At 33.9% G+C, this 144,179-nt stretch overlaps 1 protein-coding gene and 1 long non-coding RNA gene across 4 annotated transcripts; one reads left to right on the top strand and one right to left on the bottom strand.

Annotated features, from left to right (window-relative positions):
- The first annotated feature begins 66,993 nt into the window (after nucleotides 1-66,993).
- LOC127733911 (uncharacterized) lies at nucleotides 66,994-67,654 on the top strand. 3 transcript variants are annotated; one of them, XR_007997283.1, is made up of 3 exons: nucleotides 66,994-67,239; nucleotides 67,455-67,508; nucleotides 67,563-67,654. It is a non-coding gene; the product is annotated as an uncharacterized LOC127733911 (long non-coding RNA). The 3 variants fall into 3 exon arrangements; XR_007997282.1 differs by having other exon boundaries at nucleotides 67,347-67,508; XR_007997284.1 differs by having other exon boundaries at nucleotides 66,994-67,293; nucleotides 67,347-67,508.
- Nucleotides 67,655-72,573: 4,919 nt separating this feature from the next.
- Nucleotides 72,574-130,761, bottom strand: LOC127733910 (zwei Ig domain protein zig-8-like). Its single transcript, XM_052243365.1, has 7 exons — nucleotides 130,446-130,761; nucleotides 83,805-83,920; nucleotides 82,566-82,779; nucleotides 80,314-80,337; nucleotides 78,415-78,717; nucleotides 75,654-75,677; nucleotides 72,574-72,883 (listed from the first exon to the last, which is right to left on the bottom strand). Exons 1-7 carry the CDS (start codon nucleotides 130,510-130,512, stop codon nucleotides 72,750-72,752), a joined length of 882 nt encoding a protein of 293 aa, XP_052099325.1. The 5' UTR covers nucleotides 130,513-130,761; the 3' UTR covers nucleotides 72,574-72,749.
- Nucleotides 130,762-144,179: the final 13,418 nt, after the last annotated feature.

Raw genomic sequence — 144,179 nt, 5'->3', positions numbered from 1 at the left:
TACAATATAGTTCTCTCCTACATATGTTTACGTAGATCAAGCTTTATATACAATATAGTTGTCTTCTACAAATGTTTACGTAGACCAAGCTTTATATACAATACAGTTGGCTCCTTTTATATTTACGTAGACCAAGCTTTATATACAATATAGTTGTCTCCTACATATGTTTACGTAGACCAAGCTTTATATACAGTACAGTCATCCCCTATATATATTTACGTAGACCAAGCTTTATATACCATATAGTTGTCTCCTACATATGTTTACGTAGACCAAGTTTTATATGCAATACAGTTGTCTATTACATATGTTTACGTAGATCAAGTTTTATATACAATATAATTGTCTTCTTCATATGTTTACGTAGACCAAGCTTCATATACAATACAGTTGTCTATTACATATGTTTACGTAGACCAAGCTTTATATACCATACAGTTGTCTCCTACATATGTTTACGTAGACCAAGCTTTATATACCATACAGTTGTCTATGTTATATATATGGATAAGCGTGGATTCTTTGTATCCATTGTATCTATAACTTAAACTATTGTGTTAATTTCTTTTCAAAATTAAAGCCTTTTCTTAATTAGAAGGTGTTGTAAGTGAGTTTAAATAACCATGTTATCATGTCCAACGATGCATTGATAAATCTTAGATCACAATTAATTAGTTAACAAAATACAAATATAACACAACGCTTCTACATTTAAAGATCTTTCTATTATCAGGCATCTGAATATTATCTGTTTTTATAAAAGAAGACATATCTAATAAAATTGAGGATGGAAATGGGGAATGTGTCAAAGAGACAATAACCCGACCAAAGAGCATATATAAAGTATACATAATAAGTATGTTACCGAAATTTCTAGCAAAAAGCCCTAATTTTAGGCACATCACGATTTTCTCGCATAGGAATTTGCTAACAAATATTTGTAAAATTATATAGTAAAACAGATGAAATCATACTATATTTATAAAACAAAAATGGACAAATAGAATGTAATCATTTTCTTTTCAAATATGTGAAACAGCCAATAATAGTCCACAAATAAACGGTAAAATTCGCTAGTGTTACAAAAATATCCACAATAACATACAAAACAAGAAGAAAAAAAAACAACCGGAAAACTAAAGAATAGGGACAACAAAGAAAATAGAGGGATTCGAACCTAAACCGACAAGTCCCTATCTTTAACTCATTGATCTTAACCATGCTAACCTCGCGGCTACCAACTTACACTATACAATTGCCTATTATTTATATATAAAGGTACACGCCCTGTGTGTCCGTTGTACCCGATGTGTATGACATGTTCATTTATATATACAAAATAGACATCTAAATTGTAACCCATTGGTAGCCGAGAGGTTTCGTCGATATGTTGATGACAGTCAGACATAACAGATTTTAAGGACGCGTTCGATTCCCAGTGTAGGCATATAGAAATTACAAAAATTAAAGGTAAGTTTTTAAATTAATTTCATTAGTGAATAGAAATCAGTAAATTAGCCAATTCAAACTTAATGAAATTAGGCACACAAAGGAAACAATGGTATATAATTTGGTGAGTCCATTTCAGCGACAGATTAAGGAAGCGTTGATTCTAGAAAAAGAATCCACGGTAAATGAATAGGCTGACGTCACGACAATGGTTTAATACATATGATTACGTAGATCATGCTTTATATACAGTACAGTCATCTCCTACATATGTTTACGTAGACCAAGCTTTATATACAGTACAGTCATCTCCTACATATGTTTACGTAGACCAAGCTTTATATACTGTACAGTCATCTCGTACATATGTTTACGTAGACTAAGCTTTATATACTATACAGTTGGCCTCCTACATATGTTAACGTAGACCAAAATTCCAATACATTTGCGTTTTAGAAAATTAAAAAACCTAACTGGATTTTACAGTGCACTTTTTTTCATTCCTCCAGAAGATGTCAAAATAAACAAAGTTTGGAAAGAGGTTTGAGAACTTCCCCACAGGTATTAATTGAAGCGAACTCTATTGATTGACATGGACAATAGAGGGACAATAGACACCTGACAATAATTGGTGATTTACAGTCATTTTAGAGCTAGTGTGACAAGTCTTACTAGTAGTCTTATAGAAAAGATGCAAACACAACTACTGGACTAATAATTGACTATTGTTTGTTAATTCGTTCTTTACAATTTTGTACGACTTTGCTCCCAACAGAGCTATAGAAAAACAGCACATTAACGGGTGTTACACGGACACTTTTTAGATGATACACGGACACTTTTTAGTTGTTACACAGACACTTTTTATGAATAGAATCACTCGTGCATGATCAGTGAGTTCATGGGCACTTTTAATTTCAATTAGATTTGAACTTTTTGTTTCACCGACACATTTCCTATCTTTTTGATTAAAATACTTACGTTAGCATCAATAACTATATTTTTTTCAAACAAATCCAGTAACTATTCATATTAGTACACTAAGGGATTGACCATTTAACTTCAAAAGGTGGGTTATCGTTTTTTCCTTAAAAAACATTTTGATCCCCAATTTTATGAGAAAAAATATATAATATATTATATAGTTGAAAAACTAAATGATTTTCTTACTCAGAAAAGAACACACCCCCTTTTGAAGCTTAATGGTCGGTCCGGTAATGTTTTTTTTTCAATATATGGACATGAATAGTATTCTGGACAATGCTGAAAGAAATGCTGCTACCAACGTTTATACTTCAATAAAAAAGACAGGAAATATATATAAAAAAATCAAATCTAATCAAAAGATAAAATCCCTATCAACTCACCAATGCACGATTGATCCTATAAATAAAAAGTGTCCGTGTAATACATGTTCAAATAGGCAGCAAATCTGGACGAAAATCATTCAACTTATGTCATCAATTTTGGACGGTAAGCTCTGATTGGATCATATAATGACACGTGTTTAATCCTGATCAACACTATCAGAGACATATAAAAACCTATAAGCATGAACATTTTTTTTAATCCAAAATATATGCCTATATGTATCTAATAACAAGACAAAATCCATTTTTTCATAACATTTAATTCACTAATGAGATAGGACATTCATTCTTTTGATACACTTGTATTGTTATTGAATTCATATATAATGAATTCATATATTTGGCGGCAAACGTACCATTTTAACGATTTTTTTAGGGGGAATGGGGGGGGGCCTGGAATAGCATAACATGCATTCTTTCAACAAAAAAAGGATGAAGCCTGTTTATTTTAAAAGACAGGAAATATATATAAAAAAATCAAATCTAATCAAAAGATAAAATCCCTATCAACTCACCAATGCACGATTGATCCTATAAATAAAAAGTGTCCGTGTAATACATGTTCAAATAGGCAGCAAATCTGGACGAAAATCGCCTCGGACCTTGACCTGACTACTCGTGCAGAAAAACTATCCGGCAACGGTTGTTACCGGCCTGTTTCTTTGTTACCTTTGTATTGTATCTAATAATTATTTGGTAACACTTCACATAGCACAAAATTAGTATATGTAAGAGAATCATAATCCCTTTCTTCATGATTAAGTACGAGCGTTAGCGAGTACTTATCATGAAGAAAGGGATTATCATTCTCTTCCAAACTTAGAATATTGTAAAGTGCAAAATATAATAGATTGTGTTTTAGACATTATATGACACAACAGTACAATTAAATGGTAAGAAATGTTTCCTGGTTGTGAGTATGAATGTAAATCATGTAATATTTTAGCGAGGAATTATCTTTTTGTTTATTTCCAGTTCAAATCAATACATTCAAAATTTGAGTTACAACTAAATTTTATTTTACAGCAACTATGTTAGTCCAGTCCTTTACATCAGATACTACTTCGTTATGTCAGGGAAAAAGTTTAAAATATATTCAAAAGTTAAACTAAATTCTTTTTCTTAGAATTTTATCAGAATATTTGGAAATTACTAACCGCGGATCCAGTAATCTGAGATTTTGAAAGAGTATTAGCTAAAGATTTAGGTTTTATTCAGTTTTAAATCTTTTTTTTCATTTATTGTCTTGCATTGCATTGGTATTGTTTTTTTAGTAATATTGTCATAATAACGTAAACGGTACCAATGTTACTACACCAGTACACTTCATCTTATTTTGATTTTTTTGTTTGATTCAAAATTCGACTTTTAGTCAGTTTTAATCACAAATTCTTTCAAGCTGATAAATGTGCTTCGGGGCATTTGTTAACTCATTTATAGAAACTCTTTGTTTTGAACTGTAAGTAGACATGTCCTAAACAATAGGATAATCCCTTACAAAGAGCATGATTTCATTCATTCTTCACAATTAAGAAACACCAAATCCTACAATTTCATTGGTCGAGAGCACTTTGCTATATTCTAATCTACCTTAGTACATTTACAAATTCAGTTGGTAACGCTTAACTTAAAACAACTATCTTGTTTTGTATACTATCTAATAGCTTGTATGTATACTATCTAATAGCTTGTTTTATATACTAATCTAATGATTGTTTTGTATACTATCTAATAGCTTGTTTTGTATACTAATCTAATGATTGTTTTGTATACTATCTAATAGCTTGTTTTGTATACTAATCTAATGATTGTTTGATTGTCCTTTATATAAAATGACAACAGACGTACATCTTATTGAATTTTGAAACAATTCTCATACCCGAGTTTTAATCTGGGAGGTCAGGTGGTTGAAAAGTAATGTAATGTTGGTTACATAAATCTCGCACGTGACCTTCTACAAAGCGACCATGGTGAAAACCTCAGTTGTCCATGATAACCGTGTCTCCGAGCTGTGAAGTATTTCAATGGATATCAAAAATTTGGAATGCATCATAACAAAAGTCGAGTATTATAAGTCTGTTAGATAGCCTGTCAATAACATAAAAATCAATGCCTAAAGGTTCACGAAACTGTGCATTCACGTCTGTCATTCGGTATATCGAGAAAAATGATCGTGAAAGAATAAGTAACGGTGGTCAAGTGTTGCGATTGGATCGTGAAAGATCTGGTATAGGATCGCGAAGGAAATCTTATCGAGAAAACACATACAACGTCAGTAAATAATCTAACATTTATGAATCATAATGACAAATATTTGAAAAATAAAACTGTCTGTCAAAATGGTTCAACATTATGATCAGTATCCAAGAAACATCAAGGTTTAAAAGTACACCGTTTTTACAAAACTACAAAAGGCAGATTGCTCCTCGAAATTTCAAAGAAATAAAAATGTAAACAAACATGATTTTTTTTTTCTTCAAATTTTCAATGCATAAACTACTTTACACTTAACAATATCGTTTAATATTACTGTTTTAAATAGTTCTTACAGTTATTTTGTTTTGATTTAATCAAAAACTTTGCAAAAATTGGAATATTTGTAAAAAAATTAATATTTTGGATCGTGAAAGATCGGGTAACGCATTTTGATGATCGTGAAAAGGATCGTGAAAGATCAGTTGCAGCTTTCTAGAAAACGATCTTTCTTTAAACAAATGGATAATTTATATTTGTAATTAGTATTACAAAAGACTTGATTTGCATGACTTATTCTGCTTCACTTTTGATTGTGAATAGGGCTATGATGGTTCAATGCCTTTGGATCTGATTATTTGATAGTATCACAACGTCTTGTTGCCTTATAACAATTTAAGTCCGTCTGTCCGTCCTGCATAAGTTTGGTGTCCTATGAAAAGTTAGATTGTGTCATCTGAAGTCCATTAATTTTTATGACAGTCATATCTATAAAACGAAGATTCTTATTGATTTTTTGTAAAAATTGGAGACAAACAAATCGTTTAAAGAAAACGCAGGAAAACAACTGTCATACTGACTTGGCAATTGTATTTTCCTAAGACAATGGTAGGTCATAGTAAACCTGGTTTTCTAGCTAGCTAAAATGCCCTTTTGTATGACAGTTGTGTAATGTTCCGTAATATTTCCAAATTGGGCGAGCAACCCAAACAGACATAATTTGGTTAACGCGGCTAAAACTGGGATCCAGCAGCCAAAAACTGTGTAAACATACATCCCAGACATAAACCACAATTGAATGAAACGTCAAACACATTTACAATTAAATCAAACAAAGATGCAAACAAAAATATTTGTGTAGTTGATAATACAGTAAGTATACATGGAATAGTACATTGTAAAACATAATGACATATACACTTTCCCGATAGAGTACAAAATAAGACAAATATAAATACAAGCAAATTAGGGTAAACAAAATGAAAACAACACTATAAAAACCTCATGCGTCCGAATCGCATCTCTGGACCTACCCACATAAGGAACACAAAAAGCTAAAAAAAAAACAACTGAAAGCGTGATGCACATATACCGAACCACGTCAGGAGTCATATGACCAAATGGAATATAATAGTACAAAAACAAATAAAGGTAAAACTGTAAAGTGAATGCTACACAGAGTCAGCACCTGGAATCTAATAACTCAAGACCATCCGTATTTTTTGTTAAGTATACACTGAATATTTATCTATAAGATCTTGGTAATTTCCAATAAACTTTTTGAGAAAAAGGACGAGACGTTCTTTCACAAAACCCTGGCTCATTAATTTTTTACTCATACACTGATGATGTTTTACAAACTCTGAGTGGCAGCTGCATACAAGCTCCTGAAAATAGTATGAGTTGAGAAATGTATAATCCATACGCGGATGAAATTGGTAAATTTCTGCTAAGGTAATGAAAAGTTATAACTTCAAAATAGAAATCATCACAGTTGTCATAGAGTCTGGTATTGAGATGACCGCTGTAGTCAAATTCGGGGTATATGTCTAAAATGAGGCCACGGAAGCTGTATATGTGGTATCTGTAATCTCTGGTTCAGGACTATTAATGTGACCCAATCAGAAAAATTTGTATTGTTAACGGAAAGAACATCTTTAATACACCTTTATGTAAAATTAAATGATATAGCTTCTTTTATGTAAGTTGACCCCTTACGAAAACAAAAACGTACACATTAGGTATTTCAAGGGAAAGGTAATCATACCCCCTCTCGCTTCACTCATTCGTGGATGCATTTACCATTATATACATGTATACAAAGATATTTACTTTTCGGCAATTTACGTTCCTGGATGTCTTATTATCTTGGATGCCTAGTTACTTGTAGCATTGCCTCTAAAATGAAAACAGGTCTAAATATGGGTCTATATGTATATATATATATATACATACAAGTCTAAATTGAAATCAACGTTCAAACCTATGATTGCGTTGGATAAAAACCGCAATTTTTATACGTGTGCATGTAAAACAAATTTCTTGGTAGAGGGGTCTAAATACAGCACAAACAACATTTTCCAAAAGACCAAAAAGTGAAAAGTATATTTTAACAAAACGCATTTGACTAACAGGTCGAACAACTGATGTTCCAAAACCCTGCTGACTGCCATTGGCGATTGCCAAATAAATTGATCACCAGCTGTTACATGGATCTTAATCATTAATTTTAATACCAAACAAAAAACAAAAAACTTGCGAAAAGATGGTATATCGCAAACATGAGGTGATAAAAAATTTGTACACCATATCCGGATTTCGACAATAAATGTCTCTTCAGTGATGTTAGGGTTCAAAACGGTATTTGGAAGGCCGTATAATTTACTTCAATTTCGGATAGACTCTTGAATTTTAAAGAGTCGAAATAGGATGAACGGATCATATAAACCCGAAGGAAATATAATACAAGCCCAAAAGAAAAAATATAAACAAGTCTAAATTGATATCGAAGTAAATTATACGGCCTTCCAAATACCGTTTCGAACTCTAACATCACTGAAGAGACATTTATTGTCGAAATCCGGATATGGTGTACGAATTTGTTATCACCTCATGTTTGCGATATACCATCTTTTCGCAAGTTTATTGTTTCTGTTTGGTATTAAAATTAATGATTAAGATCCATGTAACAGCTGGTGATCAATTTATTTGGCAATCGCCAATGGCAGTCAGCAGGGTTTAAGAACATCAGTTGTTCGACCTGTTAGTCAAATGCGTTTTGTTAAAATAAACTTTTCACTTTTTGGTTTTTTGGAAAATGTTGTTTGTGCTGTATTTAGACCCCTCTATCAAGAAATTTGTTTTACATGCACACGTATAAAAATTGCGGTTTTTATCCAACGCAATCATAGGTTTGAACGTTGTTTTCAATTTAGACTTGTTTATATTTTTTCGTTTGGGCTTGTATTATATTTTCCTTCGGGTTTATATGACCCGTTCATCCTATTTCGACTCTTTAAAATTCAAGAGTCTATCCTAAATTGAAGTAAATTATACGGCCTTCCAAATACCGTTTCGATCCCTAACATCACTGAAGAGACATTTATTGTCGAAATCCGGATATGGTGTACAAATTTGTTATCACCTCATGTTTGCGATATACCATCTTTTCGCAAGTTTATTGTTTTTCTGTTTGATATTAAAATTAATGATTAAGATCCATGTAACAGAAGGCGATCAATTTATTTGGCAATCGCCAATGGAACTCAGCAGGGTTTAAGAACATCAGTTGTTCGACCTGTTAGTCAAATGCGTTTTGTTAAAATATACTTTTCACTTTTTGGTCTTTTGGAAAATGTTGTTTGTGATGTATTTAGACCTATATATATACATATATATCACCAAAAAAGAAATGAAAGCATTAAAATATTTACGTTCTTAGTAAGTTATTTCACGCTTCAACCAATTACAAGTATACTGATTGGTTAAATAAATGTTGTTTTCTGATCATTGAGTCTGGTAACGCCTTGTCTTTCACGATCAAAATAATGCGTTGTCTGATCTTTCACGGTCAATTTTGAATAAAAATCAACAAAATTATACTTTTTTCAAAAATAATATGAACTTTAAAAAGTAGTAATATACTTTATTTTCCCTGACTATCTGGCAAACTAAAGATTAAGTTTCAAATATATCATGATATATTGGAATGTGACCATTATAGATACAAAACGTGTTTTTTTTTTCTTTATGATCCTCATAGGATTGTGTGTCGCCTATTGTGATTTCTTACAAACTACTGATTTTTTCTTTTACTGAGTGCACAGTATCATTAAGGAAGTTGAATATTTTGACAGACATGTTTCTTTTTTCTGATTTGTTCCACCTTTTGTAAATACAGCAGATTTTTCACAGATTTTGAAGTATAACTACACTTAATTGTATTCACGATCCGAAACCAGATCTTTCACGACCCGATCGCAATGCTTGACCACCGTTAGTTATTCCTTCACGATAATTTTTCTCGATATACCGAATGACACCCGTGGCATTGTTACTCCGCAAGCAAAAATTCAACTGGCCACAAAACAGGCAATGCACTTTTCAGACTATGTGTATCCCCATCATACTTTCCTTTTGTCAAAACAAATTGTCGATTTCCGCCCTTCAACCACTTAATGCAGTACAGAATTCCCTTTATGCCACAGCATGTAGAAAACAGCTACAAAACAAATGCTTCCCGCAACTTCCGACGTGTCCAATGCTACAATAAACTTCTCCGTTTCATTTTCGACAGTGCAGTGCAAACGGGACAAATTTCCTACATACGGAATACTAGAGGGAATACGGTTCTAACAAGAGACAAATTCTGACAATTTATAACCGAGGACTCAGTCTCCAGATGCTGGGCATTGATGTAACAGTTTAAAGAGATTAATATAGTTGCAGCGTATATCATTGAGTTATACCAAGGGTTCATGTTATATCTAATATAACGGAGTTGATGAAATAAAGAAATGTTCATATTTAATGCTTACATGTAAGAATATTGTTATTTTCTCTAAAGGGCAATCAAGAGATAAATGGATAATTATACTATACAAGATAATGTAGTGGTACATGAAGCTTTACCAAATAAAATCGTAAAGAATAGATTAAATAACAATAGTCAATTGTTAGTCCAGTGGTTGTGTTTGCAGAGAAATAGGTAAACTACTAGTAAGACTTGTCACACTAACTCTAAAACAACTGTAAACTGTTACGTATACCTGAGTGGACCATATCAAGTGAAACTTAACTGTTTGTTAATTTCATCAACTTCTGCAGGGACGAAAAAAAAGTGCACAGCAAAATCCAGTTAAGTTTTAAATTTTCTAAACATAAAATGCATTTAAATTCTATTTATCTAGGGCATGCTATGCCTCAAAACTTTTCCAGGTGCACGGGTAAATCTGTACTCAGAGTAAATTTTGAGGTGAAAACGCAGCCATTTTAGCAAAAGGGTCCATATGAACTTTAAGGATGTTTTTCAAAATACTGTTACCGGGGCAGAGATGCAAGTCGATGCTTTTACAGAAAAGTCTCTCACATTTATGTGGAAACTCATTTCAATGTAAATTTATGCATGCATCTTCAAGATCCAAAATGATATACAATGTAACCTACCAAAATCAGGGATTTTGTGACAATATGTATTTAGTTAAAACGATTTAAATTTTTTTCTGAATTCTGTCAAAGTAAAGTTACTTTTTACGGATAAGTACTAAGCAAATCAACATACTCACACATTGTTTTTTAACATAATGATGTACCGTAGCGCATTGCACGATATGAAATGCTCCAAGCGTGCATGCCTGCATTAATTATAAATACCCAAATATAATACATTGTAATTTAACATTTCGCCAGGATTTCTAAATGACCTTGTTCTCCAAAATCCTACTTAATGTATTAATTTAAATACATTCATTTTAGGAAAACGGCAGATATTTTATGTACACAAGTTTTGAGTAATTCTTTAGTAGTTACATTGTAGAGAGCACCCGAAAGTAGTAAGGTACACTCGAATCTCGAAGTAACATTTTGTTTTGATTTATATACCCATTTTAACTGTATCGCACGTATATGAATACTTCGATACGTATACGTATCCAAATACTTCAGTTCTGCAACATCTCTAGTAGTCAGCCAAAATAAACTATCAATAGACCAATTAAAAGTTGTAAATATGTGCTAAATTGGATAGTCTATGAAACAATTGTTAGTAATTAACATGAGACGAATTAATTACACGTTGTATTGTACACGTGTTTTTATATTTGTACAGGAGAATCAAACGCGAAGTAACGAAGAACATTGAAATCTTATGACGCAAGGTGGGACTCATCAAAATCGTACGCAAGAAAGAAACTCAAAAGATCGAGTTTTTGTAAAGATGTCAAGTCTTGACGAAAACACTTTAAATAAACATTATTGTCTTAAGTTATTTATTATTTATTATTAAATAAAACGAGTTTTTTATGAATCATTATTTGGCATTCTTGCTAAATTCGTTTAATATTTAAGAGAAATTTTGAAAGTTCGACGTTTCAGATTTAAAATGAACTAAAAACAATTAAGAAGGGTGTCGGCTGGAAACGTCTCTTCTTCCACCTTAATGTTCATCGATATTATCGAGTTTCTACGTCGACCTTCATGTCCATTGGTATTGTCGAGTTTCTACGTCGACCTTAATGTCCTTCGGTATTGTCGAGTCTCTACGTCGACCTTAATGTCCATCGGTATTGTCCAGTCTTTACGTCGACCATAATGTCCATCGGTGTTGTCCAGCTTTTACGTCGACCTTAATGGCCTTCGGTATTGTTACGTTTCTACGTCGACCTTCATGTCCATCAGTTTTGTTGAGTCTCTACGTCGACCTTAATGTCCATCAGTATTGTCGAGTCTCTACGTCGACCTAAATGTCCATCAGTATTGTCAAGTGTATACGTAGGTCGACCTAAATGTTCATCAGCGGCTCTTTTCACAAAAAATCTTAAGAGTAAAAATACTCGTAAGTCATACACATTTCAGTATAACTTACGATCATTTTTAATCGTAAGATGTTTTGTGAAAAGAGTCGCTGTATTGTGAAGTTTCTACGTCGACATTAATGTGCATCAGTATTGTCGAGTCTCTACGTCGACATTAATGTTCATCGATATTGTCGAGTTTCTACGTCGACCTAAATGTCCATCAGTATTGCCGAGTGTATACTTCGACCATAATATTCATCGGTATTGTCCAGTCTCTACGTCGACCTTAATGTCTATCGGTATTGTCGAGTCTCTACGTCGACATTAATGTTCATCAGTATTGTCGAGTCTCTACGTCGATCTTAATGTCCATCAGTATTGTCCAGTTTCTACGTCGACCTTAATGTCCTTCTGTATTGTCCAGTCTCTACGTCGGCCTTAATGCCCAGCGGTATTGTGGAGTTTCTACGTCGACCTTAATATCCAGAGGTATTGTCAGGTCTCTACGTCGAACTAAATGTCCATGGGTATTGTCAAGTGTATACGTAGGTCGGCCTTAATGTTCTTCTGTATTTTCAGATCTCTACGTCGACCTAAATGTCCATGAGTATTGTCAAGTGTATACGTAGGTCGACCTAAATGTTCATCGGTATTGTGAAGTTTCTACGTCGACATTAATGTGCATCAGTATTGTCGAGTCTCTACGTCGACATTAATGTTCATCGATATTGTCGAGTTTCTACGTCGACCTAAATGTCCATCAGTATTGCCGAGTGTATACTTCGACCATAATATTCATCGGTATTGTCCAGTCTCTACGTCGACCTTAATGTCTATCGGTATTGTCGAGTCTCTACGTCGACATTAATGTTCATCAGTATTGTCGAGTCTCTACGTCGATCTTAATGTCTATCAGTATTGTCCAGTTTCTACGTCGACCTTAATGTCCTTCTGTATTGTCCAGTCTCTACGTCGGCCTTAATGCCCAGCGGTATTGTGGAGTTTCTACGTCGACCTTAATGTCCAGAGGTATTGTCAGGTCTCTACGTCGAACTAAATGTCCATGGGTATTGTCAAGTGTATACGTAGGTCGGCCTTAATGTTCTTCTGTATTTTCAGATCTCTACGTCGACCTAAATGTCCATGAGTATTGTCAAGTGTATACGTAGGTCGACCTAAATGTTCATCGGTATTGTGAAGTTTCTACGTCGACATTAATGTGCATCAGTATTGTCGAGTCTCTACGTCGACATTAATGTTCATTGATATTGTCGAGTTTCTACGTCGACTTAAATGTCCATCAGTATTGCCGAGTGTATACGTCGACCTTAATATTCATCGGGTTGTCCAGTCTTTACGTCGACCTTAATGTCTATCGGTATTGTCGAGTCTCTACGTCGACATTAATGTTCATCAGTATTGTCGAGTCTCTACGTCGATCTTAATGTCCCTCAGTATTGTCGAGTTTCAACGTCGACCTTAATGTCCTTCTGTATTGTCGAGTTTCTCCGTCGACCTTAATGTCTATAGGTATTGTCAGGTCTCTTCGTCGACCTTAATGTCCATGGGTATTGTCAAGTGTATACGTAGGTCGACCTTAATGTCCTTCTGTATTGTCAGATGTCTACGTCGACCTAAATGTCCATGAGTATTGTCAAGTGTATACGTAGGTCGACCTAAATGCTCATCAGTATTGTCGAGTGTATACGTAGGTCTATATTAATGTTCATCGGTCTTGTTAAGTCTCTACGTCGACCTTAATGTCCATTAGTATTGTCGAGTGCATACGTAGGTCGATCTTAATGTCTATCGATCTTGTTAAAACCTACGTCCACCTAAATGTTTATCAGTATTGTCGAGTTATACGTAGGTCGACCTTCATGTCCATAAGCATTGTCGAGTGTATACGTCGACCTTAATGTCGTTTAGTATTGTTAAGTGTCTACGACGACATAAATGTCCATCAGTATTATCGAGTGTATACGTAGGTCGACCTTAATGTCCATCAGTATTGTCAAGTTTATACGTAGGTCGTACTTAATTTCCATCAGTATTGTCGAGTGTATACGTCGACCTTAATGTCCTTTGGTATTGCTGAGTTTTGTTTTATTAAAATTCACAGATAAACTTGAGTAACTTGTATTTACATAAAACAAACATCATCAAATATCGTTTCATCTGGACATCTAGTCTGTGTTCTACTACTAATCTATTAGCGCTTCTACCTTGGTCCATTACTACAAATAACGAACTTGTTCTAGTAGGTGTTCAACTACTTTTCTTTTAGCGTTTCTACCTTGGTCCATTACTACAAATAACGAACTTGTTCTAGTAGGTGTTCTATTACTAATCTTTTAGCGCTTCTACCTTGGTCCATTACTTCAAATAACGAACTTTTTCTTGTCGGTGTTCTACTACTAATCTATTAGCGCTTCTACCTTGGTCCATTACTACAAATAACGAACTTGTTCTAGTAGGTGTTCAACTACTTTTCTTTTAGCGTTTCTACCTTGGTCCATTACTAAAAATAACGAACTTGTTCTAATAGGTGTTCTACTACTTATCTTTTATCACTTCTACCTTGGTCTATTACTACAAATAACGAAATTGTTCTAGCAGGTGTTGTACTACTAATCTTTTAGTGCTTCTACCTTGGTTCATTACTACAATTAACGAACTTGTTCTAGTAGGTGTTCTACTACAAATCTTTTAGCGCTTCTACCTTGGTCCATTACTACAATTAACAAACTTGTTCTAGAAGGTGTTCTACTTCTAATCTTTTAGTGCTTCAACCTTGGTCCATTACCTCAATTAATGAACTTGCTCTAGTGGGTGTTCTACTCCTAATCTTTTAGCGCTTCTACTTTGGTCAATATACTACAATTAACGAACTTGTTCAAGTAGATGTTTTACAACCAATGTTTTAGCGCTTCTTCCTTAGTCCATTACTACAATTAACGAACTTGTTCTAGTAAGTGTTCTATCACTTATCTTTTTCACAGGTCCATTACTACAATTAACGAACTTGCTATTACAAACAGTATTGTCTTTAGTTATTTATTATTTTAAAAAATGAAATTATTATTATCAACTTTTGAATGAAAGCAAATGAAAATAATGAAATTAATTATTTTTGGAGTGTGGACATATGAGATAAATTACATGACTCTTTTGCATTATGGACCTTTCAATTCGGTTAAGGCTATCAACACTACATCACACACAATATAATCAAACAGATTTTTTTTTAATTTATTGAATTGTCCTTTGAAAACTCTTAAAATGTGAAGAGAGATTAACGCTGTAAACGTTCTACTCGACGACATCTATGTTCGTGTCGGCAGTAGAGTTTTTCGTTAAGTTGTAAGTATTCATATGGGCACCAATTGGACCTCTTTAATATAAGAATTGTTTCTGTATTGTTATGAATCACAGTTTATGGTCAACCTCAGTAAAGATCCGTGTAAAAAGCATTAAATTGATAAATATAATAACAAGTTACGTTACCTTCGTGGTATTTTTGCTTCAAATAATCAAACATTATACTGAGGAAATTTACCCATGGGAACTTATCTAATCTTAACAAAAATAATGGTTCTTTTCTAGATTAACATATTTCCTCTTCACACGGAAAACTCAAAATAATAATTTTACCACAAAATGGACGATTTTTCATTCCCTATAGTATTTTTCAATCTTTAGACGACGAATTTCCTTTCTTCACGGTATGTATATTTCTCAAATAGCTTACTATATCCGGGTCTATAGGATCATTTTAGATTAAATGAACTTAATCTAAGTATTCCTTGTAAATTATAAATCATTATGGTCAAGGTACATTGAATGGGCTACGTCACAGATTTTGGTAAAATTTTGCATAGAATTCTGCTTCGTTGAACTAACGTAAATTTATTCTTAAAGGATATCAATTAAACATGTAGTACGATTTTTTAAAGTTGTTTTTATCAAAATCACACTCTTTGCGTTTTTCATAATCAATATTATAACAAAAATCAAACGAATCAAAATCTAAAACCAAAATGAAAAGAAGGACACAAATAAGATAACAAATCAGGAAAATGGTACATTACTTTTGAAACTAAACAGTTCCGAAAGAAATTCCACTAAAATCTTGTGTATGTGGTATACGCTAGTCAATCAATCTAACAACAAACTGTAAGTTCCGAAAGAAATTCCACTAAAAACTGGTGTATGCGGTATACGCTAGTTCATCAATCTAACAACTAACTGTAAGTAATTGCTTTAATATTTATTAGTATTTAAAATTTAAAGTCAGGGTGAAATAAACCAGCACAATTACATTTATTGTGTTAATAGAAAAAGGGTAAAATAAAAAAAAAAAAAAAAACGAACTCCAAGCAAAATTCAAAACAGACAGTCCTTTATCAAATGGCAAAATCAAAAGCTCAAACACATCAAACGAATGGAAAACAACTGTAATATTCCTGATTTGGTACAGGCTTTTCCTTATGTAGAAAATGGTGGATTAAACCTGGTTTTATAGCTAGCTAAACCTCTCATTTGTATGACAGTCGCATAGAATTCCATTATATCGACAACAATGGGTAAGCAAAACAAATGGACATAATAGGTAAAAATGTCAAAAATAGGGGTACGGCAGTCAACATTGTGTTATAATCTTCAGCACTATAAAAACAAATAATTATTTCAACAAAGAAAAACAAACAAAATGGCATACTCAATAGACAAAGAACATAAGCTAAGCAAAAATGAAAGACAAGAATACAAAAATGACCATAGCACAATTACACAATGCATATGGCGGAATGTATAAATACCGAGCCACGCCAAAAGTATATTACCAAAAAAAGACTAAACAGTAAAGGTTAAAAATAGACAAAGACAAATGAAAGGAACACTATAACACGTTTTAAGACGATAAACAACGTCAGTACCTAGAATTTATCTGCAACACTATCATATATTATTTGTGAAGTTGATACGGAATATTTACCAACAAGGTCGTGGTATCTTCCGATGAACTTTTTTTAGAAACAGGACGAGACGTTCTTTGACATATATTAACCCTGGTTCATCAACTTTCTGCTCAGACACTGGTGACGTTTTATAAAGTCTGAGTAGCTGCTGCTGTCTCTTGAATACCGAATGAGTTAGGAAATGTATATTCCTTACGCAGGAGAAGTTGGTATATTGCTGCTAAGGTGGGGGAAATTCATAATTTCAAAATTAAAATCGTAAAAAAGATGACTTTAAACTACTTTTCTTAAGAGAATACATTGAGATTTCTAGTGTACTATTATATCAATAGTTTTTGGTTATCCTTAACTATACATACATGATAATGTGATAAAGGATACGGTGATGAGACAGCAGCTAAAAGACCCAGCATAAATCGGATATATCAAAACTTAATTCACAGCAGTCTACCATCATATACTTGATATTACTTCATTAAAAGTTACGAAAATCCGTGCATAGTAATGGTCCTATCTTAATTACAGATAAACTCATACAAAATGTACCTGATGCAAATAGAATCTGTGAAGATGCTTTTGATTGTTGATTTATATGTAGGCGATCAAAGTGGAACGAAAAAGAGATTTGCTAATGATAATGGTATAAAGGTTATTAAGACTTGATCAGTTCAGATGGTAAATGACATTCCGATACAATAACTTGACTCGGGGATAATCTTCAAAAATAAACATACTATGCTAAGAAGCAATTTTCATCAATTCACGTATACTTTGATGTAAAAAAATTATATTGCATAATCAACTTGGATACATTTGGTGCATGTTTAGGATTCTTTTAAATTGTTTTGTAGTTTTCACATAATCGCATGCAAAATGTATAATTTTTAAACTGAATATAAAAATCATGCGCTCCATCCATTGTACATCTTTTTACTGATAGTGGTGGTCAATTTAGTGTGTTTTGCTTGTCAGATAAATACTCGTATTATGATACTCATAACAGACATACCGAGCAGCTCGAGTTTTGATCATAACAGTCTTTAATATAGATTCTGTGTAGACAAGACTGAGCAAGAGTACTCAAGTTGAAGGCAGATAAGTGCTTGTCTGCATCTAGGTATGATGGTTTGATGTTTTAAGGTTTTGTTTGAGGAAGTGTTGTTACCTTTAGATGTGATATCATTTATATGTTTGTCTCGTTTTAGATTGATTGAAGTGTAATTCCAAGGTATTTAGTAGATGATGCAGATTCTTATGTAATGATTGGGAATGATGTAATTATGTTTTATTGGTTGTTTTTTTTTCAGCGGGATATATAAGACTGTGCAATTGTCTGGATGAAAAGCCATCAACCAGTCCTGAAGTTTGTTGCAGTCACTTTGTGATCTGATCGGACTCCATGTAATACTGATTAATCGATAGGTATTTCGAAGTTATATTAAGTTATATTTTCAAGACGAAACAGCAATTAATGCTTGGTTTATGTTTATAAAAACTTTTAATGCGGTTTCGATTTGTTATAAAAAGAATCAAAGTACTGAAGTACTGAACATCGGATGACCGCAAGTTCTTGTGGATTGTCAAAAGCACTTGTCACAGAAAAAAATCACATCTCTATACCTGAAACTGAGGTTAATGTACAGAGATATTTTTTTTCTGAGACAAGTTCGTGCGTGGATGATGAATAATTCTAATGCAATTATTTTGTATCAATGGTTCTGATTGGATGACAGCAAGCGTACAATTCTCTATCTCCTTGTCTGTAACTAAGGAAGCCGACATTTTGAATTCCGGAATGTATTGACATGTAATTTCTCCAATAATAAGCAAAAAAAACTTACATTTTGCACCTTCAAATGTTCTTTTTATCAAATTTTATTCCATTCTGAAGCGGACAAGAAGCCAGAAAACGCCGGGTGTTTACGTTTGATGCCGGAAGCTTACCTATGACGTCACATAGTTTAGGCGCCAAAGAAGATAACATCATTTCGCGGAATTTGTGTTTAATGAAAATTTTACACTGAAATAATGACTTAAATTCAACGATTTGTTTATTTTGCATTAGAATAGAGATAACTGTATTGTATTTGAAGCTTTGCGGATGTCCATCGGTAGTTTTACTGTCGCAAATGTCCGTTTACCTGTCTCCGCTACGCGTCGCCAGGTAAACTCAATTTGCGACAGTAAAACTACCGATGGACGTCCGCAAAGCTTCAAATACAATACAGTTATCTCTTAAATGACAGGAAATTCAACCTCCCCTTATTAACTATTATATTATAGTGATATAAATCAATATACACTGGTTTGTTGTTATATATTATATTAATATAACAGTTACATGTACACATATACCTAACAACAAAATTATTTTTATTTACCTGTGTTTAAAGTAATTACAAATGGCTGATATTTTTGTTCAAGTATATTGGTTTTCTTAAATTGTTTAACATTTCACAGCGGTATAACATGTTACTTTAATTATTCTTCCCTTAGTTTATTTATTTTGTATTTGCATTGTATCATGGATCAAATTTGTTTGTTCAGTGTTTGTTCACTTGTGTTAATATGTCTTTTGATTGAGTTAAGCAATTTCAATTGATATTTTATAGTGTGTTTTCTATGTTGTGATGTTACACTACTGTTTCAGATAAGGGTAAAGGTTTGGTACCATTAAAACGTTCAAACCCGCTGCAATTGTTTGCACCTGTCCTAAGTCAGGAATCTGATGTTCAGAAGTTGTCGTTTGTTGATGTGGTTCATAAGTATTTCTCGTTTCTCGTTTTTTATATAGATTAGACCGTTGGTTTTCCCGTTTGAATAGTTTTACACCAGGTAATTTTTTGGGCCCTTTATAGCTTGCTGCTCGGTGTGAGCCAAGGCTCCGTGTTGAAGACCGTACTTTGACCTATAATGGTTTACTTTTATAAATTTTGACTTGGATGAGAGTTGTCTCATTGGCACTCATATCACATCTTCTTATATCTATATATAATTTTCATCCATTTGTGTATCATTCTATTCTACTATTCTAATAAGAGTGCAGTGCAAGTGCATGGTGGACACTCTTCTGTAAAAATTCGATTTTTCTAAAAGATTGGATATGAGTAGGCATTCATATTTTCCCGCAAAACAATTTTCCATGCAGAGTTACCGGTCCTTGTCGGGATTGTCGCAAAATGTTCTTGAGATATTCTTCCGCATGCTTTACCATATCAATGATTTTTTTCTTATATATATATATCTAACGACAAAACATTTTTATATTATTAGTTTATGTTCTAAACAAAAATATTGTTATCAGTATTCATTGAAGAGATGCATTTATAACAAACGATAAGGAATGTTATTTTGCACTCGTTAATATCCGCGTATTTATCATGTTTATAGATCGGTTACAAACCCAAAACGAAAATTACGTAATGGAAATCTAGGGTATAACAATACATCACGGTCATCGTGATGTAAAAAATAAATCGGTCTTAAAATAACAGCTGCTTATCATCATAAGAGTGGTAGGTCTTTAAAGTATATTTCTTAAGTTGACAGATGTTAGAATCAATATTCACAGAAAGATCATTATTCAACATTTTTAAAGAAATTACTGCCAACTGACGATCACAAAATGCTATTGTTTATCGAGTCTTTGAGTGAGACCCTCAGTACATAACATCATCAATTTGCTGATTTTAGATCAGCATTCAATGAAATGTGTACATGCTATATACTTGTTTAACATTAATACTTATACATTGTAGTGTTTAACTGTGTTGGAATACATCTCCTCATTTGGATACTAGTGAATGTATTGAAGAAAACAAGACTCTTTCGTCGATACACATGACATATAATAACGATAATGTTGATCTTTGACGTGTATAATTCAGTTCATAGTTAAGACATTCAAGCGAATCTATAACTAGTACATTTCCCAGGGTGTTATTTCGTTATATTTCCTAGGGTTATTGTCTCATGTTTATCTATACCCTTCGATTCTTTTATTCAATATTAACAATTCTATGACAGGGTTGCTAACCATTAAATTGGTGAATGTATCCAAATCCAACTCTCTAAACGGAAGTCAATTGTTAATACTAATGATACTGATAACCCAAGGCTATCATTTAGTCAGGAGATATAGTCTTCTTATAAGACACGAAATTTTTCTCATTTATTATTATGGCACAAATGGATTTTTAACACAATTATGTTTTATAAAAACCTTTGTCTGTGTATTACAATGTTCTATCCTTTAGTGAGATTAAGTACATTTCCTTGTAACAAAGTATTGATCAGAGTTTATATGAAGAAAAGATGCTTTGAAAACTTGGTCGAAATTATTCTTTCAACTGTCAAACTTTCATATAATATTTCAGAAATAAAATGATGAGACAGACTTCAATACACAAATATTGATTTCACATGCATTAATTATAATAAACAGTAATCAATCTGCTGACGAAAGCTCTTTCAGAAATCAAAATAAGCGTTCGCTAATTACAACTTGCAGCTTTTGTCTTTTGAAATCTTTTGAATGATAAATAGATGTGGAATGGTGCCAATGCCTAAATCCATTTCTCTGACGTCATCCATTTGTTCTAACTGTAGATTATTTTTCAAGAATCAACTGACCACTGTAAAAACTTACGTTCACATTTTTTTTTATAATATAACTTAACTTACGATCTTTTATCCTCTTAAAACCGAGTCTCATATTAAGTGTACGAACTTGAGCGCATTTTCTTCGATACTCATCAAAGTCTATGCAGGATACCACGAGTGCTGATCGATACATACATCATACTCTTAAAGCGCTCAATTGTCAATACATTTCCACAAACTGCATTTCTGTCTCAAAGTTACTTAACTACTGTGATTTAGGAAATATATATCATGTTGTTCTTTTCAAATTTGAGTTCATTTATGATATTTTGGGCGTGATTTAATTTTTTTACTTACTAAGAAATATTACGTTCGACATTGGAACGTTCTTAGGCATAATTAAATAGCAATAAGAATATAAAAAATGACAACGAGCATGAGAAAAAAATGTATCAAACATTTTCTCTAAAATCATAACAAAAATTATTCCGGATATCAGGTTTGAACATGCGTCGATTTTCAACATCGTTGTAATGAACTGAACCTTTATCTATTTCTTTTAACTTTATTTGAATATTCGACATTTATATACACTATTTATATATTACAAAAATATTCACAAAACAATGGTTAAATGCATAATGTCACACATCATCAAAACTATAATTAAATATTGAAAACCAATGACCCTTAATACGGTTGTAGCTATAACGCCATAGTTGTAAACACTATCAAATAAACATATATATGCCCATTACACTTGTCACTTGTAACATACAAGAACTATCAATTTTCTTTTCCATCATAGCTAATGCTTACTTATACTTTTATTTTGATGATACTAGTACTATGCTAACAATCAATTCATTGTTGGGTCATAAATAGTCAAAATAAACATCATGACAACATACAGTGAACGGACTCTTACTATATTAAATAAAGTGTAACATAACAGCCACGATCGTAAAACTACTTTTTTATAGTAAAAACAAAAACAAAATTATCACCTTTATATGAAAATGAAATATATTATTCCCCTGTAATTAAAAAAATATTTTGCTCGAAAAAAAAGAAATACAATTAAAAATTAAAAACTGGGTTCGAACTTCGTAAACGTTAATATCACCGTTATTACTTTCGTAACAAACTACTAAACGACCAAGACAAACTTTTTTTAAAATTTCAGGATCTTATGAATATCAACAACCCGTCTGAACAAAACAAGTTGTTCAAGTGTATACGAATAATAAATGAATGCCTACAATCTCCTGGGTTACCACTTCATGTCTCTACTCTACATTTGTTCTTAAATTGTATAATATGTGTGTTAATTTATTTTATGTTTAGAATATAGATATATGCTATGATCAGATTGATTATAAAAGTTAAAATTGACATACATGTAGTTATTCAACTCAATCTTGTATAATAGCTATATTAATTGAAACTTTGTTATACGAAATGCCTAATTGCTATGATTGAATTTACTCTCTGAACAATTGCAGAGTTAACCTTTTAATAGATGTTTAAAATTTTAAGTTATATTTCACTTTCGTTGTTGAATGTCTAAATATAGATGTACAAAACATACAAATATTTAATCGAATATACATTATCTACACTATTTCATTCAAATACAATATCATTTCAGATTTTGACAGTATGAAATTACATATTTTCATTTGTGAATAAAAATATAAGTTTAGAATGTTGATTAAAGAATTATTATGTCTTTGATCTCACTGGTTGTTTTATTAATTGTCTGATCCATCCAACCAATAAACCAAAAACCTCGCCAAGTTCATATAACGTTAATATGTCCATTCTAAACAAAACAACAATGAAGAAAAGAATAATTCAGACAGATCGAATCATCAATATTATATATTATACGAGGAACGGTTTGTATGCTTTTAAGGGATACATTTTTGTTTTCATTTTTGTTTTTTTTTTTTTCGCTTTGATGATGGAAGTTTTTAACGACCTTGACTGGCTATACAGCCCTCGCACGTAAGGTTTGTCAGTCCTTGTGTCCTATGTATCTTTTTTCTGTAGTTATGTGTTGTATAAAATACTCGAAATTTTGTTGTATATACACTTAAACTATTGACGTACTACATTTATACATTAGATACACCCGATTGCACTAAGATATTATGATTATTTCGGTGATTTGACCTTATTTTTCAGTAAAGTATTATAAATTTAGGATATCCAATTACATTTGAAGACTTCAAGATACAAATACGGTATGGGGTTTTCTCATTGTTGAAGGCCGTACGGTGACCTATAATTGCTTATATCCATTTTTTTATAAACTCTGGTGGATAGTTGTCTCATAGACAATCGTACCACATCTTCTTATTTTACAAAGTCTATCTTATCCTAAGACAAATAGGCGCATAAAAATGGTTAAAGCCAACCTCGACTTAGCAATCCAAATTTGGTGGCATTACATGTGTTTTTAAGAAATACCTAATATATTAAAACGTCCTGCAAAAGTATCTGAAGACCAGCGAAGAACACAGAAACACACTATATTTTCGCACAAAGATCATTAAATCATGCAGACAATTAATTTTTACTTTTGTTTTATACATCTGAAGGCGCTCGAAGAACAAAGAAATACGCTATACTGTTGCATTGAGAACATGAAATCATATTTTACGCATCTGATGTCACGCGTGAGATCCTGCATTTTTTTTTCTCCTTGTTTTACACATCTAGATCTGATGTCACACGTGAAATAATGCAATCTTTTTATTTCTCCTTGTTTTACCAATCTGATGTCGTGCGAAGAATAAAGAAACATTTGAATACGCGTGAAGAACACATGAACACATTATCATGCTGCACTAAGAATATTAAATCATTCAATTTATTTTATTTTGACTCTTGTATTACACATCATATGTAGTATTTGAAGAACACAAAATAACACTATATTGCTGCACTGAGAACATAAAGCCGTGCACTCAATATCATTTTGACTCTTGTTTTACATATCTGAATACACATAAAGAACAAATAAACCCCATTAATTGCTGCACTGAAAATATTAAGTCATGCAATGAAAGTTATTTTGACTCTTGTTTTACGCATCTAAAATCGCGTGAAGAATAAAAGAACACACTCAAATATGTGTTTTACATATATGATGTAGTGCGAGAATATTAAGTCATTCAATCAATTTTATTTGGATATTGTTTTACACATCTGATGCTGTACCACGTGGTTATCAATAGACAGTCTCCTGTGATTGTCTTTCATGCTTTTTGCATACCAGTTACATGTGAAACTGATACTGACAGCACGTGAATATAATTTAATTATACACATTTATCAAATATTAACGATCTTTTATAGTGCACATATAAACTATACTGCCTTATTATATACATTTCCCAACCCAGTGATAAAACACATGTTTCTAGTATGTTTTCTTCATGATATTGACTTATATTTGTGTCTCTGTGAACAGATTTAAGGCACCAATCAATGGTTTAAGAGAGAGGGGCTCTCCTGGCAAAAAGTCGGTTAATGCAATTCAATCAACTTTTGAACAAAGAATTCAGAGTATCATATATGAATAAAAACCGATATTGGGTCTCTGTCAATGAAACAGCTACCTAACAAACAAAAACCTAACAGACTCCTAAAGGTAAACAAAGTTAGCATAATCAATCATAAAGTTGCAATTATGATGATTGTTGTCCAGAGCGATATAGTCCGTGTTTGAATGTGTTAACCACGCAATTTAATAAGGATATAATTGTTAATAACATCTGTATATAACTTGAAAACTATTATGTAACTTTACTATGTAATAAAAGCAAGAACAATTCCTTCGATAACTAAATTATATTCTAAAGTTTATTGTTACAACTTCACATCAATCAAATTACAGATAGAAATCTTATTAAAGACTAAAATTATGTGTAGATTGATTGCTTTTTCTGTTTACATTAACAAATGTTTGAAGCAGCGAATTTTCAAATGTCGACGAATGTATCGGTATTATTGTTTGAATGCATTTTAACAGAGAAGAATACATTTCATTAACATGACTATACTTGAACTGAAACTATCTGTGTGTTAGAAATAAGAAGAGTTAATGAGAAAACTCTCAATCCAAGTCACAATGGGTAAAAAGTAAACAATTATAGGTCAAATACGGCCTTCAACACGGAGCATTGGTTCACACCGAACAGCAAGCTATAAAGGGCCCAAAAATGACTAGTGTAAAACAATTCAAACAGGAAAACCAACGGTCTAATCTATATAAAAAACGAGAAACACTTATGAACCGCATCAATAAATGACAACCACCAAACAACTGGTTACTGACTTAGGACAGGTGCAAACAAATGCAGCGGGTTTAAACGTTTAAACAGGCGCCAACCTTCACCCTAACCTGAAATAGTAGTGTAAAATTACAACATAGAAAAATACACGATAAAATATCAATTGAAATGGCTTAACTCAATCAAAAAATAATATTAACAAAAAGCAAGGAAACATAACTGAACGAATAAATTTGATCTATGACACAATATAAACACAATATTAAATAAAAAAGGGGGAAATGTAAAACAATGTCAAAAAGACAACTATAACCTTGGACAAAATGGCGTTAAATAAAATAACGTACACAGGTAAATTTAAATATAATAATTTTGTTGTTAGTAGTCCGGAAATATTTTTTTTACAAAATACCTTGAATTGTCTTTTCCTTATTGATTAACTAGATTTGAACATCGGCAACTACTGTTGCCTTAAAAGGGAAACTCATGGCATTGTTCGATTTGCGGAATCAGAGAGATGTACTTACGTTTTTAATCTTTCTAAATCGTGAATCTACCAACAAAAAAGGGCTAAAGTAATACCCCATCAGATTAAATCTTCATGAAACATACGTTAAAAAATGTTTCAATATCTGCACTTGGTATGCCACAATTTTACCAGATGAGCGGAAGGTGAACCATTTGCTTAAGGACATTTGTTGTGTGTCTGTGATGTGTGTTTGCGCACTTTTGGCTGCTAGGTCCCAATTATTATCAAGTTAACCTAATATTATGTTCAGGAGCAATAACAATTAAAAGGCGTCATAAATAGTTTCGGCCATGTTGACGTATTTGCAGTGCTGATTGTGCGTAACATCTTTGCTGTTTACCAGTTCTTTCTATTTTTTATTGTTTCTTCAAAAAATGCAAAAACGGGTAAAACCATCTTACAACGGCAAAATCTTGTAAAAATGGTCAATTGAGGTTTTCAGCAATTTAAAATATTTGTAGATCTTATTTCCTGGACATTTTTTGCTATTTGCAGTTTCTATATAAAATCGGATCTGCAAAAATGAGTAAAATCATCTTTCAATGGCAGTAACTCCTATAAGGGTTCAATTGACGATTTCAGTAAAAAGACGTGCAAATCATTTGTAGATCTTAATTTGTTGAAATTTTTTGCTATGAAAAATTTCACTCTGTCTAATTTCTACAAAAAACGCCAATATGGGTAAAAAATCGTCTTTTATGGGTTCAATTAACGATTTCGGCATTATTATTGGTATTTGGATTAACTGGTTGTTATTGGTGGTTAGTATATCTGGTTGTTATTGGTGGTTAGATTAGCTGGTTGTTATTGGTGGTTAGATTAGCTGGTTGTTATTGGTTGTTAGATTATCTGGTTGTTAATGGTGGTTAGATTAGCTGGTTGTTGTTGTTGGTGGTTAAATTAGTTGGTTGTTATTGGTGGTTAAATTAGCTGGTTGTTATTGGTGGTTAGATTATCTGGTTGTTATTGGTTGTTAGATTATCTGGTTGTTATTGGTGGTTAGATTAGATGTTTGTTATTTGTGGTTTGACTAGCTTGTTGTTATTGTTAGTGCGAATATCTAAATTTTATTGTAGGTTAAACTAGCAGATTGATGATGGGACTAGCTGGTTGTTAATAATTGTGGTGGAACTAGCTGGCTGGTATTGGTTGTGTAACTAGTTGTTAGTTATTTATGGTTTGACTACATGGTCGTTTTTGGTGGTTAGACCAGCTGGTTGTTATTGGTGGTGGTACTAGCTGGTTGTTATTGATTGTGTTACAAGCTGGTTAAGTTTGGTGGTGTGAGATTTATCTCCCTGTATAAATATAAGGAGGGATGTTGTATGATTGCCAATGAGACAATTTTCCACCAAAGTTCAAATGAAGTGGATGTTATCAATTAAAGGCAACCGTACGGCCTTCAACAATGAGAATAACCCATACCGTATGGTCGGCTATAAAAGGCCCCGACATGAAAAATATGAAACAATTCAATTGAGAAAACTAACAGCCTAATTTATAACAAAACAATTTACGAAAAACAAATATGACAGATATGAACCAACGACAATCACTGAACTACAGTGGTGTAACAGTACAACATAAGAACAAACTATAAAAATCAGTTGAAAAAGGCTTAACTCATCAGATGGATACAAATAGAAATACATCTAACAAAAACACAGCGTGGACGTGGACGGGTTCTTATATATCCTCACAACAAAAAAGACACTAAGGAAAAATCTGATTGAGAGTAATAGCAGTTACTGACATCTACTTCAAAGCCAATAACAACAAATAAAAAAATCATGTATCTAAGTCTAAAATATCAATCAGTACACATCCAACATCCAATGGATTTAGTATAAAGACGTCATTAACAGTCATAGAAAAACATGACTACAACTTGCCTGTTGTGTATCACAGAATACGTAACCTTGCGGCAGTGACAACGCCTACAACCATATGTCTGTTTTGACAACAACCTGTCTACACATATCCTAACCAGGAAGTACAACGAAGCATCGTTCGTAGCTGTTACATTGACACTACGCAACACAGCTTGTCTATCCAAGGCAGCAAACCAACAACGTTGAGTCAACTTTGAGCCATCATGGATCCCAGTCTCGTGGAGCAGCAAGCCGAGGTCCAGCACCCAGAGGGCGACGCTAGTCAAGACCTACACGAAAATCCGTCTGATACCACACATTTACATGAAAATCCCGAGACTAGGCGAGTACGTGAACACACTGTAAAAGGATGGGGAGCATTCACAGAGAAACGTGACAAGTTCTGTCAGGGGCTAGAGGCCCTCTGGTCAGATTTAGAAATCCAGCAACTGCTAACAGCACAGGACAAAATTATACAAGCGTGACTGTACTAATTATCGCAGGCTCACAGACGAGTACCTGAAATTTCTAAAGAATACCAGAACATTGGACAGTCTAAAGGACATAGACGCATGTAATCTTTCATTAGATATTCGTATGTCCAAAGTCGACCTGGTCATGGAAACACTACACGAACAACGCCTTTCCCTGACAAAAGCTAAATCCACTAAAACGAAGACCTCAAAAGGTAAGAAAACCTCACACAGCGGAAGCTCTATCGTGTCTGACATGTCAAGCCTAGCACGGCGGAAACGTGCCAAAGCAGAGGCTGCGAATCAAAAATAGCCTTTATCGAACAACATGCACTGATCCTTCAACTGGAGGCAATGTTAGAGGAACAAGCTCTTTCCAGAGAAACTGAAATGGAACAGGAGGCTGAAAAAGAGGCCATATGCAGGAAAGCTCAAATGAAACAAGAGGCCGCACGTGTAAGCCGGGGAAAAGCCGACTTGAAGGCCAAGTTTAACCTTATCGAAGCACAAAAAGAAGCTGCAGCCGCAGAAGCCGAGGCTCGTATCCTAGAATACAACAGCCAAGCGTTAGGCGATCTTCCTGGTGAGACTGAAGATCCTCTTCAACGTGTGCAAGATTTCGTTGATAAACATCTTGACACAGCTGCCGTACAGGACAAGTCCGGCTTACAAGATGAAAAATAATCTCCTGTTGTTATTAAGCTAAGCCATGCAGCACAAGAGTTCGTGCCATCCGTGGCATTAAACTTGCCACCAGAAATACCTGCTATCTTGCCTGTCAATGCACCGGAAGTTACTTTATTCCCAGACCTGGGAACGGTATCGAACACGCAAAAACAGGGCGTATCAGAGGAGATCCTTGGTGCACACCTAAAACAAGGCGTTTCAGAGGAGATCCCTGCTGCACACCAGCAAGTTATCAACCCGACATCGGAGATAACAAGATTTCTCCTACGTAAGGTCCTGCTCTTCTCCCGGTTAACAAGCTTTAACCACCGGGCAGAATCCTTCCATACATGGAAGTCTAGCTTCATAAACGTCATAAACGAATTACAAGTTTCCGACTCGGAACAGATAGACCTACTGATTAAGTGGTTAGGACCAGAGTCTGCCAAACATGCCTTGAGTATGAGGGCATCGAATGCCAACAACCTAACAAGAGGCCTACAGAGACTATGGGAGAGACTGGACGAGCGATATGGTGCTCCAAAAATGTTGGAGGCATCTCTCGTTAACAAACTTGTCAACTTCCCAAAATTAACCAAACAAAGACAACTCACTTCTTTACGATTTGTCAGATATTAGCTCAGAAATAAAATATCACAAAGAAAATCCCAAGCTGGGATGTTTGCTTGCTTATTTTGACTCTTCGTTCGGGATAAATCCAATTGTGGAAAAATTGCCATACGGACTCCAAAAAAAGTGGATAACAAGGGCTTCAAGATACAAGTCTAAATACGAAGGTGTCTTTCCACCTTTCACAGAATTCTCTGCCTTCATCAGGGAAATTAGCAAAATTAAGAACAATCCTGGGTTCATCTTTGGGTCAAAAGTCACACCAAATACAAAAGGTGCTGCGCCAAGGTTCACACCTCAGACGTATTTTAAAGTCAACGTCCATAAGACGGCAGTTGAACAGCAACCTGGAAACAACAGTCAACAACAAAGTCTTTGCAGTTTGCATAATACAAAGCATTCCTTAAACGAATGCCGAGCGTTCCGAGCCAAATCAATCGAGGAACACAAGGAACTGTTAAGACAGAACAATGTTTGCTACAAGTGTTGTGAGTCAACCACACACAGAAGTCGTGATTGCAACGCGAGCATCAGTTGTAACGAGTGTGGAAGTCAATGACACACCACCGCACTACACATAACAAGGGTGCAACCACAAACCATTTCTCAAAATAATTCGCCTGGAACAATCTACGGCGGAGAGCAGACAGAGTCAGCTGAAACAAAGTTAACCTCTGTGAGTTCGACCTGCACAGAGATCTACAAGGATCACAAGAGTGAGAAATCTATTGCCAAGATATTACCTGTGGATGTGTACCACAAGGACAGGACAGACAAAATTATCCGGATGTACGCCATTATTGACGACCAAAGCAACCGGTCTCTTGCCTCGGCTGAATTCTGTTTGACGTACGAGACAAACCGGAAAACTACTCTCTATCAAAATGCTCCGGCAGAGAAGCTACTTCCGGGAAAAGAGGAAGAGATTTCGTCATAAAATCTGTACATGGTGACGTACAATTTGATCTGTAATTGAATGTGATAATATTCCAAATAATACGGACGAAATTCCTACTCCTGAAGTCACAACGCATTATCTTCATTTAAAAGAACTCAGAGGAAGCATTCCACCAATAGAGGAACATTGCCAAATTATACTCTTAATTGGAAGAGATCTTATAGAGGCACACCACGTCCTTGAACAACGTCTAGGAGTATCCAGAACTCCATTTTCCCAAAAGTTGAAACTTGGTTGGGTCAGAATTGGAAATACATACATTGACAAGCAAACTGATCCACTTGAAGTCAACACGAAAATAACTAACGTTTCAATCACGGAACCAGAACAACTTCTTACCTCAAGACCGGAAATAGACCTCAAGGACGATAATCCAATCGTTGGTCAGGATAACGACCAAAACTTTAATTCGAATGTCAAGGTTGCAAAAACACATTCCATACAATTCCTTGAGTGTACTGGACCTGGAACCAAGTCTTGTAGATTCATGAATTTCTCTAAAGGGACAGCACTTGTGTCACCAAAAGTAAAATCTATGACTTCTATAGAATATTCTATGGATAACGAAAATTTTATTCTGGAATCAGCAAGCCCTGAAATTCACGGAGAAGAAATAAGTTGCATTCACAAACAAAACCCTATTCCGAAACAAGGACCAATTGCCAATCTCAATCTTCCTTTGAACAAGCAAGGACTACTCCAAGAAGGAAGCAGTATCGTCAAGACTGACTCGAATCTTAGTGAAAAGAAACCAATGATCTTATCTGGACATCATCACATAGTAATGCCTTTTGTCAGACATTACTACGACAAAATCCAATATCGAGATCGCCATATTAAAGACAGAGCAACTGGATCCGCAGGATTATACGTGAAGGCGAAACGATTGATTTCGCCCGATACTCACAAATATGTTACTATCGCAAACTCAGAAGAGGACCATCTACGATCGGCGTCTATCAACGTTGAAAAAAAAATTGTTCTTACCGTTGCAACAACAATGGAAAATTTACATAGATGACTATCCTATCGTCGGATACTTCCTTCTAAAAAAGAGAAACGATGTCGTACCCAGTTCAAAATGGGATTTATATATTTTATATTCATATGCGATTTAATCAGGGAATAGTGATACCAGACTGATATCAGACGGGGAGTGTGTTGCCTTGGACCCGTTAATTTATCTATATATTTTGTGTAATTATATTCACGATTAGTTTATATTTTCCCGGAGTTAAATCTTGACATCGCCGTACAACACTCTACTGTTACCGTAGCTTCGCATCCGTCTTTTGCAAATCAACCTTGCCACGTCATATCACTGGACAAAGGAATGTCGCAGGATTCATTCTTGTTCACAATTTGTGGCTAACAACAGCATGAGTGACATTTGAAAAATCATATTTGATGCCTTCAAATTGCCCGTAATATATTTAACTGTGTAACAAAAGTATAATTTTAACTATTTTTATATTGGAAATACTTCATTGCTATATTCTGGACTACGCTGTATCGGAGCGTTGAATTGCTACATTCCGGACTACGCCGTTACTCCATACCGGATGAATCATTAACTTTAATAATTGTTTGACACATTGTAAAATTGTACATTATTTTGTATTTTCAGTTATTTACCACTTTTGGATTGGAACTAGAATAAAAGTCAGCACCTGATTCTTTATCTCTTCTTAAACCCAATCACCTGGTTTAAACTGACTGGTTGAGCCAGCACAATGACCTTGTGCAATGCCAAACTATAGGTATCGACAGATTGTAGTATCGTACACTGTTTTTCTTGTTATGTCTTCTCCTTTGCAACCGTAAACGAAATTGACAAATTTATTTTTTTGCAAATCAATCGATATATCCTAATGACTTTCTGTTGAATTTTGACCGTAGCGATTCGTAGACTGCATATTGAAGTTATTGTCCCTTCTGTATTTGACATAGTGATATAAAAAAGTTACTCATTAACTAAAATTTATACAGACCTAAGGTCTTTTGATTTGATGTCCTTGGTCCACCAACAGAAATTAGAGGTCAAGGTCTAAATGATATAAGTTTTAACTTTTGATTGTTTTCGCCTTTCCTCACAAACCGTTTTATATAACGACAAAAAATTTACCAAATTATTCCTTGCGACATGACGCAACTTTAAAATTTAGGTCGAAAAAATACAGTACCTTTTAACAGTTTTCTTCCTGGAAAGTTTAAAATAAGTTGTATGGAGATACAACTCTTGAATCATAAATAATAGAGACCTAGGGTATATTGATTTGAGATTTTTCCTTATGGCCTTAATATTGAGGTCAAGGTCAAATGAAAATTTGACGTTCTAGATTTCGACCTCTGCTATAACTTCATTCTAGTACATAATAAACCATATGGTTTTTTGCATTAGGTTTTATAGACTTATTACCTTAAAAAACGTCATTCGGAATGACCGTGAGTAAACCGAAAGTATCAATTTTTGCACTTCTTTCATGGAAAAGTACTGAGAAACAATATATTATTTTCAATAGGCATGCATATACCTCTCATTTATTCTTCTGTAAACCGGAAGTAGCAAATTGTCTCTCTTATTTCAGGCAAACGTACATAGAAACAATATATTTTTGCAATCCGTGTGATCAATGCTATCATGTAAGACTGGAAGGCACATTTTCTTAACCGGAAGTAGAAAATTATATCCTTATTTCAGGCAAAAGTACATAGAAACCATAAATAAATTAGTATCAGTGTAATCGGACAGCATGGTTCGTATTACAAAACCACTTTGTCTCCTCCGGGACTACAACCCGGGACCTCTGTGTTACAAGGCAGCGCTCTAACCGACTGACTAAGTATCTGCTACATGCACTAAGGAACAGGTGGGGGAAAAACCTAGGATTTGACTCTAGTAGTAACTTTGATTAAACCGGAAGTGGCTACTTATCAATGATTTAGAAAGTTTAAAGTAGAAAGACTTTTAATTGTTCTCTGCCCAGTTGGTTTTTATTTTTTCAATGCAAGAAAAGGAGTATAATTCACCCATTAATCATGCTAATTCGGCAATTAGGATACACATTATTTTTACTAACATATTTGCGATGATATCTTTGGTCTTGCCTACCCATGAATGTTACCCCTTCCTTTCCTACGTTAGGCTTAGATGTAAACGTGAAGCAATCATTGTTCGACATTTCATCATATAAACTATAACATACATATGTGTGATTACGTGAAAAAAGTAAAATCACAAAAATACTGAACTCCGAGGAAAATTCTAAAAGGAAAGTCCCTAATCAAATGACAAAATCAAAAGCTCAAACACATCAAACGAATGGATAACAACTGTCATATTCCTGACTTGGTACAGGCATTTTCTTATATAGAAAATGGTGGATTGAGCCTGGTTTTATAGCTAGCTAAACCTCTGACTTGTATGACAGTCGCATCAAATTCCATTATATTGACAACGATGCTAGAACAAAACAAACAGTAAACGCAAATAGTATAGATCATTGCAAAATATATGCCTACTTCCGGGTGCGGGATTTTTTCGCTGTTTTGAAGAACCATGAGTGGCCTTGGGCGGTTTTCTGCTCTTTGATCGGGCTGTTGTCTCTTTGACACATTCCCCGTTTCCATTCTCAATTTTATTTATTAATTCTTGACACAAAATACTTGCACCGAGACTTGCACACACTTGACAAAATTCAATGCAAATGCTGAACGTCAATTGATTCTAAGTATTTACGTATGGATTGTAATAATATTAACAATCGATATGGATAAGTCTAAGCAGACATGTTTTTATATCCCAAAGGCTCAGAGGTAACTAGTACTCATCTAAATATTGCATGTATAGCAGACATTATTCTAATATGGCCTGCATTGTCAAATGTCCTAGAAAATAAAAGTTATATAAAATTTAAGTTGAAAAACTAGAAATAAAACAGAGCTCATATTGAAACATCATCTGCTAATACGGGTCATAAAGTAATTATATACAAACATCATCTGCTAATACGTGTCATAAAGTAATATACAAACATCAACTGCTAATACTAGTCATAAAGTAATATACAAACATCATCTGCTAATACTGGTCATAAAGTAATATACAAATATCATCTGCTAATACTAGTCATAAAGTAATATACAAATATCATCTGCTAATACGAGTCATAAAGTAATATACAAATATCATCTGCTAATACGGATCATAAAGTAATATACAAACATCATCTGCTAATACGGATCATAAAGTAATATACAAACATCATCTGCTAATACTGGTCATAAAGTAATATACAAACATCATCTGCTAATACTAGTCATAAAGTAATATACAAATATCATCTGCTAATACGAGTCATAAAGTAATATACAAATATCATCTGCTAATACGGATCATAAAGTAATATACAAATATCATCTGCTAATACGGGTCATAAAGTAATATACAAACATCAACTGCTAATACTAGTCATAAAGTAATATACAAATATCATCTGCTAATACGAGTCATAAAGTAATATACAAATATCATCTGCTAATACGGATCATAAAGTAATATACAAATATCATCTGCTAATACGGGTCATAAAGTAATTATATACAAACATCATCTGCTAATACGTGTCATAAAGTAATATACAAACATCATCTGCTAATACTGGTCATAAAGTAATATACAAACATCATCTGCTAATACTAGTCATAAAGTAATATACAAATATCATCTGCTAATACGAGTCATAAAGTAATATACAAATATCATCTGCTAATACTAGTCATAAAGTAATATACAAACATCATCTGCTAATACTAGTCATAAAGTAATATACAAATATCATCTGCTAATACGAGTCATAAAGTAATATACAAATATCATCTGCTAATACGGATCATAAAGTAATATACAAATATCATCTGCTAATACGGGTCATAAAGTAATATACAAACATCAACTGCTAATACTAGTCATAAAGTAATATACAAATATCATCTGCTAATACTAGTCATAAAGTAATATACAAATATCATCTGCTAATACTAGTCATAAAGTAATATACAAACTTCATCTGCTAATACTGGTCATAAAGTAATAAACAAATATCATCTGCTAAGACGGATCATAAAGTAATATACAAATATCATCTGCTAATACGGGTCATAAAGTAATATACAAACATCATCTGCTAATACGGGTCATAAAGTAATATACAAACATCGACTGCAAACACGGGTCATAAAGTAATATACAAACATCATTAATGTTGCAACAAGATCTTTGAAAATTGTTTACATTGGCACAAATATCGATTTTGTCATCCACAAATTTTTAAAAACACATAACTAAATTTGTATTCTTTTCGAATGGTTTTTGGGATGTATTAATACACGTCCACGTTAAATTTCTATATAGAGATTGCTTTATCTATATATAACATGATGCATAATGATTATAAGGTTAAATCCTAAATATCCTGCTGTCGATACTTTTATTTTGGCATTGCACAAGTCATGTCTTCTTTGACTGCCCATGTCGTTAAAACACTAAATCTCTGGAATGTGGTTTAATTGAGTTTAGTATCTGATGCATGATTTTTTATTATTAATTGTCTTTGGCTTTTAATTAGCTTTCAGTAACTACGGGTACTCTCAAATCGTACTTTCGTGTTAATTTGACCTGTTGACACAACTTGTAATGCATTTTTTGTTATTCAATGTTTACTCATTTTGTGTTATATCTCGTTTCCCTATTTTTAATATTTAGTATGATGATAAATTTTCGCTTCTGTACTCGTACTATGAACCACAAATTTATTCATTTTGTAAAAAGTATTTGCGTACTGCTAACATCAAAAAATTATTCTATCTAAATTTACCTGTGTACGTTATTTTATTGAACGCCATTTTGTCCCAGGTTAGTGTTGTCTTTTTACATTATTTTACATCCCGTTTTTTTTTATTAATATTCTATTGATATTGTGTCATAGATCAAATTTATTCGTTCAGTGTATGTTTACTTGTTTTAGTTAATATGTCTTTTTGATTTAGTTAAGCCATTTCAATTGATATTTTATAGTGTGTCTTTCTTTGTTGTAATTTTACACTACCATTTCAGGTTAGGGTGAAGGTTGGTACCTGTTAAAACGTTTAAACTCGCTGCATTTTTTTTTTTTTGCACCTGTCCTAAGCAAGGAGCCTGTTGTTCAGTGGTTGTCGTTTGTTGATTTGGTTCATAAGTGTTTTTCGTTTCTCGTTTTTTTATACAGATTAGACCGTTGGTTTTCCTGTTTGAATTGATTTACACTAGTCATTTTGGGGCCCTTTAAAGCTTGCTGTTCGGTGTGAGCCAATGCTCCGTGTTGAAGGCCGTATTTTGACCTATAATTGTTTACTTTTTACACATTGTGACTTTGATGGAGAGTTGTCTCATTGGCACTCATACCACATCTTCTTATTTCTATCATCTGATAATACATATAAAGTAATATACAAACATCATCTGCAAATACGGATCATAAAGTAATATACAAACATCAACTGGTAATACGAGTCATACAGTTATATAAAAACATCAACTGCTAGTACGGGTCATAAAGTAATATACAAACATCAACTGCTAATACGAGTCATGAACTAATATACATATATCCATCTGCTTATACGGGTCATAAAGTAATATACAATAGTCATCTGTTCAATACATTTGTAAGAGTTATCTCATATACTGCAGGTCTACTCCCTTAAACATCATCTGCTAATACGGGTCATAAAGTAATATACAATAGTCATCTGTTCAATACATTTGTAAGAGTTATCTCATATACTCCAGGTCTACCCCCTTAAACATCATCTGCTAATACGGGTCATAAAGTAATATACAATAGTCATCTGTTCAATACATTTATAAGAGTTATCTCCCATTTCCCAGGTCTACCCCCTTAAATATCATCTGCTTACACGGGTCATAAAGTAATATATTCTAGTCATCTCTTCAATACATTTGTAAGAGTTATCTCCCATACCCCAGTTTTACCCTCTTAAACATCATCTGCTAATACGGGTCATAAAGTAATATACAATAGTCATCTGTTCAATACATTTGTAAGAGTTATCTCCCATTCCCCAGGTCTATCCCCTTAAACATCATCTGCTAATACGGGTCATAAAGTAAAATACAATAGTCATCTCTTTATTTCATATGTAAGAGTTATCTCCCATACTCCAGGTCTACCCCCTCAAACATCATCTGCCAATACGGGTTAAAAAGTAATATACAATAGTCATCTCTTCAATACATTTATTTTACAATTATCTTCTTATGAAAGAAAATACCTTTAGCTCTCCAAAATTTAGCTCTACGTGAATCTGGCGAAGTTTATAGTTCGATCGTTATTTGACACAATGTGAACTGGCAGGTTAGACAACCAGATATCGTGTCGGTCTAGTACACACTAGTTTTCATCTTACATTAATATGTTCTCATTCCGTTATGCCTGTACTATTTTTCACAGGACGTAAAAACCCATCACATGAAATATGATTAACAGTCACATAAAATATTTTCCAACTACAAATGATGAAACATTGAATTCTTTTATCTACTTAGTTGATTCAATTTGCACGATCTCTCTATATGAACTGAACAAAAACAAAAAAACATTGCAACAAACACAAACTACACTAATGTAATAAGTCAAATATTTCGATCGTTATTCTTGATCTTTTAATCGTCAAAGTATAAGTTACGTACCTTATATGTGTTCATTTAATGTCAAAGCCATCAGTAGATACATCAGTGGAATTCAATAAGTGAATGCAAATATGATTGTTTGTGATTGATAAGATCTGACAGATAGTCTGAACACAATTTTATTCTGTAAGCTAAATATGTTTAAACTCGCCATTAGTATATGCTATTTATATTTAATATCTAGTACAATGTTGCAGTTTATTTTAGGTATTTTGACCGTTGAGCAATACACAGAAAATGTCTATCAAATGATGTTGATTCTCATCAGTTGGTATATATGAAAAGGAAGATGTGGTATGATTACAAATGAGACAACTCTCCACAAGAGACCAAATGACATAGAAACTAACAACTATAGATCACCGTACGGCATTCAACAATGAGCAAAGCCCATACCGCATAGTCAACTATAAAAGGCCCCGAAATGAAAAAAGTAAAACAATTCAACCGAGAAAACTAACGGACTAATTTATGTACAAAACATTGGTCATTGGTAGTGGGGTTTGTAATTGTCCTCTTAATCATAATTATAACAAAACAATTGCTAGAATGTTTAACTTTAACAGATAAGAGATTAAGTATCATTGAAAACAATAATCTTAAATCAATAGTTTTGTTAAAACCTCTATCGAAATCTTTGCCGCCACTAGAAAACAAAATGGACTGATCTAGCAAAAAAACCCTGTCATGGGAAAATAATATATTCTCAAAATGTACCTTTTCATGCAATTGCACATTTGTTTTAAAAGTGTATGTAAATGTAAGAATATATATAGATTCCATAAATACAGTTCTTTTGATAGTTACATTTGCACGTGTATAAAAAGGCTTTATACTATATATTTTAAACAAAAAATAAGGTAATTAAGGTAACTTTGAATGAATGCAAATAATAGAACTATCCACCAAAGACGTGGATGTAAAAACATCACAAGGGTAGTGTTAACTTTATAAGTCAATATAACATATATTTTGATAACTTTTTTTCACAAATATTAACTCACATTACATATTTAATTGATGCTTCGATTTCACATTTACTAGACGAAGAAAAGAAATCTGCATGTTTACTCGAAAACGTTCCTATTCGATCAAATAAATACACCAAACGGACACTTTACTCGTAATTGTCCGATCCAATGACTCAAACGGACACTTTACTCGTAATTATCCGATCAAATGACTCAAACGGATACTTAAATAGTATCTAACAGACACTTTACTTGTACTTATCTTATCAAATCACGCGAACAAACGGACACTTAACTCGTACCTCTCCGATCAAATACTCTAACAAAACAAACGGACAATTCTTCCAACAAACGGACACTTTACTCGTACCTTACCGATCAAATGACTCGAACAAACGGACACTTTCATCGTATCCGTCCGATCAAAAGACTCTAACAAACGGACACTTTACTCGTACTCATCCGATCAAATGACTCAAACAGACACTTTACCCGTACCTATCCGATCAATTCCACTAACAAACAGACACTTTACTAATACTTTTCCCACTAAATGACTCGAACAAACGGACACTTTAATCGCACCTATCCGATCAAGTGACTCTAACAACGGGACACTTAAATTTTACTCGTACCTATCCGATCAAATGACTCAAACGGACAGTTTAATCGTACCTATCCGACCAAATGACTCGAACAAACCGACACTTTAATTGTACCTATCCAAACAAATCACTCGAACAAACGAACATTTTACTCTTACCAAATGGTAACAAATGGGCACCTTACTCTTACCTATCCGAACAAATGGACACTTTAATCGTACCTATCCAACAAATAACTCGAACAAACGGACACTTCACTCGTACTTATCCCATCAAATATCTCGAACAAACGGTCACTTTAATCGTACCAATTCGATTAAATGACTAGAACACATGAACACTTTACTCGTACTTGTCCGATCAAATGACTCGAACAAGCGGACTCTTTACTCGTACTTATCCCACAAAATCACTTGAACAAACGGACACTTTACTCGTACCTATCTGATAAAACAACTCAAACAAACGGACAATTCACTCGTACCTATCCGCTCAAATATATCGAACAAACAGACACTTTAATCGTACCAATTCGATTAAATAATTAGAACAAACGGAAACTTTACTGATACTTGGCCGATCAAAGGACTCGAACAAACGGACACCTTACTCGTACCTATCCGACAAAAGCATTTGAACAAACGGACAATTTACTCGTACCTATCTGATAAAAAAATTCAAACAAACGAACACTTTAATCGTACCTATCTGATAAAAAAAACTGGAACAAACGGACACTCTACTCGTACCTATTTGATCAATTCCACTAACAAAAAGAATCTTTACTCGTACCTATTCGATCAAATGACTCTAACAACGGAACACTTTATAATTACTCTTACTTATCCCATCAAATGACTCAAACGGACACTTTACTCGTAATTATCCGATCAAATGACTCAAACGGATATTTTACTCGTAATTATCCGATCAAATGACTCAAACGGACTCATAAATCGTATCTAACGGACACTTTGCTCGTTCCTATCTGATGAAATCACTCGAACAAACAGACACTTAACTCGTACCTCTCCAATCAAATGACTCGAACAAACAGCCACTTTCATTGTGCCTATCTGACAAAAAAAAACTCCATCAAACAAATACTTTAATCGTACCTATCGGATAAAAAAACTCGAACATACGGACGCTTTAATCGTAACTATCTGATTAAATGACTCGAACAAATGACCACTTTACTCGTACTTACCTATCCGACAAATAACTCGAACAAACGAACACTCTACTCGTACCTTTCTGATCAAATATATCGTACAATCGGACACTTTAATCGTACCAATTTGGTTAAATGGCTCGAACAAACGGACACTTTACTCGTACCTGTCCGATCAAATGACTCAAACAAACGGACACCTTTTTTACACCTATCCGATCAAATTTTTACCTATCAAAATTATCTAAAAGTTGAAGAACGATAGACAACGGGTCAAATTTTAAAGAAAAAGACAAAAAGTCCTAATAACAATGAATACACCGTTACTATGGTTACAGAGTAAGGGAAATATTAAGTGGTGATTTCCTCAAGAGCGCGGAAAAGATCTGCAGCTCCTTTTACATCAGTGACATCCTTTGTTGTTCTAATACTTTCCATTCATTGATCATATTCTGTAATAAGACATCATCGAAAAGCGGGCTGGTTAATTTTTCCTCTAATCTTTATACCTTGCCTTTATTGCTCATGGAAATTATTAAACACTTTTACATCACCGGATGAGAACGTTTGAAATGATAAAGCAAAAGTAACACGAATGTGTTTATAGAAAACGAAGGGCAATGCAATGTTTCTTTTGTCATACCCCTTTTGGTTGTCTTTTTTTGATTAACAAAACGTCTACTCTGTTAGAAATCATTCCGAGTAGCCAAATCAATTTCTAGTTGTATGTATCTTTAATTTTCTAGAGACGTACTAACAGTCTTAAGATAGGGGATTTACGATAAGGTAATCAAGTTATATGTCAAAGAGATAAATTACAGTAGAGGAAAAAGTTGTAAAAACTGTATTAAAAAGTATTTGTTTTGTGGCACGAATGGAAAACAATCACCATTAAACGACAGTAATACGACAATGAATAACATCTTACTCTATCTATAAAAACTTAAAGAGTGAGAAACCGCAGTTATAAGGTAACAAATATATTGGACAGATGATGTAAGCAAAAACAGAACAATTTCATTGATTATCGATACAATAATGTCTTCAATCATTGTACCCGAATCACAGTTGGTAACTATTACTATAGAACTTCAATTACATTTATATAACTGTCTGTTTGCACGACGACACGGTTCACTGTACCGATAGATAGCTTTATCTGTCTTTAGGGATTCTATATTTTGATTTGATATATCAATATTAGGTTATTTTCAATCTTTGCCAATGCGTAGGCTTATGTAAAATATTCCTAAGATAAAGAAAATGATATAGTTGTATAAGACAATTGAAATGAGGGAATGCATGTATGTGCGAGGACATACTGTAGATAATTGATGTATGTGCGAGGACATACTGTAGAGAATTGATGTATGTGCGAGGACATACTGTAGATAATTGATGTATGTGCGAGGACATACTGTAGAGAATTGATGTATGTGCGTGGACATACCGTAGAGAATTGATGTATGTGCGAGGACAGACTGTAGAGATTTGATGTATGTGCGAGGACAGACTGTAGAGAATTGATGTATGTGCGAGGACATACTGACAGACATTGTCTTGAGGAGATGATGGGAACAGACCAGTAAAACACGATCACAGAGTCAATGTCTTAAAGAAATTATGTGTACAGATCAGTAACACAGAACACATGATCACAGAGTAATTGTCTTGAGGAGATGATAGGAACAGAGCAGTAAAACAGAAGAAAAGATCACAAAGTTATTGTCTTGAGGAGATGATGGATACAGATCAGTAAAACAGAACATACGATCACATAGTCACTGTCTTGAGGAGATGATGGGTACATAGCAGTACAACAGAACAAATGATCACATAGTCACTGTCTTGAGGAGATGATGGGTACAGGTCAGTAAAACAGAACATACGATCACATAGTCACTGTCTTAAGGAGATGATGGATACAGATCAGTAAAACAGAACATACGATCACATAGTCACTGTCTTGAGGAGATGACGGGTACATAGCAGTACAACCAGAACACATGATCACATAGTCACTGTCTAGAGGGGATGATGGGTACATAGCAGTACAACCAGAACAAATGATCACATAGTCACTGTCTTGAGGGGATGATGGGTACATAGCAGTACAACCAGAACAAACGATCACATAGTCACTGTCTTGAGGAGATGATGGGTATAGAATATAGAATCCCTAAAGACAGATAAAGCTATCTATCGGTACAGTGAACCGTGTCGTCGTGCAAACAGACAGTTATATAAATGTAATTGAAGTTCTATAGTAATAGTTACCAACTGTGATTCGGGTACAATGATTGAAGACATTATTGTATCGATAATCAATGAAATTGTTCTGTTTTTGCTTACATCATCTGTCCAATATATTTGTTACCTTATAACTGCGGTTTCTCACTCTTTAAATTTTTATAGATAGAGTAAGATGTTATTCATTGTCGTATTACTGTCGTTTAATGGTGATTGTTTTCCATTCGTGCCACAAAACAAATACTTTTTAATACAGTTTTTACAACTTTTTCCTCTACTGTAATTTAATGCTCACATAGTCACTGTCTTGAGGGGATGATGGGTACATAGCAGTACAACCAGAACAAACGCTCACATAGTCACTGTCATAAGGGGATGATGGGTACATAGCAGTACAACCAGAACAAATGCTCACATAGTCACAGTTTTGAGGGGATGATGGGTACATAGCAGTACAACCAGAACAAATGATCACATAGTCACTGTCTTGAGGGGATGATGGGTACATAGCAGTACAACAGAACAAATGCTCACATAGTCACTGTCTTGAGGGGATGATGGGTACATAGCAGTACAACCAGAACAAATGCTCACATAGTCACTGTCTTGAGGGGATGATGGGTACATAGCAGTACAACCAGAACAAATGCTCACATAGTCACTGTCTTGAGGGGATGATGGGTACATAGCAGTACAACCAGAACAAACGATCACAGAGTCACTGTCTTGAGGGGATGATGGGTACATAGCAGTACAACCAGAACAAATGCTCACATAGTCACTGTCTTGAGGGGATGATGGGTACATAGCAGGACAACAGAACAAATGCTCACATAGTCACTGTCTTGAGGGGATGATGGGTACATAGCAGTACAACCAGAACAAATGCTCATATACTCACTGTCTTGAGGGGATGATGGGTACATAGCAGTACAACAGAACAAATGCTCACATAGTCACTGTCTTGAGGGGATGATGGGTACATAGCAGTACAACAGAACAAATCCTCACATAGTCACTGTCTTGAGGGGATGATGGGTACATAGCAGTACATCAGAACAAATTCTCACATAGTCACTCTCTTGAGGGGATGATGGGTACATAGCAGTACAACCAGAACAAATGCTCACATAGTCACTGTCATGAGGGGATGATGGGTACATAGCAGTACAACCAGAACAAACGATCACATAGTCACTGTCTTGAGGGGTTGATGGGTACATAGCAGTACAACCAGAACAAATGCTCACATAGTCACTGTCTTGAGGGGATGATGGGTACATAGCAGTACAACAGAACATACGATCACATAGTCACTGTCATGAGGGGATGATGGGTACAGGTCAGTAAAACAGAACAAATACTCACATAGTCACTGTCATGAGGAGATGATGGGTACATAGCAGTACAACAGAACAAACGATCACAAAGTCACTGTCATGAGGGGATGATGGGTACATAGCAGTACAACCAGAACAAATGCTCACATAGTCACTGTTTTGAGGGGATGATGGGTACATAGCAGTACAACCAGAGCAAATGCTCACATAGTCACTGTCTTGAGGGGATGAAGGGTACATAGCAGTACAACCAGAACAGACGATCACACATTTATTGTCTTGAGGAGATGATGGGTACAGGTCAGTAAAACAGAACAAATGCTCACATAGTCACTGTCTTGAGGGGATGATGGGTACATAGCAGTACAACCAGAACAAATGCTCACATAGTCATTGTCTTGAGGAGATGATGGGTACATAGCAGTACAACCAAAACAAATGCTCACATAGTCACTGTCATGAGGGGATGATGGGTACATAGCAGTACAACCAGAACAAACGATCACACAGTTAATGTCTTGAGGGGATGATGGGTACATAGCAGTACAACAGAACAAATGCTCACATAGTCACTGTCTTGAGGGGATGATGGGTACATAGCAGTACAACCAGAACAAATGCTCACATAGTCACTGTCTTGAGGGGATGATTGGTACATAGCAGTACAACCAGAACAAATGCTCACATAGTCACTGTCTTGAGGGGATGAAGGGTACATAGCAGTACAACCAGAACAGACGATCACACATTTATTGTCTTGAGGAGATGATGGGTACAGGTCAGTAAAACAGAACAAATGCTCACATAGTCACTGTCTTGAGGGGATGATGGGTTCATAGCAGTACAACCAGAACAAATGCTCACATAGTCACTGTCTTGAGGGGATGATGGGTACATAGCAGTACAACCAGAACAAACGATCACAGAGTCACTGTCTTGAGGGGATGATGGGTACATAGCAGTACAACCAGAACAAATGCTCACATAGTCACTGTCTTGAGGGGATGATGGGTACATAGCAGTACAACAGAACAAATGCTCACATAGTCACTGTCTTGAGGGGATGATGGGTACATAGCAGTACAACCAGAACAAATGCTCATATACTCACTGTCTTGAGGGGATGATGGGTACATAGCAGTACAACAGAACAAATGCTCACATAGTCACTGTCTTGAGGGGATGATGGGTACATAGCAGTACAACAGAACAAATGCTCACATAGTCACTGTCTTGAGGGGATGATGGGTACATAGCAGTACAACCAGAACAAATGCTCACATAGTCACTGTCTTGAGGGGATGATGGGTACATAGCAGTACAACCAGAACAAACGATCACAGAGTCACTGTCTTGAGGGGATGATGGGTACATAGCAGTACAACCAGAACAAATGCTCACATAGTCACTGTCTTGAGGGGATGATGGGTACATAGCAGTACAACAGAACAAATGCTCACATAGTCACTGTCTTGAGGGGATGATGGGTACATAGCAGTACAACCAGAACAAATGCTCATATACTCACTGTCTTGAGGGGATGATGGGTACATAGCAGTACAACAGAACAAATGCTCACATAGTCACTGTCTTGAGGGGATGATGGGTACATAGCAGTACATCAGAACAAATGCTCACATAGTCACTCTCTTGAGGGGATGATGGGTACATAGCAGTACAACCAGAACAAATGCTCACATAGTCACTGTCATGAGGGGATGATGGGTACATAGCAGTACAACCAGAACAAACGATCACATAGTCACTGTCTTGAGGGGATGATGGGTACATAGCAGTACAACCAGAACAAATGCTCACATAGTCACTGTCTTGAGGGGATGATGGGTACATAGCAGTACAACCAAACATACGATCACATAGTCACTGTCATGAGGGGATGATGGGTACATAGCAGTACAACCAGAACAAATGCTCACATAGTCACTGTCATGAGGGGATGATGGGTACATAGCAGTACAACAGAACAAACGATCACATAGTCACTGTCATGAGGGGATGATGGGTACATAGCAGTACAACCAGAACAAATGCTCACATAGTCACTGTCTTGAGGGGATGATGGGTACATAGCAGTACAACCAGAACAAATGCTCACATAGTCACTGTCTTGAGGGGATGAAGGGTACATAGCAGTACAACCAGAACAGACGATCACACATTTATTGTCTTGAGGAGATGATGGGTACAGGTCAGTAAAACAGAAAAAATGCTCACATAGTCACTGTCTTGAGGGGATGATGGGTACATAGCAGTACAACCAGAACAAATGCTCACATAGTCACTGTCTTGAGGGGATGATGGGTACATAGCAGTACAACCAAAACAAATGCTCACATAGTCACTGTCTTGAGGGGATGATGGGTACATAGCAGTACAACCAGAACAAACGATCACAGAGTCACTGTCTTGAGGGGATGATGGGTACATAGCAGTACAACAGAACAAATGCTCACATAGTCACTGTCTTGAGGGGATGATGGGTACATAGCAGTACAACCAGAACAAATGCTCACATAGTCACTGTCTTGAGGGGATGATGGGTACATAGCAGTACAACCAGAACAAATGCTCACATAGTCACTGTCTTGAGGGGATGAAGGGTTAATAGCAGTACAACCAGAACAGACGATCACACAGTTAATGTCTTGAGGAGATGATGGGTACAGATCGGTAGAACAGAACAGACGATAACACAGTCCTGTACCAAGTCAAGAATATGGCAATTTTTATCAACAACTATAGAACTAATTAACAAAATAATCCGTTTATATGTATGTTAGCGTTTGTTTTAGTAGCAGTTCAGTGTTTCTGTTGTTCCTTCGGTTTTGATTTGTGACACGGTACTCACATAGTCGTTGTCTTGAGGAGACGATGGGTACAGATCAGTTAAACAGAAGTATGATACAAGACCACTATCTCACTTGACCTACAACACCAGTTTATTCTAAGTCCACTATCTCACTAAACATGCAACCCCAGTCTATTCTAAGTCCACTAACACACTTAACATACAACCCGCGTATATTTTTAGTCCACCATCTCACTTCACATAGAACCCTAGACTATAACAAGACCACTTTCACACTTAACATACAACCCCAGTCTATTACAAGACCAATATCACACTTAAGATACAATCACAGTTTAATCCAGGAAAACTATCTCATTTAATATACAATCTTTGTCTATTCTAAGACTATCTCAGTTAACGTACACACCCGGTCTTATACAAGACCCACTTTCTCACTTAACATACAATTCAAATCTATCCCAAGACCCACCATCTCATTTAAAATATAATGTCAATCTATTACAAGACTCACTATCTCATTTGAAATACATTGTCAATCTATTACAAGACCCACTTTCTCACTTAACATACAATTCAAATCTATCCCAAGACCCACTATCTCATTTGAAATATAATGTCAACCTATAATAAGATCAACTTTCTTATTTATTTAAAATACAGTGTCAATCTATTACAAGACACACTATCTCATTTAAAATACAATGTCAATCAATTACAAGTTATATAAGAAGATGTGGTATGAGTGCCAATGAGACAACTCTCCATCCAAGTCACAATTTTTAAAAGTAAACCATTATAGGTCAAAGTACGGCCTTCAACACGGAGCCTTGGCTCACACAGAACAGCAAGCTATAAAGGGCTGCAAAAATGACTAGTGTAAAACCATTCAAAAAGGAACACCAACGGTCTCATCGAAATAAAAAACGAAATACGAGAAACACTTATGAACCACATTAACAAACGACAACAACTGAACATCAGGTTCCTGACTTAGGACAGGTGCAAACAAATGAATCTGGTTTAAACCAGTTTGTTGGCGCCAGACCCTCCCCCTAACCTGTGACAGTGGAAGAACAGCACAACATAAGAACAAACTATGCAAAACAATAAACGAAAAACAAGCATGAGAAACAGCAAAAAAAAAACGACGACCACTCGATAACAGGCTCCTGACTTGTGATAAGCACATATAAAATGTGGCGGGGTTAAACGTTTTAATAGGCGATCAACTTTTTCATTTAAAATACAATGCCAATCTATTACAAGACCAACTTTCTCACTTAACATACAATTCAAATCTATCCCAAGACCCACTATCTCATTTAAAATATAATGTCAATCTATTACAAGACCCACTATCTCATTTGATTAAAATACAATGTCAATCTATTAAACAAACATTTATTCACATAGAAAACTCTCTAAAAACACTTTTTCTCACAACAATACTTATTTATCAGAATTATAGCCTTAAAGAAATCACTGCATATACTCTAAGTTTCCTTGTACAGTACATTTTATACCGCTACCCCTGTTTCAATTTTTTAATTATTGCCAGCTTACCCTATGTGCATGTTTTCTGACATGAAATGTCTAAAACATGTTTGAAACTATTCTGATAACAAATTGAAAGCAAGTTTGTAATACTATAAGTGTATTGTTTAGTAGTTAATTATTCCAACTTTCAAGATTATACAAAGTAACCAATCCTGCCTGTGTCTCCAGTCCACATCTTACTGAATGCCTTTTTGTCAATGACAGTTCATAATTTCTGTCTCAAATGGTCAGTTAAGAATTCTTGTCTCAACAGTATCATCCCTAACCATATATCTAACATAAGTTAGTTAATATATGAACTAGAAGTGTCTAAACAAAGCCTTATTTGCAAAAGTTGTATTTAAGAAGATATCAGTCTGGTGCATAAATTCACTAAAAGTTTGATAGAAATGACTGCTTACATCTTACTTTTGCATAACTTCCCAGCACAGTTATTGTTTTCTTTACAAAAGACCTTGAAAATAATAAATTCATAGCATTTACAAGTTAAATTATCTGTTTTATGACCCAGGGGTAGGCATTTTTTCTGTTTTTTGTCCCTGGAGCCTCACATTTCCTAAATGTTTTCCCTGTTTCTAGCAATGTGGAATATTTACTACATATTTAGGATAGAACACACTATTGCAAGTTTTATTGAGGTCTTTTTGTAATTCTAGCTTGTACTTTTTAATGCCGCGGTCACAAAAAAACACATTTAGGTGTTACGGTTTACTTTTGGGTTATCGACAGGACAAAAACACCCCGACTAAATATTTAGGAAGGATCAATGAGTTGTAATGACTGCGAAGAGTAAATATAAGCACTTCTAAACAATCTGAATTACAAATAGGCATATATTATGATTTTTTTTTAATTCAGGGCTTTAAGTTATTCGAAGGTCAAAATATTGGACTGTGCGGCATATTTTCAACATTTATATGCCCTGAACTTCTGAGAGTTTAAACTTGTACTAAAATTCTATACTACCCTTACCTCCATATTTGGACCTCCTATGAATTAAAATTTAGGCGCTACCATGATTTTCTATACTGGTTACATTCCCAAGTGATGTCTCTATGAGATGAAACACAGAGATCATAAATGAGAACCAGTACGTTAACAAATTAACATATCTATGAATATTATATATCTCCCCAAAAGAGGCGTGGTTTGAGAAACAGCTGTATTTACAAAGTGCAACCTACAAGACCCACTATCTCATTTAAAATATAATATCAATCTATTACAAGACCCACTATCTCAATTAACATAAAATTCAAATATATCCCAAGACCCACTATCTCATTTAAAATATAATGTCAATCTATTACAAGACCCACTATATTATTTAATTAGTTAGTCAAAATACAATGTCAATCTATTACAAGACCCACTATCTCATTTAAAATATAATGTCAATCTATTACAAGACCCACTATATTATTTAATTATCTAATCAAAATACAATGTCAATCTATTACAAGACCCACTATCTCATTTAAAATACAATATCAATGTCTTACAAGACCCACTATCTCATATAAAATACAATGTCAATCTATTACAAGACCACTATCTTGCACCAACAAAACATTTACAATCTAACTGTTTTTCAACTGAGGCATAAAAACTACGTGGTTACATTTTTATGATCAATTAGGTTAACTAGCAGAGTACTTATCGTGCTAATGATGAAATAAATGTCTACAGTGGCAATGAAAAGTATTTTACCGTTATTGTTTTCTTATAAATAAACATATACAATTTTCATTTAAGATCAATAAACATTAACCTTAGGACATAGCATAAACTCCAAAACTCGCCAGGGTTAGCGTCTCCAGCTATGCATACATAATCCATGCACCGTGCGAATCAACACTCTGTCAGTATGTTGCAATAGGGAATATGACACATTCGGTTAATTTACAGATCAGAGGATTATCATATTAACTACAGATGTAAGATCTAAGAAAAAATGTCGCTTTAACGAGTTATGTAAATATTAATATAGTTAGGATAATGTTCTTTAGATGAATAGAGAGGCCGCATGATGCATGTAACAATTAGGAAACGAAAAAAAAACTAGACGACAATAGGATTTCATTTACTAATTAACACTAGACAGGGAAGTACTTGTAAAAGGCACCAACATATAATATGTGATGTGTGTACAACACGTGTATCCGGGAATCCTTTCAGTACCGATTGGACAGCCGAAATCATAAACGTTAGAAAGCACACAAGAGCCTTAAAAAATTATACAACTTGCTTTGTGCAGTTTTAAACTTATCGTTAACGTAATTACTTAATTAGATTTAAAGGGTAACAACCAAAAACCAAGCACTCCCGACAGTTATGGGTGCGTCCGGTAACATTCGGAAAGCTCCGCCTATTTTGTCTAGTTGGATTACAATTGTGATTATGTAATGACAGATTCTGCTTCATCGAAATCGTAAGAATGTTCTGCGTCGGTTGACTAACGCGACACTTTCTAATCTTTGTCGGGCCGCATTCGGGAGAATCGGAACGCTGTCAGGAGGATCGGGATATACTATGCGAAAGATACAAATCTGACCAGAACCAGATTGAGAATGAGAAAATTGGGACGCTTCTGAACAAAATCGGATTGTTGTCGTGATTAAATTTATGTTTTTACAAATTTCCAGTCACGATTTATAGGATCATAACACATTTTCATCGGGAATGGTCCTATCAACATGACGAAGGTCGGAAATAAAAATCATTATGTGTGACTAAGGCTAAATACTAATTTGGAGTGAATCAAAAGCCTCGATGCATGGTACACTTTGATTGAGGGTGGAGTTTCAAGCATATTTTACTACAATTATAAAATCTATTAACCTACTCTCTATAATAAACAGAGAAATAATTCAATATGGTTCAGTATATTATTGATTAGAAGTAGAATTGTGAGGTTACTCACAAACTGATTACCCCGCTATTCAATACTATAAGTATATTTCATGGTTGCATTTTTATGATCAATTAGGTTGAATACCTATATCCGCCCAGCTAGTAATGGAGGTTTCGCGATCAGGTACGGTTGGTACATAACCCAACCGTTAGTGTTGTTTTGGAGATATCATAACGATTTCAGCATTTCTAAAGGAACACTTTGTTTGTGATTCTATATGAGATTATTTAGCTGGTGTACAAAGACCTTACATGAATTGAGTTGACTCGACCTTTAGATTCTACATATAGATTTGTGTTTCTGTTTGTTTTTGGAATTGTTTTTGTTTATGTTTAGAAAAAAGAAAAAGAATGTTTTCTTATTTATAAAAAGAATTTGGAATAAGTAAAATATTATCTTTGAACGACTTTCTAAAACACATTTTACCGATGCTGTTTGTATACGTTAACATGTCAAAATTGTGTTGATTTATCATTAGTTCTTAGTTGCATGGTTTTAAAATAAGTTTCATTTTTCAAGCAATCGATCATTATAGCAGATATTTTTGTTCTTGAAATAGTTTATTAGCGTATCTTATAATTTGATCCTTTGCTTGTACTTTTATTATTGGTAAATTTCTTTCATACATATGTCAGACGATTTGTTTTATGAAAATGCAGAAAAACATAAAAATGGTACATATATTTTAAAATTTGAACTACGTCAATAAGTGACAATTCAACTGTATTAAAGTCATATGAAACGAGTTACCTGAAAGTACACGTATACATAATGTTATGGAAATTATTGAACCAATGCGTGCCGAGGATGATGTATATGCTAGTCCTCAATGCTCTTCAACTTTGTACTTGTTTGGCTTTATAAATATTTTGATCTGAGCGTCACTGATGAGTCTTATGTATACGAAACGCGCGTCTGGCGTATTAAATTATAATCCTGGTACCTTTGATAACTATTTACACCACTGGGTCGATGCCGCTGCTGGTTGACGTTTCGTCCCCGAGGGCATCACCAGCCCAGTAGTCAGCACTTCGGTGTTGCCTTGAATATCAATTATATGGTCATTTTCATAGATTTCCTGTTACAAAACTTTGAATTTTTCGGAAAACTAAGGATTTTCGTATCCCAGGAATAGATTACCTTAGCCGTATTTGGCACAACTTTTTGGAATTTTGGGTCCTCAATGCTCTTCAACTTTGTACTTGTTTGGCTTTATACTATTTTGATCTGAGCGTCACTGATGAGTCTCATGTAGACGAAACGCGCGTCTGGCGTATTAAATTATAATCCTGGTACCTTTGATAACTATTCTAAACCAAGTCTTCCATGCACGAATTTTTACAATTATTACGAACCTATTACATATAATCGACAAAAAAATCCCGTTCAGTGAAAACATTCCCTTCTAATAAACATTCATGTTTTATTGCCGAAGTTTACCGCACGTAACCTTGATAAACAATCAACACAGACTCGTGGGGCACGGTAAAATAACATATTTTCCAACCATTTCTATTTGTTGATTAAACTTTGTTATAACAGTTAAAGATTTTGGTTGGGGTTATTCCCTAGGGTCGTCAAGTTGGTTACTTATTCCTTATTCTTTACTTATTCCTTAGTCCTTAATCGTTACTTATTCGTTACTTATTCGATTTAAATATGTTTCCCCCTTTCAGTGCTTTATTTTCTTATCTCTGGTAATAGTTCTTCGTTTATAGAGGTGAAATTACCATTAAAACGCAAGGGCACCCGTTTTTTAGATCGACTGATACCCCGTTATTTATTCGTTCCTTATTCGCTTTACTTGCGTTGCACCTTTTGAATGATGTCTGTTCTTTTGTTTTCTTGTCTCTGGTGTTAATTCTAGTTTAGTGGAGTTAAATTAACCCTATTAGCGCATATTTACGTTTATGCGCTCAACTGATACCCCGTTACGTATTCGCTACTTATTCGTTCCTTATTTGTATTTTATACTTTGCACGTTTTAAATAATTTTCTTTTTTTCATTTTCATGACTCTGGTGTTTGTTCTGGGTTCGTGGATTTGCAATAACCTTGTTTGCGCATATGTTTTAGTTTCTGCTATCGACGGGTTCGTGGATTTGAAATAACCGTGTTAGTGCATATGTACTGGTGACTGCTCTCGACTGATACCCTGTTACTTATTCGATTAAGGAACAAATAAGTATCTGTCCAGCACGGAAACGGGTACACATTTTTCATTTCTTATCGTTAATTATCCATTTTAGATGGTGACGTTCCCTTGTCACCATCTTATGGTGTTTACATATCTCAACTTGTACGATTCGCTCGTGTATGTAACAACGTATTAGATTTTAGCGAAAGAAATTTATGTATTACTGAAAAATTATTGCACCAGGGTTTTCAATATCATAAACTAATCAAAACATTTACTAAATTTTATCATCGGTATAAGGACATCATTCGTAAATATAACTCAACATGCAGACATCTTATACGTTCGGGTATTTCACATCCAATCTTTTATGGTAATATTCTTTACAAAGCACAAAAATGTCAGTATTCACCTCAAAAGCTAACAAAACATTTAAACAGAAGGGATATAGTTACGATACTGTTGTCAGGTCATTAAAGATTGCATATTTTGGCTTTAATGTTGATTCACTTATAGGGTCTTTGCATCGGAATTAAACATATTTATTCTAAAACCAGTTGTTGGCATGACACGGGTTATGTTCTACTCATATATTTTATGATGGTATAATACTAAACCCCTAGGAGGGATTGTGCCTGATATTCATATGATGAAGACATAATCTTTCAATCAGTTTAATTGAGGTCTGGAGCTGGCATGTCAGTAACTGCTAGTAGTCTGTTGTTATTTATGTATTATTGTCATTTTGTTTATTTTCTTTTGTTTCCTATTCTGACATCGGACTCGGACTTCTCTTAAACTGAGTTTTACTGTGCGTACTGTTGTACGTTTGTTTTTTCTACATTGGCTAGAGGTATAGGGGGAGGGTTGAGATCTCAAAAAACATGTTTAACCCCGCCGCATTTTTGCGCCTGTCCCAAGTCAGGAGCCTCTGGCCTTTGTTAGTCTTGTATCATTTTTAATTTTAGTTTCTTGTGTATAATTTGGAGTTTAGTATGACGTCAATAATCACTGAACTAGTATACATATTTGTTTAGGGGCCAGCTGAAGGACGCCTCCGGGTGCGGGAGTTTCTCGCTGCATTGAAGACCTATTGGTGGCCTTCGGCTGTTGTCTGCTCTACGGTCGGGTTGTTGTCTCTTTGACACATTCCCCATTTCCATTCTCAATTTTACATACGCTCTTAAAGGGTAATTTCAACTCTACGAACCAAGAATTAACACCACAGACAAGAAAATAAAAGAGAATAAAGCATTAACAAAATTCAACGTATACAAATTGAATCGAATAAGTCCCGATAATTAACAGGTTAGTGGTCGAGCGCGAAAACGGTACATACGCGCTAATAGGGTAATTTCATCTTTACCAACAAAGAACTAACACAAGAGACAATAAAGAAAAAAAAAGAAAGCAGTAAAAAGGTGCAACGTATAAAAGTCGAATAAGGAACAATAAGGTAGTGAATAAGTAACAGGGTATCAGTCCAACACGGAAACGAGGCTAATAGGGTAATTTTACCTTTACGAACCAAAAACCAACACCATTGACACGAAAATAAAGCAGTAAAAAGCTGCAACGTATAAAAATCGAATAAGGAACAAATAAATAGCGAATAAGAAACAGGGTATCAGTCGAGCGCAAAAAAAGGTACCTACGCGCTAATAGGGTAATTCAAACTCTACCATCCAACAACTATCACTAGAGACAAGCACGGAAAAGAAAAGAAAAATGAAAAGGGTGCAACGTATACAAAACTAATAAGGAACAAATAAGTAACAGGGTTTCAGTCGAGCACAGAAACTGGTACATATGCGCTTACAGGGCTAGTTTAACTCCAATGAACTAGAACTAACACCAGAGACAAGAAAATAAAATAAAAAAAAGCATTAAAAAGGTGCAACGTATAAAAAGTGAAAAAGGAACGAATAGATAACGAATAAGTAACAGGGTATCAGTCCAGCAAAAAAACGGTAACATACGCGCTTAAAGAGTAATTTCACCTCAACGAACCACGAACTAGCACCAGAGACAAAAAAATAAAGAATAGAAAGCATTAAAAAGAAGCAACGTATAAAAAATCGAATAAGGCACGAAAAAGTAGCGAATAAGTAACAGGGTATCAGTCGAGCGCAAAAACGGGTACCTACGCGTAACAAGGGTAATTTCACCTCTACAAACCAAGAACTTTTACCAGAGATAAGAAAATAAAGCATTAAAAGGGGGAAACATATTAAAATCGAACAAGGAACGAATAAGTAATGAATAAAGAAAAAGGAATAAGTAACGTACAGATAACGAACGAGGAATAAGAAATAAGTAACGAATAGGTAAAGAATAAGGAATAAGGAATAAGTAACCAACTTGACGAACCTTTTTCCCTTGCATTTGCGCAGTGCGGTCGCCGAACGTCTATCGAAATGTCTCGTAGTTAAGGTCACTGCATACTGAAAAGCTATCGGCGATTGAGGGTACGGGAAGGAGATAATTCAATAGCAGCACATTTCTAAAGATAAATGATTTTCATTTTAAAGAAAGTTCATGTACACGTGTTTTATAGTAAAACTTAGCCATTCGAGTATATAAAACATTTTCAATATGAAGTATCATACGATATTTAAGAATGCGAAGAATTGATACTAATTATCAATTATTTAAATGAAATATGTATATTAGGCTGCATTATTCGCTAAGTTTCATAGATAACGTATGCAGTATATGTTTACACATAATTTTGAAAATCACAAACGGTTTTTTGTATGAAATAAAAAAAAATCTTCAATGGCTATCATTCATTGCCATGAAAATAGTTTTACTCTTAGTTCACCATTAATACATTATTAGATGAGATCAATTTTGTATGCTAGAATTACCTTAGTAATTTCATGGGAAAAAATCTAAATAACAAACCGTTTGTGCAATGGTTACATGCAACCTTTGTTCACATCCTCAGGCAGTATTTTCCCTTTAACATATACATGTATAGAACGGAGTAAAAGTCCTTTGTTCACATCCTCAAGCAGTATGTTCCCTTTAACATACATGTATAGGATGGATTAAAAGTCCTTTGTTCACATCATCAGGCAGTATTTTCCCTTTAACATACATATATATGACGGAGTAATAGTCCTTTGTTCACATCCTCGGATAGTATTATCCCTTTAACAAGAAGGACTGGGGTAATAGTCATTTGTTGACATCCTTGGGTATTATTTCCCCTTTAACATGTAGGGCGTGGGTAATAGTTATTTGTTGATATCCTCGGGAAGTATTATCCCTTTAAAATGAAGGACGGGGGTAATAGTCCCCTGTTCACATCCTCGGGTAAAAGTCCTTTTTGTCATTTCCCCTCTATGATATAGGACAAGGGTAAAAGTCCTTTGCTCACATCCTTGGGTAGTATTTCCCCTTCAAAAATGTAGGACGGGGGTAAAAGTTCCTTGCTCACATCCTTCGGTAGTATTCCCCTTTAACATGTAGGACGGGGGTAAATGTCATTTGCTCACATCCTCAGGTAGTATTGCCCCTTTAGCATGTAGGACGGGGGTAGTATTTTCGAGCTGTCTTAATGATTAAATGTTTGAGTGGTCTAGCTCCTGATTATCTATCTAATAAATTCATATATATCGTAATAGGTCACTAGCACACTGTGTAACGAAGTTATCCTACCGACTATCTAAATATGTGGTATTTAGACTAGTGGCCTATCAAAGTGATCAAGTCTTCAATACCGTTAGTATAAAGAACATACTTCCATTGGTCTATACAAAAACAAATTCCAACAATAACAACTTGTTAGCTTTAAATGTGTTTAATGAATTTATTTCAATCGCTCATCATCAATTTCTTCGTTTTTAAAACCTTTCAGATTTTTCTTCAACACCTTGTTGCTTTTATAAAGGGACATAACACCACTACTACATGCAACCGTGTATAAGCCCCACCTACTAACCCCATATAAAATATAAACGGTCTCCACGCGGTTGCTTTTAACCAATCATATTCCTAGAAATGTATAGGAGATAACATAATTATAATATCATCCCAACTCCTTTGTTCTAACAGGGGTGATCTGATTCGGATCACCCCTACCAGATCACCTTACCTCGAGTTTCTTTGTTCTGCATGCGTTCGTTTGTTCTGTAACATTTTGGCGGGAATGTCGATCACACCATAAAAGTTAGAAATATTCATGCGGAATAAAGACAAACTTTCAAAATTTGTGTAGTATCCATGCGGGGAATCGAACTGAAGACCTTAAGCATATGAAGCCACGATTCATACCCCTACACCAAGACAACTGTATACGGTTAATTTAACATATTTAAACATTGTATCCGGGGCTGATAAAGGGTATAATATTATACTATATAGTAATATATAAAGTATATTATGAGTATTGTATGACATTCTGAACTAGACGCATGAAGCGTAAATGTTTTTCATATATTCTAGAAGAGCTGGATGTAAAATAGTTATCCCACTCGGACTTGGTGTGTCAGTGTAAGATCACCCTCTGGCATCCGGCCATCAGGGTGATCTTACACTGACATACCGCGTCCTCATGGGATAACTATTACTTATTCGCTCAGGTCGACAACATCAGGACTTCTTCATGTACCAAGACCAAATTCTGATTTTTTTTAAAAGAACATTTAAATATTCTGGTCTTATAACCTGGAATAATTTGCCAACTGATATTAAATAAAGAAATAAATAATTTAAATACGTTTAAGACCAAATGTTCAAACTATTTTTTAACTGTACAGAATGAAGATACCTGAATCTATGGAAAGCCTCAGCTGTCATATATTAGAGATTTACAAATCGTTATGCTGAAGCTTAAAATGTAAAGTTAAGACAGCGTGATGTTGAATTGAGTCATCAAAATGCTAACTCTAAATTACAATATGCTAAGTTGAATCTGCGCAATGTTGACTTGAAATGACAAGTGCTTTAGTCGTGATAGTATAATGATAAGTCACGATGTTGTGATGATATGCCAAACACACTTAACGTTGGGTTTAAAGTACATGATGTGAAGTTGACGTTGCATGATGTTAGCTTGCAGATGGATACTGCTCAGTCATCCACATCGACAGCTATGATGAAAAATAAAGTGAATAGCTAAAATGTATGGTGCTGACTTGTCATTAATATATGTTGAGCTGAGAATGTACGATGTTATATCATTGTGATATTACGATAGGTCTATCATGCAATCTGTTGATTTAAAACACCATGATGCACAGTTGAAATTACACGATGTTAAGTCGAGATAACACGATGCTACACCACTATATTGAAACGAAATGCTTACCATACAATTTGTTGACTCAAAACAACACGGTGCAACGTGTTAAGCTAAGATGCTCACTTGAAACTACACGACGTACAGTTGAAATTTTGTAATGTTAAGCTACGATAGCACGATATTATATCATTATAATGTCACAATAGGCTTACCACACGATATGCTCATTTAAAACTACATGAATTTCAGTGGAAACTAGGTGATGTTAAGCTAAGATAGCATGTTGTTATATCATTTGAATGTCACGATAGGCTTACCATACAATATGCTCATTTAAAACTACACGACGTACAGTTGAAAGTACGTGTTGTTGAGCTAAGATAGCACGATGTTATATCATTATGACGTCACGAGAGGCTTATCATACAGTGTGTTGACTTCGAACTACACGATGTAAATTTGAAGTAGTTTGGCCTTGACTTGAAACAGTAAAATGTTAAGTTATAAAAACAGAACGTAAGTCAAAATAAAACAATGACAGGATGACAGGATGACATATACTTGTGCAGAATTGAAGATTTTTGGTGTTGACTTCGAGTAAAGTAAAAATATTAGCTCGTTTTATGTTAAATTGAAAGACACAATAATGATAAAACATTACAGAATTATGTGAATTGAAACTGCAATTCTATGGAAAAGAATGAGGGACAAATCCCCAGGATTTTTTTCTTCTTCATTTGCAAGTTCGGAGGCAAAATGATATACAAAGAAAGTTTTCCATAAATTCATAAAAAATTACCCATCGCTATATATTACACTTGAATACAGTTTTGCCGTATATATTACATGTTTTGTTTGGATTTTTATTTTATGATTAAAAACCAGACTTTTTTTATGAACAATATTTTTTTAAGAAAATATTTATCTATGTTGTGTGTAAACAACATAATATTGTGCTTATAAGACTTATGACTGTGAGGGTCAAATTTTACTCATATAAAATCACATCTATGTAAGAGTTATCGGAGAATTTGTATTTACTACTCCCGTTTTCCCCGAAATAAAACATAAGAATCTGGAGTCTTAATCTTAAAAAACAAAGATCAACTGATATGACAAATAATACGCTAAAGCGTAGGACTGAGAGGATCAGAGCTATATCAGAATGTGACCCCCCCCCCCCCCCCCCCCCCCCCCCCCCCCCCCCCTTTCCGGCCTTGTTAGAGGTATCTGAAAATTTGAATTTTCTTTTCCGCGAAATCAAACAAAAGGAGTTGACAGGTGGAAGAATCCTACTGCATGGGGCCAACCTAAACATAAGTATGGTAGATTCTGTTGTATACTTTTCGCTCATACATGAAGTCTATATGAAACCTAATGAAATTTGACCTAGAGACTCCAGTCTAAATTGTCAACTTTCAAAAAAAATTCATCATTTACAGTAGTGCCAACCATTTTTCCAGCACCAAGTAAGATAGTGCCCAGGTTTATGTATATATCCACTCGGAGAATATTTTATTTTTTTAAATTGGTAAAGTCATTAATGGACAATGACCCCTATAACTTATAATAAGAAGCCAATTAATGATTTCCGTCACTTATTTTCTTGTCCATAGTGATTTTTTGGTTCTTTGCAGCTTCTCTCTATCTATATGTGTTTTCGGAGAAAAAGAAAAAAATTAAAAATCTGTAAAAATTGTTAAAGTCCATGAATTATTTTGGTATTGCTTTGATTAATTTGTAGATATGTTTTTTTGATGTCAACAGTTTCTCTCTCTCTCTCTCTCTCTTATAGTTTTCATGAGTGTGGTCTAAATTAAAATCGGTAGATTTTTTAAAATTATTTGCCAAAATGTAGTTTGTTCTTTTTTGAAAAACATAATAAAAAGTTTGGGCCACAGAGCATTTTGCAAGCTATACAGGTTATGCAGTATTGTCAGATTTTGTATAAACTATACATGGAAAACTCAATGTTAGATAATAAAAATAAAAATTGGGATCACGAGACTCGTTTTCTGTCTACAAAACAAAATAGATAAAGTCCCTACACATTCCTACATTAGAGACGAAATATGCCAAAAGGATTTCAAACGCATAGGTCGAAAACAGACTGATAATGCCATGGCAAAAAATAACAAAAATAAAAAACGACAAAAAAAAATGTTATCCGAGTTATCTCCCCTATATGGAAAAGTTAAAAAACATATGCAAAACACGTTCTGTATTCAAAAACAAATAGTCGTTTTAATCAGATAAATCACATAATTTTCTTCATCAAGATGAAAAGTACTACATATGAATAACATTCCTCTCTCAAAATGTGTATGTGTATATTTTTTTTAGATATAGACCGATTGTGTTGTGCTATATGAGAATCTAAGGGAGCTACCATGTGATTTTTATGGGGGGGGGGGGGGGGGAGGGGGGGGGCGAGGGGGAGGGGAGGGGATAGGATGAAAACTTTTGTCCTGCCTTTTTTTAGTTGTAATCTCTGTCACGCCTTTTTATTTTTCACTCTATTCGGTCCTGCATTTTTTTTTTATTAGTTTATTCTGACTTTTTTTTTACATAAATTGTCATCCTGCCTTTTTTTTTTGCCAAGTTGCTCATCCTGCCTTTATTTACTCAAAACTCCTGTCCTGCCTTTTTTCAAATTTCAGTCTAGCCCTCCAATAAAAATCAAATGGTAGCTCCCTAAGATAGCGAGACACCCGACCTACCCTAAGGGCAATATATCTAATGAGGAAGAAATTTACAATTTCGGTCACGTCGAGTTACTTGTAGATCTAGCTCATTTTGTTGACAAGTATTTCTGTTTTCATTTATCTATCTATTATACTGTTCAGGGGGAGGGGAGAATCGAAAAAAAATACACAAAATGGGATAAAAGAAGGCGAAAGATACAAAAGGGATAGTAAAACTCTTAACCAAACTGACAATGTCATGACAAAAACTCATCAGCCGAAATAAACTAAAGAAAAAAGATCAAAAGCCAAACAACAGTATATTAAGCGCAACATATAGAAAACCAAAAACTGAGCAACACGAAACCCTCAAAAAAGGGGTGATCTCAGGTGCCCCAGAAGGGTAAGCAGATCCTGTTTCATATGTGGCACCCATCACTTGGCGATTTTGCAAATAAAGAAGGAATGTGTTAAAATTTTCGAGGAGCTCCCAAAAAACATGAATTACAGGGTGTCAAATCGATGAACGTGCTAAAAATAGGCTCCTTTTCATAAAAAAAGAATTGATGAAAACGTATTTGTATTTAATGTACAGTGGCAAATATTACATACATATAAGGACGAGAATATGTAAGTGTGATATGAATAGGAATAAATCTTGGCGCTGTACAAGACATATTTTGCTTGCTTAGTCGATTTTTAACAAACTAGTTGACAAACCATCTCTGACAATCTATGGAAATCCAAATAGCATCGGTTTTGATTAAGTCCAGATTTTTTGGTTTTATTTCGGGGAAAAGGGGTACGTTTTACGTACAGTGGCAAATATTACATGTATATCAGGACGAGAACATGTAAGTGTGATATGAATATGAATAAACCCTGCTTTGTTAAAAGACATACTTTACTTGCCTAGCCGAATTTTCAACGAACTAGTCGACAAACCGTCTCTGACATTCTATGGAAATCGTAATCGCATCGCTTTTGATTAAGTCCAGATTCTTTTGTTTTATTTCGTGAAAAAGAAAATTCACAAATTTTCAGAACCTCTAACAAGACCGGGGGGTCACATTCTTATATAGCTCCGACCCTCTCAGTCCTACGCTAAGCGTATTATTTGTCATATCAGTTGATCTTTGTTTTTTAAGATTAAGACTCCAGATTCTTGTGTTCTATTTCGTGGAAAACGGGAGTGGTAAATACAAATTCTCCGATAACTCTTACATAGATGTGATTTTATATGAGTAAAATTTGACCCTCACAGTCATAAGTCTTATAAGCACAATATTATGTTGTATATATTAACACACAACATAGATAAATATTTTCTTAAATATTGTTCATAAAAAAATCTGTTTTTTTAATCATAAAAAAAAATCCAAACAAAACATGTAAAATATACGGCAAAACTGTATTCAAGTGTAATATATAGCGATGGGTAATTCTTTTGCTTTATGAATTTATGGAAAACTTTCTTTGTATATCATTTTGCCTCCTGAGTTAAATTTCATTAATATTCATCAACTTGCAAATGAAGAAGAAAAAATCCTCGGTGATTTGTCCCTCATTCTTTTCCATAGAATTGAAGTCTCAATTCACATAATTCTGTAATGTTTTACGCATCGTTATTGTCTTTCAATTTAACATAAAACGATCTAATATTTGTACTATATTCGAAGTCAACACCAAACTACTTCAAATTTACATCATGTAGTTCGAAGTCAACACATTGTATGATAAGCCTCTCGTGACGTCATAATGATATAACATCGTGCTATCTTAGCTCAACAACACGTACTTTCAACTGTACGTCGTGTAGTTTTGAATGAGCATATTGTATGGCAAGCCTATCGTGATATTATTATGATATAACATCGTGCTATCATAGCTCAACATCACATACTTTCAACTGTACGTCGTGTAGTTTTAAATGAGCATATTGTATGGTAAGCCTATCGTGACATTCAAATGATATAACAACATGCTATCTTAGCTTAACATCACCTAGTTTCAACTGAAAGTCATGTAGTTTTAAACGAGCATATCGTGTGGTAAGCCTATCGTGGCATTCTAATGAAATAACAACGTGCTATCTTAGCTTAACATCACGTACTTTCAACTGTACGTTGTGTAGTTTTAAATGAGCAAATTGTATAATAAGCCTATTGTGACATTATAATGATATAACATCGTGCTATCGTAGCTTAACATTACAAAATTTCAACTGTACGTCCTGTAGTTTCAAGTGAGCATCTTAGCTTAACACGTTGCATCGTGTTGTTTTAAGTCAACAAATTGTATGGTAAGCCTTTCGTTTCAATATAGTGGTTTAGCATCGTGTTATCTTAACTTAACATCATGTACTTTCAACTGTGCATCATGGTGTTTTAAATCAACAGATTGCATGATAGACCTATCGTAATATCACAATGATATAACATCGTACTATCTCAGCTCAACATTTATTAATAACAAGTCAGCACCATACATTTTAGCTATTCACTTTATTTTTTATCATAGCTGTCGATGTGGATGACTGAGCAGTATCCATCTGCAAGCTAACATCATGCAACGTCAACTTCACATCGTGTACTTTAAACCCAACGTTACGTGTGTTTGGCATATCATCACAACATCGTGACTTATCATTATACTATCACGACTAAAGCACTTGTCATTGCAAGTCAACATTGCACAAATTCAACTTAGCATATTGTAATTTAGAGTTAGCATTTTGATGACTCAATTCAACATCACGCTGTCTTAACTTTACATTTTAAGCTTCAGCATAACGTTTTGTAAATCTCTAATATATGACAGCTGAGGCTTTCCATATGAATCTAATGTATTTCTTTTTCTTCTATTGAATGCATATGTGCTTATTCAATATTTAAGCTGCTTTATATAACTGTATCATGTATTTAATTTTGTTTGTATTTTTTTTTCTATTTGTGTTAATAGTTTTTGAAGGCCTCAGGGAAGATTAACATGTTATTGTTAAATGAGCTATTTATTATTCATTCCTTAACTCTTAGTTTCAAAGACTATTACCCTGATATATAGTTTAGGAATCATGTTTCCCGGACTTTTTCTGTACTTATTACTCATAAAACAATAATTGACTACTCGCGTTTCCTAGACTTTTTTCGCATACTAAGGCACAATATTAAAAATGTCGAAAAACAAACTGAACACTGTGTCTGTCGTCGTCTGTGAATAATTCATGTTATGATTATAATGTCTAACCTCCAAACAGTGTCGGACGTTTATTCGCTTTAGAAGCTGAAAACTTTTGATTTTTTCTCAGGTACCTTAGCATGCTCGTGTAAACGTTTTTTACATAAATCTGGCTGTTAATTTTCTCGTTTTGATTTTTTCATGTCTTTTTATGTTGGGTTCTTTTATAGCTTGCTATGCGGTACGAAATGGTTTCCTTGTTGGCTGTGACCTATAATTGCTTACATTCATGTCATTTAAACTCTGGTGGATAGTTGTATCATAGGCAATCATATCGCTGCGTCATATTTTTAAGTGTGACTATTTATTAGACATATGGGATATCATATTTTAGATTCTTTGAAAGTTGGCTCGTTCAGTATGATAAAACACTTTCATGATTGGTTATGAGGATATTAGCAATTGTGCTGTCCCTTTCGATTTTATCTATTTCCCTCGGCTTTGACTCGAGCAATAATTGTTATCTCATGGACAAAAAACTTGTTATTATCCACATGACAAGTCAAGAAGTTTACAATAGTACTATAACGAGCTTAAGGTTCCACTAAAGTCAAAATATAGGACACTTCATAAACATCTAAACTTTGCCTGTATTTTTCAACCTATAATGAGTAAAGTCCTAAACTATGAGAACATATGTTCATTTAAACATACTTAACATATACACACTGTGTAAATTGTAAATAAACTTGAAATTGTCAATTTTCAAAACAATCTGGAGGCCTGGGAGACGTCTTAATTTGTTTAAAATTGGTATGGACGAATACTGTTATATCTAATGCAGGGCAAGCTCATGTTGATTTTTTCAGAAAATGTATTGATTTTCGAGTTTCAGTTAATTTCATGTATCTAGGTGAACAAATATCGAAGTTACAATACAGAAATTGGACAAATATGCCATTAAAACATGTGACAAATCAACATGAGCTTGCCCTGCATTACATGTAACAGTATTCGTCCATACCAATTTTAAGCAAATTAAGTCGTCTCGCAGGCCTCCAGATTATTTTGAAAATTTAGTGTTCACCCCAAGAACCGGTTTGACCACAGCAAAACAATTTCAAGTTTATTTACAATTTACACAGTGTGTATATGTTAAGTATGTTTAAATGAACATATGTTCTCATAGTTTGGACTTTACTCATTATAGGTTGAAAAATACAGGCAAAATTTAGATGTTTATGAAGTGTCCTCTATTTTGACTTTAGTGGAACCTTAAGCATGATTGATCACAGGACAAAATCATTTAATTATCTGCTTATCGGCTCGAATTACAAATGAAAAAATATGGCCAGTTTTCTTGTTTGATTTAAACCTAATTAGACTTTTCAGCCAATTGCTGGTTACTATAATTGTTGAAATTTACGAACACAAAATGTACATTATATCAACATTGGAATGGAATTGATACTAATAAACTTAATCTTAACAGTATTTTTATTTTTTATTTTAATAAAAACTGTAGGGAAAATAACAAATTTTAACAAATAACAATTGTGTGACAAAATTGAAATAAGCACTTCTTAACAAATAACACTTATTAACTAAATAAAAATATATTGAAATCGATTCCTCTGTTGTGAGCAGGATATTGTGTGCTTTGTTATAAATAGGAAAATTGATTCCTATGTTGTAAGCAGGATATTGTGTGCTTTGTTATAAATAGGAAAATTGATTTCTTTGTTATATGTAGAACACCCAAATCCTCTTTTGAAGGTAGGACAATCGATTAATCTGTCTGAGTTAGGACAATCGATTTATTTGTCGTAGGTAGACAATCGATTAATCTGTCGTAGGTAGGACAATCGAGTTATTTGTCGTAGGTAGAACATTCGATTAATCTGTCTGAGTTAGGACAATCGATTTATTTGTCGTCGGTAGAACATTCGATTAATCTGTCTGAGTTAGGACAATCGATTTATTTGTCGTAGGTAGAACATTCGATTAATCTGTCTGAGTTAGGACAATCGATTTATTTGTCGTAGGTAGACCATTCGATTAATCTGTCTGAGTTAAGACAATCGATTTATTTGTCGTAGGTAGGACAATCGATTTATCTGTCGTAGGTAGGACACTCCATTCCTCTGTCGTAGGTAGGACAATCGATCCCTCTGTTGTAGGTAGGACAAGCGATTCCTCTGTTATAGGTAGGAAAATCGATGTATCTGTCGTAGGTAGGACTATCGATTTATCTGTTGTAGGTAGGACAATCGATTCGTCTTCTGTCAGTAGGATAATCGATTCCTCTGTTGTAGGTAGGACAATTGAATCGTCTGTTGTAGGTATGACAATCGATTCCTCTATTATAGATAGGATATTCGATAACTCTGTTATAGATAGGACAATCGATTTGTCTGTTGGAGGTAGAGCAATCGATTTCTCTGTAGAAGGTAGAATAATCGATTCCATTGTTGTAGACAGGATATTCGTTTACTCTGTTAATGATAGGATAATCGATTCGTCTGTTGTAGGTAGGACAATCGATACCTCTGTTGTAGGTAGGACAATCTATTCCTCTGTTGGAGGTATATGTTGTAGGTAGGACAACCGATTCCTCTGTTGTAGGTAGGACAATCAATTTATCTTTTGTAGGTAGAACAATCGATTCCTCTGTTATAGGTCGAAAAATATGTAATAAATGTTACTTGACAAGGTAAATAGTCAATTAAAATGTTTAAGCATGGTAGATAAAAGAAATTTACTCTGAAGTTCAATAAATCAAAAAGTGTAATAAAGACATGAAGATGTTAGATTGGTAATAAAGACATGGAGATGTAAGATTGGTAATAAAGACATGGAGATGTAAGATTGGTAATAAAGACATGGAGATGTAAGATTGGTAATAAAGACATGGAGATGTTAGATTGGTAATAAAGTCATGGAGATGTAAGATTGGTAATAAAGACATGAAGATGTAGGATTGGTAATAAAGACATGGAGATGTAAGATTGGTAATAAAGTCATGGAGATGTAGGATTGGTAATAAAGACATGGAGATGTAAGATTGGTAATAAAGACATGGAGATGTAGGATTGGTAATAAAGACATGGAGATGTAAGATTGGTAACAAAGTCATGGAGATGTAGGATTGGTAATAAAGACATGGAGATGTAAGATTGGTAACAAAGTCATGGAGATGTAGGATTGGTAACAAAGTCATGGAGATGTAAGATTGGTACTGTAAATTCAGAAATTATTGCATGCATTTATTATTGCGATTGTTAAAGAAAGAACAAACATGTGAGATTAATTATTGCGTTTTCAGATAAACCTGCATACATCTATATGTATCGGATATAAGAATGTGAGTTCTTATTATTGCGATTCCCACCCAGTCGCATTATGCGCATTAATGAAAACCTCTTAATAATTTCTGAATTTACAGTAATAAAGACATGGAGATGTAAGATTAGTAATAAAGACATGGAGATGTAAGATTAGTAATTAAGACATGGAGATGTAAGATTAGTAATAAAGACATGGAGATGTAAGATTGGCAATAAAGACATGGAGATGTAAGATTGGCAATAAAGACATGGAGATGTAAGATTGGCGATTTGTCTATTACAACAATAAAGAAGGTGTAACTTGTATAAAATAATTGAAAACTTTAAGCAGAAAATCGTTGCATTTCAAGTGAGCTATGTTGATATGGCTTATAAAAACGGATTTAATATATTGTATCATATTAGGATTTAAATTATCTTATAATTCATGTTCAATGTCGCATCAACAGACTGCAATACTTTAAACTGTTTTAATGTCAAAGTAATAATATACTAAGCCACATTTTTTACATCAAATTAAAAATAAACAAAAAACAAAATAAATAGCATGTCTTACCCGTATTATTTCTATTGTAATTATCTTTATTTCTTTATCATGTTTATTGCAAGTTATATATTCCCTTATTTCATTACTCTTAATTTCTATAGCCCTTTATTTCAGTAATCTTTATTTCTATAGCCCTTTATTTCAGGAATCTTTATTTCTATAGCCCTTATCTTATGAATAACATTGATTTCTATAGCCTTTTTTTTTCTTTATCCCTAATTTCTATTGCCCCTAATTTGCATAGCCCCCTCTTTCAATACCCTTTTTTTTTAATAATTATTTATTTCTAGAGTTCTTTTTTTTTATAAGTTCTATCGACCCTTATTTCAATAACCCTTATTTCTATAGCTTCTGTTTTCTTTGGCTTTAATTTCGATGAGCCCTTTATTTTCATTTGATAGGCTTATATCTTATAGCCTTTTTTTCTAAAGCCTCTGATTTCTACATTCCCTTTTTATTTCTATATACCTGTATTTCTATAGTCCCTCATTTCTATAGCAATTTGACCTATTAATATAACGCACTGTTTATATAGTGCCTTATTCCATTGCCCTTTATTATACAACCCCTTATTTCGCTTCTCTTTATTCTATAGCACCGTATTTCCATAGCCCCTGACTGTATGGTTGTCCTCAGAAAAGAAGAATAAAGTTAAGGACATGAATGTATATTAAATTCCTGAAGCCTTTTTGTTTTTTTTTTCTAAATCAAGATAACAAAATATTAAAAGGATTTTTCCAAAATTACAATGTACAAGATTATTACGCCAAATAAATATGAAAAGAATAACTTTACAGTTAAAGGTCTTGCATTTACTTCTCTTTTTCAGCAAACATAAATCAATTTCGTAGTTTGTTGTCATTATTTATCATAAATAAAGGCAGCAGTAGTATACCGCTGTTCGTCGTAAGGTTAATTATGACATTGATATTTGTTGTCATTAGTTATCAAAACGTATGGGTAATTATGACCTTGATATTTGTTGTCATTAGTTATTATAAAGGAGGGGTAATTATGACATTGATATTTGTTGTCATTAGTTATTATAACGTAGGGGTAATTATGACATTGTTATTTGTTGTCATTAGTTATTATAATGTTGGGGTAATTATGACATTGATATTTGTTGTCATTAGTAAGTATAATGTTGGGGTAATTATGACATTGATATGTGTTGTCATTAGTTATTATAATGTTGGGGTAATTATGACATTGATATTTGTTGTCATTAGTAAGTATAATGTTGGGGTAATTATGACATTGATATGTTTTGTCATTAGTTATTATAATGTTGGGGTAATTATGACATCGATATTTGTTGTCATTAGTTAGTATAATGTTGGGGTAATTATGACATTGATATTTGTTGTCAATAGTTATCATAACGTAGGGGTAATTATGACATTGGTATTTGTTGTCATTGGTTATTATAATGTTGGGGTAATGATGACATTGAGATTTGTTGTCATTAGTTATTATAACGTATGGGTGATTATGACATCGATATTTGTTGTCATTAGTTATCATAACGTTGGGGTGATTATGACATTGATATTTGTTGTCATTAGTTATTATAACGTAGGGGTAATTATGCCATCGATATTTGTTGTCATTACTTATCATAACGTTTGGGGTAATGATGACATTGATATGTGTTATCATTAGTTATTATAACGTTGGGGAAATTATGCCATCGATATTTGTTGTCATTAGTTATTATAACGTTTGGGGTAATGATGACATTGATATTTGTTGTCATTAGTTATTATAACGTAGGGGTGATTATGACATTGATATTTGTTGTCATTAGTTATCATAACGTAGGGGTTATTATGACATTAATATTTGTTGTCATTAGTTATTACAACGTAGGGGTTATTATGACATTGATATTTGTTGTCATTAGTTATTATAACGTAGGGGTTTTTATGACATTGATAGTTTAAGTTAAACTTATTGATAACTTTTCTATGTTCAGAGAAATAAAATCTTGCAAAAATATATACATTGTTTTCTATTGTTGTAGAATACATTTTAAGACTAGATTTTCTTTTTTTATCATTCGACACTCATTCATATGCATGTACATAAAAGTGTTCATCATTCACAGCAAGCAAAAACAAATATGTTGTATAGATGTATGTACATGTAGTTTTAAAAGCGTTTATCAAACTCATTTCACATTAAAGTGTTAATATAATGAAGCAATTATAATGCTATGAACATTTGAATAGTATTTACATTAGAAAAAAAGTAAGTACCAACTAATGCGTATGAAATGTGTGTGTTATAATGACATGAACATGAATACATGATATTTAGATCTAATATGGTACATGTCATGAGTAGTTAATCGACAAATATTACATATTTTTTTTTCTAAACTAAGTATATGCATAAATTGTGACATTGAAAATATATAATAAAGTTTGCCATTGACATGAAGTCTTGTTTATTCTGTATGATAAAGTTTGCCATTGGCATGAAGTCTGGTTTGTTCTGTCTAATAAAGTTTGCCCTTGACACGAAGTCTGGTTTGTTCTGTCTAATAAAGATTGCCATTAACATAAAGTCTGGGTTGTTCTGTATATAATAAAGATTGCCATTGACATGAAGTCTGGTTTGTTCTGTCTAATAAAGTTTGCCATTGACACGAAGTCTTCTTTGTTTTGTATAATAAAGTTTGCCATTGACACGAAGTCTGGTTTGTTCTGTATAATAAAGTTTGCCATTGACATGAAGTCTGGTTTGTTCTGTATAATAAAGTTTGCCATTGACACGAAGTCTGGTTTGTTCTGTCTAATAAAGTTTGCCATTAACTTGAAGTGTGGTTTGTTCTGTATAATACAGTTTGCCATAGACATGAAGTCTGGTTTGTTCTGTCTAATAAAGTTTGCCATTGACATGAAGTCTTGTTTGTTCTGTCTAATAAAGTTTGCCATTGACACGAAATCTTGTTTGTTCTGTCTAATAAAGTTTGCCATTGACATAAAGTCTGGTTTGTTCTGTCTAATAAAGTTTGCCATTGACATGAAGTCTGGTTTGTTCTGAGTCTTTCGACTATTTCTAAACTGACTACAAATGTATAATAAAATACGATGCACTAAATTGTAGAAAATAAAAGTCCTCACAGATTTGTGAAATACAACATGCGTACTTTTCCTTTCTATTTAGAACTATACCATTATCTTCATTATTGTTGCGTTGTACAGTAACCAATATTACTATACAACCTAGAACTACGTGTTCTATCTAAATGCCTACAAGCAGATTGAAATGTTAAAAAATAGAATGTTGATGCGTTTCTGTTACAAATAAACCCGTTTTACATAACACCATTCAAGCGACCAGAATCACAGAACTATCTCTTATTGGACGGTTTTGTCTAACCATCATGATAGCACACCGACGTGTAAAATGACTTGAATGAAGAGAACAGTACAAATTAATCCAGCTGTTGAACTTAAAAATCTAGCTGCATCACGGGGGTCTACACTTTCCGGCCTTGTTGTATGGTTAAGTGTACCTACAATATATCATTATTAGTGTACTTACAAAATATATCATTTTAAGTGTACCTACAATATATCATTATAAGTGTACCCACAATATATCATTATAAGTGTGTCATTAGTAGCTATTTTGAAAAAAAGATCAAAGTTGATGAATTTTATACTGAAACAGTATATTTCTTGTATTGAATTTGAATGCTATCTGAATTGCAAGTTGTTCATAAAATTCTGCCTATAATCAATCATTTACGATCTGTGTAATTATTGTATATAATACTTTACTTATAGGCTTCATACAAGTATTGTATACAATACTTCAGTTCTAAGCTTCATAAAATTATTGTATATGATACTTCAGTCTAGGATTCATAAAATTATTGTATATGATACTTCAGTCTAGGCTTCATACAATTATTGTATATGATACTTCAGTCTAGGATTCATACAATTATTGTATATGATACTTCAGTTTTATGCTTCATACAATTATTGTATATGATACTTCAGTTCTAGGCTTCATACAATTATTGTATATGATAATTCAGTTATAGGCTTCATACAATTATTGTATATGATAATTCAGTTCTAGGCTTCATACAATTATTGTATACAATACTTCAGTTCTAGGCTTCATACAATTATTGTATATGATTCTTGTTTTATGCTTCATACAATTATTGTATATGATACTCCAGTTTTAGGCTTCATACAATTATTGTATATGATTCTTGTTTTATGCTTCATACAATTATTGTATATGATACTTCAGTTTTAGGCTTCATACAATTATTTTATATGATTCTTGTTTTATGCTTCATACAATTATTGTATATGATACTCCAGTTTTAGGCTTCATACAATTATTGTATATGATACTTCAGTTCTAGGCTTCATACAATTATTGTATATGATTCTTGTTTTATGCTTCATACAATTATTGTATATGATACTCCAGTTTTAGGCTTCATACAATTATTGTATATGATTTTTGTTTTATGCTTCATACAATTATTGTATATGATACTTCAGTTTTAGGCTTCATACAATTATTGTATATGATACTTCAGTTTTAGGCTTCATACAATTATTGTATATGATACTCCAGTTTTAGGCTTCATACAATTATTGTATATGATTCTTGTTTTATGCTTCATACAATTATTGTATATGATACTTCAGTTTTAGGCTTCATACAATTATTGTGTATGATTCTTGTTTTATGCTTCATACAATTATTGTATATGATACTCCAGTTTTAGGCTTCATACAAAGTAATATCTATTTGTTTTACTGTTGTGTGTTACGGATATGTTCTCTTTTGAATACATTAAGAGATATAGAGGTCAAGGAGACATGCATCGACCGAATACATCTCATTATATACATATACAATGTCAAGAGATCAAATGATACGGTTCCTTCTGCTGGGTTCGTTTATATTCGACACATAAATTAATGTCTTGCATGATCTCAGTGAAGCTTAGTTTTACACTTTAATGTCTTGTGTGATCTCAGTGCAGTTTAGTTATATTCTTTAATGTCTTGTGTGATCTCAGTGCAGCTTAGTTTTAAAATTTAATGTCTAGTATGATCTTAGTGCAGCTTATTTTTACACTTTAATGTTTTGTATGATCTCAGTGCAGCTTAGTTTTACTCTTTAATGTCGTGTGTGATCTCAGTGCAGCTTAGTTTTAAAATTTAATGTCTAATATGATCTTAGTGCAACTTATTTTTACACTTTAATGTCTTGTGTGATCTTAGTGCAGCTTAGTTTTACTCTTTAATGTCTTGTGTGATCTCATTGCAGCTTAGTTTTAAAATTTAATGTCTAGTATGATCTTAGTGCAGCTTATTTTTACACTTTAATGTCTTGTATGATCTCAGTGCAGATTAGTTTTACTCTTTAATGTCTTGTGTGATCACAGTGCAGCTTAGTTTTACTCTTTAATGTCTAGTATGATCTTAGTGCAGCTAAGTTTTACACTTTAATGTCTTATATGATCTTAGTGCAGCTTAGTTTTACACATTAATGTCTTGTGTGATCTCAGTGCAATTCAGTTTTACACTTTAATGTCTTGTATTATCTCAATGCAGCTTAGTTTTACTCTTTAATGTCTTGTGTGATCTCAGTGCAGCTTAGTTTTACTCTTTAATGCCTTGTATGATCTCAGTGCAGCTTAGTTTTACTCTTTAATGTCTTGTATGATCTCAGTGCGGCTTAGTTTCACTCTTTAATGTCTTGTATGATCTTAGTGCAGCTTAGTTTTACACTTTAATGTCTCCTATAATCTCAGTGCAGCTTAGTTTTACACTTTAATGTCTTGTATTATCTCAGTGCAGCTAAGTTTTACTCTTTAATGTCTTGTATGATCTCATTGCAGCTTAGTTTTACCCTTTAATGTCTTGTATGATCTCAGTGCAGCTTAGTTTTACACTTTAATGTCTTGTGTGATCTCAGTGCAGCTTAGTTTTACACTTTAATGTCTTGTGTGATCATAGTGCCACTTAGTTTTACACTTTTATGTCTTGTATGATCTTAGTGCAGCTTAGTTTTACACTTTAATGTCTTGTATGATCTCAGTGCAGCTTAATTTTACACTTTAATGTCTTATATGATCTCAGTGCAGCTTAGTTTTACACTTTAATGTCTTGTGTGATCTCAGTGCAGCTTAGTTTTACACTTTAATGTCTTGTATGATCATAGTGCAGCTTAGTTTCACACTACACAACATTGATAACAGTAGTGTGTTACCTAATTTGTTATTTAATTATTTCGTCACTTACCTCTTTTTGCATAGTTGGAACCTGCTGTTAGAATAAAAAAAAACTTATGAATAAAATGTTCTAGTAACGTCATATCAAATACATTTAATCAATTTAGATTAACTTTTAGGATGGATAATATACTGCATGCGATTTGATGACTAAAGATGCATATCCCATTAGTATTTCATTTATAAATATCGTTCAAAGTTTTGATAATGGTAATGGCTTTTACATCTGAATTTTTCAAGAAGTGATGAAGCAGATGCTTGAAGTGTCATAATCGATATAGTTGCAGATTGTACATGCAGATCAGCGATAATTTTTGTATGTGCATAAATAGTTTTAATTATTTAAATGAAAACGGCAGATGTGGTTCAAGTCGCTCAATCGTTTTGTATTCTTTTTGGTGTTTTGATAATTTATTTATATTTCTATCTGTTTTGTGGACTGTTTTTCTGAAATTGTTTTCTTTTGGACCACGGACTTTCGTTTATCTGTTATTTAACAGCTTGATATCTTTTCCACTGTGTTATGTACCCTACAAGATTGCTATGGCTGTGCGAAATGTCCGTATAAGCTCTGTTATTGAAATTATAAGTCTCAAGAGTTAACTGCGGAACAAAAGCAAATATACCAACAACGCAATAAGGCATTTATATATTTGACCTCACCATTTAATGGTATTGATAGAAAAATGAAAATATTTTATTAGATGCTTTCTAAGTCAATTAAGACGATACACTCCCACAACTCCTACAAAAACAATATCATTCTAAATGACGATATAGACATAAGTATATGACCATATGATATTTCTATAATGACTATATCAATCCAAATATATAACGGTATAATATATGACCTTATGATATTTCTATAATGACTACATCAGTCCAAATGACGGTATAGTATATGACCTTCTGATATTTCTATAATGACAATATCAATCCAAATGACGGTATAGTATATGACCTTCTGATATTTCTATAATGACAATATCAATCCAAATGACAGTACTTCTGATATTTTTATAATGACTATATCAATCCAAACGACGGTATAGTATATGACCATCTGATATTTCTATAATGACAATATCAATCCAAATGACGGTATAATATATGACCTTCTGATATTTCTATAATGACAATATCAATCCAAATGACAGTACTTCTGATATTTCTATAATGACAATATCAATCCAAATGACGGTATAATATAATTATGACCTTCTGATATTTCTATAATGACAATATCAATCCAAATGACAGTACTTCTGATATTTCTATAATGACAATATCTATCCAAATGACGGTATAGTATATGACCATCTGATATTTCTATAATGACAATATCAATCCAAATGACAGTACTTCTGATATTTCTATAATGACAATATCTATCCAAATGATGATATAGTATATGACCATCTGATATTTCTATAATGACAATATCAATCCAAATTACAGTATTTCTGATATTTCTATAATGACAATATCTATCCAAATGACGGTATAGTGTATGACCTTCTGATATTTCTATAATGACTATATCAATCTACATGACAATATATATAGTATATGACCATCTGATATTTCTATAATGATAATATCAATCCAAATGACGGTATAGTATATGACCTTATGATATTTCTATAATGACAATATCAATCCAAATGACGGTATAGTATATGACCATATGATATTTCTATAATGACAATATCAATCCAAATGACGGTATAGTATATGACCTTCTGATGTTTCTATAATGACTACATCAGTCCAAATGACGGTATAATATATGACCTTATGATATTTCTATGATTGACAATATCAACCCAAATAACGGTATAATATATGACCTTCTGATGTTTCTATAATGACAATATCAATCCAAATGACGGTATAATATATGACCTTTTGATATTTCTATAATGACAAAACAACAGAATTAATAGTACGCTTTGAAGTGCCAAAGTATGAAAAAATGTAAACCAATTCAAAAGGGGAGTTCATGGTCTGATTCACACTACAACAATGAAGGAAACACGGATGACAGCAACCAAACACTAAATAACAGATTCCTAACTTGGGACAGGCACATAAAAAATGCAGCGGGTTTTACTTGTTTATGAGCGCTGCACACCTACCCTGGGACAGTGATGTAACAGCACAATAGTATCCGCAAATTATAAAAGCAAACTGTATAAAGCATTTTAAAAGAAATTATCCCTCGTCAAACATACTAAAATTAAAAATCGTTTAAATTGTATGGTCAACACCACAGGATGATAAACAATCCTAATTACAAACGAACGTTTCAAGAGGAGAAAGGTTTGACAGAGCGCCACTGATGTATGGACTGACACAAGGACTGATGTATAGACTGACACAAGGACTGACGTATGGACTGACACAAGGACTGATGTATGGACTGACACAAGGACTGGTGTATGGACTGACACAAGGACTGACGTATGGACTGACACAAGGACTAATGTTGAAGACGTATGTCTCTCCGTCCCGGGCACACATGTTTTACCTCTATCTAAATTCTGTATCCTATTTAGTTTTGACACTATTACAATGATACGTTTAAAAATAGAATTCACAAATCTATGCACTGTGAATAAATCTAACAGGTAATTTTGTGAATTTTTATTATCATTAGTGCATATTTTTTATTTGTATCATATGATATTCAACGATGAAAATTTATTGTGTAAAAGAATACTGGTTAAACTACATCGCAATGGCCGATTGCCTGCAAATTAACTTACCACTTAAAACATTGACTTTCATCTTAGTAATGAGATCATCCTGACTGTGACTTGTGGCTCGACAGATGTAGGTCCCATTGTCGTCAATTTTTGAACTTTTTATTTCTAAAGAACTAGTTAGAACACCAGCATTCCGGGCATAATGTTTTTTAATGTATATTTTTTCATACGGGTCTGAAAAAAGTTTTTCTCCGTCTTTAAACCACTGTATATCATCAGGAGGGTTCGGAGTACCCGTGGCATTACAAAATAGTTTGATAGAGCTTCCTTTTTCTGGAAACTCAGTTCCGGATATTTTTATTTCTGAAAAAGAAAAATAAGTTTTGTCTGCCTCAATCAGATTCAAAACTGCTAACTACGGATCCGCAACGCTTAAAGTTTTACGATATTTTTGACAATTTGCGGACTAAGATCCGCAAATTGTAAAATATATACCATAAGCACCATAGGAGTAACGGTTCCACAGCTACAAAACTGCGGGATTTTAGGCTCGCAATACACAAGATTGTCTAAATTAAGTAACTCGAGTTTTGAATAAACTATTAAGGGAGCTACCATTTGATTTTTATGGGGGGGGGGGGGGGGGGCTAGGATGAAATTTGAAAAAAAATAGGCAGGACAGGAGTTTTGAGTAAAAAAAAAGGCAGGACCGAATAGAGTGAAAAATAAAAAGGCAGGACAGAGATTACAACTAAAAAAAAATGCAAGCAAAAAATTTTTCATCCTAGCCACCCCATAAAAATCAAATGGCAGCTCCCTAATGTCATATTTTACAAATAAATCTACTAACAATTTTGATTATTTGTTTTGAATAATGCATATCGCTGACGAATCTGAATTTATAAATTCTCCTTTGTCGAGGCAGGTATCACTTTTTCAAATTTAGAAAAGATCGAGTTCAGATGACAACTGTCAGAAAGAAACAACATTAATCCATCAATGCAACAAGTATTGTATGTCGATCGAAGAGTACAGACCGTTCGGTAGTACGTACAGTTTATTGTATGTCCATTGAGGAGTACAGACCGTTCGGTAGTACGTACAGTTTATTGTATGTCCATTGAAGAGTACAGACCGTTCGGTAGCACGTACAGTTTATTGTATGTCCATTGAGGAGTACAGACCGTTCGGTGGTACGTACAGTTTATTGTATGTCCATTGAAGAGTACAAACCGTTTGGTAGTACGTACAGTTTATTGTATGTCCATTGAAGAGTACAGACCGTTCGGTAGCACGTACAGTTTATTGTATGTCCATTGAGGAGTACAGACCGTTCGGTAGTATGTACAGTTAATTGTATGTCCATTGAAGAGTACAAACCGTTTGGTAGCACATACAGTTTATTGTATGTCCATTGAAGAGTACAGACCGTTCGGTAGCACGTACAGTTTATTGTATGTCCATTGAAGAGTACAACCCGTTCGGTAGCACGTACAGTTCATTGTATGTCCATTGAAGAGTACAGACCGTTCGGTAGCACGTACAGTTTATTGTATGTCCATTGAAGAGTACAGACCGTTCGGTAGTACGTACAGTTTATTGTATGTCCATTGAAGAGTACAGACCGTTCGGTAGTACGTACAGTTTATTGTATGTCCATTGAAGATTACAGACCGTTCGGTAGTACGTACAGTTTATTGTATATCCATTGAAGAGTACAGTGGGGTTTTTTTTAGCATCTAAACATATAACAACTTTATGAAAAATATTATCCATCGGATAACCCGTGGTAAACACCTGATATATATCTAGTTGTCTCAAATTAACCCAACAATGTTAGATCTGCAAATTTGCGTTAGCTAATTTGTTTGTTCTTTCCTGAGCGGGATGCGAACCCCTGCTTTTGTGACATCGTATAGATAACTACTATAAATAATAAACAAATACTAAATATCTTACCTGCTTTTCTAGGTAAAATTGCATCTGAAAAGATTATAAACAAACATGATCATTTTTTTTTATAATTTTCACTACATTTGTATGTGATATGATTTCAAAATTGAAATGTTTTTTTTCTTGCTTTCTTTACATACAAAAGGTGACGTATAAATGTAAAAAGTAAAATGAATTTTTAATTTATCACCGTCCTTTTCTGATACAAGCTTTATCCCATATATGTGGAACAGTATCATCGTTTATATTAGTAACGTAAGACTTGATAGTGTACTTATCAACTGAATCATGGCAGCAAAGTATTTTGCAAGCTTCGAGCCTTAATTTTGTGTGTTAATCAACTCAATCATGGCAGCAAAGATTTTAGCAAGCTTTAAACCTTAATGTTATGTATCAAACTGTCCAATCATGGCAGCAAAGATTTTAGCAAGCTTTAAGTGTTTATGTTGTGTATTAATCTGTACAATCATGGCAGCAAAGTTTTTAGCAAGCTTTAAGTCTTTATGTTGTGTATTAATCTGTACAATCATGGCAGCAAAGTTTTTAGCAAGCTTTAAGTGTTTATGTTGTGTATTAATCTGTCTAATCATGGCAGCAAAGTTTTTAGCAAGCTTTAAGTCTTTATGTTGTGTATTAATCTGTCCAATCATGGCAGCAAAGTTTTTAGAAAGCTTTAAGTCTTTATGTTGTGTATTAATCTGTCCAATCATGGCAGCAAAGTTTTTAGCAAGCTTTAAGTCTTTACGTGTATATTAATCTGTTTAATAATGGCAGCAAAGTTTTAAGAAAGCTTTAAGTCTTTATGTTGTGTATTAATCTTTCCAATCATGGCAGCAAAGTTTTTAGCAAGCTTTAAGTCTCTATGTTATGTATTAATCTGTCCAATCATGGCAGCAAAGTTTTGAGCAAGCTTTAAACCTTAATGTTGTGTATTTATCTGTCCAATCATGGCAGCAAAGTTTTGAGCAAGCTTTAAAACTTAATGTTGTGTATTAATCTGTCTAATCATGGCAGCAAAGTTTTTAGCAAGCTTTAAACCCTAATGTTGTGTATCAAACTGTCCAATCATGGCAGCAAAGTTTTTAGCAAGCTTTAAACCTTAATGTTGTGTATTAATCTGTCCAATCATGGCTGCAAAGTTGTTAGCAAGCTTTAAACCTTAATGTGATGTATCAATCTGTCAAATCATGATAGCAAAGTTTTTAGCAAGCTTTAAGTCTTTATGTTTTGTATTAATCTGTCCAATCATGGCAGCAAAGTTTTTAGCAAGCTTTAAGTGTTTATGTTGTGTATTAATCTGCCTAATCATGGCAGCAAAGTTTTTAGCAAGCTTTAAGTGTTTATGTTGTGTATTAATCTGTACAATCATGGCAGCAAAGTTTTTAGCAAGCTTTAAGTCTTTATGTTGTGTATTAATCTGTCCAATCATGGCAGCAAAGTTTTTAGCAAGCTTTAAGTGTTTATGTTGTGTATTAATCTGTCTAATCATGGCAGCAAAGTTTTAAGCAAGCTTTAAGTCTTTATGTTGTGTATTAATCTTTCCAATCATGGCAGCAAAGTTTTTAGCAAGCTTTAAGTCTCTATGTTATGTATTAATCTGTCTAATCATGGCAGCAAAGTTTTTAGCAAGCTTTAAGTCTTTACGTGTATATTAATCTGTCCAATCATGGCAGCAAAGTTTTTAGCAAGCTTTAAGTCTTTATGTTGTGTATTAATCTTTCCAATCATGGCAGCAAAGTTTTTAGCAAGCTTTAAGTCTCTATGTTATGTATTAATCTTTCCAATCATGGCAGCAAAGTTTTTAGCAAGCTTTAAGTCTTTATGTTGTGTATTAATCTTTCCAATCATGGCAGCAAAGTTTTTAGCAAGCTTTAAGTCTCTATGTTATGTATTAATCTGTCCAATCATGGCAGCAAAGTTTTTAGCAAGACCTTAATGTTGCGTATTAATCTGTCCAATCATGGCAGCAAAGTTTTTAGCAAGCTTTAAGTGTTTATGTTGTGTATTAATCTGTCTAATCATGGCAGCAAAGTTTTTAGCAAGCTTTAAGTCTTTATGTTGTGTATTAATCTGTCTTATCATGGCAGCAAAGTTTTTAGCAAGCTTTAAGTCTTTATGTTGTGTATGAATCTGTCCAATCATGGCAGCAATGTTTTTAGCAAGGTTTAAACCTTAATGTTGTGTATTAATCTGTCCAATCATGGCAGCAAAATAGTTTGAAAGCTTCGAGCATTAATGACCTTAATATGGTAACATACCTATCACAGATAAAGTTATATTCTGTCGAAGCATCTGCCCTCGCACACTAACTTGACATTCATACACCCCTGCATCATGTAACTGTACATTTTTAATACTTAGATTCCACTGCTGTTTCCATGAGATATGTTTGGCCTGAAATCTATTATCTTGAGCAAATAGTTGTTCACCTGTTGTTATTGGTGTTATATAAGGAATTTTCCTCCATGTAACCTGAAATTAATCAAATATATCTTTTTTATTTTACCGGCCTTTTTCCCATAACTACATTTACGTATCTTTTTTTAAATTTAGTTTACGTCATTAAGTCATATTGAATATCCGGTTGAATGTGATATTGGTTTAGTTAAGTGATATTGAATACCCGGTTGAATGTGATATTGGTTTAGTAAAGTCATATTGAATATCCGGTTGAATGTGATATTGGTTTAATTAAGTCATATTGAATATCCAGATGAAAGTTATATTGGTTTAGTTAAGTCATATTGAATACCTGGTTTAATGTGATATTGGTTTAGTTAAGTCATATTGAATACCTGGTTGAATGTGATATTGATTTAGTTAAGTGATATTGAATACCCGGTTGAATGTGATATTGGTTTAGTTAAGTCCTATTGAATACCCTGTTGAATGTGATATTGGTTTAGTTAAGTCATATTGAATACCCGGATGAATGTGATATTGGTTTAGTTAAGTCATATTGAATAACCGGATGAAAGTGATATTGGTTTAGTCAATTGGTTTCCGAAGCATACCGTATAGATTCCTAAAAGGTAAAATGATTTGAGTATAGTAGATCTTCTGGATCTTAAAAGGTAACATAATTTGAGTATAGTAGATCTTCTGGATCTTAAAAGGTAAAATGAGTTGAGTATAGTAGCTCTGGATCTTAAAAGGTAAAATGAGTTGAGTATAGTAGATCTTCTGGATCTTAAAAGGTAAAATGAGTTGAGTATAGTAGATCTTCTGGATACAGTCGATAGTTGAGTATAGTAGATCTTCTGGATACAGTCGATAGTTGGGTCGATATAAAAACACAACACATAACAATGTAGATATTATATAAATCATGCTAATATTAATCTAATTTTAATTGACTTTTTTATAATGCTTTGTGTTGTACTAAGATACTTAGTTTACAACACTTAGTAGTCGAAATTTTAAAACATTATTTCATGTATATAAAACGTAACTAATAACAGATAATACAGACAGAAGAAAATACGTATTCAACACACTCTTTTAGTTCCTAGGTTTTCTACAGTACATTCTAACATTGCAGTCTCCCCTCTGTGAACTGATATATGTCTAGGTACAGGTAAAAACTTGGGTGGTATTACAGGACCTTTTCTACCTGAAACGAGTCAAACGCATATGTATACATAGAGATATATTAATATTGTCAATATCTTCTTCACGTTATCTAACAACTATATATCTCATTAAAAAGAAGTGCAAGACTTGGAATTAGATAGAAGTAACATAATATATTTTAAATCAACCATCATAATTGTCAATATGTTCCTTTGTTCAAAAATCGAACAGAATTATATCGTTATGAAACATTTCAACAATTAAGAAATGTTTTAATTTGTATGTGAAGAATGTACTACAAAGACAGGTTAAAAAAACAGACATATGATACGTACAGACCTATGATAAGTACAGACCTATGATAAGTACAGACCTATGATACGTACACACCTATGATACGTACACACCTATGATACGTACACACCTATGATACGTACAGACCTATGAAACGTACAGACCTATGATACGTACACAAACCTATGATACGTACAGACCTATGATACAAACAGACCTATGATACGAACAGACCTACGATACGTACAGACCTATGATAAGTACAGACCTATGAAACGTACAGACCTATGATACGTACGGACCTATGATACAAACAGACCTATGATACGAACAGATCTACGATACGTACAGACCTATGATAAGTACAGACCTATGAAACTTTCAGAGCTATGATACGTAAAGAACTACGATACGTACGGACCTATGATACGTACACACCTATGATACGTACAGACCTATGATACGTACACACCTACGATAAGTACAAACATATGATAAGTACAGACTAACGATACGTACAGACCTATGATAAATACAGATCTATGATACGTACAGATCTATGATACGTACAGACCTATGATACGTACAGACCTATGATACAAACAGACCTATGATACGAAAAGACCTATGATACGTACAGACCTATGATACAAACAGACCTATGATACGAACAGACCTACGATACGTACAGACCTATGATAAGTACAGCCCTATGAAACTTTCAGAGCTATGATACTCACAGAGCTACGATACGTACAGACCTATGATACGTACACACCTATGATACGTACAGACCTATGATACGCACAGACCTATGATACGTACAGACCTATGATACGTACACACCTACGATAAGTACAGACCTATGATACGTACAAACCTATGATACGTACAGACTTACGATACGTACAGACTTACGATACGTACAGACCTATGATAAATACTGACCTATGATAAGTTCAAAAACTATGATACGTACAGACCTATGATACGCACAGACACTATACACTGTTACATGTATCAATAATGATGTAGTCGGTGTGAAAAATTATATCATCAAATAGCATAACTTCCGAAGAATAGGAAAACTGATCTAATGTAAAAGAGAACATCACCATAAAATTTTTTTAAATAATTGATAAACCATGCATGTGCTTAATTACATATCAAGGAGCTTCTTGCAGATTAAATGACAAAACACAATATTGCAAATCTACAGAGAAGAATAATGAAAATCATATCTGTCGGAAACACACTACAGAACCTAGCCGTTGCAGCAAATAACTGGACATACTTCTGATAGAATAGTTACATGAATTAACTTGAGAACCAGCGCCGAGGATTGTTGGTATCAACGGAAATACTTCTGATAGAACTATTACAAGAATCAACCTGGGAACCAGCGCAGCGGATAACTGGTATCAATGGAAACATATCTGATAGAAGAATTATACATATTAACCTGGGGAAAAGATAATCTAATTTTGATGAATATATGTCATTTTGATCAATTACGATCTATGGTAAACGAAAATGAGAGGTCAGTGCAAGTTTAAGCATATAGGACACTAAATCCTATCGTTTTCATGGTAGCTCGTATATGGAAAGGGACGGAATATTGTTTACCTTCTGCATTAAAATGCTGTGCAAATCTATTCGTTTGAAAGGCACAATATAACATAAGGAGATGTGGTATGATTGGCAATGAGACAACAATTCAATAGAGTCCATCTGACGTGGATATAAGCAACTATAGGTCATTGTACGGTCTTTAACAGTGAGCAAAACCCATACTGCATAGTCATCTATAAAAGGCCCCGGCATGAAAAATGTGTAACAACTTTAACGAAAAATCATCGGTTTAATTTATACGAAACCAATAAACAAATCAAAACGAAAAACAAATATAGCCTGTTAGTAATAAGAATTCTTGTTTCATTTATTCATATGAGGCAGACGTCATACAAGAGATCTTTCGCAAGAATGAAAAGAAGCTATCATTATCCATAAACTTCGCGTTCCGCCATAAAGAACTTTTCTTCTCACTGTATAATCAAAGTTTGGTGACTATGATGAACGCATCTATCACATCGAACATGAAATAAGAGATACAGCTCATACAGTTAATATAAAAATAAGGAGATGTGGTATGATTGCCAATGAGACAACTATCCACCAAAGTTCAAATAAAGTGGATGTAGTCAATTATAGGCAACCGTACGACCTTCAACAATGAGAAAAACCCCTACCGTATGGTCGGCTATAAAAAGCCCCGACCTAAAAAATATGAATCAATTCAATTGAAAAAACTAACGGCCTTATTTATAACAAAACAATTTACGAAAAACGAATATGACAGACATCTACAGGCTCCTGACTTTGCCTGATATCTTATCTTACATCTACAGAAATTGAAACTTTACGTCAAAAGAAAATATTTCAGCTTCACACTTGTCAACTTTCCATTTCTATGAAGTAACGATCCAGCTACGCCTGCATATGGAGTATATATTTCCAAGTTGAAACGATATTCAAGACCTTTCATTTCCTAACATGATTTCCTTAATAGAGGTTAGCTGCTTACAAGGGAGCTTTAAACGAAAAGTTCTAAGTGGTGCACTTGAAATCATCCCTTCGAAAATTTTACAGACACGAATTAGTAGATCGTTATGGAATATAAGTTTCACAAGTGACGACGGATATGTTCCTAATAATGTAACCACAATCCGACCTCTTTTTTCAAGAAAGTGACATTACAATCGGGTCTCTACCTTCCTGAGGAACATGACAGGTCCCACGCGTAAAGCAGGATCTGCTCACTCTTTTACACACTGGTACATGTACACACGTTTTTTTTATTAGAGTGCTACATGTACATGTACACCTGTTTGTTATAAGAGTGCTACAGGCACATCCAGACTTCTACAGACAGATACATGTACACCCGTTTGTTATAAGAGTGCTACAGGCACAGTCAGACTTCTACAGACAGGTACATGTACACCCGTTTGTTATAAGAGTGCTACAGGCACAGTCAGACTTCTACAGACAGGTACATGTACACCCGTTTGTTATAAGAGTGCTACAGGCACAGTCAGACTTCTACAGACAGGTACATGTACACCCGTTTGTTATAAGAGTGCTACAGGTACATGTACACCCGTTTGTTATAAGAGTGCCACAGGTACATGTACACCCGTTTGTTGTAAGAGTGCTACAGGTACACGTACACCCGTTTGTTACAAGAGTGCTACAGATACATGTACACCCGTTTGTGATAAGAGTGCTACAGGTACATGTACACCCGTTTGTTATAAGAGTGCTACAGGTACATGTACACCCGTTTGTTATAAAAGTGCTATAGGTACAGCCAGACTTCTACAGACAGGTACATGTACACCCGTTTGTTATAAGAGTGCTACAAGGACATGTTCAACCATTTGTTACAAGTATGCCCTTGTTGTACGAAATATACTGAGGAAATTAAGGAAGTATTAGCTTGTTTTATTAGCTGCGAGCATTCTTTATAAATATTGCATTTTTTTAGGAAATGCATAGTAATTTCGAGTGGTTTTTAAAGTGTTATTTTCATTCTTATATCAAGACCCGTTTTTACAACAACAAACTCAGTTGTTTTTGAATCAATAACACCATTTGGAATATTAAGTGATTTTCTAGTATTCAATTAATTAACAGGTAACTTAAAGTTTTGATATTTCATATATCAAGATTTGAAAACAGGAAGAGTTGAGATCTTCTGTTGTCTTCCTAAAGTAAGGAATCTCGTAAAGGGGTGTCTGTAATTCGAATGATGCGTCAAATTGATATGGATTGGATAACATATTGAGTATTGATTGATGTATGATGTTGAAAACCACATCTTGACCTTTTGATGTGTTATGTGTGGAAATTGGGGGGGAGGGGGAGTGTTCTGTGTTATTTTCCCCTCCCATCCCATTAAAATTCAAACAAAAGGTTAGTGCTTTTGAATAACAGGATATGCTACCCCTATCATCACGGCTTGAGTTCCTCTATTCACATGGTTGCGTACTTGGACTTATAATATTTGGAATCAGATCAGTGTACGTCGATCATACACATGGTTTAGTACTTGGAAGTATGATATTTGGAATCAGATCATTGTAAAAAAACGTTTCTCTCTTAATATCATAATTTCATGATTATAGGCAGAAATGAAAAAAATGGTAAAATTTGTCATTTATGGGCAATCACTCCTATAAGAATTTGTCTAACAGTTTTGACATATATGGACAATTGGTAGAGCTCATTATTCTGAACATTTTGCTATTTTCAGATTTTCTCTATTTAAAACGGTTCAAAAAATAATAGACAAAACTTGCATTTTACCCCGATGTTCTATTTTTAGCCATGTCGGCCATGTTGGTTGGTAGGCGTGGTCACCGGACACATTTTGTAACTGAGATACCCTAATGATGATTGTGGCCAAGTTTGGTTAAATTTGTCTCAGTAATTTTAGCGGAGAAGATTTTTGTAAAGATTACAAAAATTTACAAAAAATTGTTAAAAATTTATTTTAAAAGGCAATAACTCCTTAAGGGATCAATTGACCATTTTGGTCATGTTGACTTATTTGTATATCTTACTTTGCTGTACATTATTGCTATTTAAAGTTAATCTCTATCTATAATAATATTGAAGATAATAACCAAAAACTGCAAAAATATTTTTAAAATTACAAATTCAGGGGCAGTACCCCAACAACGGGTTGTCTGATTTGTCTAAAAATTTCAGGGCAGATAGATCTTGACCTGATGAACAATTTTGCTCTAAATGCTTTAGTTTCAGAGATATAAGCCAAAATCTACAGTTTACCCCTATGTTCTATTTTTAGCTATGGCGGCCATTTTGGTTAGCGGGCCAGGTCAGCGGACACATTTTTTAAACTAGATACCCCAATGATGATTGTGGCTAAGTTTGGTTAAATTTGGCCCAGTAGTTTCAGAGGAGAAGATTTTTGTAAAAGTTAACTGACGACGACGGACGACGGACGCCGGACGACGGTCGCCAAGTGATGAGAAAAGCTCAGGTGAGCTAAAAAGAAACTAATATAATGGAGCATATAAGCATAGCAAAAGACAGAAATAACAAACAAATGATTATGCATAATTGTTTTCAGAATCTAAAATTTATGATGTGTTTCCTTTTACAATTATTTTCTTGTAGTATGTCCGTTTTATTTGGCCTCAAGGTGCCTTACCAGAGATCAAATGAGAAAACACGAGACTGATTATCTATAGAGCGAATCCAGTATGTTGGAAACACACAACAAAGCACCCAGCGCAGTGAATAACTGTTACTAACAGAAATACATCTGATACAACAATTACTTGAAACAACCTGGGAACCAGCGCAGCGGATAACTGGCGTCAAAGGAAATACATCTAATAGAACAATTACATGAAACAACCTGGGAACCAGCGCAGCGGATAACTGGCGTCAAAGGAAATACATCTGATAGAACAATTACATGAAACAACCTGGGAACCAGCGCAGCGGATAACTGGCGTCAAAGGAAATACATCTGATAGAACAATTACATGAAACAACCTGGGGACCAGCGCAGCGGATAACTGGCGTCAAAGGAAATACATCTGATAGAACAATTACATGAATCAACCTGGGGACCAGCGCAGCGGATAACTGGCGTCAAAGGAAATACATCTGATAGAACAATTACATGAAACAACCTGGGAACCAGCGCAGCGGATAACTGGCGTCAAAGGAAATACATCTGATAGAACAATTACATGAAACAACCTGGGGACCAGCGCAGCGGATAACTGGCGTCAAAGGAAATACATCTGATAGAACAATTACATGAAACAACCTGGGGACCAGCGCAGCGGATAACTGGCGTCAAAGGAAATACATCTGATAGAACAATTACATGAAACAACCTGGGGACCAGCGCAGCGGATAACTGGCGTCAAAGGAAATACATCTGATAGAACAATTACATGAAACAACCTGGGGACCAGCGCAGCGGATAACTGGCGTCAAAGGAAATACATCTGATAGAACAATTACATGAAACAACCTGGGGACCAGCGCAGCGGATAACTGGCGTCAAAGGAAATACATCTGATAGAACAATTACATGAAACAACCTGGGGACCAGCGCAGCGGATAACTGGCGTCAAAGGAAATACATCTGATAGAACAATTACTTGAAACAACCTGGGGACCAGCGCAGCGGATAACTGGCGTCAAAGGAAATACATCTGATAGAACAATTACATGAAACAACCTGGGGACCAGCGCAGCGGATAACTGGCGTCAAAGGAAATACATCTGATAGAACAATTACATGAAACAACCTGGGGACCAGCGCAGCGGATAACTGGCGTCAAAGGAAATACATCTGATAGAACAATTACTTGAATCAACCTGGGGACCAGCGCAGCGGATAACTGGCGTCAAAGGAAATACATCTGATAGAACAATTACATGAAACAACCTGGGGACCAGCGCAGCGGATAACTGGCGTCAAAGGAAATACATCTGATAGAACAATTACATGAAACAACCTGGGAACCAGCGCAGCGGATAACTGGCGTCAAAGGAAATACATCTGATAGAACAATTACATGAAACAACCTGGGGACCAGCGCAGCGGATAACTGGCGTCAAAGGAAATACATCTGATAGAACAATTACTTGAATCAACCTGGGGACCAGCGCAGCGGATAACTGGCGTCAAAGGAAATACATCTGATAGAACAATTACATGAAACAACCTGGGGACCAGCGCAGCGGATAACTGGCGTCAAAGGAAATACATCTGATAGAACAATTACATGAAACAACCTGGGAACCAGCGCAGCGGATAACTGGCGTCAAAGGAAATACATCTGATAGAACAATTACATGAAACAACCTGGGGACCAGCGCAGCGGATAACTGGCGTCAAAGGAAATACATCTGATAGAACAATTACATGAAACAACCTGGGAACCAGCGCAGCGGATAACTGGCGTCAAAGGAAATACATCTGATAGAACAATTACTTGAATCAACCTGGGGAAAACATAAATCTAGTTTTGATTAATTTATGTCATTTTGATAAATTAAGTTCCATGATAATTGAAAATGAGAGGTCAGTTTCAGTTTAAGCACATAGAATAATAAATGCTGTCTATTATATATATATGCACGTTAATATTTTATATGTTTTAAAAGCATCAGCGGCAGCAGAATACTTAACTGTAATAATATCAATATTTAAAGGTTAGATTTTTAAAAGCATCAGCTGCAACAGAATACTTATCTGTAATAATATCAATATTTAAAGGTTAGATTTTTAAAAGCATCAGGTGCAACAGAATAATTAACTGTTATAATATTAATATTTTAAGGTTATAGATTTTGTCAGATTGGCTCGATTTGCATGTTTGGTTTGGAGTGGGACGTATTTTTTTCTTCTGCATTTAAATTTGTACAGATTTACTCTGACACAATATCGTCTCTCGGAGGTACTAATTTTTACATTGCTGTATATGACATATATACTCAGTAAATTAAGATTTTTGAATATAAGCCAGCTTTTAGTAACTTCGAGCATTCTTTGGTATGATTTTTATTATCTTTTGTAATGTTTTCGTTATCAGTTGTACTACTTTAATAGCGTTTTTTGTAATGTTTTCGTTATCAATTGTACTACTATAATAGCGCTTTTTGTAATGTTTTCGTTATCAATTGTACTACTATAATAGCGTTTTTTGTAATGTTTTCGTTATCAATTGTACTACTATAATAGCGCTTTTTGTAATGTTTTCGTTATCAATTGTACTACTATAATAGCGTTTTTTGTAATGTTTTCGTTATCAATTGTACTACTATAATAGCGTTTTGTGATTTCGTCTTTGTTTTTGTGCGCTCTGGTTCTTCCTATTTACATATCGATATTATGAACCGGAATAGATTGACCCCTGCTACATGTTGACACGCCTGTACAAAGTCTGGAACATCGTAAGTGGTAATCTTAAGTTTATATCTTTATGCTTTTGTAAATTATTGGTATTTTGTTTAGTTTATAACAATTATATTAGCTCAAAGATACAAAAAAGATCGGACACAAGTTTAACCGACTTATGAAGTTTTCTCCTTTACATAATATTACAATAACAATTATACAGAACAATGCACAGTTCAGTAGATATATATTAAAGGTAATAGTAAAATGAAGCATTTGCACAGTCTTGAGAAGAAAAAAAAAGCCTAACACATTTAACAAGGAAAAGGATAGAGAATTGAGAAAAATTTAAAAAAAAACAAGAAAAAAAAGAAAAAATAGGAAATAATACAAAAATAGAAAAAATAAATAAATGAAATTCCGTGGACACGGTGTTTTTGTTTATTCATATCTTATTTGATTATACTACAAGGAATCTTTTGGATTTTTTCATATATTTAAAGACTTTCTTTAAAGATTTCACAGTTTTCCTTGTATGTTAAAGTTTGGCTACCCTCAGTGAGCAACTGTAGATTTATTGTCACTTGTAAACGATGAATGTTGGTTAATAGATCGTTCCTTATATCGGTGTATTTATTGCAATTAAAGAAGAAATGAAATGAATCCTCACGCGGAGCGTCACAAGCACAATATGGACTTTGTATTATATTTGATTCAAATAGGTCGTTATTTAGAAATGAGGCTGAACATCGCAGCTGTGATAAAATTACACCCAATTTCCGCGGACCATACATAAAATGCTTAGGTACTGTCTTTGCTTCGTATATATTATTCAACAAAGAGCGTTTGAACTTAGATAGGGTATCAAGTGTACGGATAGAATTGTCAAGTTTTTTCCATTCTCTGATGGACGAGGGAATAAATGCAGAATTTGTTAAGGAGAGTCGACAAAAGGGGGCTATTAAGTCATTGCCATTACGCATTGGATAAACAGTTGTACTTTGTATAGTTGGGGGAATTAAATCACATAAATAGTGTGGAGAGAGACCATTGTACATCTTATAAAATAATTTAAGTTTTCTTCTGTGACTCCTGCTGTGTAGGGGTTCCCAGCCAGTTTCTAAATATAAATATTCGGTTTTAGTAAAGATTGGTAGTCCTGTTACAATCCTCGCAGCTTTCAGTTGAAGTTTTTCTAATTTGTTTGAATAGCAAATACCACAATTGTCCCACACTTCGCAAGCATATTCAAATATAGGACGAATATGTACCAGATATATTTTTTCTAAGTTCTGTCTTTTCATCTTAAATTTTAATTTTCTTAAAACTCCTAAATGCTTTGTAATATTTTTGGAAATATTTTCTACGTGCTCATTCCACTTTGCGTCCTTGGAGAGCGTTACACCTAAGTGTTTATGACTTGATGTGTTAGATATTAATCTTCCATTGAAAGAAAAACTTAAATTACATGGAATCTTTGTATTTGAGCAAATCATTATTTCCGTTTTATCTGGGTTAAAGGAAATTAACCATTTGTTTTACCAATCATTAAGTTTGTTTAAATCATGATTAACTACTACCTCTAAGTCTGTAATGCTTGCGGTGGAATATCCGAGCGACGTATCATCAGCAAAAAGTCTAGTCAGTGAAATTAAATTTTCGCCAATATCATTTCTATACATACCTTGGGGTACCCCCGCAGAAACAATGGACAATGCCGAAGACGAATCTCTGAACACTACTTTTTGTTTTCTTTGAAAAAGATAATTTTTAGTCCATGCAAGTAAATTTCCCTTTATTCCATAAGAATTCATTTTATATATAATAGATGTAAGAAGATGTGGTATGAGTGCCAATGAGACAACTCTCCATCCAAGTCAAAATTTATAAAAGTAAACCATTATAGGTCAAAGCACGGAGCCTTGGCTCACACCGAACAGCAAGCTATAAAGGGCCCCAAAAATTAATAGTGTAAAACCATTCAAACGGGAAAACCAACGGTCTAGTCTATATAAAAAACGAGATATATAAGTCCATTATGCCATACTTTATCAAATGCTATGTAAAAAATCACAGAATACGAAGCAACTAATTTCTTTTTTTCCAAGAGAATTTAATATAATGTTATAAAGTTCAATAAGTTGATATACAGCTGAATGTTTAGGTAACAATCCTGACTGATATATATAAATAAGTTTGTTCCTATGTAGATGGTTATAAATATGTTTGTAGACTACCCTCTCCATTACTTTTCCTACACAGCTAATTAGGGATATCGGTCGATAATTAGATGGTAGGGATGCATCAGCTTTCATAAATATGGCAATTACATTGGCTATTTTCCATGAAGAAGGGTATTTACCTTGGGACAGGGATTTATTAAATATGATTTAAGGGGTTTTGCAATTTTTTGGGGGAATAATTTAAGCATCCTGTGACTGATTCTGTCTGGCCCAGATGCTTTTTTATGATCAAGAGTAAGAAGTATATCGACTATTTCACTCTCTGTTATTTGAATATCACTAATTATACTTTCCGTTCTATTCTCAAATGGGGGCAGCTCAAAATTTTGTTCCTCAAGTTTTGATATTGACGCGAAGTATTTATTCATTAGTTCACATTTGTCGGTATCGTCATATACAATATATCATATGTATATTCTTTCTTAAAGTTCGTCTGGCTATTCCGAATATTGACCCTTAATTTCTTCCCTTGGGGGTTTTGTGTGCATGTTGTTAAGTTTTTATCTCCCCCTGATTTACTGCTTACACTACTCCTACTCATATTATGGTTGTTTAAGTTTCTCTAATTTCTACGGCTTCCATTCGCGTGCTTGTTTAATCGTAGATGGACGCAAAAATTGCGGTCAGTACACGTCCTTCTTACACATAGTTTTGTATAATATGTGGATGTCTTATGTTATTTGTAGAAAGTACAATGTATACATGTAGTCAAAATATGTTCTGGTACACTCGTGTCAGGTGGTGATGTCATTGACATTTATCCCAAATCTTCTATAATTAGTATTGAAAGAGTACTATTCTTTTTATATAAGTACAGAATTTGCTGGCAAAAAGGTGCATTTAATGCAAGCTAAAGATTAGTGAGGCATGTATCACCTTTGCCAACATATCATTAGAAACAGATGACTAATTAATTTCTTGTAGGCTTAAATGTATCTTTCCTATGAACAAATGTCGCTGTGTCAAGAAAAAATATTTAAAAAATGAGAAAAAAAGATTAATTGTTTTAGCATTAATCAGGCCATTGATTAGATGTAGGAAGATGTGGTATGAGTGCCAATGAGACAACTCTCCATCCAAGTTACAATTTATAAAAGTAAACCATTATAGGTCAAGGTACGGCCTTCAACACGGAGCATTTGCTCACACCGAACAGCAAGCTATAAAGGGCCCCAAAAATTACTAGTGTAAAACCATTCAAACGGAAAAACCAACGGTCTAATCTATATAAAAACGAGAAACGAGAAACACGTATGAACTACATAAACAGACGACAACTACTGTAATCAGATTCCTGACTTAGGACAGGTGCAAACATTTGCAGCGGGATTAAACGTTTTAATGGTACCAAACCTTCTCCCTTTTCTGAAACAATAGTATAACATCACAACATAGAAAAGCACACTATAGAATATCAATTGGAAGGCTTAACTCAATCAAAAAACGTAAATTAACACACAATGAATGAATAAATTTGACCTGTGACACCTGAATGCAAATACAGTTAATAAAAAATTACAAGGGATAAATAATTAAAGTCAAAAGTTAATAAACAGGTTTAAACAAAGTTAAAGTATGATATATGTATTCTTTCATGTCGGCAGCTTTAATAATTTACAATGGGTTATCGGTTTTGCTCATTGTCGAAGGTCGTCCGGTGTCCTATAACTGTTTATATCGACGTCCCTTTGTCACTGGTGGATAGTTATCTCATTGGCAATCATACCACAATTCATTACTTTCATATTTATGATTTATGAATGTAAATATTGTATTCATTTTATGATAAACAGATTTCAAGTTTTGTAATATCGTATCAGCTAGGAGATATGTACTCAGTATGTGGAATGTTCCTTCTTAGAAATGGAAAGTTCACGATTCGAAAGATGAAATCAATTTGAGATTCCCATTCCGGCTGGACTTGTCAAGTATATTTATACATTCTGCATACTATATCCTAACCCTAAAAAGAGCCTCCGTTCCGCTTGAATTGTACCCCACAAACAGATAAACTATTACCAATTTCTATACCTTAGGGCTTCCTAATGGAAAATTGAAAAAAAAATGAACCGTTTGAGTATTGAAAAGATTATCCGGTGTATAAGGATATTCCAACTGCTTCACAAATCGTCTTTGATTACTTGACACTTGTATTCCAGATATTAAATTACTGTTTCATCGTGATTGACAGTTCCTGACAAAATTCTTTAATATGAATTCAGAAATATTACACAGTTATGCATCATTTGCTAAATCTTTTTCCAATAATTATGAAGTTGAAAACATTTATCAACTTTCCTTTTACAGAATCACTATTTCAAAGACACCTAAATTGGATTATGTTAGACCAAGTGAGCGTAATTATACAAGATCTATTAGCTCAAATTATACCGCAGTGATTTCTAAATCATCTGCAACACATTGCAATGTCATAAAACTAAAATTATATTATTGTAGAATACTTAACAAATATAACTGACAGAAAATTAACTAAGAAATTATCAAGAAAACGATCGCTTAACTTTTCCCCTACAACACACGGAGTTTGTTTTATCTTTCAGCCGTCATGATTCGGTATTGGTTTTCTCTTCAGTGATATGTCAATTTCCCTTTTTTTTAAACATTATAATCACTTCACTTTCCATATCTTTACTAAAATGAACAGTAACACATCTTGTTATGTATGCTTCTAAGTCTGTCGCAACATTTAGTTGTAAATCAGTACATGTGTATAAACTAAGAAGATGTGATAGGATTGCCGATTAGACAACAATCCACCGCTTAGTCTGTCACAACATTTAGTTGTAAATCAGTACATGTGTATAAACTAAGAAGATGTGATAGGATTGCCGATTAGACAACAATCCACCGCTAAGTCTGTCACAACATTTAGTTGTAAATCAGTACATGTGTATAAACTAGGAAGATGTGGTATGATTGCCGATTAGACAACAATCCACCGCTAAGTCTGTCACAACATTTAGTTGTAAATCAGTACATGTGTATTACTACGGAAGCCCATGTAGGACCTCCCAAAAATATATAATAAAACTAAGAAGATGTCGTATGATTTCTAGTTCGCCAACTATCCACCAGAGACCAAATGACGTATATTTTAGCAACTATACGTCACGGTACAGCCTTTTCAGACCCAAAGGGTCAATATTTATATGTACTTGAGACAAAATATTCGTCTAAAGGGGATAAAATGATAGAATATGTATAGTATAAATCATAATTAAAAATTATATTATATATACTGACAGACTTTAAAAACGCAACACTAGATTATTCTTTTGAATTCTAATTTTCAAATATGCATTTTTTTGTAAAATAAATGTATAAACATAAATTTTATTCATCTTTTGACTGTCAAAAAAAAAATGCAGTTCGAAAGTTGAATTGGTTACGTCATGTTTAATGTTCAAATGATGTGGTATGCACTGAAAACTTGGTTTTCCCCTTATCAATTGATGTGTCACCATCGAAGGCAATGACTGCCTGTAACCAACGCTTAATTAATTGACAGAAAAATCAACCAGTTCTGTTGGTAGAAATAAGAAGATGTGGTATGAGTGCCAATGAGACAACACTCCATCCAAGTCACAATGTGTAAAAAGTTAACAATTATAGGTCAAAGTGCGGCCTTCAACAAGGAGCCTTGGCTCACACCGAATAGCAAGCTTTAAAGGGCCCCAGAATGACTAGTGTAAATCAATTCAAACAGGAAAACCAAATGTCTAATCTATATAAAAAACGGGAAAAAAACTTATGAACCACATAAACAAGCGACAAGGCATGTTTTGAGTTCTGTTTTGTTCCTTCTGATTTGGCCTCTGTCCCACCCATTATAGTGTGTTTTGGCAATTATGCAGTTTAAATTTTAGGGTTTTGAATATTTTTCTGCAGTCAACTTTTTGGCATTTCAGTATATGGGAAACATTTATGACTTGAACTTGTCTGCCATGGCATTCGACGACTTGAGTAGCAGTTGAACATGTCTTACAATTGACGTTGCGTAATCACATTTTATTGACGTGGCGTTGTCACTACATATTGATCTGGTCATGAGTGGTCATCAACAAATACCGCCTGACTGTACCATTGTCGAAAGGACAGCAAGAGGAGTTTCTTGCGTAAATTGTCCAGCAACAGCACATTCACGTATTCCTTCCTGCCAGCAATACTCTTATGGCCTGATTCAGATTTTTATTGCTCAGTCTTGGCAATATGAAAATGCAACATTTTCTTACTGATTCAAGTGTGGTATGGAATAATCTAATTTTGGATGTAACGCGTCTTCTGATTGGCTGACAGTGTTTTGTCTATCAGCTCATAGACACAATTTTGTCAAGTGACCGTGACGTCATCAACGTTTTTTTTCAGGATTTACTCCGGCTTAAAATGGAATTTAGAATTAAATTAAAAGGAATGACTGTAATATTTTTTCTGTCTATTCGAAATAACATAAAAAAATGTGGTGCACACTTAAGGAATGACTGTAATATTTTTTCTGTCTATGAAGAAATAACATCAAAAATGTGGTGCACACTGAATAACTCGCGTAAAAAAGTCACCAAAATGTGTGTTGCGTTTTTAAAGCCATCAGTATATATATGTAGGACTCTGAACCGCGATGGTACTCCGAACCGCGATGGTCACGCTGATTTGCGATGGTTTGACGCTGAAGTGCGTCTTTGATCGCGCCGAAGTGCGATGGTGGCATTGTGACGCTATCTTGTTGACAGCTACGCCGTAGTCCGATGGTGGCATTGTGACTGTATCTTGTTGATAGGTACGCCCTAGTGCGATGGTGGCATTGTGACGCTATCTTGTTGATAGCTACGCCGTAGTTCGATGGTGGCATTGTGACTGTATCTTGTTGATAGCTACGCCCTAGTGCGATGGTGGCATTGTGACGCTATCTTGTTGATAGCTACGCCGTAGTGCGATGGTGGTTACGCTGAAGTGCGATGGATTACAAAAATGATATTTCAATGTTTTATATGTTATATGTGGATGTAGTAGTCAATTTCTTTTTTTAGAAGGAGCTTTTCTTTTTTTATATATATAAATCATCGAGAGTATAACCCGTTTCATTTAAATTAAAACCAGTCAAAATAAATAGTCATGCGATTTCCAGTCCTCACTGTAACGTTGTAGTGTACATTATACGGAACTTTGTAAGCAGCTTTGTACAAAAAAAAGGCAGTCGTTCATACAATCGTTCACAAATTTACGTTAAAAACAAAAGCTATTTTTCTTTAAAAGCAGTACTAATTGCAATGACTAACAAAAAATGAAATGTGAGTGGTAGTTGTTTGAAATTCAAATACTTCTTGGTTATTCAGAACGAAACAAAATAAGCGAAAAATGTATACGGCTGCTGTGAGTAGAGATTTACGAAAAGTCTCGGTACTGTTGACACTGACTTTGACAGGTAAAATGAAAGGGGTCGTCTCAAATGTGAATTTTACGGCGCATTTCATCCATAACAGTCAGGATTCTACTTCGTCAAAATTATCTCCCCATTACGCCAGTTCATTTTTACAATCGTAAAGATGGAAGCCATTGTAGGGATGACGCCCCTAAATGACGTTGTATTTTAAAAGACAAATGTATCTACTAGCTAATGAGCATCGGTTAATGTACTTGTCTGATTTCAGTCAACTTAAAACTATTGTCTGATCGGTTGTCAGGTGGAATTTTCGAAAATTCATAAACATTTAAAAAAAAAAATCTAATTCAACATTCCGTGGAAGGGCAGACTAAAAATGTTCAGTGGTTGAAGATTATAAACCCTAGATATCACACAAAAAAAATGAAGTTTTTTCGAAGATATGCATTTTTAAGATCCAACTTAAAAGTCTGTCGTCAAGTACTTTTAGTAAAACTTTGCTATTTGAACACACCTACTCTGTTTTTGTGATTCATTAGAAAGGTATTTCTCTTGACCCATATATTTCATTTTTTTAGTACTGTGAATTTTCGATGTTATAAATTCAACTTGTAGCCTTGATATATAAAAAAATAATAGAATCTGAAGCGAGATGATGTATCAAATACTTTTGCTTTTTACGTTTTCAAAACAAAATATTCAACTCAAACACGCCCTAACATAAAAATGTGCACTCGATTTGCTCTTTTCGATGCAATTGTTACCCATTTTTTGGAATTATTTCTTGAGTCACATAATGGAAGGGCAGAAACGAACCTTAAGGAACAAATAGATTGATATGTTCTTCGTCCGTGGTAATATTTGTTTTTAAATCGGAGGTTATGCATGTCGTCGATTTGATATCTAATTGTTCTGGTTAATTATGTAATTATAGATAAATTGAAAACTTATGCAAATGGTGTTTTTATAATATAATACTTCGTAATTTAGCCGAAAACTGTCATTTTATTTGTTTCTATTAACTTTTAAAATTTTTGTTACTATAGTAAACATTACAGTAAGCATTTATCGCCTTCTCTAACAAAGAGCTTCCATTCTTTTGTTCTATTTCAACTGGGTTTCCGCCTGACAAGGTATGTTTGTGCAAATAAAACTAACCTTTTGTTCCACAGGTAATAAGCAGCAAAATTTGAATTCAGAGTTTTCTTAACAGCACAATTTAATCTATTGTATCGTCAAGATCATAGACATAATATATGACGCCAGATATATGTAAGTACTTTCGAATGATTTTCTGCAACTACAATGATATAGTGTACAATTAAAAAAAATCCGCCGTTTTCTGATAATAATATTTCTAATTCCACAGATACGAAAATAAAGAGAAGTTTAGTTAACCAGCGGGGAAGGGAGAGCGGGAACATATAATCAGTGCTGATAAAAGTTACTTGAAAATTTGTGCCAACCAATTAGTGTAAGAGGCTATGTGGCCATTCTGACAACCTTCATGGACCATCCGATACTTTTTGGGAAAATGGCAACCTAGAGTAATGTCTATCAAATTTGGTTTTAATGGGCCAATCAGTTTTTGACGAAAATCTGTTAACCGATTTCAGGCTATGGTAGCCGTTCATAAATTTGTCGAAATAATCAGTTGCATTTTTGGCGGAGGATCATTCTAGAAACATTTCTACCATCTAATTTCATACCTACATTTCATAGTTTTTGACGAGAAGTCGACCGCTCAAAGGCTTTGATGGCCATTTTTAAAATTGGATATGGCTGTCAGATAAATATTTTATAGTGAACCAGATAAATAGCATTCCTATGTGGGTCATTTAAAAATGATATCGAAATTGCAAAATTAAACAAAAGTAACTATTTTTTTTAACCATCATCTTTATGTTTTCTATCCTGTTACTTAAACTATTGTAACAGGATAGATAGTAACAATATAGACAGATTTCTATATTTATGAATGTTGTTGTGAAATAAATATACTCCATTTGTTGCAGTGATAATGTTTTTCTTCTGCGGGCTTAGTTTCCAGCACGTTATTGCACTTTTTACAAGTATAATGATGTTGTCATTTATAAATTTGTTGGCAACAGCATAGACATGACAAAAAGGTACGCACTTATTTTTTTACTCAAGCTTTTGGATTCTTTTTTCTGCACTGTAATGTAAGAAAAGTGCCTTGTACAATTTTTAGGATCTTTGTGCTTTTAAATCATTACTGAATAGTTTAATATCCAAAAGAAGAAACATGAACGTCGATGAAAATTAGTTTGTAAAGAAACGTGTTACATAGAATAAAAAAGAAACTGTGATTTATCATTATAGTTAATATACACATTCTAAAATAGTTCATTTTGTAGATTTCAAGGCAATCAGAAAAAGCAGCAAAAAAATAATATGATATTTGTTACCTTGAAATTGCATGTACGCACATAAATTACGTAAAACTTACTTAAATATCATAGTTAAATCTCATATAAATGGATCTAAATCGTGATTATCATTGATTTAAAGACTCATAAATGCTACATTTTTCCTTTAAACACTTACAACTAAATACAAATTTAGCAAATTTTCCGTAAATCTCTAATAATAACAAGGAATAAGATAGATCACCGATATCTTTTACTGGAATTGGAGAAAATATTGAATGTTTGGTATTCATATAATAACTTATACAAAATTCAAGCTCTTAAAATAATTGGACATCTGTATATTTTAAACTAGCCTTCACGCGTCTAATAGACCATCGCACATCAGTCAAAGAACCATCGCACTTCAGCGTTCACATCGCACCTCCGAGTCTTGCATATATATATCTATAAATCATGGTGTTAGCCCTGTATAACCACAGGTTTTCCGATTGAGGACGTCTGTCGTAAAGTTGTCACATATTTAGACTTATATAATAAAAAAAAAATTGAGATTACGGCATGGTATGTAATAATATCCTCTACGACAGACAAACTCAGCTGACCCACAAGGTATACCATCTACTTGTCACTATACATCATGTACTGTGTTACAACCCTAGATGAAGCTGACGATGAAAGGGCTTAGGCATTACTCGACTAACGAAAGTTATTTTTATATAGCCTGGTTGGTCGAGTGGTATAGAGCACTAGACACAGTGCAGGCGGTGTTGCCACGCTGTCTTCAGATGCATGGGTTCGAATCCCGCTGAGGGATGGGCTAAATTTGAGACAAAGTATGAATCATGGTGTTAGCGCTGAATAACCACAGGTTATCCAATGGAGAACGTCTGTCGTAAAGGTTGTCATATATTTAGACGTATATATATAAAAAGTGCGTAGAAAATCAACCTAACAATGTTAGAATAGATCTGATTTTTTTCTGACTCCCCAACCGGGGCTGGAACTCAGACTCGGGAAAGACACATACATATTGTGGCTGGGTCAAACATGCCCGCAGTCGCTCAACCCTGTCCCAACCTTGGACAGCAGCATCACGTAAAACATAAAAAAAACACTTTAAAATCAGACGAAAGGGTATTAACTCATCAGATCGATATAAAGCAAAAAAAAAAAAAAAAAAACACTAGAAACAAAAAGAACAAATCTGAGAGTACTCTCAGTTTAATAATAGAAATCGTGCATCTCTAACACAAAATAACAATCTGCATACATCCAATAGATTGAGAACAAAGACTGCATAATCTCTTGTTTATGATTATAAATCGTTGATTCATAAGTGGGAGGGGATCTAGGGATAAGAAAGCAAAGGCCCCGCTGGTATATTTGTGTGAGGCACAGAAACATTACACAGAAGTCACCACACGCTTCAAATTGTACAAATGGAATCAATTTGGAATAGCATATCATTAACCTATACATAAATTTTTATTGTTATTCTAGCATTTCAAACATTTAGACAACGGCCGGAATATTGGAATAACGTTTTAACTTTGGTAAGTTTTGTTCAATTTTGTCAAAATAAACTCAAATATACTGCTGATGTATTATTGGCTCGCGAGTCAATTTCATTTGACTCCGTACTCGTGTGACCTTTAATTTGAACCTCAGCTGAAGATGGATTATGCATATGCTAAGCTTGTTTCGTTATTAAAAAGAAAAGAATGTCAATATTCAAAAGTGAAACAAAGAAGCAACCAGGAAGAACCGTTTTGTTGACTAATTTGGTCCGAAAGCATTGAGTGCCTCTTTTTGAAACGTCTCAGGGTTTTTCTCATGTTAAAGCAGAGATCCTAAAGAATAGGGTTTAAAGCATTGAGATGTTCTTATTTTACACTTCTCACGGTTTTACTCGTGTAAAATCAGGGATCCGGAGGAGAAAGCTTGATGCATTAAGTGCCTCTTTTTGACACTTTTCAATGTTTTACTCAAGTTAAAGCGGGCAACAAGAAGAGTAAGACTTAAAGCATTGAGAGCCCCTTTTTGACACTACTCAATGTTGTACTCATGTTAGTTCAGGGATCCAGAAGAGTAAGGCGTAAAGCCTCTTATTTGGCACCTCTCTAGGTTCACTTGTGGTAAAGCGGGGATGCAGAAGAGTAAGGCTTAATGCATTGAGTGCCTCTTTATTTTTAACTTCTCAAAGTTTACCTTGTAAAAGCGGGGATCCTGAAGAGTAAGACTTAGTGCATTGCGTGCCTCTTTTTTCTATCTTCTCAAGGTTTACCATGTAAACTCGGGGATCCTGAAGAGTAAGACCTAGTGCATTGAGTGCCTTTTTTTCTATCGTCTCAAGGTTTACCTTGTAAACTCGGGGATCCTGAAGAGTAGGGCTTAATTCATACATAGACTCTTTGTTTTACACTTCTCAAGGTTTTACTCATGTAAAATCAGGGATCCAGACCTAGATTAGTAAGGCTTAAAGCATTGAGTGCTTCTAATTAGACATTTTCGAAAACTATTCGATACCGACGCTTACACCTAGGTAACGTTTTTGAGAAGGGGTCATCTCAATATGTACAACGACCAAAGCCATTTATATTTTATCCCCCCCCCCCTAATTTACATTGTAAATACTGTGTAAAACTTTTATCTTGAATGAGTTGATATTTTATTAGCTCTGTTTAGTAGCTGATAATTGACCGTTCTTAATATTGTACTTTGTAAAAAAAAAGGGGGGGGGGGGGGGGGGGGGCTTTGTGTAAATTAGTAGAACTTTAATTAGAAACAGGAACGTGTAAAGTCTTTTATAGCTTGAAACAAAACGTATAAATATGTAGATGACATTATCTGTTATCTTGGTGTAATCAGGGATGTTCGGAATTTTACACTGGTGTTGAAAATGCATTGTAAAATTTCGTACACCCCTGATAACACCAAGAAAACGATTTTATTTCTTAGGTATAAAATTGAAAATTCGTATGAAGAACTTCCACTTCACAATTCAACATCGGTGTTGCTGCGCTTTGTCAAATCTAATTTTGATATGCTGTTTTGCAAAAAGGGGGTCGGGTGGGGGGTTGTAAAAAAAACATTGTTGTTGGGAAATCTTATTTTTTTGGAATTTCGACAAAGAAGTTTTTTGGTTTTTTTTTATTTTAGCCAATTTTTTTGTATTACTTTTTGTATTTCGTTTTTACTTTAAGCAGTTATTTTTGGTATTTTATTTTTTGGTGGAATTTTACGCTTCGATCATTTCTATTTTATACTTGAGTCACCAAAACGTATATTACAAATCCTAAGACCTGTTGATTTACATTGATTTAATATACGCTTGCTTCATAAGAAATAAAATATTTTATTTATGTTCCGAATGCTTTCTACCGTTTCAATTCGCCAATTTTATATTCTACCGCAATATCACAAATTCATTACTTATTACATTCCAAAACTAATGAGAGCATTCGGTGTTTTTAGCTCCGATTCCGAATAAAAAATTATATAAGAAAAAATACAGAATGTATTTTTGATACATCTGCATCCAAGTTTTACGAGGTCATTCATTCAGTTTGTTTCGACATTTTGAAACGGTCCCTATATTTTTGTAGTTCGTGTAGGTGTCGGTGTCGGTGTAAGTATCGGTGCAGATGACTTTTCGAAAATGTCTATTAAATACTTCCCAAGGTTTTACGCATGTACATTCAGGAATTAAAATTAAAAATCAAAAAATCTAGAGCTGATGTTATTTTGAGATGTATTTCCTGTAAAAAGAATTGATGAAGACCATTGAACAACCAATGCATGGGACCACACTTATTGATCACCTTGATTGATATAAGACTCATTATAAATAATTATTTTCCTCTCATTGCTTGCACATCTCAATATGAGATACTTCCATTTTATAAAAAATCATTGAAATTTAGCTGCGTTTTATTCGGTCAAAGATGAGCTAATGTAGAGCTAGTACTGGTTGTGCAAAACTTAGTCAACTTTATTTGTCATATACTTTGTTTGTTTGTTTCTTTTATTTTATTATTCAGGATCTTTCTAACAAAAACGTTTAATTGTTATCGTTCTTGATTAGTTACTTCAAATATTATCACATTCATCCTGCCTATCTTTGGAGTCCATGGGACATGATATAGTTTTCTCACAAAATGGTTGATTTTGCCGTTTTATTACGGCCCGCATCGTGGATGTCATATAGGTTTCCTCTTTGTCCGTCTGTCCGTCCGGTGAAATTCGACTATTAATTTGGACAACAAACTTAATTTATGTTTAAAAGTCACAAATGTTATCGTAAATTTTGTGAAGCTCAAATATAAAAGTATAAAGTTTTAATCTTTGTCTAAACTATAGCTTATGCTCCTTTAAGAGTGGCATGAAAGGATACTGGTTTCAATAGGATAATAATTTTCATTTAACCCCAACCAAAATTTCAAATGGTAGATCCGTAAATGTGACATCCAAAGCGAACTGATAAAGGATTTTGATCAGATACTCAACCCTTCAGTTTTTGATCAGTTAATCAACCCTTCAGTTTTTGATCAGTTAATGAACCCTTCAGTTTTTTTATCAGTAAATCAACAGTTTTTGATCAGTTAATCAACAGTTTTTGATCAGTTAATCAACCCTTCAGTTTTTGATCAGTTAATCAACCCTTCAGTTTTTGATCAGTTAACCAACCCTTCACTTTTTTTATCAGTAAATCAACAGTTTTTGATCAGTTAATCAACAGTTTTTGATCAGTAAATCAACCCTTCAGTTTTTGATCAGTTAATCAATCCTTTATTTTGATCAGTTAATTAACCCTTCAGTTTTTGATCAATGAATCAATAGTTTTTTTATCAGTTAATCAACCCTTCAGTTTTTGATCACGTAATCAACCCTTCAGTGTTTGATCAGTTAACCAACCCTTCAATTTTTGATCAGTTAATCAACCCTTCCGTTTTTGATCAGTTAATCAACCCTTCAGTTTTTGATCAGTTAATCAACAGCTTTTGATCAGTTAATCAACCCTTCAGTTTTTGATCAGTAAATCAACCCTTCAGTTTTTGATCAGTTTATCAATCCTTTAGTTTTTGATCAGTTAATTAACCCTTCAGTTTTTGATCAGTTAATCAATAGTTTTTGATCAGTCAATCAACCCTTCAGTTTTTGATCACGTAATCAACCGTTCAGTGTTTGATCAGTTAACCAACCCTTCAATTTTTGATCAGTTAATCAACCTTTCAGTTTTTGATCAGTTAATCAACCCTTCAATTTTTTTATCAGTAAATCAACAGTTTTTGATCAGTTAATCAACAGTTTTTGATCAGTTAATCAACCCTTCAGTTTTTGATCAGTAAATCAACCCTTCAGTTTTTGATCAGTTAATCAATCCTTCAGTTTTTGATCAGTTAATCAATAGTTTTTGATCAGTTTATCAACCCTTCAGTTTTTGATCACGTAATCAACCCTTCAGTGTTTGATCAGTTAACCAACCTTTCAATTTTTGATCAGTTAATCAACCCTTTAGTTTTTGATCAGTTAATCAACCCTTCAGGTTTTGATCAGTAAATCAACCCTTCAGTTTTTGATCAGTTAATCAATCCTTCAGTTTTTGATCAGTTAATCAATAGTTTTTGATCAGTTTATCAACCCTTCATTTTTTGATCACGTAATCAACCCTTCAGTGTTTGATCAAGTAACCAACCCTTCAATTTTTGATCAGTCAATCAACCCTTTAGTTTTTGATCAGTTAATCAACCCTTCAGTTTTTGATCAGTTAATCAACAGTTTTTGATCAGTTAATCAACAGTTTTTGATCAGTTAACCAGCCCTTCAGTTTTTGATCAGTTAATCAACAGTTTTTGATCAGTAAATCAACCCTTCAGTTTTTGATCAGTTAATCAACCCTTCAGTTTTTGATCAGTTAATCAATAGTTTTTGATCAGTTTATCAACCCTTCAGTTTTTGATCACGTAATCAACCCTTCAGTGTTTGATCAGTTAACCAACCCTTCAATTTTTGATCAGTTAATCAACCCTTTAGTTTTTGATCAGTTAATCAACCCTTCAGTTTTTGATCAGTTAATCAACAGTTTTTGATCAGTCAACCAGCCGTTCAGTTTTTGATCAGTTAATCAATAGTTTTTGATCAGTTAATCAACCCTTTAGTTTTTGATCAGTTAACCAACCCTTCAGCTTTTGATCAGTTAATCAACCCTTCAGTTATTGATCAGTTAATCAACCGTTTAGTTTTTGATCAGTTAAACAACCCTTCAGTTTTTGATCAGTTAACCAACCCTTCAATTTTTTATCAGTTAATCAACCATTCAGTTTTTGATCAGTTAATCAACAGTTTTTGATCAGTTAACCAGCCCTTCAGTTTTTGATCAGTTAATCAACCCTTCAGTTTTTGATCAGTTAATCAATCCTTCAGTTTGTGGTCAGTTTACCAACCCTTCAGTTTTTGATCAATTAATCAAACTTTTAGTTTTTGATCAGTTAATCAACCCTTCAGTTTTTGACCAATTTACAAACCCTTCAGTTTTTGATCAGTTAATCAACCGTTTAGTTTTTGATAAGTTAAACAATCCTTCAGTTTTTGATCAGTTAACGAACCCTTCAGTTTTTGATCAGTTAATCTACCCATCACGTCAATTTAATATAAATTGACAAAAAATTTATGTCACCACATTCTAATGTACTCTTTTTTTACAAGAACTAAAAGAATTATGTTTGATCTTTTGCTATAAAACCTGCAACTACCACTGCACGCGGCCTACAGACATACAACATCCATTTATCCTACCACTGCACGCGGCCTACAGACATACAACATCCATTTATCCTACCACTGCACGCGGCCTACAGACATACAACATCCATGTATCCTACCATTGCACGCGGCCTACAGACATACAACATCCAACATCCATTTATACTACCACTTCACGCGACCTACAGACTTTTGTTTATTGATATTGCTAGTTTGGACGAAAATTAATAAGTTGTAGTGACCTCTTCAAGTCAAATATTTTTATCATCTTATTCTTCATATGATCATAATAAATAGCTTAGTGTTTGCTTTGATAAGCATCTTAACATTCCAATACGGATCTGTCAGACAATTAACGTTTATGTTGATCTGTACAATCAGGTTATTATCAGCTGTTATACAAAATCAAAACGTCTTTCAATAGGTACACTCTGACATTACCAGCGCAATATATATTTTATACATATATATATATAATGGGAAAACAACAGTTTTGTTGCATGGTATCTCCTTTGAACACGAATTAGTTTAAGATATTGTCAATTATATTTCACAATGCATAAAAAGTATATTTCTATATTAAAACCAATACTGCTTGGTAAAATGAAATTTTGATGATGATTATGATGACACCTAGACGACCAGTCTTTGTTACTATTCCTTAATGTCACGTGCTTAGCGGAGGAACAGCAAAATCCAATCTTAAGTCTTTAATTTGACCCGTCCGGGACGGAACTATGACTTTCTGCACTCAAGGCGAACACGCTACCATTGTCAGTAGATGTGTAAACACTGTTTCAGTAAGGAACTTACTAATCACCTTTTCAGCCGATGTGTGGCCATTGTTTCAGCTAAACTGACTGGTCACTATCAGCCGATTTGTGAACACTTTTTCAACTAGGAACTGACTGATCACCTTTTCAGCCGATATGTAAACACTGCTTCAATCAGGAACTGACCGGTCACCATTTCAACCAATGTGTTAGCACTGTTTCAGTTAGAAAACTGACTGATGACCTTTTCAGCCGATATGTGAACACTGTTTTTAGTAAGGAACATACTGGTCACCTTATCAGCAAATGTGTGAACACTGTTTCAGTTTCAATTAGAAACTGACTGGTCATCATTTCAGTCGACGTGTGAACACTGTTTTTAGTAAGGAACAGAGTGGGCAAAATTTCAGTGGATGTGTGAACATTGTTTCAGACAGGAAATGACTAGTCGCCATTTCAGTCGATGTGTAAACACTGTTTCAGTTAGAAACTAGCAGGTCACCATTTCAGTCGATGTTTAAACACTGTTTCAGTTAGAAACTGACTTGTTCCAGTCGATATGTCAACAGTGTTTCAGTAAGAAACTGATTAATCACCATTTCAGATGAATTGTGAACATTGTTTCAGTTAAGAACTGACTAATCGCCATTTAAGTCGATGTGTGAACACTGCTTCAGTTAGAGACCGACTGGTCACAATTTCAGCCAATGTGTTAACAATGTTTCAGTTAAAGACTGACTGATCATCATGTTAGTCGATGTGTTTCCATTGTTTCAGTTAGGAACTGATTGATCACGTTTTCAGATAAATTGTGAACACTGTTACAATTAAGAAAAAGATATTCACCATTTCAGCCGATACGTAAACGCTGCTTCAATTAGAAACTGACTGGCCACCATTTCACTGAATGTGTTAACACTGTTTCAGTAGAAACTGACTGATCACCTTTTCAGCCGATGTTTCAACACTGGTTCAGTAAAAAAAACAGACAGGTCACTATTTCAGCCAAAGTGTAAACACTGTTTCATTTAGGAAATGACTAGTCGCCATTTTCGTGGATGTGTAAACACTGTTACAGTTAGAAACTGACTGATCGCCATTTCAGTGATGTGTAAACACTGTTTCAGTTAGAAACTGACAAGGCAATAGTTCCCGTCGATGTGTTACCATTGTTTTAAGTTATGAACTGACTAGTTACCATTTCAGCCTATGTGTGAACACTGTTTCAGTTAGGAACTGACTGGGCACCATTTCAGTGGATGTGTAAACACTGTTTCAGTTAGAAACTGACTAGTCACTAGTTCCCGTCGATGTGTTTAATTGCTATCAGTTAAGAATTGACTGGTCACCATTTCAGCCGATGTGTTAACACTGTTTCAGTTAGGACCTGACTAGGCGCCATTTCAGTGGATGTGTAAACATTGTTTCAGTTAAGAAATGACTTATCACTATTTCAGTCGATGTGTAAACACTGTTTCAGTTAGGAAATGACTAGTCGCCATTTCAGTGGATGTGTAAACTCTGTTTCAGTTAGGAACTGACTGATCACCATTTCAGCCGATATGTAACACTACGCAAGATAAGAACTGACTGCGCACCATTTCAGCCGATGCGTGAACACTTTTTCGGGTGTGGAACTGGCTAAACACTAGTTCCCGTCGATGTGTTAACATTGTTTGCAGTTAGAAACTGACTGATCACCATTTCAGCCGATGTGTTACTATAAAAATAAAGACATGTATGATTGCCAATGAGACAAATATCCACCAGTGTTTAAAAAACGTGGATATAAGGATTTATAGGTCGCCTTACGGCCTTCAACAATACATATTGTAAAGTAAGCTATAAAAGTCCCCGACATAAAAAGTGTAAACAATTCAAACGAGAAAACTAACGGCCTAATGTATACCAATAACAACTGTTTGTTTTAAGTGTTTTTGTTTAGATACATTGTTTTGGTCCAGTGCTGCCCTTTATATACGTGTGTACATTGTGTTGGTGGGGTTTTTATATGGTTTTTGGTGTGCATTGAGTTGCTTGAGTGCTGTCTTTTTTATATGTGTTTTGGGGTACATTGTATTTTGTAAGTCCTGACTTTCGTATAATTGTTTTGGAGTACTTTGTGTTTATAGAATGCTGTCTTGTTTTATATGTTTGTAGTATATTGCATTGCTTGAGTGCTGTTTTATACGTGTTTTGGTGTATATGCGTTGCTGTAGTTCTATCTTTTGTATATGGAGTTTGTGATATATTGCGTTGCTGAAGTGCTGTCTTTTGTATACGGAGTTTGTGGTATATTGCGTTGCTGAAGTGCTGTCTTTTGTATATGTGGTTTGTTGTATTTTGCGTTGCTGAAGTGCTGTCTTTTGTATATGTGGTTTGCTGTATTTTGCGTTGCTGGAGTGCCGACTTTCGTATATTTGATTTGTTGTATTTTGCGTTGCTGAAGCGCTGTTTTGTATATGTTTTTTGTTTTATTTTGCGTTACTGAAGTGCTGTCTTTTGTATATATGTTTTTTGTGGTTTTTTTTTTTTTTGTATTTTGCGTTGCTGAAGTGCTGTCTTTTGTATATGTGGTTTGTTGTATTGTGCGTTACTGAAGTGCTGTCTTTTGTATATGTGTTTTATTTTTGTATTTTGCGTTGCTGAAGTGCTGTCTTTTGTATATGTGGTTTGTTGTATTTTGCGTTACTGGAGTGCTGTTTTTTGTATATGTGTTTTGGGGTTATTTGTATTTGTAGAGTTCTGTCTCTTCTATATGTGTCTTGGTGGTTCTTTTTGTTGCTGGAGTGATGCCTTTCTACATCAGTGTTTTATTACATTATGTTGCTTGAGTGTTGCTTTTATATGTGTTTTGTTGTTTATTTGTATTTTTGATGAACATTGTGCCATTAAGGTATATCAGAGTAGTCGTTTTAATAATTTAATTGTAAAAGTGATATATATATATATATATATATAGTCATTGGTTTTATATTTTTGTAAGAAGAACTTAAATTTCAATTAAATCGGAGAGTCATCATTGATCACATAATACTATATATTTGATACTTCAGTCAAGAGGTCAGTCAAGTGTAAAGGCAATACTATATATTTGATACTTCAGTCAAGAGGTCAGTCAAGTGTAAAGGCAATACTATATATTTGATACTTCAGTCAAGAGGTCAGTCAAGTGTAAAGGCAATACTATATATTTGATACTTCAAACAAGAGGTCAGTCAAGTGTAAAGGCAATACTATATATTTGATACTTCAGTCAAGAGGTCAGTCAAGTGTAAAGGCAATACTATAGTATATCTACTGGTCTTTTTTTATTTTCTTACGATAAAACATATTTGATGTAAACCGGTAGTAGATTGGATTGAGTTCGAAATGATTGTATTATTCATTTTACATTTCTACTGAAAATCTATTTGTAAAATGTTAAACTGAAAACCTTATCATCTTCCTTTTTGTAATGGCCATGATCTCAAAGGTATCGGTTATTTTATCTGATGTTTCACACGATAATTTAAAAGGATGGCTTAGTTAATGAAATACAGAGAACAATTCCCAGTTGACCAATTTTATGATTGATGTTTGTATCCAGGGCGATGAATAAGTTTTCTAACTACTGACTTCATTGTCTGGTATTATTTTTGATAACTGACTGTGTTCTTACTACTGACTTTATTGTTTAATTTTATTTTTGAAAACTGGTTGTTTTTTAACTACTAGTACTGACTTCATTGTATATTATTTTTGTTTTGCTAACTAGTAGTTTTCTAACTACTGACTTCATATTACGGTTTCATTTTTGCTTACTGGTTGTTTTCTAACTACTGAATTTATTGTATGGTTTCATTTTTGATAACTGGTAGTTTTTTAACTACTAAAATTGTGAATGGAAATGGGGAATGTATCAAAGATACAACAACCCGACCAAAGAGCAGAAAACAGCCCAAGGCCACCAATGGGTCTTCACCACAGTGAGAAAATCCCACACCCGGAGGCGGGCTTCAGAAAGCCCTCAACAAAAATGTGTACTAGTTCAGTGAAATGGACGTCATACTAAACTCCGAAACATATAGACGAACTAAAATTAAAAAAAACATACAAGCCTAACAAAGGCCAGAGGCTCCTGGCTTGGGACAGGCACAAAAATGCGGCGGGGTTAAACATGTTTTGTGAGATCTCAACCCTCCCCCTATACCGTACACAGCAATATGCACAGTAAAACTCAGTTAAAAAGAAGTCCGAGACCGATGTCAGAAGAGGTAACAGAAGAAACTAAGCAAAATGAAAATGATACTGTCTTCATTGTTAGGTATTTTCAATAAAACAATTAATCTTTTATTTGTATTTACTTATTTGTAAGTCGTTTTTTTTTTCGTAATTCTTTTGGTCATAATGTTTAATTTTTGTCCTCTAAGGCTTTGACATGTTCATTAATATCAGAAACGTGTTTAGTTTATCTGTTGTCCTCTTGGTACGTTCATTAAAATCAGAAACGTGTTAAGTTTATCTTAAAATGTTCATTAATCTTAAAAACGTGTTTAGTTTATCTGTTGTCCTCTTGGTACATTCATTAATGTAGTTTATCTGTTGTCCTCTTGAAAAGTTCATTAATCTCAGAAACGTGTTTAGTTTATCTGTTGTCCTTTAATCTTTTATGTAGTTTATCTGTTGTCCTCTTGGTACGTTCATTAATGTATTTTATCTGTTGTCCTCTTGAAAAGTTCATTAATCTCAGGAACGTGTTTAGTTTATCTGTTGTCATCTTGGTACATTCATTAATGTATTTTATCTGTTGTCCTCTTGAAAAGTTCATTAATCTCAGGAACGTGTTTAGTTTATCTGTTGTCATCTTGGTACATTCATTAATGTATTTTATCTGTTGTCCTCTTGAAAAGTTTATTAATCTCAGGAACGTGTTTAGTTTGTCCTTTTATCTTTTGTGTACAAAATGTAGTTTATCTGTTGTCCTCTTGGTACATTCATTAATGTAGCTTTTCTGTTGTCCTCTTGATACATTCATTAATGTAGTTTATCTGTTGTCCTCTTGAGACGTTCATTAATCTTAGAAACGTGTTTATCTGTTGTCCTCTTGATACGTTCATTAATCTTAGAAACGTGTTTATCTGTTGTCCTCTTGATACGTTCATTAATCTTAGAAACGGGTTTATCTGTTGTCATCTTGATACCTTCATTAATCTTAGAAACGTGTTTATCTGTTGTCCTCTTGATACGTTCATTAATCTTAGAAACGTGTTTATCTGTTGTCCTCTTGATACGTTCATTAATATAGTTTATCTGTTGTCCTTTTGATACGTTCATTAATCTTAGAAACGTGTTTAGTTTATCTGTTGTCCTCTTGATACGTTTATTAATATAGTTTATCTGTTGTCCTCTTGATACCTTCATTAATCTTAGAAGCGTGTTTATCTGTTGTCCTCTTGATACCTTCATTAATCTTAGAAACGTGTTTATCTGTTGTCCTCTTGATACCTTCATTAATCTTAGAAACGTGTTTATCTGTTGTCTTCTTGATACGTTCATTAATCTTAGAAACGTGTTTATCTGTTGTCCTCTTGATACCTTCATTAATCTTAGAAACGTGTTTATCTGTTGTCCTCTTGATACGTTCATTAATCTTAGAAACTTGTTTATCTGTTGTCCTCTTGATACATTCATTAAAATCAGAAATGTATTGATCTTTTTTCCTTTTGGTACGTGCCTTAATCTAAATAAAACATGTCTAGTTTATTTTTCGTCTTCCTTTGGTACGGGGATTTTACATATAAATCAACCAGTTCAGTCCATGTAAAAGTAGATTGATTGATTGGTCACTATTGTGTTATTTTGTGGCGGTCAGTTTTTATTGGTGAAGGAAGCCGGTGTACCCGGAGAGAACCACCAACCTCCTGGATGAACTAATTATCCTAGTCAATTAAGATTGTAGTCCAGCGCGCACCGATCATGATTCGAACTCACAACATCAGTGTTGACAGGCTAGTGATACAGTAGTTCGACTACTTAGACCACTGGGCCACCGAATCTCCTAATACATAAAGACAAATATTGGTTTATAATAGTACGAACTGCACAAATAATATGATCATAATATATATCCACGAAAATATAAACCATCTTAACTCAAAAGGGTATGTAGCACATCGTTGTATTACCGCATACAAGAAAAACATGTTTTATTGAGGTGAAAAAAATATTTTTAAATGATTGTATCATGGACAAGAAAATGTTCCTGCAAACACAAGTCCACAAGTCACTGATATTGTAAACGTTAAGATAATTATTTTGCTCACAGGTGTTAAGTTTTCATTTATTTCCTATGTCTAGACGGAGATTTGGACAGCTGAAGTATGATTTATTTACTGAGAATAAAAATATTCGTATATATATACTCGTTCATTACCCCGTCAGCATGTAAAAGATAACAACGATAATTGAGAATAAATATAATTAAGCTGCTTGACCAACATGCTTTAACATAGACGGTTAATATCAGTAGTTTTAATTGATCTCAATGTACTATACGTGAACACGTGTTACTGCTGTGGGATTTCTCTGTAAATGAGATTATATTTATATTCGTAAACAACTTAAAACTATACCAAACTGTTTAGTAAAACAGTTAAAAAATTTTCAACAAGGAGAATAAAATTAGGAAAGAAATCTTTACATTAAACAATTAGAAAAAAAGCAGTTTAAAATTTATGGCAAAAAATAAGAATTACATTATGTTATGCTCTAATCATCATCAGAAAAGTTTAGAATGGATTTATCTCCAAATACTCAAAGATCTGCAATTTACCCCCGATTCTACACATAAGGTAAATATTAGGATATACATACGACAAATACTGACGTGGTCCCCGACTTGGGACAAATACTGACGAGGTCTTTCCTGTTCGTCGTGCTGCTCAATTTAAAGTTTTCTGTGTAGTGATTTGTGAACTGTTGTTTGCCTGTTCGTCATGCTGCCCAATCTTAAGTTTTCTGTGTAGTGATTAGTGCACTGCTGTTTGCCTGTTCACCATGCTGGTCAATCTAAAGTTTTCTGTGTAGTGATTAGTGCACTGTTTGCCTGTTCGGCGATGGTGTTTATTCTCTCCTCATATCAATTATTAGTCTAATTCTTTGCATTGTGTTCAATCATGTACCTTATTTCGTTACTTGAACTTCTTTAAATACTGGCGACTTTGAAAAGTAGATATAGATGGAGTATACACACTTAAATACATATATTCAAGTTAATATTTCTTTTAAGTAAGATCACTCCTAAATGTGTTTCTTAAAATAACTTCTTCAAAATCAAGTACGCTTTGTACCAAAGATTTTGGAAGCCAAAACATAAAACATGTAGTTAAGTGGTAGTGAGAATATATAGAAGCCAAACAAGACACGTGTTATTAAGGGAAAGCTAGAATATATAAGCCAGTACAAACAACGTGTGGCTAAGTATCAGTTGGAATATAGAAACCAGTACAAACAACGTGTGGCTAAGTGACAGTTGGAATATAGAAGCCAGTACAAACAACGTGAACTTAAGTGACAGTTTGAGCATAGAAGCCAGTACAAACAACGTGAAGCTAAGTGACAGTTGGAATATAGAAACCAGTACAAACAACGTGAAGCTAAGTGACAGTTGGTATATAGAAGCTAGTACAAACAACGTGTGGCTAAGTGACAGTTGGAATATAGAAGCCAGTACGAACAAAGTGTGTCTAAGTGACAGTTGGAATATAGAAGCCAGTACAAACAACGTGTGGCTAAGTGACAGTTGGAATATAGAAGCCAGTACAAATAACGTGTGGCTAAGTGACAGTTAGAAATTAGAAGCCAGTACAAACAACGTGAAGCTAAGTGACAGTTGGAATATATAAGCCAGTACAAACAACGTGTGGCTAAGAGACAGTTGGAATATAGAAGCGAGTACAATCAACGTGTGGGTAAGTGACAGTTGGAATATAGAAGCCAGTACAAACAACGTGAAGCTAAATCACAGTTTGAATATAGAAGCCAGTACAAACAACGTGAAGCTAAGTGACAGTTGGAATATAGAAGCCAGTACAAACAATGTGAAATTAAGTGACAGTTGGAATATAGAAGCCAGTACAAACACCGTGTGGCTTAGTGACAGTTGGAACATAGAAGCCAGTACAAACAACGTGTGGCTAAGTGACAGTTGGAATATAGAAGCCAGTGCAAACAACGTAAAGCTAAGTGACAGTTTGAATATAGAAGCCAGTACAAACAACGTGTGTCTAAGTGACAGTTGGAATAGAGAAGCCAGTGCAAACAACGTAAAGCTAAGTGACAGTTGGAATATAGAAGCCAGTACAAACAACATGTGTCTAAGTGACAGTTGGAATAGAGAAGCCAGTACAAACAACGTGTGGCTAAGTGACAATTGGAATATAGAAGCCAGTACAAACAACGTGTGGCTAAGTGACAGTTGGAATATAGAAGCCAGTACAAACAACGTGTGGCTAAGTGACAGTTGGAACATAGAAGCCAGTACAAACAACGTGTGGTGAAGTGGTAGATGTATTCATTTTAGGAATCAAATAGAGGTCAACCTTTGTATAAAATATCTGTGTCGTTGATCACACAGACTAACACTCCATGCTTTCGTTCATATAATCATATGATGTTTGTCTCGCTGCAAACAATTCATGACTCCGTTCATATAATCATTAGATGTTTGCCTCGCTGCCGAATACTCCATGTCACCGTTCAAACAATCATTTGATGTTTGTCTGACTGAAAAACACCCCCTGTCTCCTTTCATATAATTACTCGATGTTTGTCTTACTGATGAACACCCTATGTCTTCGTTCATATATTCATTTGATGTGTGTCTCACTGACGAACACTGGATGTCTCCTTTCATATAATCATTTGCTGTTTAGATCACTGACGAGCACTACATGTCTCCTTTCATATAATCATTCGATGTTTGTCTTATTGATGAACACCCCATGTCTCCTTTCATATAATCATTTGCTGTTTAGATCAGTGACGAACACTCCATGTCTCCTTTCATATAATCATTTGATGTTTGTCTCACTGACGAACACACCGAGTTATAAAATAAGAAGATGTGGTATGATTGCAAACGAAATAACTATGCACTAAGACTAAATGATGTAGATGTTAGCAACTATAGATCACCGTACGGCCTTCAACATTAAGCGAAACCCATACCGCATAAAAAGCTATTGAAGGCCCGATATGACAAAATGTATAACAATTCAAACGAGAAAACCAGCAGCCTGATTTATATACAAAAACAAAATATGATATATAGCAACAAACGACAACCGCTGGATTACAGATTCCTGATTTAAAAAAAAAAATGTATTTACATTGTATCATAGATCAAATTTATTTGTTCAGTGTATGTTCACTGGTGTTAATATGTCTTTTGATTGATATTTTATATTGTGTCTTTCTATGTTGTGATGTTACACTATCATTTCAGATAAGGGTGAAGGTTTGGTACCATTAAAACGTTTAAACCCGCTGCGATTGTTCGCACCTGTCCTAAGTCAGGAATCTGATGTTCAGTAGTTGTCGTTTGTTGATGTGGTTCATAAGTGTTTCTCTTTTTTTATATAGATTAGACCGTTGGTTTTACCGTTTGAATGGTTTTACACTAGTCATTTTGGGGGCCCTTTATAGCTTGCTGTTCGGTGTGAGCCAAGGCTCCGTGTTGAAGATCGTACTTTGACCTATATTGGTTTACTTTTATAAATTTTGACTTGGATGGAGAGTTTTCTCATTGGCACTCATACCACATCTTCTAATATCTAAATACAGAATGAGGCGGGGTTAAACAACTTCTTCCTAACCTGGAACGGTGGTGTAACAACACAACATAAGAACAAATTTTTTGTTAAACAAACTGAAGCCGATATCAAGAAATTCCATAAAATAAATTTGTGATTTGACCAAAACTATATCTAAGCTTAACTATTGCAAGTTTTTCATTGCCAGACAACTTCTCTAATTGAAGGTGTTTACGGACATTAATCATTTATAGTTCAGTGAAAGGTAAGCATGCATATTTTATACACTCATCCTATCAGTAAACATTAATAATTAAATCATAACAATCGATGATTGATAGCATATTTACAGACCACAATCACGTGATCTATATAGTTCTGAAGTTCATATTCTGTTTACCAATAAAACAATAGATACTTAGACATTGGTAAGATATGCTAATGAAATAATAAGATATTTTACGGACCATTTTACGGACCATGAATGAGTGCGATCTCTGTAAAAATACTGATAATGGTTTCTTTTGTAACATGTAACGTTGTTTTACTTATACAGAATGTGATTTCTTTATTGTATAAGATAAGATATTCTGATTCCAAAAAAGAGTCCATGGCGAGCAAAATAATATTGAAGACCATGTTTTAACTGATTGAAAAACACAAATAAATTTGACTAAAAATTGTATAAAATCCTTATGAAATAGAAATGATGTTTTAATGTTATCGACACATTGCGGGTTCCTAAGAGGAAATTTATGAAAAGTGAAGTCGCAGTTACAATGTAAAAACACAAGGAAAAGATATTATTACTATTATGCGGCGGGGTTCAGTATTTAACCTTCCCATGTTTAACTTTTCATTAGTGGAATAAATGAGGGTCTGGATTGGGGAAGGGGGGTGGGGGGCTTTGTATTCTTTAATTTTTAGGCCATTTTTCTGTATTCTTTATACTTTTTGTCCATTTTTCTCTGTATTCTTTATATTTTAGCACCTCATTTTTCTCTATTCTCTATATTGTTTGCCCATTATTCTTTATTCCACACTCTCATAAGTCGGTCATTAACATTCAAACTAAGTCCCCATATTATTTATTAGATTGCAATGAGTAACTGATTTATAAATGACAATGTATAAGTGCTGATTTTGCACATGGATATATGTATAAGTGATGCAATGTTTTACTGTGCTGATTAATGTGATAACAATAATAGAAATCTGACAATTATACTTCATATAAATTTCAAGACAACTGATTCTAAAAAAGATTTTCACTATCCTCAGATTTAGACAACAATAATTGACGCATACTATTTTATTTTAGTGTTTGTTTTTCTTTAAAGCGTTATATCATTTCCAGCACTTGCACCGAATTCTTTCGTTGTGCCTATGCTCTCTTATCATTTTATTATGACACTCTTCTTAAGATCAAACACCTCTTACTCCTACACAATCATTGTCAATCTCTGTACCTTATTAGCAACCAACTGTTAACTTCGTCACGCTTACATGCTACAAATGTTTGTTTACTTCGTCACGCTTACATGCTACAAATGTTTGTTTACTTCGTCACGCTTACATGCTACAACGTTTGTCTAATTTGTGTCGTTGAGGACGGCGGTGTTGACAGAGCTTTGCAAAACTTTTGTCTTCAAGTATAGTTACAAAAAATATCATGTATAAATTATTTGTTATCTCATTTCAAAGCAACAGTAAATGCATGCCATCTTGAAGTATATGGATTGTGTGTTGCTACGGGTACAGATGGTGTGTAAATGTACCCATACGGAGTGCGCTCGACTTCTCTATCTAGATAGGGACTTCAAAGGAAGTATCAAAGATGTACGCAGGTAGTTATTCATATACTTGAACTTACCAAACATTATAAACGAATATATCTGTTTTTGTTCTTCAAGAAAGTTAGGGTCGGGGAAGGAGGGCAACAAAAAATTCCCTTATTTCATAAATGACAATATAATTTTTACAGCGATTTACGTAATGTAATTTATAAGCAAAAACAGACGTTCTATTCACCAACCTCGTTTCGCTACGCATCAACGTCCTGACTCAACTGATATGTGTTTTGTTCATTGTCGAAGACCGAACGATGACCTATAGCTGCTTACATCAAATTCGTTTGGTTTCTGGTGGTAATTCTAAATGCCAATCATACCAGATCTCTTCGTTTTAAAGGGTATATTCCTAACAGTGCGCCGCACTCTCATAAATATGTGAGTGATGAATTTATTTTCTTATTTATTTTCTTTCCGTTAGTATGTTTATATTATATTTCCTTTGCTTATTTATTTTGAATATTATTACATAATATATCATACCAAGAATCCATAACAAAGCAATAAATATCTAATACCAGTAACAACGTCATGAAATATATTAGACAGGTTTTGTCTATCTCGTACGAAATTTATAATGTGCATAATTAATGGCTACATATAAATCATAATTTAATAAATGTTTAAGAACCGAATGTCGGTAAGGAATGATACTTGTATATAACTCATAAGCTGAATCTGAGATGGGTTACAATAATTAGCATTGGATATTATATCACAGGTTAAAGCAAAAGACTGGATAATACTTAAAAGAAGAAGAAAAGATACTATAACGTACACACGTATATTTCAAAATTTACACACGTAACTTGGACAACTTTTATCCTTAATTTTCACAGAATCTAGATAAAAAAAAAACGTAGAAGAAATTGGATTTTTATCTTTCTTTAAACAGTACTGATGTAGTAGATACATAATAATACTTAGTATAGAGTAGAAACATGTATAATAATACTTATGAAGTAGATACATAATAATACTTATGGAGTAGAAACATGTATAATAACACTTATGGAGTCGATACATAATAATACTTATGGAGTAGAAACATGTATAATAACACTTATTGAGTAGATACATAACACTTATGGAGTAGAAACATGTATAATAACACTCATTGAGTAGATACATTGATCTCAGTTCTTCATTGGTTAAAATCCGATTATGACGTAGAATTTTCTTGCTTTCCTCTGAATTTCCCATTGTGACGGCATGAAAAAAGGCGACCATGCCTGATGACGGTTCATAGAAAGAACACATCTTTTTGCAAATCATTCGAAAAGAAGGAATGAATTTGCCTGCGTATTGATTGAAAATCATTAGAGAAACAGATTCCACCACCAAATCTCGTGTAATACGATATTTATCAACTCTCGACAGTTAAATTTGAAAATTTAACTGTCTCGAGTGGATAAATATCGTATCACACTCGATGCAGTGGTAGAATCTATATATATAATAACATTTATGTAGTAGAAACACGTATAATAACACTTATGGAGTAGATACATAATAACACTTATGGAGCAGATACATAACAAATGAAAGTGTGAGCTACTGCTCACTGATGATACCCCCGCCCAAATATTTCGGTAAACAGGAAGTTGTTGAGTCATGAATCTGAAAACGCATCACACGGTGTAGCTGACTTATATAAACCCTGAAACCAAATTTCAGAAATCCTTGTATTGTAGTTCCTGAGAAAAATGTGACGAAAATTTTCAACTTGGCTATCATGTGTAAAATGATACAAGTGTTCGGTAAACAGGAAGTTGTTGAGTGATGAATCTGAAAACGCATCACACGGTATAGCTGACTTATATAAACCCTGAAACCAAATTTCAGAAATCCTTATGATGTAGTTCCTGAGAAAGATACGACGAAAAATATATCAAAGGACGGACAGACGGACTGACGGACGGATGGATGGACTGACGGACGGATGGATGGATGGACGGATGGACAGACAGAGGTAAAACAGTATACCCCCCTTTTTTAAAGCGGGGGTATAATAAAACTTATGGAGCAGATACATAATAACACTTATGGAGTAGATACATGATAACACTTATGGGGCAGATACATACTAATACATATGGAGCAGATACATAATAATACTTACGGGGCAGATACATACTAATACGTATGGAGCAGATACATAATAACACTTATGGGGCAGATACATAATAATACGTATGGAGCAGATACATAATAATACTTATGGAGCAAATACATAATAATACTTATGGAGCAGATACATAATACTTATGGAGTAGATACATAATACTTGTGGAGCAGATACATAATTCTTAAGGAGTAGATACATGATAACACTTATGGAACAGATACATAATAACACTTTTGGAGCAGATACATAATAACACTTATGGAGCAGATACATAATAATACTTATGGAGTAGATACATAATAATACTTATGGAGCAGATACTTAATACTTATGGAGCAGATACAAATTAACACTTATGGAGCAGATACATAATAACACTTATGGAGCAGATACATAATAATACTTATGGAGTAGATACATAATAATACTTATGGAGCAGATACATAATAATTATGGAGCAGATACATAATAACACTTATGGAGCAGATACATAATAATACTTATGGAGTAGATACATAATAATACTTGTGGAGCAGATACATAATAACACTTATGGAGCAGATACATAATACTTAAGGAGCAGATACATAATACTTGTGGAGCAGATACATAATAACACTTATGGAGTAGATACATAATAATATTTATGGAGCAGATACATAATAATACGTATGGAGCAGATACATAATAATATTTATGGAGTAGATACATAATAACACTTGATACATATTAACTCTTATGGAGTAGATACATAATAATACTTATGGAGCAGATACATAATAATACGTATGGAACAAATACATAATAATATTTATGGAGTAGTTACATAATAATACTTGATACATAATAACACTTATGGAGTAGATAGCCTACTCTGGTTAAAAGATATGTGTCTTAGACATGATGAAAGTAAAATATTTTATTTCTCAAGTAAGGATACGAAGCATTGACCAATACAATTCAAGGCACATTCAGAATGTTGTTGGGTTAAACATGTTTGTGGGCGCCGAAGATTGTTTTAGGGAAATCAGCAGACAATTTTACATCATACTCAGTCTGATGAAGGATAAATTTTATCCGAATTATTTATTGTTATTTGTATTTTTCCCCCCTTTTAAAATTTTGGTGTTGTACACTTTTTTATCCGTTTGTATATATTTACGATCGAACGATATGAGAGACGTATCTCGATATTTCAGATTTCGTCTGTTTCATGTGTTTCTTCAATTCATTTTTAAGTGAGATGTTGTCTGTTTCTTTTATTTATGTCTTTTTATTCAAGTAAGATTTTTATGGTGAGGTGTTGTCTCGCAGATGTCGTCTGTTTCTTTTTTCTTTCTTTCTTTTTATCTAATTGAGATTTTTAGGGTGTATTGTCTCCTAGACGTCGTCTGTGCTTCTTTGTTTTTCCTTTTTATTTGAGTGAGATTTTTAGGGGGTGTTGGCTCGTTGTTGTACGTATATCAAATATCTCCTTTTATCTATACCTCTCACTATAGAGGTATAGCACTAACTTTGTTCATGTCTGGGAATAGTTGATTTTTGACTCGATTTTACTCAATACTTTTTGTTGTTTTTTTTTTCATAATACGCATACAAAGAAAGCTGTAACATAAATGTTTCTACATCTTAATTGCATGATGGTGTATTATGACGCAATCCTTATTTGAAAACAACCAATAGATAATATCCGTATTCTCAAGCCTGTACCACAGTACTGACTACTGGACTAAAGACTCTACCAAACTAGTGACTACTGGACTGAAGACTCTATTAAAGTACTGACTATACTAGACTGAAGACTCTACCAAAGTACTGACTATACTGGACTGAAGTCTCTACTAAACTACTGACTACTGGACGAAAGACTCTACCAAAGTACTGACTACTGGACTAAAGACTCTACCAAACTACTGACTACTGGACTGAAGACTCTACCAAAGTACTGACTACTGGACCGAAGACTCTACCAAAGTACTGACTACTGGACTGAAGACTCTACCAAAGTACTGACTCCTGGACTGAAAACTCTATCAAAGTACCGACTACTGGACTGAAGACTCTACCAAAGTACTGACTACTGGACTGAAGACTCTATCAAAGTACTGACTACTGGACTGAAGACTCTACCAAAGTACTAACTACTGGACTGAAGACTCATCGTGGATGCTTTTAATTGTCGATTCGTTTGAATGGATAAAAATACTATGGGTCAATATCCGCTGATAGTTTTGAACATAAATGCCTTTGAATGGTCGAATGTAATTTACCTAATAGTTCTGACAAATTGGTTGATTAAAACCACGTTAGCCCAGTGCCATTATTTGGCAGATAATAAAGACGGTATGCCAATTAGTACTGACTACTCATATCAAGAGATGACGTGTGATGCATGTTATTCACTCTTGTCTAAGTGATAGGACACGTACTTTTATAACGCGATAAAACTCGCTAGTCTAGTGCTAAATGTGATGAAGACTTGAAAATCCGATATTGTGTTTAATATAAACGAAATCTTTGAAAATTGTAAATTTCTAGTTTTTCGAAATGTATTTAATCTAATATTATAATTTGATTTGTGAGATGTCTATTGTGAAATAATACATTTTTTAGACTTGTTAAACAGCCAACAACACAATCAAAATACTATATGATATATGTCGCAGAGACAAAAAAACTAATTACACAATCAAAGTACTATAGGATAGATGTCACAGAGACAACAAACCGACAACACCATCAAAGTAATATAGGAGAGATGTCACAGAGACAACAAACCAACAACACCATCCAATTAATAAAGGATGGATGTCACAGAGACAACAAACCAACAACACAATCAAAGTACTATAAGATAGATGTCACAGAGACAACAAACCAACAACACAATCAAAGTAATAAAGGATAGATGTCACAGAGACAACAAACCAACAACACCATCAAAGTAATATCGGATAGATGTCACAGAGACATCAAACCATCAACACAATCAAAGTACTATAGGATAGATGTCGCAGAGACAACAAACCAACAACAACATCAAAGAAATATAGGATAGCTATCACAGAGACAACAAACCAACAACACTATCAAAGTAAAATAGGATAGATGTCACAGGGACAACAAACCAACAACATCATCAAAGTGATAAAGGATAAATGTCACAGAAACAACAAACCAACAACACCATCAAAGAAATATAGGACAAATGTCACAGAGACAACAAACCAATAAGAAAATTAAAGTAAAAGTAGAAAAGTTTTTTTTAAATAATGATTTTACAGTTTTAAATGTGAATCATCATCTCATTCTTTAATTACTTTATTTATTCTGTATAATTTTGATAATTATCGTTAAAAGTTTTCTTAATTGTCAAAAAACCGTTATGTTAAATGATTTAATATAGCAAAATATTCAATTACGCAAAGTCTTTTATCTTAGAATGATTGTTTGTTTGAAATATATATTTAACAAATACGTTATTGTGTAAATAAAAACAAAAATGGTTCAGCAGCCAACGGAGTTACGTTTAGAGTTCAATATAAAACTTTTTATATTCATTGACAACAAAATACATTTTTTTTCTGTTCATATATGATCAATTGCCGAAACAGACTATCGAAAGGATATACACTAACAAATATGTACACGTATTATAAACGATTTTCTTCAGCTTGAAATGCAATAGAATTGTATGTTTTCTTGGATATTTAACGCATGTACACGAAAATACTATTCATACAATCTTTTGTTTGCAATTGATGCAGCCAGCACTTGTAATGAATATTTAATAAACTTAGTTAGTAAGTATTTTTACTCGTGTCGCTAATAGTGATAGTAACAATATATTATTTAGTCCATTAGGAGCTCCTCTGAATTATAGCAATCGCATCACGCAATGGTGCCATACTCTGTTGTAATCATTATACACAGAGAACGTAATGGACTGTATAACGTATAATGCCAATCGATTTAACCATGTCTTGGGACAAGTCGTCTTATGTAATTTACTCTAATATTAAAGCAGAAATGAAGAATTGTTTTCTATAATTTGTTATTTTTGCCAGTTGGGTTTTTTATAACTTCAGTTTTCCTCAAAGGATATCAATATCATAATTACGCAAGCATTTGTTCACACACAAATAAAAATTAAAAAAAATAGCTAAATAAATTAATTAAAATATAGCACGAAGTAAAACAGTAAACTGGGTTAAATGCCATAGTTTATTTTCTCTTTTTTTTGTATATAGGTGGGTTATTTTTTTAAGACAAAACATTCATTAAAATTGGAGTGCTATATGGAAGTGTATTCTAAATAAACAGTAAACATGACAAATGGTAAATAAAAAAATTACTTCTCAATTTAGTGTATGAAATTACGACACAACTGACGTAACAAGCTTCTTGTGTCATATAGTAAGTAAAGCAACTTGGCGTTGCCATACAAGTAATAGAAGTTGACATATTTTTATAGTGCCTGCCCCAAGTCAGGAGCATGTAGTTCAGTGGTTGTCGTTGGTTCAAGTCTGTCATATTTGTTTTTCGTTAATTGTTTTGTTATAAATATGGCCGTTAGTTTTCTCAATTGAATTGTTTCATATTTTTCATGTCGGGCCTTTTATAGCCGACTATACTGTATGGGTTTTTCTCATTGTTGAAGTCAGTACGGTTGCCCATAATTGCTTACATCGACTTCATTTGAACTTTGATGGATAGTTATCTCATTGGCAATCATACCACATCTCCTTATTTTTATATACATGAACGTGTGCTACATAATATCAATATTCGAAAGTGATTTTTCTTACCTGTATGTTGCAATGAAAGAATATAACTTAAAGAAGAATGTCTATATATATTCCATGTATTGGAACCATTGTAAAAGGGAAATATTTTGCAAGTTTTGGAAAAAGGGATTGAGTGACCGAGAGAATTGGCTGTATTGCGGTACGCGAAGGGGAGTGATTGACCTGTTTAGTACTTATCACTTCAATCCCGTTTTCCCTTATAATTCTGCCCTGTGCAGAGGGCATGACTTTAAGGAGAGCTGGGTGCACACAAGCAGGACTATAAGGAGAGATGGGTGCATATGGCAGGAAAATTAAGACAGATGGGTCCACAGAGCAGGACAGATGCGTGCTCAGAAATGGCACAGGTGAGCTGCGCACCTCTATTTTGGGCTTGATAGGCCACTGTCACTTGAAGTTTTGAACTCGAGGCCAGAAGATATTTCTTTGTTTGAGCTATCCTTGGCGTCTGTTATGTCGTTAAATTATTCAGTACAACAGGTCCACATTCATTAAACAGAAAGCGACAGGTAATTACTAAAATGAAATAAGGCTGTCATATGATTGGAAACAAAATAAAGACTTTGCATTTAAGTTTTTCATGTTTCATGTGGATGCACGAATGTTCCATTTACTATGTCACATATGCTATATCAATATAAAGATCTGTTTATAATGGTCAAATGAATACTAGATATTGGTCAAATGAATACCAGATTAAAGCATACTAGCCTTAACAGATTTACATTTGAATTAAACTTTAAGATACACAAGTAGTTCGGGTTCAAAAATGGATTTAGAACACACGAAGACAAGTAATTGTTCTTTAACAGACCATTTAAGTAAAAAGGTCAGTTAAAAAACAGCCAAATCGAATGTACATATATGATTTGACGCAAAGCTTTCCGATTAACGTTTAATTTAGGTCAAAATTATGAAAAGAAAAATTGTTCCGAGCAATTGTTGGTCTTCAACAACACAAGTTATTTAAAAACGTTTATAATAAGTAATGTGAAAACCACTGACGTTTCAATATCGCTTAAATACAAAGATATCAGCTGTGTTACTAAAATATATTAATTGTATAAAATAAAGTTCCAGCTTGAAGGCATGCTATTTAATCCCTGGCAAAATAAACGACCAGTTTCGATACGTCTTCACTTCGGGAAACCTCAATTGAACATTGAACAAAATGTTCACATTTTTTATATTTCAATTTTCTTAATGTGAACCATAGTTTCTTTGGATTAAAGACTCAATGGATGTCGTACATTGTTTCAAGAATTAATTTAGATAAAGTCTTCAAATATTCAAAGTATATAGGACGAATAATATATATATATTATCCCATACGGTATATAAAAAAATTTGTCAGCATAAAAATATAATTATAACACTGTTGGGTTTAATTTTCTATATATATATATAGTTTGAAGCCGGATTCTCTATATTGAGATACGATCGTAATTATGATTCCAAATAATATTTCTGTTTGATTCACTTTCTAAGTTTCCCCAGACATTCCATGTACTATTTGTTTATATACATTGAATAATATATACACAAAGCATGCATAGCAAATGAAATAATTCACACACAATTAGTTCATTATTTTCTTATATCACACAATTTGCAGTCCACGGTATAGAATAATGGTCACATAGACTTCTGTCAAGCATTGTAGTCCACGGTATAGAATATATAATGGTCACCTGGACTTATGTTAAGCATTGCAGTCCACGCTATAGAATAATGGTCACTTGGACTTCTGTTAAGCATTGTGGTCCATGCTATAGAAAAATGGTCAATTGGACTTGCGTTAAGCATATTGCAGTCCACGCTATAGAATGGTCACTTTCTGTCAAGCAGAAACACACATGATAAAGAAGGATGTCCATTTTGCTGTGCGGGATGTATAAATATACAGCCACGCCCGGTCGAAATTTTAGAAGTTTAACCCGAAATTTTTCGACCCGAATCCCGGACGACAAACTTTGTAATGCCTTCCAATTAGATTTATTGTCAAATTGCTCGATTCCAGAATATGCATGAAATATCATCCTCTGGACATCAATATAAGGAAAATATAAATACGGTAGACACATTCATTTGATATACATTGAAGATAGAAGAAAGAAAACCTCAGTATACTTTGCAGAAAAATAAATGTTTAACTTATCACTACTTACCTAATACTTGTATAATCCATGGTATGATAATCCACAGGAAGTGTCTTATTTCACATATCACATCCATCTGTCAATTAAATCTTCCAAAGTAATATTATCATTATATAATCGTATTTCTTCACATCTATATATACTTGAAAATTTCCTGTACATTTATCGTTGATATATTACCATTCTAATTCAGTATTAGATTTCCGGATACACTTTATTTGCAAAGTTCATGAAAAGAAAATAACAATTACTAAATATTTGATCACTTTATAATTAGGACCGTTACAGATCATTTGTTATATCCAATAAGATGATTTTCAATCTAGTATCCCATGTGAGAAATATAATTAGATGATTATTAACAAGTTATTATGTTTGATAACTTCTCGTAACACATGACCGTTAAAATTTCTATATCAGATACATTAAGACGATATGCTCAGATGATTTAATTTATTGAGTAACTGCGATAAACTCTAATCACACCAGAATTCCTATATTCCTGTTGTCTCATTTTCACAACGATGTATTGAAGTGGACGATTCCTCGTTAGATAGCAGATACGGCAGCACACAAATAATTAAAAACAGCCAAGTCAATGTTTAGTGACTGTGCATGCCGATATTCCATTTAGAAATGGCAGAGAAATAGACTATGTGGATGTTTAATTTACTTATGTATATTGTTTATGACAACGTTTTCCGTTAATAACGCCCGTAGTCGTATTTATGGCTTCTACTATAGTAGTTAGTTATCGTTCTGTTACTAAACTTTCATGTAGTCTACATATTAGAAACTTATTAGATACGATTGATGAATGAAAATAGTTATTCAATTTTTCGTTAGTCATGATATTGCAAATATTTTTATTTTCTTCTTCTCTCAGAACATATATTTTAAGGGGAAGAACAGCAATAAAAGGGCTGTTCCTTTGCTTTTTGTGTGTTTTTTTGCTGTGCATTGTTATTGTTATTATTATTTATTTATATATTTATTCTGTTTTTTTTATCTTGCTAATTCTGTTTTATTCACGCTTGCTTGTTTTCTATCATTCTAGAACAAGAGACAAATTCACCCAGACATTGGTCTTAAATATTTTTATTGGCATAAGTAATACGTTAGTGGATTAGGCATCTTCATTAACACAATTGTTTCAGAAGTTACTCGACAGTTGTCATTTATGAAGCAGGAGCTACTGACCCTTCCAGACCATCATAAAGTGTCTACAAAAGTAACTCTACAGTTGTCATTAATGAAGCAGAGCTACTAACCCTTCAATTTTCTACATAAGGAAATGCCTGTACCGAGTCAGGAACATGACAGTTGTTTTCCATACGTTTCATGTGTTTGAGCTTTTGATTTTGCCATTTGATAAGGGACTTTCCGATTTTGATGTTCCTTGGAGTTCGGTATTTTTGTTATTTTACTATTTTCCAGACCATCAGTCAGTGTCTTCAGAAGTAACGCTACAGTTGTTATTAATAAAGCAGAAGCTACTGACCCTTTCGGAGCACCAGATATTCCAGAAGTAACGCGACAGTTGTCATTAATGAAGCAGGAGCTACTGACCCTTCCAGAGCACCAGTGATTCTAGGAGTACCGCGACATTTGTCATAATTGAAGCAGGAGCTACTGACCCTTTCAGAGCACCAGTGATTCTAGGAGTACCGCGACATTTGTCATTAATGAAGCATGAACTACTGACCCTTCTTCCAGAGCACCATTATTTTCAGGATTAACACGATAGTTGTCATTAATGAAGCGAGAAGTACTGAACTTTCCAGAGCACCAGTATTTTCAGGATTAACACGACAGTTGTCATTAATGATGCAGGAACTACTGACTCTTTCAGAGCACCAGTGATTCTAGGAGTACCACTACAGTTGTCATTAATGAAGCAGGTGCTACTGACCCTTCCAGAGCACCAGTGATTCTAGGAGTACCACGACAGTTGTCATAAATGAAGCAGGAGCTACTGACCCTTCCAGAGCACCAGTGATTCTAGGAGTACAGCGACAGTTGTCATACATGAAGCAGGAGCTATTGATCCTTCGAGAGCACCAGTATTTTCAGGATTAACACGACAGTTATACTTGATGAGGCAAAAAGTAATGAACTTTCCAGAGCACCAGTGATTCCAGGAGTACCGCGACAGTTGTCATTAATGAAGCAAGACGTACTGAACTTTCCATAGCACCAATGTTTTCAATTCTAATAGAGTGCCTGCAAACCAAAACGCGATATTCCTGTCGACTTTATTATGTTTTATACTGACAAGAAATATACTATTCTGTTTATGATCATAATTGATTGTATGCAGTTATACATTTGGTTGTGGGAATTGTTTGGTTGTTGTCTAATTGGTGTATACTGTATCTCACATCTCGATTTGTTGGTAGGTTAATAAAGGCAGCTGGTAAGTACGACTTCACATATTAATCCAAAAACAATAGTTAACTACAGAATGCAGTACGTAATGTAAACAATGTAATTTGTATGTTATCAATAAATATTATACTACCGATTGCATGCTCATTGTCAACCCTCCGTATTTGTTTGTTTTAAATATCTATGTTTGTTTAGCATTGTGTTTTACGTATAGTACTGTGTATATATCTACGTTTGTGTTTTACGTATAGTACTGTGTATGTATCTACGTTTGTGTTTTACGTATAGTACTGTGTATATATCTACGTTTGTATTTTACGTATAGTACTGTGTATATATCTACGTTTGTATTTTACGTATAGTACTGTGTATAAATCTACGTTTGTGTTTTACGTATAGTACTGTGTATATATCTACGTTTGTATTTTACGTATAGTACTGTGTATGTATCTACGTTTGTATTTTACGTATAGTACTGTGTATGTATCTACGTTTGTATTTTACGTATAGCACTGTGTATATATCTACGTTTGTATTTTACGTATATTACTGTGTATGTATCTACGTTTGTATTTTACGTATAGTACTGTGTATATATCTACGTTTGTATTTTACGTATAGTACTGTGTATGTATCTACGTTTGTATTTTACGTATAATACTGTGTATGTATCTACGTTTGTATTTTACGTATAGTACTGTGTTAGTATCTACGTTTGTATTTTACGTATAGTACTGTGTATATATCTACGTTTGTATTTTACGTACGGTACTGTTTACATTTTTATTTTACCTATGGTACTGCGTACATGTCTACGTTTGTATTTTACGTACCTGTACTGTTTACATTTCTACGTTTGTATTTAACGTACGGTACTGCGTACAGGTATGTACGTTTGTATTTTACGTATGGTACTGTGTACATATCTACGTTTGTGTTTTACCTATGGTACTGCGAAAATGTCTACGTTTGCATTTTACGTATAGTAAAGTGTATATATCCACGTTTGTATTTTACGTACCGTACTATGTTTGTTTATTCTGTATTGGCTAGATGTATAAGGGAGGGTTGAGATCTAACAAAACATGTTTAACCCCGCCGCATTTTTGCGCCTGTCCCAAGGAATCTCTAGTCTTTTTTAATTTTGGCTCATCTATATGTTTCGGAGTTTAGTGTGATGTCCATTTTTTCTGAACTAGTACACAATTTTGTTAAGGGGAAACTGATGCCCGCCTCCGGGTGTGGGATTTTCTCGCTGTTGTGTTGAAGACCCATTGGTGGCCTTGGGCTGTTTTCTGCTCTTTGGTCGGGTTGTTGTCTCTTTGACACATTTCCCGTTTCCATTTTCAATTTTATATCAACGTTTGTATTTTCCATATGGTACTCTGTACATATTTACGTTTGCATTTTACGTATGGTAATGTGTACATATCTACATTATGATTTACGTATGGTACTGTGTACATATCTACGTTTGTATTTTACGAATGGTAATGTGTATATATTTTCATTTGTATTGTATGTTTGGTACTTTGTAAATTTCTACGTTTGTAGTTTTTACGTGCGGTTCTATGTACATATCTACGTTTGGCGGCCAGTTTTTGTTGGTGGAGGAAGCCGGAGTGCCCGGAGAAAACCACCGACCTTCGATAGGAAAACTGACAATCCTAGTAAATTAAGATTGGAGTCGAGTGCACCCGCACGAGCGGGGTTCGAACTCACAACCTCAGTGTTGACTGGCTAGTGATTACAGTAGTAACTACTTAAACCACTCGGCCACCGAGGCCCCCATATAATTTTGTGTTTTATGTATAGTACAGTATACATATCTGCGTTTGTGTTTTACGTATGTTACTATGTACATGTCTAGGTTTGTGTTCTACGCATGGTACTGTATACATATCAAAGTTTGTCTTTTACGTATGGTACTGTGTACATTTACGTAACTAGAGAAAACGATTAAAGCTCCCCCTAATATATTGAATTATAACATGTAATCACGAATTTCAATTTAAATGCACGTATTGACTTTAACAAGACCATTGTTCCATTAAAATGATGTGATCATACAGGTATGATCGGTAATTAAGATATTGAGGTATGCAATAACCCAATTTCTGTATGTCCACGCTTCAAATTTGAATTTGAGTTCGGCGTTTTGAAAAATGTATTCATTCTCTGTGAACATGGAACAAAGACGAATATCGAAGGCTCAAATTAAAGATGGCAAATTATCGGGATGCGGTCATCAGGGATTTACTTTAAAGCTATTGGACATCAAATGGGCTATCCCTATACTGCAGTCAGCCGGCTTGTGAGAAACAGATCCAAACCAACTATGAGAAGAACTTGCCAAGATTCGGTAGACCACCCGTATCAACGCAGCATGAAGACAGTGCACTACATCGCTTTGTTAGACGAATGTCATTTGCAACTAGTCCTGTTCTAAAATACAATGGTTGCCTAACAGACGTCTATCAACCAGAGCAGTGAGGAACTGGTTGAAATCAGCAGGATTGAAGTCAAGAAGAGTAATCAGACGTCCCATTTTATCTAATTGACATCAACGATTGTGTTTGGCTTGGTGTTTACTGCGACATGGTTGGAACCTATAGACATGGCTCAGGATCCATTGGTCGGACGAGTGACGGTTTCTGCTGAATGCAAGAGATGGACGAATAAGAGTTTTGAAGACAGAAAATTAGGCACATTCCCCTAGAAACATCCAACCAACTGTCCCTTATGGTGGAGGCTCTGTATTCACATGGGGGGGAGGGCATCTCTCATGATTGCAAGTTGGACTTTGTGACCATACGAGGAAACCTAACAAGTGATCAATATTTCAGAGAAGTTCTTTAACCAGTTGTTGTCCCCCCTTATTTTTTTAAAACCATCAACCAGCCGCAAGACCTGCGTTCATTAAGCCACAACCGCCCACCTTCATGGTGAAGCCGTGACTTCTTTTTCATGGCCAGCCATGATCCCGGACGGATATAAATCCGATAAAGCATGCTTTGGACATGTTTGGTAGCAATACACAGTTAGAAAAAAATCCTAAAATTGACACTCATAATATTTTACTACCCTCTTTCCTTTGCTTTCTAACAAATGAGGCTTACTGTTTGTGTCATGTATGTGCATTTGTATGGTAGCATCATCTCTCCCATATATTTGATTTCCAATAGTTAAAATGGTGAAAAATATTATTTTGTTGGTGTAACCATGGTAACAACCTGCATTTATTTGATACACAATATCGCAAATAAGGAGGGATGTGAAAATGTCTCAAAAGTCCCCAAAATTGTGCCCAAAGTAGAATTTCTATCACTTGATACCTTTCCGAAAGCACTGACCATCTATCAAGAGATCGAATTAAAATCATATGCATTTGACCTACTTATTCCATAAAATTGAATTGAAAAGATCGAGCGTAAAATATTTATTTCTGTTACGGCCAGAAATCACCTTTAAATTGTAGCCAACAAAAGACACAAATCAATAATAAAGTTTAACAAGATTTATTAAACACAAATTTACAAGAAATATTATACAAATTGAAATGTCAACTTAACTGTTAAAATATATGTCCGATCCTTTGTCTTTTCTTTATCCGTAATTCTTCTCTTAACTGTACGGAATATGTCCAATCTAGTATGATGTACTTAACGTAGATAAAAGTGTCAATGTAACAACTCCAGAAAATTCTGAGAATCCAAGTATAATAATGTCTAATTTTAGTGTATATATATATATAGTTGTCACGGGAATCTCTAGAACACTGTAGAAGGGATACTCCTAGAAAACTGTAGAACGGAAACTTCTAGAATACGGTAGAAGTTTTAATTACACATCGTAGATTATGATCATTCCAGAAATATTATGTAAGTCAAATAGAAAGCTCTAATCATTCCATCAGTATCTATGATTGTTCCAGTGATTTCTAAACTACACAGTTATAACATTATTTTGTAAACAACTATAAGTATTATGTAAACATATTATACGTGTTATAAGGCCACACAAAACAAATTAGGCCAAGATAAATAAATATAATAATTACAATGTCATAACAGTTGGAAAACACTTCAATAAATTCTTGAACTAAGGATGGTACAGATGTGAATTTATGGACTGCCAAACAGAAAATTTAGCTGCAAAAAATTATCTTTATGTTCATATAAAGCTACTTGGAATGCTATATTATTCTTCAGCTATCTACAGATCAATTGTATTGCACAATAACTGTCATATTTAAGAACTCCTAACTGTGTATTGCTACATTAGGCTGTCGTTTTTAGGCAGTCGAACCTCCTCTACAAAACTGATGTAAGTTGGGAGCAACATTGCAACGGGAATGTTGACAGCTACCACAGCAGGAAATCCGACGAATGTCTGGAGAGATAGGACGCAGGGTTCAGGCTGTCATCCAAGCACGTGATGGTTTCACTTGATCTTTGAAACATGGATGGCGTCAAGTGATTTTTAAAATGGACGTTTTTAAGTGAAATGACAATAGTATCGGGCATTTAGAACTCATAACGCCAATACATAAAATGGACATGTTTTGGTGTCATAACTGGGCTTGTGATTATAGAGTTTGAACTTTTCCACTTTGCAATACAATCATATACTATAAAGACGTTAAAGTCCTCGAAAGTTGCAAATATTTGTTTGAAGTAGACATTTAGAGAAACTAATTAAGTGGTTCAAAGTAATTTACAGTGTTAAGATGTATTGAACACAATTTTACAACAGTCGGTCGAGTGATAAAAAAACAAAAAAAAACTCTTCTTCACTGAGTTTTATGTTACATGGACAGGCATTAACGATTACAATCAGTCAGATCTCATTGAACCCAGTTAAATTGTGATGAGATATATAATGTAAGCTTCTTAACATTTGACTTGAAATAATCTTTGCTGAAAAGAATGTACATAGAAATATAAAATAACGGAATAAGGTTGATGAGTACGATCAATTCGTTTGCTGTTTTCTTTTTATTAAGTTTAAGTGTTGCATTTTAATAAGGTTTTCGTTTTACAAATATAAACTATTTAAAGTACATATAACATTGACAAAGTCAAAACACGATTTCCAAAAGTTCTTTGTTATTAAGATTCTATCTCTCTTACTGATCATTTACCCTAGCATATGGTATCGGATGAGATACGTAGAAGCCATTGACTGGGAAGCTGACAATGAATTATACTTCTATTATGAACAAACTTTTTTTACAAGAAACCAAGAGAAAGATACACACGGGTATATTTGTGATTAATATACATAGGAATACATTTTGTTACATCATTTCTTTTTTGATATCACGTGGGTTAATTTTATTTCACGCGACATAAGCAGTAAATGTGCATACATTTTTTGTTTTATAATTGTTAATCTGTAATCTTCCACGGTAAACATTAGAGGTTGTCTATTGTTATATTTCATGGTTGTTTTGGCGATTTGGTGTAATTGGCATATTTTGTAGTCTCTAATGAATTAATATTACGACACCGGGCGATGGTTTGGTGTACGAAATCTTTAAGTTTATTATAAGGGATCTAAGTGTGGCATGAACTACTTTCAAACAAAACTAGGAGTGTATTTGAAGTTCTACCTTGTTTTCTCTTTATAAATGACTTAACCTACCTTAAAGAGGATATAAATCATCCTGTAACGGTTGAAATGTTGTCATTTATCTGATGAAGACTTGGTATTAACATCAGAATTATCAAATTGTTCAAACAAATTAAGCGAATATCTGTGAAAAACTTAACAGTCAATCTTATTTTAATGATATTTTATTAAAAGTAACAAGAAAATGCAAAAGATATATTTTAATAATGAATTAAGTGAATATTGCTCCGACTACAAATATCTAGGATTGTTATTTAAACCATCTGGTATTTTCACAAGTGCTATAAATTTCCTGTGTAAAAGGCCTTCAAGGTAATGTTTACATATTTAAAGAAAAATAAATACCGTATTCTGATAAGACAGATGTTTTTTATTCTATGTGATATTTTCCCATTTTTTTTGTTTGAGACCAATTACGCACTCTTGTAGTGATATATGGTCACTTAATAATGTGAAAAAACAAAACAAAACATTGCAATCCTAATCTATCAATGGAATCACTAACACTTCAAATTACAAAGAATCTCGTTGGAGTTAATTCAAAGGTATTAATATATTGGAAGAATGGCTGAACCTGTAGAAAACTTATTTCAAACGAAATAGCACGTATATACTATTTTTTAACGGTGATGTTGTGAATATATTAGTATGAAAATAAGGAGATGTGGTATGATTGCCAGTGAGACAAATATCCACCAAAGTTCAAATAACGTGGATGTAACCAATTATAGGATGTTGTATATCTGTATGTTGAATCCGTACTTTCCGGAACTGTTGTATTGCCTTATACGTGATTGGTGTGATTATTACATGTATCAGCCTCTTTATGTGTTTGAGGGAAAACGGTACTATTACATTTTCCCAGCATTAGGTTGGTCTTTTGTGTACCCAAGGCAGGTGAAGGAAGTCAACTTAGGAGCGCTGTGATTGGATGTTAGGGTACAATATATTTTTTTATTTATCTATGAATAACTGCAGTGTGTATATTTACAATATAAATTTTGAAACCTATTGAAATATTTTCTAGAGAATTATTCGAAAAGACTTCAAAAATTTCATAAATTTGGTGTAAAATGACGGTGGGCATGGATAACATTAACAAGCTCCATTGGAAGTTGGTCATGATACTATTTGGCTTCAATTTTCAAAACAGAATAATAAAGTACTAACACCACACATAACTGTTTTATCGGGGTTTTTATTATAAAAAGTGGTAAATTTAGAAAATGTTAGTATTGTCGCCTATGGCAGAATAAATAGTACTGTTTTCCCTATAGAATCCAAAGTAAAAGTATCATAATTTGAAAGCTCTTCGTTTTATTTATATTATACTTGTCTTTAGTCCCCCAAACCTGAAATTTATTTGTTTCACTTTATTGTTTTATTTACTCGAGAGAGTGTGTGTATGAAAGGGATGGTATACCGTGAAAGTCGGCGCAATAGACTTATTAGTAGATTTTTTTTCTCATAGTGTAACCTATAAATTTTGTTCATTATAAGGTGTATCTAACCTTTAGCCAGGAGCAGGGACTCCACTGAATCTAATCTCGTACTGTATATCTATCACTTTTTAACAAGCACACTAAAATTCAGTAAAATGATAATATGCTATACTTTATAAGATTTCGCTACATCATATTTATGTTGAAGTTAAAGAGTAACCAGCATTTGGTCATACGTACGTTTAAGTTTTTTACAGTTCTGCGGAACATGAGAAATATAAATCTAGTAATAGTAAAAGATGATGAAGCTTAAAGGTGCCTGTTATTTTGGATGTTGTATTGTCATATATAAATGAAAACTTGATTTTTGTTGGGGTACGAATTCTAAATTTTCGAAAAAAATGGGAATTTTTCATTTTTGGGCGGGGATGTTGTGTATCTGTATGTTGAATCCGTACTTTCCGGAACTTTTTTATTGCCTTATCCGTGATTGGTGTGATTATTACATGTGTCAGCCTCTTTTTGTATTTGAATCCAAAGTAAAATATAATTTGAAAGCTCTTCGTTTGATTTATATTATACTTGTCTTTAGTCCCCCAAACCTAAGTCAGGTATATTACAAGGCAACCGTACGGCCTTCAGCAATGAGAAAAACCCTTACCGTATAGTCGACTATAAAAGGCCCCGACATGAAAAATATGAAACACTTCAATTGAGAAAACTAAAGACCTAATTTAGAACAAAACAATTTACGAAAAACAAATATGACAGACATGAACCAACGACAACCACTGAACTACTAGCTCCTGGCTTATGACAGACACATAAAGAATGTGGCGGGGTTAAACATGTTTGTGAGTGCTCAACCCTCCCCTAACCTGGTACAGTGGTGTAACAGCATAACATAAGAACAAACTATAAAAATCGGTTGAAAAAGTCTTAACTCATCAGATCAATCAAAGCTGAAAAACATCAAACATAAACACAGACAGGACGTGGCAGGGTATTTATTCACCCCTATCCCTTACAACAAAAAAGACACTAAGTATAGATCTGAGAGTACTCGCAGTTACTGACAGCTAATTCAAAGTCAATAACAACTAATAAAAAAATCATGTATCTAAGACTAAAATATCAAACGGTACGAATTCAACATCCTCTAGATTAAGTGTAAAGACGTCATTAACAGTCAGAGAAAAACATGACCTTGTGTAATGCCAAAATAAAGGATGTATTAAATGTATGGATTTCTTTTTCTTTTCGACGACTAACATATATATAGATACATATAACAGTGGTTGGCATAATTTCCTTGTTAATTTCTGTAATTGATAAATTAATTGTAATAATATTTACGAAGAAGACTTGATGTCATGCATTAATATCATTACATATTTGTATTGTAAATGTATATTCTGTCAAAGATCTAATATGTCCAGTGTCAATCTAACCTATGATCTATGTAATGAATTTGTCATATTGCGGGCTTTGACACTTTCTTGTATTTCTCTGATGAATGACATTTGATGCATGGATAGCCTTCGAAAATGCTTACCCAGTGAACATTTACTAGATGATTTTTATACCAGATTTATCAGATAATTCAAAATCGTTATTCTACCAGTTTACATTTGTCAAAGAGAAATCCAACTTCACCAGCCTTCAAAATATTGTTTGTTTTAAAACAAATGTGACAAACTACATTATAAATATTATATATAAGCCCACTCAATGCCGTTCCTTTTTTCACGAATGTGATATACCGAATTAGAATATTTACCGGGTTTGTACTAACATGAGCAACACGACGGGTGCCACATGTGGAACATGATCTGCTTACCCTTCCGGAGCACCTGAGATCACCCCCAGTTTTTGGTGGGGTTCGTGTTGCTTAGTCTTTAGTTTTCTATGTTGTGTTTTGTGTACTATTGTTTGTCTGTTTGTCTTTTTTTCTTTTTTAGCCAAGGCGTTGTCAGTTTATTTTCGATTTATGAGTTTGAATGTCCCTCTGGTAATATGAAATAACGATATAGATTGTTTTTTGTTTGAATAATATATACATGTACATGACGTATTCATAGAAGTAGAAAACTGAAAGAAATACCTTCACATCAACGTGATTGGATACATTTAAAACGGTTACAACCAGGTTTCACCCTCCGCTTTTTTAGTAAAATGGCTGTACCATTCAGAAATATGACAGTTGTTACAAGCTTTAGGTGTCGTCAGACTGTAATGACTTCATATCACCCATACCGTTAAACAATGTGATAAAAACATTTAGAACGGTTGCAAGCTTTAGGTGTCTTCAGATTGTAATGGCTTCGTATCGCCATACCGTTAAACAAAGTGATAAAAGAAATTAAGAACGGTTACGAAGTTTAGGTGTCTTTAGATTTAGATGGCTTCGTTATTACACCGTTCAACAACGTGATAAAAACAATAAGAACGGTTACTGGCTTTATGTGAATTCAGATTGTAATGGCTTCGTACCGCCATATCGTTAAACAACGTGATAAAAGACATTGAGCTATGGTCATTTTTTGTATTCTTGTCCTTCATTTTTGCTTATGTACTTTGACTATAGAGTTTATTTATGCTATTTTGTTTTTCTTTGTTGGAATAGTTATTTGTTTTTTTAGTGATTAAGATTAAAGACAATGTTGGTTGCTTTATCCCGAATGTTTGACATTTTTACCTACTAGTATCATGTCTGTTTGTTTTGCTCACACCTTGTTGTCAATATAATGGAATTATATGCCACTGTCATACAAGTGAGAGGTTTAGCTAGCTATAAAACCAGGTTTAATCCATTATTTTTTACATGAGAAAATGCCTGTACCAAGTCAGGAATAGGACAGTTATTTTCCATTCGTTTGATTTGTTCGTGCTTTCGATTTTGCCATTTGCTAAAGGACTTTCCGTTTTGAGTTTTCGTTGGAGTTCTGTATTTTTGTTATTTTTACAAGCTTTAGGTGTCTTCAGATTGTAATGGCTTCGTATCGCCAGTTAAACAACGCAATAGAACACATTTAGAACGGTAATAAGCTTTGTGTGTCTTCAGAGTGCAATGTTTCATATCGACTTACCAACACAGCAACGTGATAGAACACATTTAGAACGGTAATAAGCTTTGTCTGTCTTCAGAGTGTAATGTTTAATATCGACATACCAACACAGCAACGTGATAAAAACACATTTAGAACGGTAATAAGCTTCGTGTGTCTTCAGCGTGTTATGGCTTCGTATTGACATACCACCAAACCAACGTGATAAAAGACATTTAGAACAGTTACAAGCTTTGTGTGTCTTCAGAGTGTTATGGCTTCATATTGATATACCACCACACCAACTTGATAAAAGACATTTAGAACGGTTACAAGCTTTAGAAGTCTTCAAAGTGGTTAAAAACTTTAGTTGTTTTCAGAGTGTAATGGCTTCATATCGGCAAACCATCACAGCAACGAGATAAAAGACGCTTAGAACGTTAATAAACTTTGTGTGTCTTCAGTGTGTAATGACTTCATATAGACATACCATCACAGCAACGTGATAAAAGACACTTCGAACGGTTACAAGCTTTAAATGTCTTCAAAGTAGTTACAAGCTTTAAGTGTCTGCTAATAGGAATAAAACCACCAATTCATAGCCACATTGCTTTCCATGTTGAATTATTGTAATAAGAATTAAGTTGATATTCGCGTAATGTAACTTTTTCTGCTTACTGTTCTTTTACCTCAGACTCTCAACAGAAGAACTACTTCTGTGAGAGTTGTTACTTGATTTTTACATGATGGGGGAACTATCCGTTGACAATGCCAATGATGGTGTATGGCATTCCTGTCGATGTAGAGACAGGCCGGGCGTTGTTGCCGATGTAGAGGCAGGCCGGGATCGACTGACACCGTATAAGTTTCAAAATTCAAACAATTCAAAGCAGAATTTTTACTTATATAGCAATCATTTAATTGATGGTATGGGTATGCGAACATCACTTTCTTTGTCAGCACAAAATTAGAAATTACCAAATATGGTTATTGTCCGAAATAGAGTCAAAATTGAATTAATAATTATAACATCATCTACGAGGGTTGTCCGTAAAGTTCGTGGACAAGTGAGTCTGCGTAAAAATAGCATTTCAGGTAAATTCTTTTTGCATATTTGTAATCCTGAACTATATCCTAGTTCGGTAATAACAATATTTGTCCAATTTTAAATGCGAAATAATAACACTTACTTCATATAAACATAAGCAATAGGGACCCGGGGCACCGCGAAA

The sequence above is a fragment of the Mytilus californianus genome, unplaced genomic scaffold (assembly GCF_021869535.1).
Source record: "Mytilus californianus isolate M0D057914Y unplaced genomic scaffold, xbMytCali1.0.p SCAF_3, whole genome shotgun sequence".
Lineage (NCBI taxonomy): Eukaryota > Metazoa > Mollusca > Bivalvia > Mytilida > Mytilidae > Mytilus > Mytilus californianus.
The sequence above is the reverse complement of the archived record's forward strand: the minus strand, read 5'-3'. Positions and strand labels throughout refer to the sequence as shown.

What these genes read in the sequence shown, in the direction of transcription:
- LOC127733910 (XM_052243365.1), bottom strand. Translation starts at nt 130,512, where the DNA reads ATGGATGTGATATGTGAAATAAGACACTTCCTGTGGATTATCATACCA. An exon ending in TATAACTTTATCTGTGATAG is followed by an intron (nt 80,338 to 82,565) that starts GTATGTTACCAT and finishes TAATCTTTTCAG; the next exon opens with ATGCAATTTTACCTAGAAAA. An exon ending in AATTTTACCTAGAAAAGCAG is followed by an intron (nt 78,718 to 80,313) that starts GTAAGATATTTA and finishes TTTCTTTTTCAG; the next exon opens with AAATAAAAATATCCGGAACT.